General features: G+C 30.6%; 4 protein-coding genes across 5 annotated transcripts in view; 1 reads left to right on the top strand and 3 right to left on the bottom strand.

Moving 5' to 3' along the window:
- ninaC (STKc_myosinIII_N_like and MYSc_Myo21 domain-containing protein ninaC) overlaps nucleotides 1-8,857 on the bottom strand; it is a 10,467-nt gene extending 1,610 nt beyond the window's left edge. Inside the window, 12 exon segments of the mRNA XM_065499705.1 lie at nucleotides 322-509; nucleotides 1,534-1,581; nucleotides 1,655-1,755; nucleotides 4,731-4,880; nucleotides 4,948-5,581; nucleotides 5,650-5,791; nucleotides 5,859-6,009; nucleotides 6,071-6,619; nucleotides 6,679-7,346; nucleotides 7,810-8,090; nucleotides 8,159-8,462; nucleotides 8,540-8,857. Of these exon segments, the coding sequence (XP_065355777.1) occupies nucleotides 322-509; nucleotides 1,534-1,581; nucleotides 1,655-1,755; nucleotides 4,731-4,880; nucleotides 4,948-5,581; nucleotides 5,650-5,791; nucleotides 5,859-6,009; nucleotides 6,071-6,619; nucleotides 6,679-7,346; nucleotides 7,810-8,090; nucleotides 8,159-8,462; nucleotides 8,540-8,824 (3,501 nt within the window). The 5' untranslated portion in view covers nucleotides 8,825-8,857.
- A 9,572-nt stretch (nucleotides 8,858-18,429) lies between these two features.
- Nucleotides 18,430-88,336, bottom strand: Wnt10 (Wnt oncogene analog 10). Its single transcript, XM_065499276.1, has 6 exons — nucleotides 87,912-88,336; nucleotides 59,830-59,977; nucleotides 59,656-59,734; nucleotides 30,362-30,744; nucleotides 26,185-26,569; nucleotides 18,430-18,705 (listed from the first exon to the last, which is right to left on the bottom strand). The coding sequence occupies exons 1-6, from the start codon at nucleotides 88,334-88,336 to the stop codon at nucleotides 18,518-18,520; spliced, it is 1,608 nt and encodes a 535-aa protein (XP_065355348.1). The 3' UTR covers nucleotides 18,430-18,517.
- Nucleotides 62,635-64,694, top strand: LOC135951867 (uncharacterized). The gene is made up of 2 exons (XM_065501603.1): nucleotides 62,635-62,816; nucleotides 62,882-64,694. Exons 1-2 carry the CDS (start codon nucleotides 62,769-62,771, stop codon nucleotides 64,226-64,228), a joined length of 1,395 nt encoding a protein of 464 aa, XP_065357675.1. The 5' UTR covers nucleotides 62,635-62,768; the 3' UTR covers nucleotides 64,229-64,694.
- LOC135951868 (uncharacterized) lies at nucleotides 64,202-65,085 on the bottom strand. Of its 2 annotated transcripts, none has more exons than XM_065501605.1 (2): nucleotides 64,960-65,085; nucleotides 64,202-64,889 (listed from the first exon to the last, which is right to left on the bottom strand). In XM_065501605.1, the coding sequence occupies exons 1-2, from the start codon at nucleotides 65,014-65,016 to the stop codon at nucleotides 64,305-64,307; spliced, it is 642 nt and encodes a 213-aa protein (XP_065357677.1). In that variant the 5' UTR covers nucleotides 65,017-65,085; the 3' UTR covers nucleotides 64,202-64,304. The 2 variants fall into 2 exon arrangements, with proteins under 2 accessions (XP_065357677.1, XP_065357676.1); XM_065501604.1 differs by having other exon boundaries at nucleotides 64,202-64,892.
- Nucleotides 88,337-144,179: the final 55,843 nt, after the last annotated feature.

Consider the following 144,179-nt stretch of genomic DNA (forward strand, 5'->3'; position numbering starts at 1 on the left):
TTAATTCTGAAAAAAATTTGTTTAACTAATTAAAAAAAATAGGAAAAACTAATAAATTAACAAAAAAAAATATTTAAAAAAAAATTCAAAAAAAATTTTAACCTAAAAAATTTATTTCAAAGTATAATAAATAAAAGCTCTGATAAACTAATAATTTCGAAATTTTTTTTTGGATTTTGGGCTAATAATATAATATTTCAGAAAGTTTGCATTGAATTGTCAACTAAGCATGTTAATTTTCGAATCAAGTTACACATGATACACCCTACTATGTATCCATGTTTAGGAATATGTATTTACAAGTATGTATTCGTTACTCACTTGTTGGCATAAATTAACAAAATCTTGAAATTTTACAGCTCTATAGTGCAAAAGAACTTGGAACAATGATTTCTCACGCCATTTACGCACATAATGACGTATAAATTCTGCAGTCTCTTGATTGATTTGGCCATTCTTTTCATTCACCAAAGGAGCATAGCGTTGGCGTTCACGAAAACCACGGTAAGCTGAAGAAACACAAAAAAAAAAAACAAATAAAAATAGAAAGAATTAAAAAGAAAAAAAGAAAAGAATATTAAAATGTTAATAAAATAAACCAACAATTTAAAGCAATTAAATAAAACTAAAGATTATTGGCTGCCAAGGAAGAAGAAGTGAAGGAAGAAAGGTTGCGAATTTGTGTGTTAACACCAAAACATTTATTACATGGGTCAAGGCTATTGCGTGGTTGATATATGTTTTTCTTAGCATCGCGTTAATTTAATTAATTTTTCATTTATTTTCAATATTAGTTTTTTGCAGTTTATTTTGTTGCGTCTATAAGAGGCTTCATTCGATCGATCGATTGATGTTATAAATAAATAAATAATAATGTTGGAATAGTGCTGCAAGAAGACCGTAATAAGCAGCTTTTCTTTGTAATCCCCTGACACTATTACTACAATGTATTTCTTTGTTAATGTCTAACGATTCCATTTAAATGAAAAAAAAAGAAAAAAACATTTATTGTGGAAAACATGCAAATTATACCATAGAAATTTGGCCAGAAACCAAGAAAACGTTATTTTTTTTTTGTGTTACAGAATGTTAACATTCAAAATTTATTGAAATTTCTTTTGTTTAATATCAAGTATTTGTTGTATACATACTATGTATATATAGCTAACTATGTAGTATTCTTTTTAAATATCGTTTATATGTGAAATAAATATGTATGGTATTGTATTGTATAATATACATATAATAAATATATAAATATGTTGATTTTTAAGAATATGTAAGTAAGTAAGGACGTTTATAATACGTCCGCTGGACTGTTATGCAACAAATAATAATAAAACATGTTCTCTTAATCATCTTGATCGTCGAGTATGGCATTTTCTCGTTGAGCTAACATGGCCGCTGCTAAGGCCTCTTCTTTGCGATCGTCTTCGAATGTCTCTTCGGCCTCTGAATTTGTTTCACTTATATCTAAATAATCAACTTCGGGTATATTGAGTAGATGATCATTATCACCTTCATTCTCATTACCTTTTTGTATTTTAGCAGCTGCTACATCTTGATGTCCTACAGTTTTGCCTAAAAAATACAAAAGTTTAGTATGTTATTTTCTCTTTATAGTTTTTAAGTATGTAGAATTTATGATATTTACCTTTAGCTGCACTGCTACCACCCTTCATACGTTTGCGTGCCAACAGAGCTCTGATCATTGATTGAACCTTAATGACTTTCTTTACTTGGATTTCGTATAATCTAAAGATGGATAGAATGTGTTCAAATAAATAGAATATAAAGAAAATGTGTTCTAACGTAGATTCAGTGTTTAAAATGGACGATTTTGATTTTTCTAGTTTATAAAAAAAAGGCTTTCTAATTAACATTATAAAGTATATATCTCTCTAAATAGCGATTTTCAAAGCCCCAAGTTTACGTATAGTATCAATATATTAGATTACAAAGACGAATCGCGATTCTTGTTCTGAATTTCGAGCCCCCGGATTTTTCAAAATATGTATTTTTCCAAAATATTCAAGAAACGAGGCAAAAGAAAATTTTATTTTCTCTAGCCAAATGTGTATGTGGGGCTTTTATTTTTGAGTGCCGCCAGATGCCTCTTTCGTACATTTTTTTGATTTTATTGTCTTTTTTCGGGAAATTGACGAATATCTGATTTTCTCATGATGAAATCCGCAGGCTCGAAATTCATTTTTGAGCAAACATTGCGGAAGAATGTTTCTTGGAATGATCCATAGAATAAGAATCGCTACAATTTTACCCACCCTAATATACAGGCATGTCATGAAAATCGATAGATTTTGAAACGTACGTTTTGGAAAGGTGTGATGATTTTCGATCGATTTCAAGAATAATAGTTTAACCCAAAAGGATATTATTTTCTAGCAAAGTCAAGACCAGGCTGTCACCTGTAAATTAATAGTCAATAAGTTTCGTTTTCGAAATCGATTTCCATCATAAAACTGACAGTTTATGATGGAAATCGATTGGGGATTAACAATAGATTACCTATCTTTTGAACGCGTTTTTTGTTTTTAATAACTTATATGTCATTTTGAAGGATACATTTCTGTCAATTATTCTCACTTAATTATTGAACACGTGTAACAAAGTTTTTTTTTCGAAAATGTCAAATTTTGTGCCAATGAAGCGTCATATGCGGGAAGTTTTGCTTTACTTCTTAAATTGAAAAAAAGTGCCGCTGAAGCATACCGATTGCTCACCGAGGCTTACGGTGAATGAGTTCCATCGGATTTAATGCGCGAGAGATGGTTTGTGCAGTTCAGAAGTGGAGATATTGACACGGAATACAAAGATCGTTCAGGCCAGCCACAGAAAGTTTGTACACCAAGATTTGGAGGCATTACTCCATTAAGATTGTGGTCAAACTCAACAAGAGCTTGTAAAATCATTGGAAGCTACTCAATCAGCAAACGTTTGCAAGCAGCAGGATTCATCCAAAAGCAGGGAAATTGGGTACCATACGAATTGAAGCTGAGAGACCTTGAAAGACGATTTTGTATGTCTGAAATGCTGCTTGAACGCTAATCATTACTTGAAGAATGGATCCATTACAATAACCCGAACGATATACATATATTATCCTAATCGGTTGATATAAGCGAAACCTGATTTTTCAATAAATCCAGTTTTTTAGTTCTCGTGAAAATTTGTACATTCTGCATTCTAAATTTTACTTCTAATAAAGTAAATAGTTGTGCGTAGAACAAAATGACTTATCTTTGAATTCACTCATGAGTTTTATTACTTCGTTTTGATACGCCAAATTAGAAATCAGCGACCTAAAGTTTAAGAACATTTTGTCATACTATTGATATTTGCACATTTTTTACAATAATACTCGTAATTTCGTTGAAACAACTCGTGAATTTTTTCGTTTATTGATTTTCGCCAAGGATTATCTAAACAACATTATGGCGACTTGCTCATGCCTTTACTAAACCAACGAGTGACGTTAGTTTTTGCTTCTTGAAGGTCTACTAAAATCGGTTTTTATGGCAGAAAATTTGGAAGATGTGTGAGAATTGATATGGAAAGGTCATCTGAGACTATAGTGAAATCGAGGTATCCTATAGCTAAGATTTGAATATCAATAGCTACAAAGCAATATTCGTGGCAATTGATCACATGAAATTAAAAAGATGCGATCGTGGTACTGGAAAATGACTTCTCAGAGTGCGAAATCCGTTAAGTCATTTGCGCACTTAGCATATGTCGATTATGTCTGATTATTATATAAAAAAAGAAAAAACAGTAGACTGTAATAATCTTTCACGGCGAACATAAATACGTTCGTGAACTTTACAGCAAATGGTCAACAGATTCATTGAAAAACAGGGAGAAGAAGTGTGCAAAATATACATATGTTTGATGAAATTCGATCAATATAATTCAAACGATGTGCTAAAGATATTATAGGTGATGAAACATTTTAGCCCGAAAATAAACGACAGTAAACTGTATATCTTTCAAGACTATTCAAATCTTTTAAAAGTTGATAAGAACTTTGAGCAAACTATCGTCTGTATCTTCGGAAATTTTGTCAAATCGGTGACAGGTTGAAAAACTTTCCTCAAGAAAGAACTCTCGATAACAATGGAACTGTTACAACAACATCATCATTTCATTAGAAAAGTCAATTCGGAATGGAATACATCTATTGGAGAAATAAGAATAAATTATTGTCAAAAAATGGATCATTCTCCAACATTAGAAATCGAACTTTGATAGGAATTTTAAAATATCATTAATTGATTGGTTTTGAATTTAATCACTTGATATTAAAATAAATTATCAGTTTCACGATTTTATTCACCCTTGAGATAGCGTTTGATACTTTTTAGAATTTTTTCGTTCAAAATGGAAAATGTGCTACGGAACTTGACTTAATAAAGGGTTTGATCTTAACATATTCATATTGAACAGTTCTTTTTAAAAGTTTCTTTAATTTGGGACCAAATTCTGCAATAGATTTCATTTATAATGAAAAAAATACGATTTTATAAATAAAGGCAAATATTGCAAATATTTCCAGAAAAGGAATCCGCCTTAGAAAGCATAATTTTGAAAATAGATTTAAAAAGATCTACATGATCAAATATAGCCCTATATTCTGAACATTTACAATGTGGGGGTTTGAATTGTTTATCATACGAATCATAGATACAAATTGTATACAAATACTTAATTACCTGGCCAAAAATTCATCATTGTAGTAGCGCAAAAACACTTTCGATTTACCAATAGCCCAGCCTTCCATTTTCAAACGAATCAATAGCAAACGGCAATTCTCTGAAGTTATATCGACAGTTTCATCAAAATCGAAAGCCAAAAATTGATATCTATTCAAAAAAATCAACACTATTTTCATTATTCAAATTTCAGAAATTCAAAAGACGAAAGACGAACCTCTTAAGAAATTCCTCAAATGTTAAACGACATGAATAGCCCTGTTGACGACCAATAACGGTATCCAATACGCCCAATGCCTTCATTTGTTGCTGCACCATATCCAAATGGAAATTTCGGGGTTTATATTCCAAGTCGGCACGAATGCAACGTACAAAATGGACGCCCACATTGGTGCTTTGGCTTAAAATTTTGAGCATGGTCAAGCAAGTGTAACGGAAATTGGCAGCCAAAGTACGTAGATTATTAACTTGTGATATGACACCGTTCGTTAGGTGATTGAGAATCTAAAGAAAAAGGTAAATGGATTTGAAAATGTTTAAAAATCAATTGCTGAATTTTAAATTTAAATTTTTACTCACATAAGCTGTTTTTTTATTATCTTCGGCCTTGTGTTGGACCTCGAAATTCATGGTTAAATTACCCGCTTTAGTTAATTGATTCGTAAACATGATCATGATATTCTCATCACACGACGACCTAAAAGCCTCAATCATTTCGGGTGGCACAAAATCGCGATTAATATCGGTAAAGGCACGTGTATCGTAAATAATGCGTCCCGTGTAATGAGCCACCGAAATTTCAGTGGCTGTGTGTTTCTTAATAAATTGACTGTGTTTCTCAACAACGCGATCTAAATAATATACAAAATATAATGAAAATTAAAGTTTTATTAAAACTGATAAAATTTCACTAATGTACCCATTATTAAGTCTTGATCTTGACTAATGCGTGAGGCATCATCAATGATATAGAACAGGCCATCGGGTTTTGTTAGCAGATTATCCAAGGCCACTTTGTTGTCATAGAAATTCAGATTGACCGTTTGTATATCTTCCGCTTCCTTTAAAAGACAATTACATAGTTTTAATAAAAATACAAATGTTTTGTAATAAACATTAGTTACTTACCATTTCCAACATTTCATTGACAAATATACGCTGATTATAATGATACTGCAGTTGTTCATTCAAAGTATTGATCATCAATTGCTCCAAACCATTGCGATTGAAACATTCAAAACCAAACATGTCATGTATGACAATGGTATTCTGGTCACCACTGTTTTAAAGCGAAAAACATTAACAAATATTCTAAATATTTTTAGCTTAAGATCACTTACAAGACAGCTCTGGGAAATGCCATATTCATGTTGATCTTATTGATGATCCAGTCCACCAATCTAGAGTAAATTGTGGAGGCCACTGCATCACGGGCATCTCTTGCCTCTTCTGTGGTATACTGACGTCTTTCCGCTATGCCTCCCTTGACCATTATGAAGTTGGTCAGGGACCACATGAATTTCTTTTCATCTACTCTCAACAATTCAGCAATACGTGTCACAACTTCGGTATTATCTACTTCGGCATAACGGCCCGACTGGCGGAATCGTATGTTGCCGATATTCAAAATGGCAGCCATCGCTTTACGTATCGTTTCCAATTGTTTATAATTAAAATCGAGTTCCTTGAGTATTGTCTCAAATTGCCGGTAATGTTCAACATTACCCTGGGGATCATCGCGATGATATTTGAGTTTGGTAGGTGGTACATCGGGTGGTATGCGCAAATAGCGATAACCACGTTCTGGCTTTAAACTGTACTCCTTCAATAAGCCCTCGGCATTCATGTAGTCGTAAAAGAAATAGAATATATGGAAATTATGTTGGTTTCTGGAATCAAAAACACACAGATATTTAAAACTAATAAAGTATTTATTCAATTTACTTACCCATCCATGGTAGAAACTCTTAGCTTTTCCAGCATGTACATATTGAATACCGCTCCCGACATCTTGCCAGTTTTGCCAAACGTTAAAAAGTACTGCAGCACACAGCGTGTTGAATCATTGTTAATGGGTGTTCCCGCATTGATCAGCATCATAATGGCCTTAATGGAATTCTCCACACGATCTGTGGCTCCTCTATTGCCGGCACCCAAATAGCACAAGTGCTTAATCATCAGTTTAACATTGGTCGATTTACCCGAATAACTTTCTCCCGAAAATACCACATGTTGCGGCTCCTTATGATGCAACATATCCTGATAGGCCACATCGGCCACGGCGAAAATATGCGGCAAATTTTCTGAGCGCGATTTGCAATTGTATTTCTGATGAAATTCCATGGGAAAATCATTTTCCAGATCATTCGAGTTAATGGCTAGCAAAATGTCACCAATAAATGAATAAGATTGTCCCATTTCCAGACGAATGCGTAGATTTTCTAAAATATTATCCTCCACGGGATTTTCTATGGCGGCCAAATCTTCCTGATGCATGCGTTCCGGTTTGCCTTCGAAACGTTTAATGTAGCCGGTATCGACAAATATTTCCGGTTCCTTATACAAGTCGCCAGCGTCACGGGAGAGGGCAATAAGTTCCCGTATATCAGTTTGCATCTGTGTATTGATATGTAATGGAAAGTGTTCTATTAGTAATTGAGAACGATTCTCAATTTATATAAATTTCTATATTCTTTTCTCTATTTTTAGTTAAAATCCCTAAAAGATTCTCCAGATAATATATTGAGACGGAAATATCCTCCGATTTAAATGACTTGACCTTAATTTGTCAAGACGTCAAACATTTATTGTACCGGGGTTATATTTTAAAGAATTCGTGTTCTCACGATTGCAAAAATATTGAGGAAATCTTAAGGAATCTTCCCTAAATCTTATGACAAAAAAAAACGGTTGCATTGATTCAGTCGCGGATCTAGGTCAACCATTTGGAGGGGGGGATTAGTTGGAGTTTTTTTTACTTTTTTATATGAAAACATTTCGATTTTGGATCCGCGGTTCTTTTTTTTTTTAAATCTCTCCGTCATTGAAAGGATTCAAAATAATTACAATTACTAATTACCTCTTCATCGTTTTCGAAGAGTTCCGTCAAAAATGGATGTTCCACCATCTCTACCATCATGGGTCTATTCTCCTGATTCTTTTCCAAACATTCGGCAATGAAATCGTTCATTTGCTGTGACCAATTCGAAGGCTTAAATAATGTTGGTGGAGGATTGCGTACAATCTGAAACAATGCACGCGATGGATGCATATCGGCAAATGGAGGTTTGCCATCGGCCAATTCAATGGTGGTGATACCCAAGGCCCAAACATCGACACGAGTAGTAATTTCTGGATCTTCTAAAATTAAAATAAAAAAACATTCATAATTTTCAACTCTATTAAAACCATTACATGACAATACTTACTGCTTTCCATGGCTTGTACAGTTTCGGGTGCCATCCAGCATGGAGAACCAATGCAAGTGCCACGTTTACCAAATGTTGAGTCTACTTGACGAGACAAACCAAAGTCACACAGTTTAACTCGGCCATCGCGGGTCAATAAAATATTATCGCCCCGGATATCGCGATGCAAAACATGATTGCGATTAAGCTCAATGGCTCCGCGACAAGTTTCGCGTATTATATAAGAAATATGCTCCTCACGCATACGACGATCCAGTTTGATTAATTTATTAACCAAATCTACAGCAGTACCACCGCCACAGTACTTTTAAATTGAACAGAAACAACCAAGTTACATATATAAAGTCAAATTTTTGATTTGGAAATCAAAAAAATACCCACCTCTAGTACAAACCAGATTTCATCTGGTCCATTATCCTTTTCCAATTTATAAACGCCATAGAACTCCAGTAAATTAGGACTATTGCAATAATCCCTTAGGGTATGATATTCCTCCTCTATAGACACCTGATGTTCCTCATCGTAGTGTTGGATTTTCAAAGCCACTATACGATCATTGTCCAGCTCTTTGGCCCGAAACACTTTGGCATTAACACCCTGAGCGATTTCTTCATAAATCTCAAATTTATCCGTAGGATCCGGTAGCTGGGTATAAGGCAAATACATTTTGCTAACGCTTCAAATACTCTGACTTAATTTAGCAACTGGCCGCAATGGAATGAAATTAGAAAAAGAAAACGTCTTTTCAGTTACACACTCTCTGGTCAAGTGTTTTTCAGCGAACTCTTGTAATTGTAAAACACCTTGGCGAAAAATGGAGGCCCAATTGTTTTAATTGCACATTCATTTGCTGTGGTTGGTCGGGCGAAGGTGGTACAATCAATGTAAATCTCATTAGACACAATTTATGTTTCGTGTGTTTTGTATTTTTGCAATTTTTGTGTCCATCAGTATGTCTGTCTGTCAATTGTAAGCAGATGAAACCTTATAAAAGCACCATTTGACCCTGGTTTTATTGTTTTTTTCCATTCTATTTTTATTTCGAATTTAGTCAAATAAAATGTTGCCAATTTTACATGAACGTGCAATAAAAACGATATCGACGACAACGGCGTTGGCCTTAAAGTTAATTAGTGTATGTTGGCATCCTAAATCTCTTTTGTCTAGAATTTTTGATGGATAAGGATAGCGCATACTTGGAAACCTTAAAAGGCGGTGCTTAGATAAAATAAAGTTTAATAAAATGTTTTTGCCAGTCATGCTTTCAAGGAAATTTACTACAGTTATAAATTTTTGAATCGAGATTAATACACTGAGAATAAGCGACATTTATGTACCCTTCAAAATGACATATATGTTATTAATAACAAAAACCCCTTTCAAAAGATACGCCATCTATTGTAAATCCCGAATTTTTAAGTCATACGCCCAATAGAAAATACATTTTTTAATGCAATAAATTTTTATATACTACATATTTTTGATTAAAATGCAAAAGTGCAAAAATAAATTTAGATTTGCTGTTGAGAATTCCAAAATTTTCAACAAAAAAAACTTAAAAAAACCCAAAAATTGCATTTAATCTCTATTAAGGGCACCAAGACCGGCACGAAAAATTCCCATTACAATATAATTTTAAATATGTATATTGGGACATACAAAACGGGTTTTAATTTTTTAAAAGCAGATATGTTGGCTTAAATTTGAAATTTACATACAAATAAGTCTAAAAATATTTTCTAAAATGTTACCTTTCGAAAAAATATAAATCCATAATAAAATGTATTTTAATTTTCTATAAACTAAATAATTTTTTAAATACTCATAACTTTCAACTCAGTAAAGATTTTTAAGTAAAAATAATCAATCTAAAAAAAAACCGAGAAAGATTTGGATCAAATATTAGCAAAAAACGAGATTAAGGTAGATAACAAAAAATTTAATTTTAATTTTCAAATGCGAAAATTTATAAGATTTTATAAAATCCTTTTCAATTTTTCATATATCCGAACTTTTGGACTTTGAAGTAAAATTCAAAACATAAACTCAACTAGCCATGGCAAATTTAATTGTAATCGGAATATCCATTTAGAAATTAAAGATTTATTTCCATTTCATTCCGAAATTCCCCCACTGTGCGCTTTTGCAAGTTCTTTCGGTTTCATTTAACAAACATTTTATTGTATTGCTTGACCTAGTATATCTTCTATGGACACAAAGATATTAGACGTTAGACGAAACTGAATTTCAGTATATAAAAAGTAGTTTTTCATCATTTCTGAATCTATTGTTGATTGGGTTGTCGAATTCATATCAGAACTTTATGGAAAATATATATGTATTTAAAAAAAAGTTCGTTTTTTTAACAGTTTTATTTTAAAATGACATAAAATCCAAACTTTGTTTTGATTTTTCCTTCCGCTTTTATTAAATTTCACTAACACTTTACCACAGCAGTACGTGTGTTTGCTGATCTTACTACCAATAAAAACAACAAAAACAATAACTTCTTTCTCCCACTCTCCTTTATCCGCTTTTCTAGTTCTCAAGAAATTTTGCAAGTGTTTAGTTGTTTCGGGAGTAATTGTCTTCATTTTATTAATAATTTTCAACTAAAAACTAAATGAACCTTAAATATGTTTGTATAAGTGTATAATTTAAAGGTTTCTTAATATTTTTCTAAAAAAAATTTAGTTAAAACATGTAAAGTAAATAACAGAAAAATTTGTTACAAATTTGTTTAAAAAACATCAAAACCTTGTTTTGCTTTTATATACCGCCTTTATTAAGCATGGTTCACAACAACAACAATAACCTACTTCTCCTACTCTTCTTCGTTTTCTTTTTAGTTCTCTAGAAATTTTACAAGTGTTTAGTTGTTTCGGTAGTAAATTGTTGTCAATTAAATAATAATTTTTAATGAAATACCAAGGAAAAATTAAATATTTTTCTATAAATGTGTAAATTAAAAGTTTATTAATATTTTTCTATAAAAATGTTGTTAAAAAATTTAATGTAAGTGATAAACGTGTTAGAAATTGATGAAAAAATGTATATATAATTGTCAATGTTTGCTATTTTTTTTGCGGGATTATAAGTGAGTGTTGTTATTGTAAAGTTTATTCAAATGCATGATTGTATGTTTGTATGTTGTAAAGAAAATAAAAATAAATAAAGCAAAGAAAGTGAAAATAAAGTAAATAGAAGCCACAGGTGGACATTTAAAAAATCATTGATCACAGGGCAACAAAATCAAAAAAAATTAGAGGCTTTTTAAACCACTACACAATTTTGATGTATTGTGGTTCCAGTAGTACAAATATGGTCCAAATTTTAAATTCTATTAATTTTTTTTTCTAAAATTACGAATTTTTGTAGATATTTCTCCACATAATTTAAAAATATATAACGTTAACTGGTGCCGCAACGACGCTGAAGGGGAAAAAAGGCAATTTTTTCAGTTTTTGTAAAAATTTTGACATTAAATAATTACTTTTGCAATTTAATTTAAAATAATCGAAATGTGTACGTAATTGTCGTTCTAATAAGATATAAAAGACAAAAATTGGTTAAAAAATATTAAAGTTATTAAAAAATCGCCAGGCCATTAAATATTAAAATAAAAGTACATTTTTACTTAAAATATATCCATATTTACTTGTATATGAGTTTTTGTCTTCGTAGGATACCTTTAACCTATTCGGAGGTATGACCAAACAAATTTAATTTTTTTAAATGCAGTTTCAAAACTCCAATTTCAAATTTTTAAAAATTTTGTTAAACAAATTTCAAAATTTGTTGATCATCACATTGGGATTTATTGAGAACATAATAGGTAATAAAAATATGAAAATACCTCCTATAGTTTTTCCGTACCTGCGATTTCAATTTTGAGATTTTCGAGAAAAACAATTTTTTTGGCCATATTTTGGCGAATGAGCCGAATTTCTTTATTGTTATGATTTTTAAGCAAAAGCTATTCAGAGTATTATATTCCAGGTAATTTTAAATATAGTCTGAAAGTTTTTCTGAAATCGGAAAACGTTAACCCTTAAATCGTGAAGGTCAAAGGTCAATTTTTTCAATATTTGGAATTTCTCATGGAAACATAGCGAAATGTTATTTATTTTTCGGCCGATTTTGATGAAACTTAAGAAAAATAAGTATAACACAAAGTCTAGTATTTACAAAAACAGCAGAAAAATTAATATTAACCCTTAATAGCACTTGGGGTTAAAATGACCCCAAACTTCTAAAACCATAAAAAAATTGTCAATTTCAAAAATTGTTTTTTATAGGAAACAAACTTTAGAATATTGTATTGTGTATTAGAAAATAGTACCACTAAGCCACTTTGAAAAATGTTCACATTTTTGTTCAATTTTGACCACACATTTTTCAAAGGACAAAATATTTTATTTATACCTGATTTTTGCTTTAATAACGTATTTAATATTTTATTGAGGACTTTTGAATAATAAAATTTATTTTAACCCTTTAGTGCACTTTCGATTTATTAGATTTAAAAAATAACTCGAATGATTCAGTTTATTTAATTCTGAAAAACATTAAAGTTAGCACCATTCATATTGACTGTGTTTTTCGTGATTTTAATAGTTGAGGTTAATTTTAATCCCAAGTGCTGTTAAGGGTTAATTATAATTTGTCTGCAGTTTTTGTAAATACTAGACTATGTGTTATATTTTCTTAAGTTTCATCAAAATCGGCCTAAAAATATATAACATTTTGCTATCTTTCCATGAGAAATTCCAAATATTGAAAAATTTGACCTTCACTATTTAAGGGTTAACGTTTTCCGATTTTAGTAAAACTTTCAGAGTATATTTAAAATTACCTGGAATATAATATTCAGAATAGCTTTTGCTTAAAAATCATAACAGTAAAGAAATTCGGCTCATTCGTCAAAATATGGCCAAAAAAATAGTTTTTCTTGAAAATCTTAAAATTTAAATCGCAGGTACGGAAAAACTATAGGAGGTCTGAATGTTTTACTAAAATCAGAAAACGCTAAGCCTTTAATCTTGAGGGTCAAATGTCAAATTTTTCAATATTTGGAATTTTTCATGGAGAGATAGCGAAATATTATATATTTTTGGGCCGATTTTGATGAAACTTAAGATAAATATGAAATAAAGTAGTATTTACAATAACAGCACAAAAATGGAAATTAACATTTAAAATCACGAAAAACACAGTGACATATGTTAATTTTGTTCCTACATTTCTTGTTCTAGTGGCCTGAGACACGTTAATGGCCTGGCGATTTTTTAATAACTTTAACATTTTTTAACCAATTTTTGTCTTTTATATCTCATTAGAACGACAATTACGTACACATTTCGATCCTTTTAAATTAAATTGCAAAAGTAATTACTTAATAGCAAAATTTAAAAAAAAAACTGAAAAAAATGCATTTTTTCCTCTTGTAAATCCACCTCAAAAGTAAATCGAAAGTCTTAGAGCAAGCTAAAAAATTTGTTGGTGGTATTTTAGGCCATTACGAAATTTTTCAGGGGGTACCGTTTCAAAATTTCAAACAATTTAATTCTAAGGGACACGTTTTCAAAATCCAATCAATCGAAAAAAGCAATTTTATGTATATCAAACAAAAAAGTAAAATTTTGTGAAAATGAGCGAATTCACTTAATTGTGAATAAATTCGAAAAGAATCAATCGACTTTTATATGTGGGTTTATGATAAAGTAATAAACCTGAATCATTTTTGCCGTTTTCGATTTTTCATGAGTTTTTAAAACAAAAAAAATTTGCTATTTTCACTTAAAAAATATATTTTTTGCTTCAATTTGTTATTATAACCCCGAAACGCAATATATAAACAGATTAAATGTTATGAAAATTGGAACTTGTTTAAGTTTACTTCAATAATATCGGATTAACCCTTTTTGAGTTATCATAAATTATGTACAGAAACATCTACAAAAATTCGCAATTTTAGAAACAAAAAAAATTTAAAAAAAAAAATCTATCCATAGAATTAGAAAATTTTACCATTTTTGCACTTAGGTAACCATGATGCATCAAATCTATATAGTGTTTAGTGAAGCTTTATTTTGCTGTTAATTAATATGTATGTATAAACTTGAAAAGTAATATGTAAATGAATAAATAAGTGTGTGTGTTTTTTTTTGGCGGATATCAATAGATGCGGTTAAATTTGTAAGTAATAATTTACTTTCTTTTTTCGATTCGAAAGGAAATCTTTTCGAACTACAATGTATTTAGCACACATTTTCGAACATTTCCATTTTCGGATTGAGTTACGCAGTAACCGCCCTGGATAGTAACTAAAAACTATAACGAATTATTAAAATCTGTTTTAAATTAAAAGCTTTTCATATGCAATTTGTAAATAATCATTCGTCCCACCACCACACTGAGGATTCGCATAATTCTAGAAGTTTAGGCCAAATCTTACTAAACGTTAACAAGGATATGACTTCATTACTTTGGCTTCATTACAGTGTTGTGTTCTTAAAATTTTATTTTATTAATCATTTCGTTAGCTTAGTGTACATTATAATATTGAATATTGAGAAGAAAGAAATATGTAAAAAATAATCAAAAATTAATATTAACAAGTAAAATAGCTTATGTATGTACCAGAGCTGTAAATGAATCATTCTTTTTTGATTTTAATTCATTATGAATTAGCTAAATTTTGAATTAATTCATTGAATTGAAAAAATGAATTGAATGAAATTTGAATCAATTCAAACGAATTAGGCAGAAATGAATTTCAATTCATTTCCAATTCAAATGAATTTGTAAAAATGAATTGCAATTCATTTACAATTCATTTGAATTGAATTGATTTTGAATTAATTCAAATGAATTAGAAAAAAGAATAGCAATTCAAATGAATGATTCAAAAATGAGTTGCAATCAATCAAATTCAAGAGCAGATCTCTAGGGGGAATGAAAGATTTCTCCTACCAAAATGAAAATATCCAGTACAAAAATTGAAAAGCCTTGTCCTGTATACGCGCCTGATCAATGAAAACATGGTGTTTGGAGTTTATTTATTCAAGAAGAACTGATTTTTATTTTGAAATACGCTGAACGACAAAACATATTTAATATTCAAGAAGCAATTAATAATTTTTGAAATTTTGTGACCCACGACCACCCAACAGCAAACTTTTTGCTAATATTTATATTATATTTATTTCAAAAAAATAAAACTATCTTCCAAAAATAATCAAAAATAAGGAAAAATAACAATGTATGTAGTTCAAAACACAATTGAGTTTCATAAATAAGGCTAATTAGATTTAATTAGAATGCATCATTCACCTTAAACAACAATAGCTTTTCAAAATTATCATCTGAAAGAAATCCACGTTTAGGGATGTTTAGAATAGAGGCGTACGAAAATAATCTTTCAACACCAGCTGACGATGGTAACGGCGCATTATATTTAAAGGAAGACTTTTTAACCGTCGATTAATTATACTGCATACTTAATGACATTGAAGAATCTGCTAAATATGCTGCGAATTTCGCGTCGGAGTTGGAAATGAATTGCTATTTTTTTTTTTAATTCGTTTGAATTAATTCAAAATCAATTCAATTCAAATGAATTGTAAATGAATTGAATTAATTCAAAATCAATTCAATTCATTTGAATTGGAAACGAATTGCAATTCATATTTACCAAATTCATTTGAATTAATTCAAAATCAATTCAATTCATTTGAATTGGAAACGAATTGCAATTCATTTTTACCAAATTCATTTGAATTGACTCAAATTTCATTCAATTCATTTTTTTGTGTGAATGATTCGCGAATTAATTCAAAAATGAGTGATTCATTTACAGCTCTGGTATGTACCCTTCACCAAATTAAACTTTAAAATAAAAATTCTAAATATTTTCAGTTTTAAATTTAAATTTTTTTTAAAATTAGAATCTTCATAGGATCCTTCGGGTCATTTGAGATTAAAATTTATTTTTTTCTAAAAGTGAGTGGTTGATATTTTTGAAATTTTATGAATTTTATTTAATTGCAACAATTTTTTTAGCAAAAAAAAGTTGGAAAAAAATTTCTATAAAAAGAAAATTTTTAAAAAAAAAAATTGGCAAAAATTCTTCGGGTCAAATTTGATTGTTAACGTCAGTAAATTTGAAGGTTATAAAGTTAAACTTTAAAGAAAACAAAAAAAAAATTTCACTAAATTTAAAAATATTTTTTCCAAAAATTAAAAAAATTGTTTGCCATAACATTTTTTCACTAATAAAGTAAAAAAATGTAAAAAATATGTTTTTTAAATTTAGTTTACCTAAAAATATTTAAAAAATTTTATTTTAAAGTAAAATTTGGTGAAGGTTATATAATTTACAGCCGAATTAGCTCTCTTACTTATTATTTTATGATTTTGTATGTAATTTCCACATTTTTCATTTGCTACCCTATATGTTTATTTTGGATCCTTGAAGATAGAGGAATGCTGTCCGTCTGTCTGTTCAAATCGATTTCTGAAGTACCCAAATTACTTACATACATGATTGGAACATCAATATATGAGGTAGGGTCTGCTTCTTTTGAAGAGTATACTAGACTCCGCACAGTCGAATATAGTTTAGTTTTTTTTAGTGGCATATTAATCCCTCGCATTATAAAAAGAACATTTTAGTGGCAATACAGATATGAGGAAGGGTCTGCTTCAATATATGAGGTAGGGTCTGCTTCTGTTGAAGAGTATACAAGATTCCTAAGATTATTTTAATGATTGCTTTGACATTGAGATCTTATTGGGGATTCTTGAATTTCATGTCAAATTCTAAATGTGATTTATGGAATCTCAGTTCCTTCCCTCTAACTTAGAATTATTTTTTTATTATTGCACCATTTCTGTTAAGAAATGAAAAGGACTTTTGCCACTTTTGCCCACAACAGAAGTATGAATTGCTGCACCATGCACCTAATTAATGTAATTATTTTCTATCTAACAGTATAAATAAAGTTTTGAAAATTTTTGAGAACCTTGATGAGTCCTGATATTTTGATGTTATACCATGTACAGTAATCATAATTTTTTAAACTAGACCACTTTTTTGTTAAATAAAAAATATTTTTTGTTTTTAATTTTACTCAATTCGATATAAATTAAAATTATTTGAAAACGAAAACATTAATTTTAAGTAATAATTTCAAAATAAATTTAAAATTGATTTAAAACTGTTCACTCTTTTGTTTGCCCATTATCCTTTGTATCCTTATTTTGTTTAATTAGTTTATTTCTTATTTTTGGTTTGCTAATTTGTAAATCCACAAACCACAGTTCATTTTGCAGTCTCTAATTATTATCATTATCCTTTTTTCACCTTTTAATATTTATTTTAAATTCCAACTATTTATTCACCACACTACACTTTGTTTGTTGTTTTCACTTGATTATTTCTTTTGTTTGTTTAACCGACCGAACGTGCAGCCTAACAAGCTGCCAAAAGCCAACTGAAAATGTTAACACAACATGAAAGAGGTTTAAGCATTTGTAATACCCCGAAAATGAAGCCTTACATAATAGTTTACATGTTTTTAAACACTTTTTGTCATGGTAAAAATGCACAGAAGAAGAATAGAAACGAATAAGTGCCGCCACCCACAGTCTATGAAAAGTAAAACTGTGGTGCATTGTACGCTAGGCTCCCATTAAAAGGTTAATTGAATTAGAAATGTCTTCTCTAAGCAGAGAAAAATAAAATGGAAGAAATTTAATTTGGATTATATTAAAATTTGCTATAAAATTAAAAATTTTTGAAATATTAAAAAAACCTTTCTTTTTAAAGAGCATATTACTATTAAATTTATTTTATTTTTATTATTATTATTTGATTTCTTTTTCAATACAATATTTACAACTAAAAAAAATCAGATTTATTTGTTTTTCTTACATATTTTTAGGGATTTTTAAGAGTACATATTTGTTTTAAATTTAAAGTTAGGAAAAAAATAAATAAAAATAATTAATAATACGAGTATTTTTTTTTTAAAAAAAAGTAAAATTCATCTAAACTATATTTTACAACAGACACCTACATACGTACAAGGACATTTTTCTCTTTAGATCATTATCATTATATTGCGAATCAACTGGGTTTTTTTGTTACTTATTTGTTTTAGAAGCATAAATTTATGATTTAATTATAAATAATATTTAATATTATTAAGTGTTGTTATTTTGTAAATTGTTTTTTTCTTTTATTATTATTATTATTTGCATTAAATTTATGTAAAAAAGTCTTTGTAGAATTTAAGTTGATTGTGTTTGTTTGTTTGGGGTTTTGTTTTAGTTTGTTTATATTTTCATTTTGTTTTAATTGCACACACTAATCCATTCCTCGACATGACATTCGTCACATTCTACATTGCAGCACCATTGAAATTTACAATGACAACGTTCGGCTCGCCGTTCCTTAACTAAACTGTAACCACGGCCACAGCATAAAGATGTGCAACCATCACTTAAAGTGCTATTACGATTGCATTTGCGACCCACAGTGCCTGTAATGGAAAAGAAAGCTGAGTTTATTACAAAAATACAATGATTTTAATTCAATTTAATGTTACATTTGAATTTTTTGTTTTTAAAATATTTAAAATTCAGTTTAAAGTAACTAATGTAACGGCTTTTGTTTTGTTGTTTTATTTAGTACAGCCATTTACCATAATTTAGCTAAATCTATCCTAGACACAATTAATACAATACAAATTACAGTTTGGCATCTCTATTTCCTTTATTTCAGTTGTATTACAGTTTGGCATTACTTTTCTTTGTTTTGTTTACATTTTACTACTGCAACAGTTTGGCATTTCTATATCCGTTATTATTCGTGTAGCACAGTTTGGCATCACTATTTTTGTTCAGTTTATTTAGATTTTGTTATTAATTTTAGTTATTTTGTTATATGTACAGCTAAAAAATCATATCTAAATTATGGAAATATCAAGTTTTAATTAGCTTTTTTTTTAAATTATAAATTTTTCATGCCATATTTTGACAATTATTTATTTTTCCAGTGTCTACACAAAAAATGACAGCTTAAGAGTGTCTCAAGCCAGATATGGTTATGTTTTCGTAAACAAATTAATTAAACAGGTTTTACTGAAAACAATTTTGTTTTTTAGGAGTTTAGCATGTTAATCTGTCATTGCAATTAATTAAGTGACAAACATAATTAATAATTAAAATGGTTGTTACTTATAAGATGAAAAATGACAGCTAAAGAGTGTCTAAAACCAAATATGGTTATGTTTCGTTAGCAAATTAATTAAACAGATTCCAAACAAATTTTAAATGTGGTTGAGATTTTCACGATTTGTTTTTCTAGATTCCAAACATGTTATTTAAAGAAAATGAAATGATTTTTTTTTGGTATTTTGGTTACTAAAATAAGGATTTTATAAGGACACTAAATTCCAGTTGCAATTTGCAAGTAATCCCTTGTTAATTATAAAAGTTTGGCAAGTCTTGTTAGGAATAGGATTCTACATCATTTGAATACAAGTAAAATTAAGAATGTTTTGCAAAGAAAATGGCTAAAAGAAACACTAAAGACATTTATTTTGCACACAAATTGGTTTGCCGGTTTAATTCTCATTTTGACGATTTAACGCACGGTCGAGTACCTTTTATTACCAAATTTGTATTCAGGGACGAATTTGATTTTAAAGGAATGAAAATAATGTTGCATAAGTGCAAATATTATTATACTTAAGATTAGCAGGCTACAAAGGAAAATTATTATGACAAGCATTACTTGAGATTGTTTTTCTTTTTTAAAAATGTTTATAAAATATTGAGTTTTTTTTTTTGGAATTAAAGACTAGGTTGGGATATGTTATGTACAAAATATTTTTTTTTTCATGAAAATTATATTGTTTTTAAAAGATAAATCAACTCATACAAATTCTGGAGTTGATTTAATTTTTTATATTTAATGAAAACGAAAACAAACAATTTTTTTAAATTTTTGATTTTTGTTTTCTATATAAAACTATTACTTGACGCCGGTATTTAGAATATAAGGCCCTAAATTCTTAGCTTCATTCAAAGGATTTTACTTAAAACGAATTCACTTAATGCTGAATTAGTTCATTACACTTATGTACAGTATCGGCCAAACTAAAGCACCCCCTCAGTGAATTTTTTTCATATTATATTTTCTTTTATAAAAACAAAGTTTTAAATTTCGATTACGTATTATTTTCATTTGTTAATTTATTTATTATTGATAAACAAATACTTTTAAAGTTAATCTTTCCATAAGTGGTAACATAAAATCAAAAAATATTTTAAGGTAGAAAATTAAACGGACTAAACTAAAGCACCCCTTGATGGATATAATATAACACTAATTTTAATTACTATTTTGTTGCAAATGCTTTGCATTGGATGACACAAGCACCTATTTTTTATAACATAAATAATAATTGTTATAAACACCAAATTAGCGAAGACAACAACTTTCCCTGCTTTCATATTCACCACTGTTATACTGTAAATCACAACAACAACTAAACAAACAAGATGTGGCATCACTTTTTTTACTCTCTTTCTCCGTTACATCGTTTTGTTTACTTTTGCAAATATAACAGAAAAAATTTGTACCTAATTGATTTTACAAGAACTGAAAATTTAAAAATTTTTAAATAAAAAGTTTAAAATGTTGTAACCAAAGTATAACAAGTAGTCCAACTCTTTGACAGCAGTACCTAACTCTAAGCATGTGTTAGTGAAAAAGTACCTAAGTCTAAATATGTGTTAGTAACAAAAATGTACATGTGTTGGTGCCTTTTTAATTTTCACCAGACAAACAGAGTTCTATAAAAATGTTTAAATTTTAATTTATTTCAATTTTCTTCTATTTCCAATACCAAAAATTTAAACTCTGTTCTATAAATTAAATTCACCACAAAGAAAATTATGTGTCAAAAATATATAAAAAAATATTTTTTTCATTTGAGCAAAATTAACGGGTTTCGGGAATAAAAGTGTCCTGCAAAGTGTTCAAAAAATTCGTAAAATATTGTGTAGAAGTGTAATACGTGGTTCGGTCTTTATTTAGTCGGTAAATAGTAGTTAAAATTTCAAGTATTTTGATGTGTTCAATTCTCTCACAAGGGTGTTGAATTCACACGGTACCCGTATATGTGGGAGAGTAATTTTAAAAACTTGGTATACTTTGGTTGTAACTAATAGTCATTAATATTAAACAAATGCTTAGAAATGTTTATCTGCTGTGGCAGCTATGTTTTCAGTAAATAATTTGATTATAAAAATAATAAAAAAAATATTTTCTATAATTGATATCTATAATTGATATCTTTTTGTGAATTTTATTAATTAAATTTAGGACAGACCGAAAATACCATTAATATAGCATTACCTAAGTAACAGCAAATACTTTGAAACGTTTCGCATCTTTAGCAACGCTTGGCAAATTTCTATATAAGTATACTTTTCCAAAAGTTAGAAAATAAATTTGGAAGGTTTAAATTATGAGTTTACTTAGTTTGCCTAAAGGCAAAGGGAATCATCATGGAACTGGTTCAGTGACTATTTATTTGGGGTTAGGGACTATTTATAGTTTTAACATAACAATGTTCTAGGAGGAAATTGATATCTTTAAGGGACTCTCTGATAGGTTTCGGAAACACGGAAGACAAAGATCTCCCATGCCAGCCAAAAATGTTTGAAGATCAAAACATGGAGGAATTACTCCATGAAGATAGTTATCAAACTCAACAAGAGCTTGCAAAATCGAAAACGAATCTTTTACGATAACCCGAAGCGTAAGAGATCGTATGTGAAATCAAAGCCAAAAATCCATGGCGCAAGGCAATTTCGTGGGAGCAAAAGGGTCCTATTATTGTGACCAGACCATCACAGGGAACCCGTACCGAACGTAACTGATTCGTTTGAAGCGAGCATTGGCCGAAAAACGCCAAGAATATGCAGCCAGAAATGAAACCGTAATATTCCATCATGACAACTCTGGGCCACATGTTGCAATAACTGTTAAAAAGTATTTAAAATGAAGTGGTTGGGAAGTTTTGTCTCACTCGCTTTATAGTCGCTCACCCTGGGATACTCTTCACTTTGGAACAGAGTATCCAATATTGCTTGATTTGTTCTTGGCCTCAAAAGATGAGCAGTTCCTTTGGATCGGAATCCATATGTTGCCAGAAAGATAGGGTCATAACTAACAATGAGCAATACTTTGAATAAATTTATAAAAGCAAAAACTTTTTTTAAAAAAAAAAACTTTTTTAAGTCATACAATATTCATTATTGCCGTCCGTAAATACCTTTATGACTTTATTAATTTCTAAATTTATTTTAAAATCATCCAAAATATTATTTCTTAGAAACTTTTCTCATCTTAAATCAACCGCCAATTAAGGCTACTAAATCTAATGTTTAATAAATTAAACAATATTTAGCTACTTAATAAAAACAATTTATTAACTACTAACTGACTAATTAACTGCCTTTTTGGTTGGTCGGTCGATCGATTGATTGTTTATTTTGTAGTTGTTGTCTGTTTCTCAGCCAATGCATATTAAATTTAAATAGCGTTTATTTATTATTAAATTAAACGCAAATAAAAAAATACAGCAACAAATTGCATTTAATTTTTAATAACAAATACATGAATGAAATATAAAATAAAATACAATTTATTATTAAATAATTAACACTTTTTTTAAACTGCAATCTGTCAATTTGCAACAGTAACAGCATGAGTTACGAGTTTTTGTTTTTTTTTTTTTGTTAATTTTTTCAATTTTTATTTTCTTAGTAGATATCGAGATGTACTTTGTGTGTACACTGGGAAAATATGATGATTATTTGAATATATTAGAAATTTTTGCTATAAAGCAACAAATTGTGTTAATGTTTTTGAATTGGGAAAAACAGAAATTCAGAGTACTGTAAATTTGTATCAATAAATGAAATCAAATCTACGTTTGGCTGGAATGTACAGTGTTTCCTATATTAATGGACTATTTAGAGGAAGTAAACATGTATGATGGGTCCCAATTGTAATAGTAGATAATGATAGTGCATTATTCCAAATTATTGTTTTAACGGAGAAACCATCCAACAAGTTCCTCAAGAATTATCAAGATGACTTGGAACGTGTTGAATATAGTTCTCTGAGGAGATTAAATACCCTGGGATTATTATGAGACTTACCAATCCGACTTTAATCTTGTTGACAATAGGTCTCTGAGAAGGTTAAATACCCTGGGATTATTCTGGACAAACTTGTAAGCTGTAATAGTCATGTGTCCTGCACTATCAGAATGGCTATAAGGATACTTTACTCTTTTTTCACTGAATAAGGTCTATCGCCGTATTTGCATATTCTTCTGGGGTCATGAGAACTTGTCCTAGCTTTGTCATGTCGCTATTTTTCACATTCAACCTTTGCTTATATTTGTAAAGAATGAGGCATGTAAAAGCCCAATTCAATTACCGAGAATATTTCAACTAATTTTTAATCCCTTTTATGAATTCTGATATCCATCGAAATACTTTGTCTCGGAATGGTTCATACTCAACGAAGTTATATTCATGCGATCAATGATAGAATTCGGAAAACGTGTGAAATACTGTGTCCCACGCAGGTTCTTCATAACTAAACGATTGAATTCCGGATGCTCCTTCATCATCTAAAACCGAAGATAGGTTGCCCGCACACTGTGGTTGAGTTAATCCTTGGTTTATGCAAAATATTTACAAGATTCTTCCTGCAGCGACCGAAATTGACAATTGAATTCGGAAAACCACCGAAACATGTTGGTTCAGAATGTTCCCTTAATGGTGAAACGCCAAACATAGTAATTACGCAGTCAAGTTTGAGTTCATTCAACTGATTTAGGATACAATTCCCCAATTTTTTTCAAGAGCGAACGACGATTAAGACTAAATTAGGAAAATGTTGAATCGGATTGGTCCTTCCTTAAACAAAGTCATCAGCAAGTGAAAAAGGATAAAATTCGGAAAACCAGAAAAATATGGTGGTTTCGGATGGTCCTTCAAAACCAAAATTCAAAGCGAACTGAATCAAACGCAGTTGTTGTGTTAATGCAACCAATTGGAACATTTGTTCTGGATTTGAGGTTCAACTGGACTTGGTGGCACGAAGTGATCGATCAAGTATGAGATAATGTTGGAAGTTCTGTGGGTCCGAAACCCTTCTTTGGCATCCTTAATGGATATGTCAGAGAAAAGACCGGATTCTGGGTTTCTTTGCGATAGGAGATCTAGATGGGCTATTGCCCATTGGGCGATCTTTGGACACTTACAGGATTTTTTTTCTCCTTTACCCGACTTGGGGGCATTTGGCTTTCACAAAGCATCTCCATCTTATATGAATTGTTGCAGTTGTTTTTTTCGCGTATTTCCCATGTAGATTGCACTGTCCTAATTATTGGGGTATTGTGCGTCTCCATGTAAGATGTTGCCATTAGATTCATTGTTAGTTTTTTGTATCAGTTTAAACGGTTGTTGCTCCAGCTAAGTAGATGATTGGTCTGCTGTAGCGGGTCCTCGGATACATGTATGATGTTGCCATAAGGATCCAATCTATTGTTATTATTGCTTTGTGTCAGTTTCGTTAATCGTTTGTTGTTCCAGTTAAGTAGATGATTGGTTTACTATAGCTGGTCTAGAATAATGGGGCTGCCATCTGTCGTTGCCTAGAAACAACTCCCTCTGTGTATTTGGTGTAGTGGTGGGGAACCTTACTGATTTTTTATTCCTACCTTTTTTCTCCCAGGGGGTGGCTGGCTTCCTGACCTTTTCCATGATGCTATCCTCTTTTCCAGGTGGAGGAGTGGTCAGGGGGCTTCTTTGATGGATTGTTTAGAGGGAGGTTAATTTTAAGAATTCAAAAACCATGATTTAAATTTTTTGTCCTCTGCCAGGAATTAAACCTGGTGTGCTTGGTTTTGTAGGCAAGCACTTTAACAACTACACCATGCCGCCACTTACAGGATTACTTACTGGATATTGTGGTCTTCATATCATTAGAAACCTCATAGCTTATACTCTGTGACTGGCACGTACTGGGATTCTCATAGCACGATATTTCTTTGGGGACCTTAGCTCAAAGGAATGCTTTTAATATCTCACCACAGAGGAATTTGAGCTTCATGCTTGAGCCCAACCTGCAAGGCTGACCAAAAGGTCCTTTGGCTGGTGGTAACGGCCTAAAGTGTCACAGAGAGCAACTGAAATTATTAGATTTGTGACCCCATTTTAATCCACAAAAATTGCCCCACAATTTCTTTGAGTGTTTATTATATTTTTTGCCAACTGTATGTATATTTACTTTTGCTGAATATTTTTTTTATCTTTATTTATAACGAACGCCATTTATGAGGTGTGTATGACTGTATGTGAGCATTTACAGAGTGGTGGGTCGTGTAAAACAAAAAAATAAAAAATGAAAAATAAATATTACAAAAAATTAATGTTAAATCGGTGTTGAAAGTTTTAATTTGTTGTTGCTGTGTGTTTTTGCATTTATTTATGTATATTTTTACCCGCTTCCAAGAGGTGTTTATTAATTTTGTATTTTTTTTTGTGCTGCGCGCCTCACATTCATTTTGTTTTTATACACATTTTATTACAGCGAATACGAAATGAAGAGAACGTCAGAAGACCGAAGGAGTGGAGGGATAATAAAAAAAAATAAGCAAAAACTGTTTTGCATATTTCATTAATAAGCCTGTCAATTGAAGTGTTTATTAGCATGATATTGCACGTTTAAATTAAATGTATTTCTCGTTGGCAATTTGTTATCAGCAAGAGCAAGTAATAATAACAGCATTTTCAATTAATCATTTATTAATTAAGTGGTGTTTGCAGCCAATTAAATGCACAACAACATAGTAATACTTAATACTTAATAATATAATTATATTTATTTATTTATTTATGTATTTTTTGTGTAACGGTAAACTTACCCAAAATATCCGCTGAAGGATCTTTCTCACAAAAGTTTGGTGATCTTTGATAGTAGAACAGTGATGTCTCTAATTTCCGGGCAGATCTTTGAGCATTCTTTTCCGTATTCACTTTTGTATTCGAGGGCCTTTCGTGTCGTTCATTGGTCCGTTCGGTATTGGTAATACCGTTGTTGGATTTTTTATTACGTGATCTTTTTAGCACCACTATGGGTTCTCCATTGCCTAAATTTGACTGATCGACCAGTAGAGCTCGCCGAAATTGATGTTTTAATACTTTGCCGACTACATGAAAGTCTGGAGCAGATTTCCAGCAAGTTTTTAACTGACAGCTGCCGGACATGCCGTGACATTTACAGCGAAATTCCATGTTGTTTGAAACGGCCTGAAAAAATTTATTTTTTTTTAAAGAAATTTCTTAACAAAAAGGTTTTTAAAGTTTCAAGACGACTAAAATCTTTTTGACAATAGTTCAATGAAGGTTAAAAACCCTGGGATTATTCTGGACAAGCTCGTAATCAGGAATAGACATGTATCCTGCACTATCACACAGAGAAAACAGATTCGTGATTGCAACCGAATTTGTTGCCAATCGAATGATTCGGTTGCACACATAGAATTTGTCTGTTCTAACAACAGAAAGTTAGTTGATAAATAAGAATTTCAGTTGAGGCAACCAAACTTTAGTTACCCCTTACAAAATATTGTAGTCACAACTGTAAAATTCGGTCACTAAGATACAATCATTCGATTGGCAACAAATTCGGTTGCTATCACGAATCTGTTTTCTCTGTGCAGAATGGCTACAAGGATACTTTATGACTGCTGGAATAGGTCACTGCTATGTTTTTGTTTATTGCCTTATTTGCATATCCATCTGGGGTCATGCGAACTTGCCCTATCTTTGCCATGACGCAATTTTTCATATTCAACCTTTGCATATATTTGTAAAGGATAAGGCCCAATTCAATTACCGGGAATATTTGTCTTAAAAATAAAAAATAGGGACAAGAAGCTACGAGTACTATTGCCTATCGGCCGATCTTTTGATATGCACCATACCGAATTAACCGTTTCATGTTTCTCTATAGACTTGGTGATTACATGGATGGTTTTCTGGAAAAACAGACAACCAATTGATTTAAATGTTTAGGAACGAAGAGCTATTGTTAGATACTGAGTCTTTTTTATTGTGGTTATTTTACCAATTTTTGACGATCGTTACGATGTTATTCAAGGAGGAAAAGACAATTGAATTTGGAAAACCACCGAAAAAACCGATATAAGTTAATAAATCCATATGATTTTGAAAAAAAACTTCACGTTCTGATGTGCATGATGACTACGAGTAAACACAAATATGGATACCCGGAAAGACGAAACGAGATAATCGGAGCAATTACGTGAAATTTATCCTGGAGCGTACAATGGTCACGATTGAATTCGAAAAGCCAGTGATATAGATTTTTCAAGTTAATTCAATAGATTTTGGTGGATCTTCAGACAATTTCAGCTGGAAGATATGGATTGAATATAGGTAACCAGCTAAACACAATTTTCCCAGGATGAGTCTTCATCACTTTCGGAAAACTAACAAAACAAAGTGCTCAGGATGGTCCTTATAAACTGATAAGTTGTTGATTTAAAAGACTTTTACATAATTCATCCTGGAGCAAACGATAATTACAATTGAATTTGGAAAACCACACGGAGAAATCGGATCCGTTGTGGCAAACAAATTTGTTGCCAAGCGAATGATTTGTCACCTCAAATGTTGGAGTTCGGTCAATAGGGTTGAATCAGTTCGTTTTCACATCGATCTGTATCTCTGTTCAGTGATTTTCAGGATGATTTTTCATCGTGGAAAACGAAAGAGAGTTATTACGCACAATATTTTTGAGTTAAGCCAACTAATTTTGAAAATCCTTTACGAAATTCAGCCTGAAGCATAAGACGACCATGGTGGAATTCTGAAAACCAGTGAAATACTTTGACTTGAAATGATTGGATAGAATTAAGAAAAAGTGCGAAATACTGTGTCCCATGCAGGTTATTCATAACTAAACGATTGAATGCCGAAATCATCTTTAAGTGAACAATGATATAATTCGGAAACTATGTGAAACGATGAATTCCGAAAACAAACGAAACACACTGATTTTGGATGGTCCTTCATCACCTAAAGCCGAAGATATGGTGCCCGCACACTGAAGTTGAGTTTATCCATAGTTTTTGCAAAATTTTTAAACAATTCTTTCTTCAACGAACGAAAATTAGTTACTATTGAATTTGGGAAACCATCGAAACATGTTGTTGCTCAGGATGTTCCCTTCATGGCGAAACGCCAAAGGGAGTAATTACTCTGACTACTTTTGAGTTAATTCAACTGATTTAGGATACAACTGTCTGGGGCGAATGACGACTATGATTAAATTCGGCCATCTGCAAGTGAAAAACGATAGAATTCGAAAAACCAGGAAAACATGGCGGTTCAGGATGGTCCTTCAAAACCAAAATTCAAAGCGAACTGATTCAAACAGTTTTGTTGTGTTAATGTAACCAATTCGAAATGGAAAATTCATTCTATATAAACGAATATCATGATTTAATTAAGGCATCGACGACCAATCACGACGACCATGATTGAATTCGGAAAACAGCGAAATACATTGACCCGTACAAAGTTATCCTCAAAGTAATAAACAATAGATTTCGGAAAACCAACTAAACTCAATGTTCCCAGATGTTCCTTACTGTTCCTGTCTTAATACAAACAATTCGAAGACGAACTGATTCGAAGGACCTACAACGATTGAATTTGAGAACCTAGTGAAACGTCATATCCAAGAATGGTAGTTAATTTGAACCTAGTTGATCAGCATAAAGATTTTCAAGTCTCTCTAGAAAAAATATGTCAAAACACTATCAAAAAATTTACCATCATGGAATATTACATGCCACCTTCGAGAAGGGTATATAAGTTTGTCATTCCGTTTGTAATTTCCAGGATTTTTCACAAATCCTTATAGATAGCGGAGTCGATTAAGCCATGTCCGTCCTTCTGTCTGTCTGTTGAAATCAATTTTCTGAAGACCCCAGATATCTTCGTGATCCAAATCTCCAATAATTCTGTCAGACATGCTTTCAAGAAGTTTCCTATATAAAATCAGCAAAATCGATCCACAAATGGCTGAGATATGAGGAAAAAAACCAGGACAACCTCGATTTTTGACCTATATCTCGATTACTAAGCCATTAATATAGACAATATGGATATCTAATGATAGATAGACTATAGTAAGTTGGACCTACAATAGGTCAAAATCGGAAAAAATATTTTTTAACCGAATTTTTTTTTTCACCAAAAAAAAAACAAAAATATTTTTTTTTAAATTTAAAAAAAAAAAATTTAAAATAACAATTCGAACATTTCCACAAAAATTAAAAAAAAATTAATTTTGTTTACCTAAAAATATTTAAAATTTGTATTTTGAAGTATAAGTGAAGGGTATATAAGATTCCGCACAGCCGAATATAGCTCTCTTACTTGTTTTTTTTCTAATGTTTTTTTTAATTTAATTTTTTTAGTGAATAAACTGTTAGACAAACAAATTTATTTGTTAAACAAAATTATGGTTAAAAAATATTTTTCCCGATTTTGATCCAAAATATAGGTCTTTGCAAATGTCTTTGAAATATCTATCATTATATATCCATACTTAGTAATCCAGATATAGATAGTAAATAAGGTTGTCCTGGTCTTTTCCTTATATCTCAGCTATTTGTGGGTCGATTTTCTCGATATTAAATAGTAACCGAACCGGGTCTATAGCTGATATATTGATGTATGTATCACGTATATGAGCTATTTGGGGGCTACGGAAAGTTGATTTCAACATACAAACGGACAGACAGACATGGCCATATCGACTCCGATATCGATAATGATCCAGAATATATGTATATATTTTGTGGGGTCGCAAATGAAATATGTAGAAATTACAAACGGAATGACAAACTCACGATGAAGGGTACAAAAATATAATTCCTTTTGTAAATATTGGAATTTACCAAAATACTTCTTTATTTCAGTATTCAGAATTACTTTTCCTTTTCAAATCAATATTTTGTCATGCTAAAATTCAAATATATTTCTTTTCTTCCGAAATTTACTTACTATTCTCCCAGCATGATTATTGTGCAGGTTTATTTTTGATTGTATATCGCCTGCCTTTTCTCTGCAATCCAAGAAAAGCTTTGAAAATTCCACACCAAAATCCATATTGTGCGAACAGCCACCCCATTTCCAACGGCTGGCAATTTTCGATCGTTCATATTTCTTTTCATCTTCGGCCGTTAAGATTTGATTCGTCTCCAGATACTGTAGAAATTGTTTCTTCTCCTTGTCTAGACTTTGGCGTAGATTTTTGTTCAAGGTTTTGCGATTCACCGAAGGATCACAACCACATGACATTAAACGTCCTTGGCTGCAGGCACGAGCCACACTGTGTGCCACCCCGGCAGCGGATATGGCAAATGCAAAAGCACTTTCTCGGTATCCTGAAAGCAGAAAAGAGAAAGTTATTACTTCAACGATTTAATGTAATTAGCATAATTCTATAGTATTTTTGTTCCAATTTGAGTTGTTAATTTTATTGAAACTATTCCAATTAATTTACTTAAATCCAGAAATCAGTCTTGTTTTTTCCTGTACTTAAAAAAATATTTGAGCTGCTTAAAAATCTTTTAAGGTATGGCTACTTGTCGCTCATACCTGTGGCTGCCTCTGTAGTGTGAAAATGAAATCAAAACATAAGAAAAAAGGAAAATGACCTTCTTGAAAATGTTAAGAATGCCCTTCTACTCTTTATTTGCACTGCATATTAAACAAAGCCAAGTAGTGGAGTAACACATGCAGTAAACTTACGCTTTTATACTAATCTCCTGATGCCAACCTTAACGTTTCCCATGGGATTTGTTTCACAGCATTTTTGCGGCACTATTTTTGTTTTTAGTGCTGCGCACAGTGCAGCAAACTTTTGAAGATCGTCCAACAACAAAAGGCAAAAAACATGGACACACAAACATAATTCCACAACATGACAAAAAAGAAAAAAAAAAAAACAGTGTCAAAAGACACATTTCAGTAAGTGTGACATGCCGTTCTGGAGGTTTAACGTGTGGCCGCTTGAATAGTCAGTCGATCTTTTTCTTTTACATTTTTGTTAAACTTTAATGTTGGTTTTGAACTGCCTAAAGAGTTCTTGGTTACATTGTAAACTGTTCACATAAAATAGTACGTAAATGATTGGCATTTTACTTTTGCTTTGTTACGCATTGTCAATAATGTACAGAAAACTCCAAAAAAGAAGTCACCACAAGGACATCTAAAATGCAATAATTTCCCATCTTTATTCGCCAGTCCATTTAAAGTGTGTTTTTACACCAAAATACTCACCCGTCTCCAAACACACAAAAAAATGTGATGAATCTCTCTAAAGTGGTAGGTAGGTAGGTAGAGTAGAGAAGTAGTAGAGTAGTTTTAGATATTGTGTGTGTAAAATAGTTTTACGTATTGTGGAAATATTTACTAACTAAGATTATCTGAAGAATTTGTCTACATTTTTCTCGTACACGACTAATTAAAAAAATGTTCAGTTAACTGTCTTTGGAAAAACGACTGACTTGACTGCTAGCAAATCTCCCATCCCAAGATGCAAAACTTCATTCAATCCTTAAGTGTTTTAAACCTAGAACAAATACTTGTAATTATTTCCATATCTTTCTGGCTGTTTGTTTGTTTGTGTATGTTGTGTGTGTGTGTGTGAGAGAGAGGAAAACAAAAAAAATAAAAAAATAAAAACCAAAGTTGTATTTCCATTTAAATCGTTCATCTGTCATTTAAATCGCTTGGAAAGATATTTTCAAAAAGACAACTTCTATCTTTAAGATACTCGTATCAAGCAAACATCTTGAAATCGTCGTTGTCGTCATCTCGTATTCGTTAGCATGAGAGCGGTTAAATAGCGTTTAGCATATCTTTAGCTTTAGTTTTATTTGTTTCTGTTTATTTGTTTTAAGTATTTTTCCTGCTTAGTAGAACTTTAACTTGTATTTACTACTTGTTTAAAGATTTTTCTTAAATGTAGACGGAGGGGGTTGTGTGGAGGGCCTTCAGTGATCATGTTTCAATTGTAGGATAAAGTTTGGAAAAAATGCTTTTATAACGTCTTCCAATAGGCCTGTTTTTCGATCTTACTAGATCTTGTACCTATTATTTGATATATGAATATACCGGTGTATATAGTAAATACTAGGGTATTCAATTAATCGGGTTTCTGGTTTAATCGGTTAATCGAGCAAATAATTAATCGAGGTTTAGATTTATTCGGTTAATAATCGGTTAATTTAAAATTGTTCGATTAACCGAATAATTTTTATTTTCATTTTAAATTGAAAATACAACAACGAATCTTGTGTACAAAAACATAAAAAAACAGCAAATAAGGTATTTGAGAATATTTTTGTAAACATTCCTATTTGCTGCAACAATGTCATAACTCTGCGCTGTTCTATAATCTTTCATATAGTTTTATCAGTTTTCAAAAAAGTCAATTATTTTTTGTGTGAGAGAGAGTGTTTTTTTGTTGTAAACATCAAAATTAAATTTCATGTTTTCTCGTATATTTGATAAGTAAAAATTTGGGTTAAATACAGATTAGAAAGATATTAACATCTACTATTTATATTTCTGAAATCGCATAATTTTTTTGAAAATTTATTTAAGAAATTGTAAAATGTCATAAAATATTCAAAGACGTTTTTCTCGAAACGACTTTTTTTGAATTATGACGTTGTTGCAGTAAATGAACGATATGTGTATTTTTTAGCGTTTTAGTGATATCTTCTGAAATAATCTTTTAAAAAATGTATATAATTTAAATGTTTTCCTTATAAACGATATTTTTCTTTAGATTTAATAAAACTTTTCTTGGAAAAAATCTCTCTCGCTGATTGTATATGTTGGAGAAATCAAAAGCATGATAAAGAATATTCAATATCTCAGTTCTTTTTTTCAGTTTATTCTAAGCATATAAAATCCTTAGTTATACCATTGGAGTCCTTTTTGGATTGTTTTAGATTTTTAATACTTTTAATAGTTTCGTTTAGTTCTGATAAAAGACTCATTTAAAAAAAAGTTTCGTCTATACATGTAAATACAAAGTTTCAAATCCATGTAAATTAAATATTTCAGTTGTTATACTCACTAAACATGTTTAATGGATTTATATCTAATTTTAATTTGAAACTTGTTATTGAATTGAAACGGAAAAATAAATACAAAAAATATGTTAAAGTGCAAAAAAAGGAATTTCGGTTAACCGGTTAACCGACACAAATTAATCGGTTTATTTGTTATTTAAAATTCGGAAATTTTAAATTCTTCAAACAGTTAACCGTCCAAAATTAATCGGTTAACCGATTAACGGTTAATCGATTGAATACCCTAGTAAATACTTAACATTCGACAGCAGTTTCTTAAAGTTTGAATGATTTTTTAATTATTGCTTTTTACAGAGTCATGAAAATTTTATATCTTACGACGTGTTTTCAACTTTCTTTCTTTAACTGCACACCCGATCAACTCGATATTGTCACTTTGTTTGGTTAATTTTCCGAATTTAATCGCGATCTATCATTCGATACAGAAAAATGAATATCGACAAAAATCTATTGTTGTGCTGGAAAACATCGGTGATCTGAAAAGACTGATATTCCAAGATCGTCATGTGAGTTTTTGTGAAACTGCAACATGCTTGGACATGTCTTGCATGAATCAAGCTTGGAAAAGTTAAGACGATCTTACTTTTTTGGTACTATGCATGATACAACAATATAAGGTACACTCAGTAGAAAAAAAATATGAAAAAAATTAAAATTAAATTTTGACGTTATAGGGCTAAATATTGAAAACACTCCCTAGTGATTCTGCCTTCTACAATTATTGAATCATGGTACTATGTTTTTTAATTTAAAATAACGTAATTTTTTATTCTCAAATTATATTTAATCCCATTTATTTTATGGTTGACAATAAATAAAGAATCATGAATCTAGGGTCATTCGAGTCGAGCTAAATATAGGGTAATATTGATGTTGATGAAAAATAGGTTTTTTTTTTGGAAAACTGGAGTTTCTGATGAAAAATTGTTGTTTTTGTTGAAAACTGTTTTGAAAAAAATGTTTTTTATAAATAAAAATCCTGATTTTAGTGAAATCTATTTTTATTAGTGAAAAATATTGGGTGTATAACTTCAAAACTGGAGTATCTTCTGAACTCGGTTTTTTTCTTTAATAACTTATGCCGTTGAAGCACACCGAAGCTTATGGCGAATATGTTTCGAAGGTTTCAACGTGCGAGAGATGGTGAGAATTGGTGATTTTGACACGGAAGACAAAGATCGCCCAGGGCATCTAAAAAAGTTTGAAGACCAAGACTTGGAGGCATTGCTTCATGAAGATTGTTGTCATACTGATCAAATCATTACTTGCGATATAAAATTGATCACTATAACCCGAAGCGTAAAAGGTCTTACATGAAGCCCGGCCAACCAGCCGAATCGAAACCAAATTAGAATGAAGTGGTTGAGAAGTTTTGCCTCACCCGCGTTATAGTCCAGACCTTGCACCGTCTGACTACTATTTGCTTCTATCGATGCAGAACGCTCTCTCCGATATTGGCTCGATTCGTTCGTGGCCTCAAAAGATGAGCAGTTCTTTTGGCTGGAAATCCATATGTTGCCAGAAAGATGGGAAAAGATCATAGCTAACAAAATAAAAGCTAAGCATTTGAAAGAATCCCCAATTTTTTAGTCATACACCCAAGTGTGAAATCCATTTTTTTTATTAATGAGATCCGTTGCTAAAACTGTGCATTTAAGAGACTTCGGATCATTTTATGATGCTTTTTTATAAAAATCCAATTTGAACATAAAGATTTTTAGTTAAAAATCTACCGACTTATCTGATTTTTTTTAGATATATTCCAGACAGATTTCCAGCAGATCTGTTTTAAGTAATCTTGAAACAGATCTGCTGTTTCGGGATCATATTATATGATACATTTCTGTCAGTTACTGTAAGACTTCGGATAATTGATTTCAACATTCGACAATTTTTCAATCGACTCCTCTATCTATAAGGATCTAGAATATATTACTTCATACGAGTATAATCACCAGGGAAACCGAAAATATGCTCTAAAAAAAGCGTTTTAAGCGCTTTAAATATGCAGTTAAAACTTTAAAATATGCTCTTAAAATTTAAAAAATATGCTCTTAAAAAAACAAACTTTTACATAATTTTTAACCAAAAAAAATTTACTTAAATTTTCAAATAAAAATCGTTGTCTATTGGATCTGAAAACATTTTTATACATAGAAAATGTTCTTTAGACATCAACTAATGTTACAGGAGCAAATTTAAAAGACAATATTTCTTTAACACTTAGAACGGTTAAGTTTGAATTAGAACTAAAATTTGATATTTAGATGGCGCTATTATTAAAATAGTGCTTATTTTTTATTAAAACAAGTAAGAGAGCTATATTCGGCTGTGCCGAATCTTATATACCCTTCACCAAATTATACTTCAAAATAAAAAATTTAAATATTTTTAGGTGAACAAATTTTTTTTTCAGTTTTTTAAATTTTTGAAAAAAAAATTTTCGAATTGTTTTTTTAATTTTTTTTAAATTTAAAAAAAAAAATTTTGTTTTTTACATTTTTTTTTGGTGAAAAGCCATCTATTTTTCAATTTTGAATTTTAAACAAAGGAGGTAAAAACCTGTAACACAACAGAGAAAAATAAGTAAGACCAAACTTGTTTTTGATAAAGTCAAAATATGCTATTAAACAGTAAAATATGCTCTAAAAACGCAAATATATGACATAAATATGCTTTTAAAACAAATATATGCAAAAATATGAATTTAAGGGTAAAATATGCAAAAATATGCACTAATAAATCGATGCCAAAATTCTTAAATAGTTATGAAACGTGTAAATATCTTATCCATGTGCTCATTCGACTCACCAGAAAAAACATGCATTTGCATATTTTGGTTTCCCTGATAATCACACATGATTATTGCAGGAATTACAAGCGGAATAACAAATAATATTTTGTTATTCCGGGTATAACAAAAGTGAAAAGGAACTTCATCGGTCGTCTCAAACAATTGAGTTTTGAACACTCAATACTTCGAATGGTTGGGAAAACGATTGATTATTTTACAACAGTTGTAAGTTGTCATAAACGAATAAACGTAGATGTTCTTGCTGAGCTGCTCAATGGCCATCCGCAAAAAATTAGATCATTCTCTACCACGACATTGTGAGTTTTCTTATGTCGTCTCCTAATTGTTTCAGTAAGCACTCAAAACAATTAATTAATAAGTCATCCGCTTAAATGCTCTGGAGGTTTCAAGTTTATAAAGCAAAGCAATGACTATGATTTATTTTGTCGAATCCAATTATATAATAACCCCTCCTGATTGGAAGCAATTGCCTTTCATTTGATCAAATGTATGTCGACTTCCCAAAAAGCGGTTAATATACATTAAATCCATGTGAAAAGTGATTCGAAACATGGCACTTCTACCAGTACATATTACTGGAGCCTAGTTTACCAACAACCCTTGTTACGCTCCCTGTGTTTTAGGTATGTTAGAACCAAATATATAAATATGTATGTAGGGATACGAAAAATTCTTTTACATTTATCACCACTACCACCACTGACTACTACTGCAATCCTAAAAATATATAGCATTGCGTTTTTAATCTTTCCTGATTTACTCATTGAAAACATTTCTGCATACTTGTGTATCGTTTTAAAATCATCTCATCGTTTATTTTGCGCATCCGTCAACTTGTGATAGCATTTTTTTCTTCTTTTGGTTTGGACGTTTTTTTTTGTTTTCAAATTGAAAACGAATGAAGAGATTTGGTAACAATATAATTTATACAGCACATGCAAATAAATTACATTTGAACCAACCAACTAAAAAAAAAAACAAAAAAAAACTCTTTTTCCTCTACTTAGTTTTTGGTGCATGTTGTCATTGCAATCGTAATCATGAACATCAATATCCTCGTCATGTCCGCCATTTTTGAATGTTTTGAATGCATTGTTTTGCGGTTTACAAGATTCTCTGCTCAACAATTTAATGTTGATGATGATTATTGCTGGTCAAACAAACAAACCAAATAAAAAGAAGAAAATCAGTAAAAATTTCAAAAAAGTAGTTAAAGTCCAAGAAGAAGAGATATTGTTGTAGTTCTTGTGTTGTATGGAATGCCATTGTAAAGCAGTTTGACATGTTGCTGACACATTTTGTCTCCAGAGTGTTTTTTAAATGTCGTATTATTCGGTGGATTATGGTTGAAAAATCATGCTCTTTAAATTTTATTTGCCAGAAGAAAAACAAAAAAAAAAAAAACGATTTAATTGGATTTTTTGTAGGGGGTTTGCGTTTCAATATGGTGAGAAGGTTATAAGTTTAATAAAAATCACATCAAAATTTATAATATTAGGCCGTAATGTTACGAAAATATACATATTTATGTAATTTGTCTTTAATTCAAGGAATTCATTAAAACGGAAATATATTTGCACAATCTTGAGTGTGAAGATAAATTGGAATTTAACTAGCACAGACAAAAACCACAAATTTTAGCACTGCCTATTTTACTGTTAACAGAACAAAGAAATATTGGAATCCCAGACTTATTTCAGATATCCCACCACTATGGCTGCATTCAGTGACCCCTTTTCGAACACTTTTTATAATTGACACAAATCCTCTTCAAATTTATTGGGTGTATGATTTAAAAATGCGGGAATTTTCAAAATGTTTAACTTTTATTTTGAAACATTTGTCCAATATAAATTTATTCAAGGAATTGGCCATTGTTAGTTATGACCTTTTACCATCTCTCTGGCAATATATGGAATCCGCGACAAAAGAACTGCTCATCTTTTGAGGCCAAGAACGAATCAAGCCAATATCGAATACTCTATTCCAAAGTGAAGCGTATCACAGAGGGAGCGTTCTGCTTCAATTGAAATATATAGTAGTCGTACGGGGCAAGATCTGGACTTTAGGGCGGGAGAGGTAAAACTTCACAACCGCTTCATTCTAAATACTTTTTGACAGGTATTGCAACATGTGTCTTAGCGTTGTCATGATGGAATATTACGGTTTCATGTCTGGCCACATATTCTTGTGGTTTTTCGGCCAATGCTCGCTTCAAATCAGTTGCGTTCGGTTAGGTTCCATGTGATGGTCAGGCCAGATTTCAGCAGCTCATAATATATAGGATTCTTTTGCTCCCACCTAATACAGAGCATTGTCTTATTGCCATGGATATTTGGCTTTTGTGACGATTAGGCTGGTTGGCCGAGCTTCACTTACGAACTCTTACGCTTCGGGTTATCGTAATGGCTCTATTTTTCATCATTTCTTTTATAGCGTTCAAGCATAATTTCAGACACACAAAATCGTCTTTCAAGGTCTCTCGGCTTCAATTCGTATGGTATCCAATTTCCCTGCTTTTGGATGAATCATGCTGCTTGCAAACGTTTTGAAATTCCTGTTTGATTTTGCAAGCTCTTGTTGAGTTTTACATCAATCTTCATGGAGTAATGCCTCCAATTCTTGGTATTCAAACTGTTTTGGCTGGCCTGGGCGATCTTTGTCTTCCGTGTCAAAATCAAAATCATAAGATCTGCTCAAAAAATATTCCTTCATTATTTCAAATCAATGATTTTTTTTGGAATAAAGGGTCTTTTGTTAATCACTTCCCATCTTTAAATTTAAATAAAACAAAATGTGTGTTTATTCCTTTGAAAGACTTATCGATGTCATTATGTATGGAATATAACAATGTGCAAACGTTCTCCGCGACTTTGATGGGTGGCGCGCATTCGAAATGTCCAATTTTCCATGACTCTGGCTCATAAATCAGGCTAAGTTTTATCGATGACGTGGTTTATGTTGGCTTTGAGGACCGCTGTGGTTTGAGTCTTTCTCGCATAGTCCTGCGACTTAAGAAAACTCCACAAGAAAAAGTCTAACGGGGACAATTCGCTCGATTTCGGTGGACAGTTACACCTTCACGTAAAATGACGTGAAGGTGTAGCTCGAATAGAATGTCCAATGTGGAATGAGCTGTATGGCACATCATCCCCATACAAAATCCCCACCAGACCGTGACTATTTCGGGATGCATTGGAAGCTCTTTACAAACAAATGCCTTAGAAGAATCCAACGAGTCTTTTGGCATCAAACGAACCACTCCCCCATAACTACTGAAATACAAAGGCGAAATGGAACTGGATTGGTCACACCATACGAAAACCGGTCACGGATATTGCCAGAAAAGCTATCGATTTGAATTCTCAAGACAGCCACAAAATTGTATTTCATTGTCTCTTCCCTTCAATTCGTATGGTACCCAATTTTGCTGCTTTGGATGAATGCTGCTCGCAAACGTTGTGAAATTGATTTGACAACAATTTTCATAGAGTAATGCCTGCAATTCGTGGTCTTCGTAGGCGATTTTTGTATCTCGCACGTTAAAACCGATCGAACACATTCACCATAAGCTTTGGTGATCAATCGGTGTATCAGCTCATATGGCGAAGACAAATTGAAATCGAAGCGTCAAATATGCAAACTAGCGGGAATGAAATAAAAATTAAAGATTTTGTTGAGACCCTATGCTCCTTATAGGAACGACTGAAACATATATTGGACGCTCTTGGATCTCAGTTCGGAGGTCCCTATTGGAAGACCCTTTATTTTTTTCATTCAAATTCTGAAATTATTTTAAATTTCTATACAATTCAAGCATAACTATTAAGTGGTTTTTGTGTGTTGTGTAAGTTAAATTTAAATTTATTTTCACACGCATTAAGTAAAACTACATACTTTGATAAAATATGAAATTTTATTTATTTTAAACTTTTTAGCAAATATGCCGTCATAATTGCTATTGCGAAATAACCTTAACGGTTCCCATTATTTTATATGCAAATCCATAACTTAACGATAAATATTCCATTGATATGACATTCAATCAACATAATTTCGAATAAAATTCAAAATCTATTGTCTGTATGAAAAGATTTAAACATAGATGACTTAAAAGGCATAGCATTCCTTGTAAGTATGTTAAATGGGCAAGGCATTTAAATTTAAATGTTTTCCAAAAAAAAATACAAAAAGCCAAAAATATAACAAATAATAAATGTATTACTCCCCACATGGTCAACAATCAAAAGTAATTTGACAAAATTCGCACATATTTAATGTGAATACAATTTGACAGTAGCTCAAATGTCAAGTTAAAATGCAAATGTTGTGTGTTGTAGCAGTGACATTTATTTAAATTCAACAAATTCAAATCAAACATACGCTCACAGTCACACACTCTCTAAAAACAATCAGTCAAACCAAAGTCAAAAACAAACCAATGCAAAGCAACCAATCACATCACAACTGTTGTCAATCACTTTAAAATAAAAATAAAAAAAAAAATACAAAAACAAACTTATGTATATAAAATGGCGCAAGGTAACAGCAACATAATTCAAATGAATTAAGATATTTCTACCACCACCAACAACAACAACAACAACCAGTATCAGTGTAGCTAGTACCAGCGCCAGCCGTCGCACCATTAACATCACCATCAACCTGGTTGTTTGTTTGTTTTGTATGTGCTGTGATGATGCCTCTAAATTGAGCAACCGATTGATTGTTTAACAACATGTCAATTGTCATGATGGCAATCAATAAACGAATAAACGTAGATGTTCTTGTTAAGCTGCTCGCTGTCAATGTTACTGTGTTATTTGCATAACATCATCAACACATCATTGTCAAATCAGCATACATCAATTGTCAATCTCCCCACATCCCCATCCACAACCTCATCGCTCGCATGCCCACTACACAGTCAAATCAGAACTACTACATACTCAAACATACGAGTACAGACGACTTATATCATCACTTACTGGACAATCCTTTCTTTATTGGCATTTACATGGACAGACACTCCGAGAGCGAGAGAGAGAGAGGGAGAGATATTCAGAATGATGTTGTTAAATCACAAGATCATTACAAATTTGTTTTTTTCGATTATACACTGAAAGAAATGTTTTCCTGAAGAGCCGATTTAACTAAAACAACAAAGTCTCTTCCTCTCTCCATATGGGAGATGCAAATTGAAAAGAATATCCCGATAAGGTTTGTGCGGTTCAGAAGTGGTAATTTTGACATGGAAGACAAAGATCGACCAGGCCAGCCAAAAAAGTTTGAAGACCAAGAATTGCAGGCATTAATCCATGAAAATTGTTGTTAAACTCAACAAGAGCTTTCAAAATCATTGGGAGTTAATCAAGCAGCAATTTGAAAACGTTTGTGAGCAGCAGGATTCACCCAAAAGCAGAGAAATTAGGTACCATACGAATTAGCCGAAATGATGCTCGAACGCTATAAAAGAAAATAATTTGTTCACCCAATATTTACTTGGAATGAAAAATGGATCCATTACGATAACCCGTAGCGTAAAAGATCGTGTGTGAAGTCCGGCTAACCGGACGAATCGACACCAAAGTGGAGGTAATCACACATGTATGCGGATGACTGCACTATATTGAGCTTTTCGGTATGGTAAATGGTTATCTCAATGAAATCAACAATTTCTTCACTGCACATAACCTGCAGTTATCATCAACGAAGTCATCGGTAACCTTCTTCACCACCTGGACGAAGGAGGTGAAACTGAACTTAGGCATCATGGTCGACGGCATACAAATTCCTACAGTGAATCACCTGAAAATCTTGGGTGTCACTTTTGATACCCTTTTTATCTCTGCAGCATACGCCACTGTAATCACGCATAAACTGGGAAATAGGAACAAGGTCCTCAAAGCACTATTCGGCAGCACTTGGGGTATGGACAAAGAAACTTTGCTAGTTACCTACAAGACGATTGGTCGGTCAGTTGAGTGATACTCAGTGGAGAAATATTTAAAGCTGTCAAAACGCAGTATCCAGGACCGTCACAGGCTGCCTTCAAATTACCTCCGAACACCACCTTCACGAGGAAACCAAGGTTATACCGGTCAAGGAACACAATGTCATGATGACGCAACAGTTCCTTCTCAGATGTCACTGGAGGAGTCATCCAAACTTCAATATTACACAGTTGGAGTCTCCTCCGAGGGGTGTCAGACAGGACCTACGGAAATACGAGGAGATACATAAAATGGATCGATCGCCGCTCGTATATGACAGCTTTGAACGACATTCACAGAGACGCCATCAATTCCGCGGTAGCAGCATATCGTATGAATGTCGTACCTGAAGGTTGCCAACCATCGATGATAGCAGACGCCGAGAAGATTCTGCCGCGTAAAACAAGAGTCGTTCTGGCACAACTTAGATCAGGATGGAGCAACAGACTTAATGCATTTTGGTACCACATAGACCGTGCCGTCCGCAACTTATGCCTAGCATGTGGTCAGGGTCCTCATGACACTCTCCACACATTTAACTGTTCAGCCAACCCGACTTCACTACGTCCTATGGATTTATGGACTCATCCTGTTCAAGTAGCACAATTTTTTGGACTTAAACAACATGCAGAACCCCCAAGAACGTTCAGATTGATTATTGTAAAATTGTTTATGCTGCTACAACAACAACAACACCAAAGCCTAATATCCATGACTCTAAGGTAATGCTCTTTATTTGGTGGCAGCAAAAGGGTCCTATCTATTATGAGCTGCTGAAATTGGACCAGATCATCACAGGGAATCTGTACCCAATGCAACTGATTCGTTTGAACCGAGCATTGGTCGAAAAAGCACAGAATATGCGGCCAGACATGAAACCGTAATATTCCATCAGGACAACGCTCGGCCACATGTGACAATAAATCATCTGCTATTCAGTCAGATATTGTACTGGAAGTTTTCAAATTAAAAATTTTGTATCCTAGTTGCAGCTAGTTAGTATTCAGAACCGTGTAATAAATAAGGGGCGCACTGCATCTTACATCCCTTTGGAAAGAGATCGTATAATTCTTGATTTATAAGTTGATATTTTGCATATTATTTTACTAGTTGTATTTTACTGTTCTAGAGATTAACATGAATATAATTTTCCAAATATTGCTGTTCACGAGCATAAACTGCCTTAAAACCATAAAGTTCCCATCGCTCGTATAAGGAACAACCTTAACCATTTGGTAGTGTTGTTTGACAAGGATTGAATTTAAAATGAAAAGTCATAATCGTGATCTCTTTATCACGATTTCATCAACATTCTGGGGTTAAACATTATAAAATACAAGTTTCAATATGTCATACTTTGCATTTGCGATTGTGACACGGATCGGTACATAGTTTCGGGCACGATATTACCAACAAATATTTTAGGTTGTGTACCATCTCGAAGATCTTAAACAACTTCGCTTGGCGTCTATTCATGACAATAGTGTGAACTCAAGTCATTTTTCTGAACGATGATTAATTTCTTTTGGTGCTTCGATTTTCCAAGTTGATGAGAAAGAACTCCATTAAGAAGACATATTTATTAACATGGAATAAAATGCTCCTTTAGCTGCACCAACTTTCACCAGTCAGTAGAAGATCACCATAAATTTAAATGGTGGAAAGAAGTACTCCATATGACAAATCTAAATTCGAAACTGATCGTGCAAGCACCAATATTGTAGAAGTCCAAGTCGCCCAAATGATACAGTTATTAGTTTGTTTCGAATGATCCAAAAACGAATGTATATGAGAATATTCACTGGAACTGCTCATACAAACACCAATATCGTAGACGTCTAAGTCATTATGAAATTATGTGAGAGTTGTCGTGGCAGTTTATGCGAAGGATGGACCTACATAGATATACAACGTATTCCAATATATGAAAACAATGAAAACAACATTCAAATTATTATTTTAAGTGTATTTTGAAAGCTCTCATCAGATCATTTCAAAAGATTTCTGAAAGTGTTCGAAAGGTTTGACAAAATTGTCGATTGATTGCTTCTTAACATACTTCAACATATTGGCCAAAATCCATCATCAAATAATACACTCGTAGTATGTATTTAATGTTGACAAGCAAAACAACAAAAGTCTTGACAATTGAACCGATACAACTGTGTGTGAGACTTGAGCTTAAGCTTGTCAAGCTTAATAATCAATCTTATTTCAATATAAAATTCGGTTGTGGCATTGTCGTCGTCATCCTCATCATCATTGTCAGTCAATACCAACTCTAAATCACTACAATGTGACATTTGCAAATCACTTTCGTTTATCATTGATCATTTTTGTTGTTGTTGTTGCTCTTTTTTGGAACAATACCACGACCAAGTGTCATTTGCATTCCAATAAAGTAGTAGCTGGTCAAGCAGCCAGTCAGTCATTCTGTTGAATCCAAGAGAAACAAAAAAATAAGAAACAAGAAATAAACATTTCATTGAGTCTTTGTTTGGGGGCCCATAAATTACTGGTACTGACCCTTAAGTCTTTGCTTCGAATCTCTACTTTGCGTTTTGTTGGGAAGCGTAATTGCATTGTAAGTTACATAAGTTTGGTTGATACGTTATTGTTTGCGACATTCTTTATCCAATCGTCATCATCATCATCATCATGGTCGTCTTGGTTTTGATTGTCATGGTTTATTTAAGGTTGATTTTGTATTTGGAGATAGAGATCCTTGTTGATTCATGATCACAAATGCCATCTCTAAAATACACTTTACTAAACTATTGATTGACAATAATACATTGTTTATAACTCGCGTCCTCGTCGTACCAGCTTTTGATTCTTGTTGGTTTCATTTGGTTGGATGGTTGTTTGGTTGGTTGGTATACAAAAGAAAGCAGCCTTCTTGCCGAGGGATGTTTGTGCAACATCAACACAGATATGCAAAATAGTTGACCTGTCATTAAGTTAGCAGTCGTCAACTAGATTTAAAGTTATGTCTGTCTGTCCCTTCGTCCGTCCGTCTGTCTGTCTCTCTCATTGTTTCTGTCAATACTTTAACTCGTTACTTCAACGTCGTCTACGTCCACATTTTGTTTTGTTTTTGTATTTATTTATTTGCGTTTAGTTGCTGCTGCTAGTTGTGGTAGTTGTTGCATGGTCCCCAGTTGACATCAGATTTCCATATTGGTCTTGAAGTTATTGGGAAGTTAGTTGCTCAGAATGCAAACGACTCAAGATTTATGGTTAGTATTGTTGTATTCTTTGGATACATTTGGGAAAATATGGAAATTACTTTATTTTCGTTTTTGGTAAAACCAATATACATACAAATAGTTAGGATACGACAAACGACTGACTACAATACAAATGTAGTTGATCGTAGTGCTGGTAGTAGTAGTAGTTGATTTTTTCATCTAAAATTACGTTAAACTTGTAAGGATACTAAAACGAAAAGGCATACTTCTGCTTCTTTTTGTTAAATTGGTTTCTTCACATTTTTTGTTTTTTTACTTATTGTTGTATATTTTCTTAAACATTTTATCAGATCAAATGTATTTTAAAATATTGTTTAGACATGGTGAGAGAGTAAGAGTTAAATCCTCCTTAATACTGAGTCAATTCATCTTTAGCAACCAACAAAATTCAAACGTATCTCATTTAAACCTAACGGTATTTGTTGATTAATGGTTTCAAAGCATTTAACAGTATACAGATTCTTTTCAAACAATACCTTTTTTTAATGTAGAGATTTTTGCTTTTTTTCTTCACAAGACCGGAAAAAAAAATATTGACAACTTATTTCCATTGTCAATCAATTAATTGAGAATTAATGTTAGGCTTCATTAAATGTTGAGTGAAATGATGAAATGATAATTCTTTACGTTTAAGTCCATTAACAAAATTCTGAAAAAGAGTTATTTTTGACAGATGACAACTCCGCTCAAAACTTTTCTTTTCACTGTTATTGAGGATGTTTTTAATGTAAGGAAATGATACGCAAAAATATGCTAAATGGTTTTTTAATAATTATATTTCAGAGGAATTAGGTTTAAAGAAGCGTATGCGTTAATGAATCTTTAATTTAAACAAAATTTTGAAGATTTTGCGATTTGAGCTTTTTAATGTTATCTTTGGGAATGTAAGTTTTTAAGTTGTAGGAATCAAGGTTTTAAGGAAAATGTAATAGTTCCTCATGTTCTTCATTATTTACGGGTTTCATTGTCTTAAAAATATTAGTAAGGATCATTTAGTTATTGTCCTTTTTTGAATTTATTAAATCCTTGGCAACCTTTATTAGTTTCCAGTAAAATTTTTTTATACAAATTATTGTTATTTTTGATATTTGTCAATGGCACGATTCTAAAGAGTATTATGGTTACATTAAACATTGTTTTTGAATGGTAAAAGTACTATTGAAGTCCAATAATGGATTGATAAATAAAACAAGTAAGAAAGTATGGTCGGTCAAGCCCGACCATATAATACCCTACACCAAGTAAATGAGTAAAAATATTTTTCTTTTAAAATTTTAATAATTTTTATTTTTGAGTGATTTTCGGAAGTGGGCCTTATATGGGAGCTATGACCAATTATGGACCGATCACCATAAAATTAGGTCGTGTGATTTATGTCTATATTAAAGTTAACTATGTTGAATTTTGTGTGTATACCAACATTTTTAAGCGATTTATGCACGTTAAAGTGATTTTCGGAAGCGGGTCTATATGGGAGCTATGACTACTTATGGACCGATCGTAACAAAATTTGGTGACATGAATTTTGTATATACAAAACTTATTTGGAGCGAAATTTGTGTAGATACATTGATAAATTAAACATTTATGACCGATAAAGTCCATTTCGAGGGGACATTTGTATGGGGGCTAGGTGAAATAATGGACCGATTTCAGCCAGTTTCAATAGGCTTGGTCCTTGTGCCGAAAAAGTAATATGTACCAAATTTGATCGAAATATCTTCAAAATTACGACCTGTACTCTGCGCACAAGGTTTACATGGACAGCCAGCCAGCCAGCCAGCCAACCAGACGGACGGACGGACGGACGGACGGACATCGTTTAATCGACTCAGAAAGTGATTCTAAGTCGATCGGTATACTTTAAGGTGGGTGTTAGACTAATATTTTTGGGCGTTACAAACATCTGCACAAACGCATAATACCCTCCCCACTATGGTGGTGTAGGGTATAATGAGAAGTTGAAGAATCTGAAGCTTTGTATTTAAAGACTGTAATTGGACTCTATTGGATACCTAGGCCCCAAGCTGCTCACATCACATCGCAGAAACTCGGACAAAGGGGATTTGCCGGGGTACTGTGGTGTAAGCGTACGATTAATATGGGTTTATGCGACTATGGACAGACGAGATGAATCACAGAGACTACTTGTGTACAGTGCTGCCAACTTTTTTTTGGAGAAATCGTCAATTTACAACAAAAAAAATCGTCAAGTTAAAAAGAAAAAATCGTCAAGACAAAAATACGTTAAAAATACCAAAAACATTTTTTTATTAACTTTATAAATATTTTTATTTTATTTACATGTAAATAAAGTTATTATTTTAAAAAAAATAATTAATTTAATTTTGGTATTATGTGACTTTACTCTGGTAGATTTCTGTGTGACATTTTTTTAAAAAGTAATTTTTAATTGCTATATTAAAACACTGAGAATTATTTAACTTAAGATAATCTTTTGAAAACAATATTCCTTGTAATGTTGAAGAATCCAAAGCATTTCTGATTTTTGTTTTATTTAAATTTACAGTATTAGTGCCATTAAACTCGAAACAAATTGTGTTAAAATTGGGAAGGCCTTTGCATTATTGACTCTCTTTAAATTAGAAACATTTTTCCAATGTTTCGAGTTCGGTGAATTTCATATTACGTAATTCTCGAACTTTATTATCAAGTTCTTGATATTCTTTTCCATTTAATAAATTTGGAATAAGTTTGGCCAATTGTAAAATTGAATCATTTTTTTTGTTCAATGGAGTTAATCCTTCTAAAAGTTTATCGCCAAAATCAAAACGTTTTAAAATTTGTGAAACCAATTCAATATAAAATTGGACGCGTCTGCCTTTCAATTTGTACATTGCAAATGGGGACTTACAAAATTTGAATTTTAGGAAAAAAGGTTACCATATGTTTTGCTTTTAAAAAATCATCATTTTTGTTCGCGGGAAAAATGAAAAATCGTCAATCGTCATTTTAATAAATTTGACTTAAAAAATCGTCAAAATGACGATAAATCGTCAAAGTTGGCAGCGCTGCTTGTGTAGGATGATATGGGAAATATTGTCTGAATTGTTGGATATTAAATCTTCCATTTCATGACTTCTGTAGAAGGTGTCATAACGAGAGAGAAAATCATCTTACGCAGGACTCTTTACGGTTGAAGGGGTACTGATTCCGTACTCCTAACTTTGACCCCTCCTGTCTAGATATCATAACGGTAACGTCTCACCCTTCACCAAATTATACTTTAAAATAAAAAATTTAAATATTTTTATGAAAACAAAATTTAAAAAAAAATTATTTTTTTTTTTAAATTATCATTTAAAATTTTATTAGAGAAGAAATTTAATGGAAAATTTTTTTTTTAATTTTTGAAAAAAATTATTAGTAAAAAAAATTTCATGTCAAAAAGTATTTTTTGGTGAAATAAATTCGGGTTAAAAAATATTTTCCCGATACATTGTGGGGTCGCATATGAAAAATGTGCTGAATGAGCTGAATTCAATAGACAGCAATGAATCAAAGAACACAACATTCAGCAATAAAATCTTACTGTAAAACAGTGATGTTCAAAAATAAAAATGAAGATATTTGGTGAGAGAGCTACCCAGCAAACATAATGTCAAACACTTAAAATAATAACAAAATGAAGAAAGTTTAAATTTAGAATTTTTGTCAAATAAAACCAATTTATTAAATGAATATAATTTAAATTTTAAGGAAATGAAAGAATATACATTATACGGCCGAAATACTCTCAAATTTTTTATTTATTTTTAACTTTGTTTTTTTGTGTTCAATTGTAATTGAAATGCGTGTGTTTGCTATGCTTCATCCAAAAACCAACCAACAACAATGCTTATTGAATTTCTGAAAAAATGAGACATTTATTACGCTCTTTAAAAGAGCGTAACAAATGTGTTTAAATTTTTTAAACAATTGTTGTATGGGATGAACATCACTGCTGTAAAACAATTGAACGGCTTCTTGAAGATAAAATACACAATTGAGTGAAAGAAGAAATGACAAATTCATCCGTTTTAAATGAGAACCTGATTTCACATGAATTATGAAATCCTATCGGAAACTAAACTGTTTTACATTATTAGTTTAAGGATTTTTCAAACCATTATATGGATGATCTGTTTATCTGGATGAACAGATCATCCAAAGTTTTGTATTTTCGAAAAGAGATGGAAACAACGAAAAATCTCTGACAAGGGCGGTTATTGAACTGTGATTGAAATTATTTGGCCAACTTACTTTTCGGTCGTTGATTTGGAAGTGATCCTGATCTTGTTTAATTTCACAGGTTGGTTACATACTGATCACTGGATATGAATGTTTGATATGATTTAGCTTACGGTATCACAGCTGTAACTAACATTGTAAATTAGGGGGCTTTGCTGCAAGCGGCATCTGAATCTACCTAATTGATTCTCTGGTTAATGTTAATCGTTTAGTCATCGCATACTCTTAAATAATGTTTGGCATATTTTGGTGTCGCAGAGGTCATAAAAAACCCGCTAGACATGTCGTGAGAATTTTACATTGTCAGCCATGCCATGTTCTTCAAAAACATTTAAAATTCTACAATAAACACAATAGAAAGTTATGGATCGTAAGTTATTCTCAATATTAACTCAAACGTCCAAAAATCTCGATAAAACCATGGATCTCACAGATCGCACATAACATGAACCAGCTTGACATATCGATGGTAATTGATACTGTCAGCCATATCACACTCTTCCAAGGCATTCTACATTCCATAATGCTCATATTCACGAAGATTACTCGAGTGATCGCTAATCGTTCGTATCAATTGATTTGTTTCAAATCAATCTTACTAAGTATACATATTCATCAAATCCTGCTATGTATATGAACCCAATAAGCACTCAAAAATTTAATTTCAAGTGTTGGAAATTAAATTTGAATTCAATTTGAATTCCAGTCCATTTTTCAATTATTTTTTAAGTCAAACATTATTTTTGAAATATTTCAATATTTTGTTAATTTATTCTTTTTTGTCAAACAAACAAAATTCATCAAATTAAAAAAAAATATTAAGAAACAATTGAAAATAGATTAAACAATTTTTCTATCAAATCAAACATCAGTAAGTAAAATGCGAAAAAGCAATATGGAGTGTATAACAAATTCCTTCCTTATCACACAGAATCCATCGCCAATTTCCAAAAATGAAAGACTCGTCAGTAGATGAAACTCTTAATTATTTTGTTTTAGATTCCCAGAGGAAATCGAAAATAATAAAACTTCAGAATTTTTAATTGATTTGTATTTTAATAATATATAAAACATGTTTTTTTTGCAAAATAAATAGAAATCAAAAAAATTTGAGATTAATTAATTAGAAAAATAAATAAATCAAAGCTTGAATCCGATCGACTTGAATTAAACAATAATTAAAGGATTGAATTAAACTGTATTTGAAAGCTTGAATTCAAGTATTATTCCTACTTGAATTGCATTTTAATTCAAGACTTGAACTCAACTGTATAAACACTGGAATCTTCGACTTGAATTCAAGTTTCCTTTTCACTGGAGAATGCTATTGAATTAAAGCGTAATACAAGTGTATTTCAACCCTTGAAATGTGATTGTATGACTGGAATTAAACTTGCTTTACACTTGAATTCCAGCGAAAATGCTTATTGGGAATAGATTAAATCGGAACATTTTCAAATTGAATTACTAGTAAATAATTAGCACGCCATAGTGGGATCCTGTTTAATTTTGCATATCTTAATTACCAGTGCCTCCAGTGGAAGTGAACTCAGCTCTTTCTACCACATGGACGAATGATCCTAATAGTTGATATAGTGAAAATGTCAACAGCGATCATTTACAAATTACGAGTGTCATATATTTGATCTCATTTTTCCACCATACCACATGCTCTTAAATCTCTAAAATTTAAAGCTAATAGAAGTAGAGGTATGTATAAAAAAACTTGCCTACAATAGTCAAATAAATTGCTAATATGTGGTCACCCAGTGGGAAAATGTTCATCACATATCAAACAGTTCAACTCCCATACGAGGGCAGCATACAGAGAGCTATAACGATGATCATACGTTGACTGATCGTAACTAACAATGTTTTTCAATGATCAGATAATGATGCCAAACAATATCTGTATGACGAAGCAATCGATCGAACTGTGTCATTTTAATATACCTAAGTAGAGGAAAACATACCACAATTTTCTCAATATAATTATATTTTCCACAAAACTCATTTCCTATTGACCCTCTCCCTGCCTCTGTCTCTGCTTCACCTTCAATTCCGGATTCTACTTAAATCAAATGAGCAAAACAAACAAAAAAAAATGTGTCAAAATGTCTATTAATTTTTTCTATCTAATCACATCAATAAAATACTGTTCTGTATGTTCAACTTGGCCAAGAGACCACACATTCAGGTCTTTGCCAGCCTTAATAAAATGCACAAATGTATATTAAATGTAAGAGAATTTAAAATGTCAAAATAAAAAGTCAACTTCATTCATTATTTTGCATGTGTAACGAGCTACTGAAGTTGGCTAAAATATATAACGATACCTTTTTTATAAAAAGAAGCCAGGGTTAGGGAAATAAGTATTTCAAATCAAGTATTCATTAAATTGACGCTATACATACTATCTATCTTTAATACGAAATTTCCAGCTGCCTTTAAAACATTAAAAATATTCAACAAATAGGCTTATTAAAGAACCCTGACTTGAATTCTGCAATACATACATTACCAGAGAATTTACGAATGTTGACTTGCATCAAGTGATCATGTCAATCGATAAACGATCGATTGTAGCACAATATTTCGTCTTTAATGCAAGAGAAACAACAACTAACTAAGATTTGCAAAGCAGCCAACAAGAAGGAACATATTTTAAACAAATAAACAAACAAACACACAGGAGGAAACCAACCAGCTTTGGTAATGATTACCATGAATTCAGCAACATTATAAATTGTTTTAGTAGTTGCTGCTGATGATTATTGTTGTCGCCGTGGTTCTTGTTATTGCTGTTCTTTATTATTGTCGTCTTTGAAATGTTGTCAATACAACATAGCAAAATTGTTGCTGGCTGAGCTACTTGTTGATTTTCCAAATATTCTCAATCCATTTAAAATAAGCAGCTTTGCTTTTTTGCTCTTACTAGTTGGTACTTTGGGAACCCTTAAACGAAAATTACCCGATGCTGGGAAAACATTTTGGTGGCTCACTCGTACATATGTAGTTTTAATTTATTTAGGTGTGAAATATCAAGGGACTTGAGCGGCAAATGTAAAAAATACATTGGCCACTGTAGTATTAAACGAGACAACGAGCTGTTTTTCAGTTAATTTCTATTGTGTTGCGGTTTGTAGTAGTCCATCGTTGGTCGTAGTCACATTTCCCAATTAGAAAGAAATTACGAATAACACGATAACAGTATCACCGGTAACACTTTAATTTTCTCACTGTTTTTTTTTTTTTGGTCTGTTTTCTTTTCTTTCTTCGAGTTGGGCAGAGATTGTGTGATGAGTTTTTTTTTTTTTTTTTTTTGGAAATAGAAGAATTGGTTGATGATGAGGCACGCTTCAGAGCTTTATTTTAGTAATTTGAAACCTCTATTAAGATACAGATTACAAAGAGATTTTGCCTGCTGAAGATTTACTTTTCTGATGTTTGAAATGTGTAAAACAACATAATGGTTAATAAACAAAACTATAAACAGTTTTAATTTATTATTAAATCGCTTCAAATAACCAAACAGTGTGATGCAAAAGTTGTACTTATTATAAAAGTTTTACTTTTTTGTTAAAAAAGAGCTTCTTATTGAAATACGTAGTTACATAATTTGTGAGAAAAAGCTTTGTTTAAAAGAAACCGATTTTTGGTGAACCAAGATTTTTGTTATTTTGTTATTTTTATCAAAAAAGCTTTTATAACTTTTTATTGAAAATACAGCTTCTTAGCAAAAATAGTAATTTTTGGTGAAAATAATAGTTTTTAGCTTCTTATTGAAATATGTAGTTAATTTTTGTGAAAAAGCTTTATTTAAAAAAAGCTATTTTTGGTAAACAAAGTTTTTTTTTTTGGGATTTGGATATTTTTGGTACTTTTTGGTGAAAAAGTACTATTTAGCGAAAATAGTACATTTGGGAGAAAATAGTATTATTTGGTGAAAATAGTACTTTTTGGTGAAAATAGTAATTTTTAGTGAAAATTGTACTTTTTGGTGAAATAGTACTTTTTGGAGTAAATAGTACTTTTGGAGAAAATAGTACTTTTTGGTGAAAATAGCTTTATTTAAAAAAAGCTTTAAAAAAGCGAAAATAGTACATTTGGGTGAAAATAGTACTTTTTGGTGAAAATAGTTCTTTTTGGTAAAAATAGTAATTTTTAGTGAAAATTGTACTTTTTGGTGAAAATAGTCCTTTTTGGTGAAAATAGTACTTTTGGGAGAAAATAGTACTTTTTGGTAAAAATATTACTTTTTGGAGTAAATAGTACTTTTTAGGGAAAATAGTACTTTTTGGTGAAAATATTACTTTTTGGTGAAAAATGTAGTTTTAGGTGAAAATAGTAGTTTTTGGTGAAAATAGTACTTTTTGGTGAAAATAGTACTTTTTGGAGAAAATAGTATTTTTTGGTGAAAATAGTAGTTTTTCACGATGAAAGTACATTTTTGGTTAAAAAAGAGCTTCTTATTAAATCATTCTTGTAAAAAAGCTTTGTTTAAAAAAGTAATTTTTGGTGAACAAAGTATTTTGTTATAAAAGCTATTTTTATTAAAACAAAGCTGTTTAAAAAAGCTTTCATTGGTGAATTTGGTGAAAAAAGGTTTTTAAAAAAGCTATTTTTGGTGAACAAAATATTTTGTTACAAATGCTATTTTTAACAAAGATATTTAAAAAAGCTTTCATTGGTGACTAAAAATTATGAATTTGGTGAAAAAAGCTTTTTTGGTTCAAGCTTATTTGCTTTAATTAGATTAACCCATTATCTTATTCAAAACTTGTTTGTTAAAAAAGTAATTTGTTAGAATTTGTTGATCAAAAAAGTTTTTATTGGTTGAAATTGATTTGGCTGATTTTCAACAGAAATACAAAAATTGCGGAATTTTTTAAAATTTGTAGCTTTTATTTTGAGACATTTGTACAACAGAAATGTATTAAAATTATTGGCTATTATTAGCTATGACCTTTTCCCATCTTTCTGACAACATATAGATTCCGAGCCAAAAGAACTGATCATCTTTTGAGGCCAAGAAGGAATTAAGACAATATCGGATACTCTGTTCCAAAGTGAAACGTTTCCCAGAGAGAGCGTTCTAAATCAATCGAAACAAATAGTATTCGGACGGGGCAAAGTCTGGACTACAAAGCGAGTGGGACAAAACAGGTATTGCAACATGTGGCCGAGCGTTGTCATCATCGAATATTACTGGGTGTTTTTCGGTCAATGCTCGCTTCAAACGTAACAGTTGCATTCGGTATAGGTCAGATTTCAGATGCTCCCACTAAATACAGAGAATTACCTTAGCGCCATGGATATTTGACATGGTGTCGAATCGGCTGGCCGATCTCTTACGCTTCGGGTTATTTGGGGGATTCAAACGGCCTCCTAGTAGGTCGTATTGTCATAATGTCATATAATATTTTTTTAGTTTAAACAAATTCTTGTTGTGCTGAAAACAAAAAAGTGTTATTTTATGACAAACCAATTAACGTAGTTCAAAAAGTCTTATTAGTTTATAACTTTTTGTTTGAAACTCAACAAACATCTGTTTAAACTAACAAACATATTTTATGACATTATGACAATACGACCTAATAGGAGACCGTTTGAATCCCCCAATTGTAATGAATCAATTTTTAATCGCAAGTAATGATTCGGTGCAGAAAAGATTTTTTTTATAGCTTTCAAGCATCATTTCGGACATGTAAAATCATCTTTCAAGGTCTCTTGGATTCAATATGTATGGTACCCAATTTCTCTGCTTTTGGATAAATCATGCTGCGTTTTGAAATTGCTGCTTGAGTAGCTCCCAATGATGTTGCAAGCTATTGTTGAGTTTTACAATAATCTTCATATAGTAATGCATCCAATTCTCAAACTTTTTTAGCTGGCCTGGGCGATCTTTTTCTACCATGTCAAAATCACCACTTCTAAACCGAACAAACCATCTCTTGCACATTGAATGCGATGAAGGCATTGAAGACATTCACCATAAACTTTGGTGAGCCATCGGAAGGTTTCTGAAAACTCGTAAATTGATCAATATTCAAAGACAAACAGAGAAATATTATATAAATTAGTTAAAGATCAATCAGATTAATTCTAAACTTAATCTTAATGAATGATAATTTAACATCCACACTGTCTTTTCCTGCAACTGTGTGCTTGTGAATCTTCTCTAGAAACCAAAAACATATAGATACAAACATCTAATGGTGTACATACATATGTATGTATGTATGTAAAACAAATAAAAATATTAATACTCTCAGCTGGCAAGCGGTAAAATTAAGATGATCAAAGATTTTGCGAATTAAATAACTAAACAGCTTAAAACACAAACCGCTTTAGAAAAAGAGAAACACACACAAACTAACGTTAAATAAGTAGAGGGGGAAAATAGTAGTGATGCGTCAAAAGTAACATGATATGTGGTCAACTCAACTCAAGTCAACGGGTCCATCTTATGCTTGTACTCATATACAACATACCTACATATATAAAAGTATTTGTATAAGACTCGAGCATAGATGTAGCTGAACAACAAGAGTTTGTCATGGATATTCATCCATCCATCTATGCAACGAAGTTCCAACCGAAAGCAGTAGCCCACCAGTATTAGAATAGATATTAGAGGCTCTGTTAATAATAAAATTCAAATAAAAATAAACATTATGGAGCAAAAAAAAAGCAGTAAACAGCAAACGATCACACACGTTAAGGTTCACTGCTTCCTTTTATTTATTTTTTTCTACAGCTACTTCTCGTACGTCTCCAACTCCCTTCCTTGTGTCTTCACAATGTCAGCTTCTTCTGTTTGGAACACATGCGTTTATAAGTATGCACATACGTACGACTACGAATGAGTATTCATTCATCTTAGTTGTGGTTATTTTTGTTAAGATTGTGTAATACAATCTACTTGTACGAGTTAAAGTACAACACGGATACTTTTTATACACATACGCTTAAGTTGAATGCTACAGCTTAAATAAAATGTTAGTAAAGTGAATTTGAATTATACTAGTCTACCATCAAAGTCTCCTCCAAGAGAGTTCGTTTTGAACCCTCTCGATTATACTTAGTGCTATGCGATAATGACTTTTCTTAGATCCATCTTAAAGATCATGTCACGATCTTAAGATCGTTCTCGAGTTATAAGACATTCAACGCGAACTGACAGTCAAATGATCATGGCATATCAAAGGAAGGCGAGTGGAACTAATCACTAAGCATACCACAGTTTCATTAAAAGTTTATTGACGATCTTGTAGCCTTATAGCTATGTTTTCCTGCATAATAACTGATGTTGGATGATCTAAGTGAAATCCGCTTCGCAGCGATCGAAAACAAATTGTCCACATTTTTCTCTGAGTGTATTCTAAAACGTGTATATTGTTATTTAGCTTTTTGACTTTTGCATGTCTAATAATACGACTTAATAACTTAATGTTATTTTTTTGCAGTTTATGTTTTTTGTCGATTTATTTTTTTCTCATCCATACAAACATACATAAATGGATGGATGGTTAGGTAGTGGTCACATTATTATGTGTCTAATATTATTCTTTGGTTTGTGTGTGTGTGTGACTATTTGTGTGTGGGTCCTCTAAGTCTAACAGCAAATTTAATTAGACACTTTTGTATGCACGAGTTCATGTTACGATAACGTCGAAGACGACAACGACGGTGTTTGAAGTATGTATGTATTTGTATGCGAGTCAGTTTGTACTCACATTCATACATACAAACGTGGAGTTAATTCGCAACGTATAAGTACTAAATATATTTTATTTATACAGTCAGCCTTAAAATTAGATGAACAGTCATTTCGAACGAACAAGTTTAATTCTAGTTCAGTTCTAGTTCAGTTCTAGTTCAGTTCTAGTTCAGTTCTAGTTCAGTTCTAGTTCAGTTCTAGTTCAGTTCTAGTTCAGTTCTAGTTCAGTTCTAGTTCAGTTCTAGTTCAGTTCTAGTTCAGTTCTAGTTCAGTTCTAGTTCAGTTCTAGTTCAGTTCTAGTTCAGTTCTAGTTCAGTTCTAGTTCAGTTCTAGTTCAGTTCTAGTTCAGTTCTAGTTCAGTTCTAGTTCAGTTCTAGTTCAGTTCTAGTTCAGTTCTAGTTCAGTTCTAGTTCAGTTCTAGTTCAGTTCTAGTTCAGTTCTAGTTCAGTTCTAGTTCAGTTCTAGTTCAGTTCTAGTTCAGTTCTAGTTCAGTTCTAGTTCAGTTCTAGTTCAGTTCTAGTTCAGTTCTAGTTCAGTTCTAGTTCAGTTCTAGTTCAGTTCTAGTTCAGTTCTAGTTCAGTTCTAGTTCAGTTCTAGTTCAGTTCTAGTTCAGTTCTAGTTCAGTTCTAGTTCAGTTCTAGTTCAGTTCTAGTTCAGTTCTAGTTCAGTTCTAGTTCAGTTCTAGTTCAGTTCTAGTTCAGTTCTAGTTCAGTTCTAGTTCAGTTCTAGTTCAGTTCTAGTTCAGTTCTAGTTCAGTTCTAGTTCAGTTCTAGTTCAGTTCTAGTTCAGTTCTAGTTCAGTTCTAGTTCAGTTCTAGTTCAGTTCTAGTTCAGTTCTAGTTCAGTTCTAGTTCAGTTCTAGTTCAGTTCTAGTTCAGTTCTAGTTCAGTTCTAGTTCAGTTCTAGTTCAGTTCTAGTTCAGTTCTAGTTCAGTTCTAGTTCAGTTCTAGTTCAGTTCTAGTTCAGTTCTAGTTCAGTTCTAGTTCAGTTCTAGTTCAGTTCTAGTTCAGTTCTAGTTCAGTTCTAGTTCAGTTCTAGTTCAGTTCTAGTTCAGTTCTAGTTCAGTTCTAGTTCAGTTCTAGTTCAGTTCTAGTTCAGTTCTAGTTCAGTTCTAGTTCAGTTCTAGTTCAGTTCTAGTTCAGTTCTAGTTCAGTTCTAGTTCAGTTCTAGTTCAGTTCTAGTTCAGTTCTAGTTCAGTTCTAGTTCAGTTCTAGTTCAGTTCTAGTTCAGTTCTAGTTCAGTTCTAGTTCAGTTCTAGTTCAGTTCTAGTTCAGTTCTAGTTCAGTTCTAGTTCAGTTCTAGTTCAGTTCTAGTTCAGTTCTAGTTCAGTTCTAGTTCAGTTCTAGTTCAGTTCTAGTTCAGTTCTAGTTCAGTTCTAGTTCAGTTCTAGTTCAGTTCTAGTTCAGTTCTAGTTCAGTTCTAGTTCAGTTCTAGTTCAGTTCTAGTTCAGTTCTAGTTCAGTTCTAGTTCAGTTCTAGTTCAGTTCTAGTTCAGTTCTAGTTCAGTTCTAGTTCAGTTCTAGTTCAGTTCTAGTTCAGTTCTAGTTCAGTTCTAGTTCAGTTCTAGTTCAGTTCTAGTTCTAATATCTTGCTTCTTATTTCAATTGCTTATTACTAATTTCATAATTTTAAACTTTCGCATTTGAAAACTTTTGTCGTTAAGTGTAAATTTTTAAAATAATGAAAAAAATGTGTAAATAAAATAAAATTTCCTGATGCTTAATATAACCACAATAATGTTGACAGTGTGTTGTGGTTTTTTACTCACGCTTTTCAGCACACACTTCCATACATGTCTTGACATAAATGTGTGTACATATGGCTCTGTATCTTTCCATGTTGAGGCTTAAAAACTCAAAAAGGAGTCTTGTCTGTCTGTCCGGTCATCAAAATTAAACATAATTTTATACAAACATAGAAAAAAAACAAATTACTAAATAAATTTCATGTAAAAAAAATCGCATCGTACTAAATGTCTCAAATGGCCGTTAAGCTGCTCTAGGTGGCACTTCTCACCGATTTTTTATTTTTATTTTTTTTGGTTGGTTGGTGTCATAATAATGTAATAATATTTGCTGTAACTGCAACATAAAGTGATGTTTTGAGTAGTAGTTATAGCTAATTCTGTGATTGTTTTAAATATTAATAAAACTTACCTTTTTTCAATAGATTGGAGGCATGGGGATTGCGACTTTTTGTATTTAACGATGAACAATTCCATCTATGCCATTGAAACTGTAAAATAAAATTTTTATTTTTATAAATATTATTTTCATACAGAATTCATGATTATGAATAAGGATATTCATAGTTGTTTTCTTATTATTTACCTGTATTTGACACTCCCTTATGGCCAGATCTAATCCTTCTAAGGCAGCCGTGGTTACATCACTGGCTTTATAACACAATTCCAATTGATCTTTGGTTAAACCGGGCACTGAACGACATGTTGCCCGACCATCAGGTAAACAATGAAGCCTGCAAGATTAATATTTAAAAAATGTTGTTCTTAAATTTACTGTAAAAATAAATTATTTTCCATAGTTGGAAAATTTGCAAAATATATGGGAAAGTAATTAACAAGGTAATTGCACAAATTATAGCTAAAATAATCTTAAATGAAGTGAGACCTGCACTGAGACAACAGCAAGTGGGATTTATACCTCACAAATCAACTATAGATCACATAAACAATCTCGGACTGATCGTCGAACAATCGGTAGAATAGCAAACTCCTCCATATCTGCACATTATATACTTTCAGAGAGCCTTCGCGAAACTAAACTATTGCGTCATTTGGGAACACCGGCTACCAAGTTGGACATGGCAAAACACTCAGTACACAATCCCCCTCTCTGATCTCACAAGAAACTAGCTGAATATATCAGAATCAACTGAGGAGGCTTGAAAAGAAGGTGAATACAATATATGTCAGCAAAAAAAGTCTGATATCTAACGTGAAATCAGCTCTCGTTTACGGATGTGGACGTGAAATGCTGCTCCAATATATATTCAAAGGATGCTAGTCTTTACGGAGGCCTTGTTGGTCTCGAGCTATCTGAAACATCAGGCTTTGGGAACAATCTCATCAGCAACCTATTCTTATAGAAATAAATTGCTGGAGATTTTAGAAGACCATGGAATGACATCTCAAGAAATTATATAGAGTGGAGCCCGCAAGACAGCTTGAGAAAATCACGAATGGCTCACACTTAGAGACGAGGATAGACGCAGAAGTAGCAGAGATTAAAAATTGATTTTGTATTATCTTAAAAATTCTTAATTTTTTTTAAAATTGTAGCTTTCATTTTGAAACATTTGAAACATTCCGGAAATTTTTATCGGGATTTTTCGGACCAACATTGTACAACCAAATAGAGTTATTTTATACTTCTTTTAAAACGCTGGTAAAATTCTAAGACTATATATTCCAAAAAAAATGTAATTGTTTTTGGTGTAATTTAGTATTAAAAAATTCCGGGAATTCTTAATTTTCTCCCGGGAAATGAAAAAATCCGGGAAATTAGAAACCCTAATTCCAAGCCAAAATAACTGTTCATCTTTTGAGGCCAAGAAAGAATGAAGACAATTTCGGATTCTCTGTTCTGAAGTGAAGTGTATCCAGAGAGAGTGTTCTGCATCGATCGAAACGAAATGTAATCGGACGCGCCAGGTTCTGAACTAAACTTAAAACTTCCTAAACACTTCTTCCTAAATAGTTTTTAACAGGTGGCCGAGCGATGTCATGATGGAATTATGTATATTTCATATCTGGCCATTTGTTCTGGGCGTTTTTCGGCATATGCTCGCTTCAAATAAATCAGTTGCTTTCGGTTGTGTGATGGTCTGGTCGGATATCAGTAGCTCATAATAGATAAGACGGTTTTGCTCTCACCAAATACAGAGGATTACTTCCGATGCCCCAAAATAACGTAAAAAGCTTAACCACTTTTTTTAGCACAAATTTGTTTGACGTGTTTACTCTTACAAGTGTTTTGTAAGATCAAACAGCATCAAATAAATTAAAACTAAATTTTTTGTTTTGAATATTATCAAATAAATATATTTTATTTAGTGGTTACGTCTTTTTCGTCAAATATTTGTCATGTGTGACCCTACCTTTACATACACGATTCATAAATCAATATTTCCGGAATTCTTCCGGCTCGGTTGTTATTTAAAATCGAGAAAATCTGTCCAAAAATGGCTAAGAAAAAACCAGGACAACCTCGATTTTTGACCTATATCTGGATTACTAAGTTATTAATATAGACAATATGGATATCTAATGATAGATATTTCAAAGACCTTTGCAACGACGTATATAACCATAGTAAGTTGGACCTACAATGGGTCAAATTCGGGAAAAATATTTTTAACCGGACTTTTTTCATCAAAAGTTTTTTTTTCGCTAAATATTTTTTAAAAAAAATTAAAAAACAAAAAAAATTTTAATTTAAAAAAAAATCGAAAAAAAAACATTTTTCCAAAAAATTAAAAAAACAATTTTTGAAAAAAAAAATTTTGTTTACCTAAAAATATTTAAAATTTGTATTTTAAAGTATAATTTGGTGAAGGGTATATAAGATTCGGCACAGCTGAATATAGCTCTCTTACTGGTTTATATTTAAACTTTTCGGTTTTGGGGGAGGGATTTTCTCTTTTGCACCCCCCGGATACGCGCCTGCTTCAGATACAATATAATTAGTATAATTAATAGTCAGCAACCCTCTTATTAAAGGAAATTATTATCAATGAAGCAACATTTCATTTGTCATGAATAAAATGAAATGAAATGCCTTTTATTTTAATCAATTTTAATACGTTTGCAATTTTTTGTTTTTCATTAAACTTAAAAAGAAAGCTAAATCATCATACGATTAACAATTAAATTACAAATTACATTATTATTAACCAAATATTATACAATATATAGAAGTTTTCTTAATTAATGTGGAATTTACATGGCATACGTTTAAAATTGATTAAAATGGTTTTCGAATTACGTAGTCGTACGTAACTATGTGAATAAAGTATCAATCAATCCTTCTACATATGTTCTATTATCAAGCCAAGTAAATAAATAAATAAACAAACAAAAAAACTATTTAGAAAAAATAAAAAAAAAACATAAAAAGAAACTACAATGAACTGATAAGAAATGACCGGGAGAAGCCATGAAAATATACAAAATTTGTTGAGACTTATTTCGTTTCAAACTTTTGAATTCAACGTTTGTGTGTAAACAAAATATTAAATTATTTTCACAATGAAAACATTTCCGCAAATTCTCATAGTTTTGTTATTAATAATAAAAGTAAGTTTAAGAAATTATTTGAAATTAATAAGACTAAAGTGAAATTTCAAAATTTCTTTTAACAGAATTTCGCTCAAGAACTGGAAATTCAAGAAATTACTAAAGATTATGCTACCACAAATGAAGAACTGGAGGCCATACAATATATTACCACGGAACATTCTATAACAAATGTAATATTGGAAATAACGCCAGAAAATCTTACTGATACCTCAATAAAATCTAAAGAAATTGAGGAAAATTCTACTACCACGATAAAAATTAACAATGATAAATTATTTGCTGAGCAGACTGGAAATGAAGAAATTCAAACGATTTTAAATGACTTAACAAATCATCAAGATGAAATCAAAGATATATCCAAGAAGTCTTCAGAATCTGTGGTCGATGTAATAGCTACTACTACAAGTATTCCAGAAGAATCTAAAGATATAGCCGAAAAGTCCACAGAAAATCGGATTGATGAAACTACTACTACAGTAAATAATCTGAATGAAAACAAAGATATTTCCGAAAAATCAACAGAATCTCTAAACGATGTTACTACTGATTTTACAAATAAACAAGAAGAATCTAAAGATAAGTCCGAAAAGTCTACAGAAAATCGAATTGATGAAACGACTACTACTGTAAGTAATCTAGAGGAAAACAAAGACATTTCCGAAAAGTCAACAGAATCTCTGGTTGATGTAACTGCTACTCCTCAAAATAAGCCAGAACAAACTAAAGACATATCAGAAACCTCCACAGAATATCTGATTTCCGAAAAGTCTACAGAATTATTGGTAGCTGAAACGACCAGCCCTACCACTGTTGACTATGAACCGAACACAACGCCCTTAAACACTCTGGAGGATTATGCTGTTAAACAAATGAATTTCATACTGGATCACTTGCTAATGGAGACCCAAGAATTTGTAGCAACAGTTTTGCAAGCCTCTGTTAATACGGTATTCCAAAGAGACTATTTAAAACGTTATGCAGAGGGTTTAAATCGCCTATTAAATCCTGACACTGACAGCGAGTACAGTGATGAAATTATTGAGGATACAAAAGTTATGACTCAAGATGAACTTTATGAGGAAATTGTTACTAAATTAAATTTCCTTAAAAGCAAACCCAGCAAATATCTGCAAAGACATTTACCCCGGGACTGGATCCATGAGTATCGTAATAAAAGAGCTGAATTGGCCATATGGTTGGACAAGGCCTCCGAACAAATGCATAGGGAGTTTAATCGTTTTGTTTCGGAGGAAGAGGATCATATTAAGTATCAATATTTTAGTGAGGCTTTTGATGATATTTCTCGAGCCACCGAGATCCATCATAAATTGGCTTTGTTGGCAGATTTGGTGAAGATTGTGAAAAATAAGAAACAAATAACATTTATGGATTTATACATGCAAACTTAGTTAGTTTTTTTTATCTATTTAATTATATATTTCATAAATATTGAATAAATATATTGTGTTTGTGTGTTTAAACATTTCATATTTCATTGGCTTTTAATTCCTTAAAACGTGCAAATAATTTCTCTCTGTGTACAATGTCATGTTCATCATTGAGTTCCTGCAACAATTCAAAAAGTTCTCCATGACGTTGTATGCCCTGCTCTGAGAAGCGTTGACGTAATAATCTGGCTGCCTTGGAAAATTTATTATTGCATTTGCGCTCCTCTATAGAGAGACGGGCCAACAACTCAAACATGCCCAACAAACCACGACGCAAAATAATATCCTCTCTTTCCTGTTTGGCCAAACCGGATTTAATGGTGGCAATCAGCTGCTGCAATTCCATTAATAAATTCTCCTTGTCTTGTATGCTGCCACCCTCATCCCTCAGCCTCTGGGAGTTGACTCGATATTGATGCAACAATTCGGCTGTATTGCCTCGTTCCCCAAGGGGTATGGAATCCAATAGTCTATCCGTAAACTCTTGAGTCATCTTCAGCATATTGTCCAGTTTAATGTTCATTATAATATCCACATAATTGTAGAATTGTGCAATCAATTTACTTTCATCTTCGCTGTTATTAATGTAAGCTGATTGTTGAGCAGCTTCAGCTGAGATGACCTGCTTGTGCCAACAATAATAAAACGCAATTAGTTTTTAAATTGTTTCTATGTTTGTTTGTCCAACTTACTTCTAGACCGATCGCTATTAAAATTATAAATGTTGTTGTTGAAAATTTGAAATTCATGTTCCACCGATAATTGTTAGAATTATACTGTCGCCTTAAGCGTTCACTTGCATTAGTTCCATTAGATTTTTTGTTTTAATCTCTGTTTTTAATTTCTATTTACAGTTTTAATCTCTCTCTCTTGGCAATGAAATCTCATTTGTTTCTTACTCTTTTCAATTCATTTTATTATCATTGTGTACTTGCTCACTGACTAATTAATTGATTGTTCTAAAAATACAAAGAAGAATTGAAGAAGAACAAGTAAGAGTATTATATTCGGCTGTGTCGAATCTTATGTAGCTACTTATCAATATAATACTGACACATTTTTATCAAGTTTTACCAATTTTCAATTCCAAATGTATCATAGAGCCATATTCTGGAAGATATTTGTCTGGGTGCTAGGAGAAATCGTGGACCGATTCTTATAATTTGTTTTTTTATAATATGAATAAAATATGGAGAATTTCCTAGTATTATCTGCAATATACTTAAGGAAAATTGCAAAAAAGTTTTGAAAAACAGTCTCCAGTCTCACATGTTGGTTCATAACTCTGGTTCTACTTGGCCGATTTTGACCATTTTCAATACAAAACATTTCAGAACAACAATAATATTTGAGGAAACTTTTATCTCTCTAAGTATTTCCCTGTCAGACGGACATTCGGACGGCCATAGATAGATCGGCTTAGAATTTTATTAGGACCCAGACTATATATACATACTTTATATATTTCGATGTGTTACAAACAGAATGACAAAATCAATGTGCCCCATATTCATGGGCATGGGGCATTCGGCTGTGCCGAATCTTATATACCTACTCACCAATATAATACTGATTCATTTCTATTAAGTTTTACCTATTTTCGATTCCAAACTTTCTCATATTTGTGGTTCATAACTCTGGTTCTACTTTCAATATCAAACATTTCAGAACAACAAAGAATATTTGAGGAAGCTTTCATCCCTTTAAGTCCTTCCCTGTAGGCCAAATTGTGCCTTCATCAGACAGACGGACATACGGGCATACGGACGGACATAGCTAAGTCGTCTTAGAATATTATTACGATCTAGAATATATACATTTGTGCGTCTGCGATGAATATTTCGATGTTTTACAAATGGATTGACAAAATCAATATGACCCTATCTTCATGGTGATGGGTATGAAAAGAGTATTTATTGTGTAAAAGTGTAGAGAAAGATCCACATCTCTTTGCTTTTAAACTGAAAAACAAATTTACACGGTGTATTAGATTTGTCATTCGATTGGTAACTTAGGAAATTAATTGAGATGGTGGCAAAAAGGCCGAGGCGCTGAAATCATTGTTTGACTAATATGTTGTAAAGTCGGATCTCAACATATATAAGTCTCCTGGGCCAGATGGAATACCAGCGCTGGTCTTGAAACAGTGCTCTTCGATGTTAGCTCGTCCATTAGCTAACCTTTTCAGCATTTCCTGTATGTTGAAAGGGAGAGGCTAATAACCCTAAAATATGTTCTGCAATAGCAATTTGTTCTGCACTTTCCAAAGTTATGGAAAGATGACTCTCTACGGGAGACTCGCTTGTTTCATTCACCGTCATTCCTTCACCGTTTAGGCGAAAGTAAAATGGTGGCTCTAAATATTTCCAAGAGTCGCATGGTGCAGTTTTATCGAAAGATATTGCTTTTGGTGTTGGTATTAACTTCTCTCGATTTATATCGAGCTTTCTCAGAGATCCCACTGTATAAGTTGTTATAGATGGGATCTTATCAAACGAGTTCAAGATAAATTCAGGGGTACAGCAAGGCTCCGTTCTTTCTCCTACTCTATTCCTTATATTTCTATACGACCTTCTACATCAAACTTCCAACCTATCTACTATTTGGCAGATGACAGCAACATTTGCCATTCATATTCATTAAATTAGAAACCAAGCCTGTCGGAGATTGGGTCAATAAGGTAAAACATGAATGATTCCCTTAATCGAGCCCTTCTGACAATCTCTGAATGGGGTCTTGCGAATAGGTTCGCTTTAAACGCTCGCAAGACTCAGTGTTGCATGTTGACACAAAAACGAACGACAGACCATGTCGCTTCATATGTATTTTTTGGGTGGTGTAAATATTGTGGAATCAGATGCTCTTGGTGTTCTGGGCATGAGAATACAATGTGATGTCCGCTGGTTTAAACACATTTTTCAAGTGTCGGAAGAAACATTCAAGTGTCTCATATTTCTAAAACGGTGTAGGAATTACTTCACTCCATCTGATCTCCTCACTATTTATACCACCTAACTATATCCTACCGAAAATGGAATACAACTCCCATGAATGGGTCGGTGCTTCAAAGTCTATTTTGGAGCTTCTCGGCCGCGTACAGGAGAGGGCGAAGGTGATTGATGACAGTAAGGTATCCAACTCTATTGATTCGCTGGAGCTCCGTAGAAATGTGGGCTGCGTTTCACTGTTCTATCGGTACTAGAATGGAATGTGCTCTGATACCCTCAAATTTTTACATAATATATGTTTTTCCTCAAGAACACATCCCTTTGTGGTCGATTGGCCAGTGGACCGCACAACACATACTATGTACATATGTGGAAAAAACTTCCCGCTGAAGTGTTTCCTGACATTTTCAATGTAGGAAAGATTCAATCGAATGTCCACAAACACTACTTACTCTTTCCTCCCACCCATAACCTATTTTCCTAGTTCTAACACAATGCTTTGAATGAATAGGGGCTATCCTCTGAATGCTGGTACAAGAAGAAAACAAAAAATACATCCCCGGGGCCATAAAGGCCCTTCCGAACAATTTTCTTCTGCACATTGCCAACATTGGGCAGTCGCCTAGATTTGAGATGTGAATTTTGACAGAGTAGTGAATCCTTTTGGTTTTCCGGTAAGCTATATTTCCACCATCCAAGAATTTTTGGGTAGTCTTTTCTTCTTGCTACCTTGGGGATTCCTGACGGGATCTTTTCTTATGGTATCACCAATCGATTTACATTTTACGTCGGTATAAGTCGGCATTATAATAATATTTGTGGTTTATTAAAGCTTGAAGTTTTGAGTTCAATATTCCGTTAGTCAGCCAAGTTTCACAGCCATGCAGTAGAATTGCAGGACTAGTGTTATGGTAGATATCCAAGCTGATGAATTCTATTTTTTCTTTTCCAATTCTAGTCGATAGCTGCTTTCCCAGTATCTTCACGTCCTATCATGTTGCCTAGGTAACAGAACATATCTAAGTTGTTAATCATCGACTGAATATCGGAATTTTTTGTGAACAATAGACAAATATCATCGGCATAATTCAAATCTTCCAGCTGACTTGTATTGTATTCCACGAATTTTGGAGTCGATCGTGTTATTGAATATCTAGAGAGCAGATAACCTTGTCTTACACCAGACTTAGGGCAAAAGGGTCGATGAACCGAGCCTTCTGTTTTCGAATTTTGGACCTGATCCATCTATTTATGTTGTTTAAGAGAATTTGGGTGAGTATTTTCCATAGTATTGAAAGAATCAGGGAATCTCTCCTGTATTTCTTAATTACCATTTCAATTACAGCTATTTCTGAAGAGTAGGCATTTATTTGACGGGTAACTTCAGGTGAGTTGTTGAATCTAAATGAGTTGGGGAAGTTGTTCAGTGTTTCCATGAAATGTGTTCGCCATCTTAGCTACTCATGGACGATCGTGGGGGCTGGCTGTCCATCTCTTGATTTGATGAGGATATTGATAGATTTCTTCTTTTCAATGAGTTTACTCGATAAGTCATAAACGGGCTTCATATGATTCAAATATCAGCTGCGACGTTTGCAGTAGTAGCAAGTTCTCCTCATCTCTTTGGTTTTGAGTTCATATTGTTTTTCTAGCTGGATACATTCATTTTTACACACCAACAAAAAAAAAACTAAAATATTAAACAGTTTAGTCTGAATTTCTTGGACTTAACTGGAAGAGAAAAATTTCAAAACTATTTCTAAATTACGCCATAATTATGTACCAACGATTTTTAGTGTATTTTTTGGCCACTATTGATCGTATACATTTGTCTTGCTTAATTTATAATGAGTATCAGTATCAGTTTCAGTTTTTTTTTACATGACTTATTCTCATCGTTTAATTAGATTTAATTGGTAAAATGGAATGAAACAAACGTAGTTTAAGATCACATACGATTGTAGGCGGTGACAGGGGGCTGCTGCATTCAGCTATCTGTTTGTATAACCCCGTATAAATTTAATGATTTATAGAGAATTCGTTTGTAATATAGATCACTAGAGCAAAACAAACTAAAATGAGATAATAAATACAATATATGCATTAATTAACCCATGTTTAGCCACATGTAAATATGAATAAATATTTGAACAAAATCATTTTGCGGTTTCAACAAAATAGTCGCCATGAAATCAAGAATCGCTGGACCACCCATAACTGGTTAATAAGTTCTAATGATCTAACGATAGTCATCATATGATGCCACCTGCATTAGTATTGTTTGTTTTTTATTTTACCGCAACTAAATTGAATGATCAAATTCTACTAGTTTTTGGAATTTTTGTTTAAACTAAATAACCAATTTTTTTTTTTTTTTTTTTTGGTAAAAAGAATTAAGTAGAATCTTTATTAGTTAAAATATAAAATAGTTTCACGCTTCATAAACAAATAAAATTACAGACTATGGCGCACAGTTAGATTGAAAAAACTTAAGTTTATAGACACACTTCTCCTGCTTAAAGGGCATACTTAGTTCCTACGAAGTATAGGTGACACTTCAAAAGGTATATTCTCATTTTAAAGACTTTTTAGGTTCGTTATTGCTGCTTAATTTTATTAAATTTTTAAAGTCAAAAAACTTATTTTTTCTACAGATACATGAAATAAAATTTGTTACGGTCTCGTACAAACTGAAAATGATGAACTTCAACTGATACGCGATTCTCGTACAACATTTTTGAACGTGTGTGAAAATGACACGTACGCATTTTAGCGTAGGATTTTTTTTTTCATTTAATGTATCTACATTAAAACACTAAGAAATCCGAAAATAAACTAATGTAAATCTCGAATAAATACGAGAAAAAAAAACTGTTATAAACCTTTACTTATAACAATATACTCGTACATTTATAGCAGTAAGAGTTTGCGGTACAATTTCAAGCTTAAATTGAATTTATATTCTTAAATTTGATCATTAAAACTAATAAACCCAGTTCTAGTTCAGTTCTAGTTCAGTTCTAGTTCAGTTCTAGTTCAGTTCTAGTTCAGTTCTAGTTCAGTTCTAGTTCAGTTCTAGTTCAGTTCTAGTTCAGTTCTAGTTCAGTTCTAGTTCAGTTCTAGTTCAGTTCTAGTTCAGTTCTAGTTCAGTTCTAGTTCAGTTCTAGTTGAAATCTAAGCCAGTTTTAAATAAGAGCTATTTCCTAGAAATTTTAAGATTCGGAATATCCAAAGATCAAGTGTTCACTGTTAAATTTTTCACTACTGTAAACCCTACACAAATGTAACCAACTTTCCCCTCTTTTGAGCTGTTTTTAAGTCATGTAGAGTGCAAAGACGCCACTTAACTAAACATTTGTAGGGGTTTCATTTGTTTTTTGTTTTTTTTTTGGTTGATGTTTAAAAACAAATTTATCTATAGTTTTTGATCACCTTTTGACCTTGAACATGCCAACATGTTAGTCAAACAATGATTTGCCACAGCAATATTTTCTTAATCTTTCTCTAAACGGCATGAGGTGTGGCTTGTGGGTTTTTATGATTTCTTTTTGGTTTTTGAAATCCTAAAGTTCTCTTTTATACAAAAAGAAGCCACTTTGGACATACAAAAAACCTAAAAAAATTTGTTTGGTTGCTGCTGTTGCTGCTGATGGCGATGACTCTTTTTATGATGGTGATAAACAAATTATGAAACAATTTCATTTCAACAAATCTGCGTATTTGATGTCTTCAAAAACATGGTGGATGTGGAATTATGAAGTATAATATCTTTAATGTCTGTTATGTGTTGGAACCTGTCTGTCTTGTGACATGTCAATCATTTCATTTCGCATTCATTTATGCCGGATGGTGAATCACTTGCTCACTTACTCGCTTCACCTCTAGACGAATATTGTTTAAAACGTTTTATTGTGTTAGATTTAAACAAATCTAATACATAATCGTAATCATAAAAAATATGTCTGTGTGTTTGAAATATTTATGATTATTATTGCAGATTTAGTTTTAATTAAATTCTCGAGAAAAAAAAAGAACAGATGGAACAAAAAACAAACATTATTAAAATTAAAATTCCATGAATTTGAAGCAAAATCTGATGTTGGAAATCAGCAAAAATGCAGTAGCATTTCATTTGGAAACCATTAAAATATGACGTATGTTTGATTAAATCTGTAAAATGTTTTAAGCGAAAAACAAACAATAAGTGGCAATTTGTTCTCAGCCAACCCAAGGTTAATTATTTTAGCAACCTTTTTTTTTTTTGTAAAAAAGATTTTATTTTCGGTTTTTGTTCTATGATTGTGTCTGAGTATAAGTTAGTATCTTCTATGACTGAATGTCTGCTTAATTTGATTTGCAAACTTCAGAGTCTTTCATCAATGTATGTACTATGTATGTATACGTTTTTTACATTGTTCTAAACCTCAACAAAAAAATGTTGCTTCTCTCCACATTCCTAATAAATTGAAATTGTTGTAGTTTTTGATTTAATTTTAATTTTAGACTTGCGGTTTTTACTGTGTATTTTTGTTGTTGTTGCTGTTGTTTGGTTTAACTCTTGAAATGAAAATTGTTAAAACGATTTTTTTTGTTTTAAATTTTTGTTGTTGTCAGAAGAGTCTTAACCTAAAAGCAGACAATAGATTTATTTCCATATATTCATGGAGTCTTAAATCCTTTATTATTTAATTGACAAAAAAATCAAAATGCTGGAAATTTGTTTAAGTTGTGGGGGTTCCCTGGGTTTGAAAATTAAATATACATAAATCTTTAGGATAAATACTGTAAGGGTGTTTTAAATAATTACAAGTAAAATAAAATGCATTTATACAGAAATATGTCACCTAAACTCGAACTCGAACTCGAACAAGAACTGAACTAGAACTGAACTAGAACTGAACTAGAACTGAACTAGAACTGAACTAGAACTGAACTAGAACTGAACTAGAACTGAACTAGAACTGAACTAGAACTGAACTAGAACTGAACTAGAACTGAACTAGAACTGAACTAGAACTGAACTAGAACTGAACTAGAACTGAACTAGAACTGAACTAGAACTGAACTAGAACTGAACTAGAACTGAACTAGAACTGAACTAGAACTGAACTAGAACTGAACTAGAACTGAACTAGAACTGAACTAGAACTGAACTAGAACTGAACTAGAACTGAACTAGAACTGAACTAGAACTGAACTAGAACTGAACTAGAACTGAACTAGAACTGAACTAGAACTAGAACTGAACTAGAACTGAACTAGAACTGAACTAGAACTGAACTAGAACTGAACTAGAACTGAACTAGAACTGAACTAGAACTGAACTAGAACTAGAACTGAACTAGAACTGAACTAGAACTGAACTAGAACTGAACTAGAACTGAACTAGAACTGAACTAGAACTGAACTAGAACTGAACTAGAACTGAACTAGAACTGAACTAGAACTGAACTAGAACTGAACTAGAACTGAACTAGAACTGAACTAGAACTGAACTAGAACTGAACTAGAACTGAACTAGAACTGAACTAGAACTGAACTAGAACTGAACTAGAACTGAACTAGAACTGAACTAGAACTGAACTAGAACTGAACTAGAACTGAACTAGAACTGAACTAGAACTGAACTAGAACTGAACTAGAACTGAACTAGAACTGAACTAGAACTGAACTAGAACTGAACTAGAACTGAACTAGAACTGAACTAGAACTGAACTAGAACTGAACTAGAACTGAACTAGAACTGAACTAGAACTGAACTAGAACTGAACTAGAACTGAACTAGAACTGAACTAGAACTGAACTAGAACTGAACTAGAACTGAACTAGAACTGAACTAGAACTGAACTAGAACTGAACTAGAACTGAACTAGAACTGAACTAGAACTGAACTAGAACTGAACTAGAACTGAACTAGAACTGAACTAGAACTGAACTAGAACTGAACTAGAACTGAACTAGAACTGAACTAGAACTGAACTAGAACTGAACTAGAACTGAACTAGAACTGAACTAGAACTGAACTAGAACTGAACTAGAACTGAACTAGAACTGAACTAGAACTGAACTAGAACTGAACTAGAACTGAACTAGAACTGAACTAGAACTGAACTAGAACTGAACTAGAACTGAACTAGAACTGAACTAGAACTGAACTAGAACTGAACTAGAACTGAACTAGAACTGAACTAGAACTGAACTAGAACTGAACTAGAACTGAACTAGAACTGAACTAGAACTGAACTAGAACTGAACTAGAACTGAACTAGAACTGAACTAGAACTGAACTAGAACTGAACTAGAACTGAACTAGAACTGAACTAGAACTGAACTAGAACTGAACTAGAACTGAACTAGAACTGAACTAGAACTGAACTAGAACTGAACTAGAACTGAACTAGAACTGAACTTGAACTGAACTAGAACTGAACTAGAACTGAACTAGAACTGAACTAGAACTGAACTAGAACTGAACTAGAACTGAACTAGAACTGAACTAGAACTGAACTAGAACTGAACTAGAACTGAACTAGAACTGAACTAGAACTGAACTAGAACTGAACTAGAACTGAACTAGAACTGAACTAGAACTGAACTAGAACTGAACTAGAACTGAACTAGAACTGAACTAGAACTGAACTAGAACTGAACTAGAACTGAACTAGAACTGAACTAGAACTGAACTAGAACTGAACTAGAACTGAACTAGAACTGAACTAGAACTGAACTAGAACTGAACTAGAACTGAACTAGAACTGAACTAGAACTGAACTAGAACTGAACTAGAACTGAACTAGAACCGAACTACAACTGAACTAGAATCGTTGTTCTTTAATGATATAAACTTGTTAGAAAACAGTTAAGTAAATACATTTATTACCCTGTAAATAATTCAAATCTCCTGTCAATGGCACTTGTGTTTTAATATCAGGATTCTATCATAAAATTCCAAGCTTAATTTTTAACCTTTGTTTCGAAAACTATTTAAATTATTTTTTTGAAAATAAACGCATTGAGGCAATAAATAAGAGAAATGCTGTTTATTATCAGTTTCATTTTTCAATTTAGTTCTTTAGCATTTTGGTCAAGATATGGCGATGCAAAAATATGATAATGCAACAAACAAAATGCATTTTAATTGGGTTCAAAAATTTTAATGCAAAACATTCTGACTTTTTTCCATCTCAATGTAAAACAAAAAAGAACCGATAAAGAATTTCAAATAAAGATTCGCATAAGATAAATACTTTGTGTTAACAGCTTTATAAACTAACAACGACTAGTTGGTTAGTAGTTGTAGGTACACAGAGAAAAAACTAACAATGAGGAGAGAACAGAAAGGTAAAACTAAAAATGAGATTTAGAGAGAATTATTTCAGTAGTTTAGTAATTTCTTGCAGTGTTTATTAAAACAACATTAAAGTCAATAAAATTGATAAGAATTGAATTGCTAAAGATTTCAACAAAAAATTATAGCAACAATCAGCCAGAACAGAATCGAACAACAACTAAGTATGAATTGATCGTAAAGTGATCAGGCCAGGAAACTCTTAAAGCATGTGTAAAAGGTGAATCATTTTACTGCTCTGCTCTAGAGGAGCTTAAGATTGTAAAACACGCAATGACGATGATGATGATGGTGATCCTGTTGCTCATGGTGGTGGTGGTGATGATGATGTTGATGATGCTAAGCCACGATGGAATAAATATTTAAAAATCAACTTTTTTTTTAAGCGATCGATAATTGATCGCTTATAAATTTATCGTTGGTATGCATTTAAAATTGAAAAATAAATGAATATAATGACCATGATATTCCTTTCAGCAACACACTATCCAACTCTATCTAGCTATTCTGTATGTATGTCTGTTTTTGTCCGTCTGTCTTAACGATACAAAGCTGAATATTGTGTTAAATGTGGCGCTTATCAGCGTTAAAATGTGTTTTAGATAAAAAGTGTTTCATTTCTGTTTTTCTTGCTTCTTTTAATTTTGCAGTTTATGAGCAAATGAAAGTGTATCACCATCACAGCTTAACAACAACACAGGCTAAAGAGTTTTTTATTATAATTACTATTGTTGCTGTTTGGTTGTTACCTTTTCGATAATCTTCCGATGATGGTTGAGATCTTTTTCGATTTTGTAACGTTAACGTTCCATTAAATATTTTTAATTTTTTTTGAAACATTGACGCTGCACTTTTGTTTTTCTTTTCATTCAAATCTCAAATATAAAACCTACAAAACAAAAAAAAAATTGAAAATAAAAGACATGCGAAATAATATTAAAAGCTTTTTAAATGTTTCCCACGGTTTTAAAACAAAGGATTTCTTTGGATGGCTCTTATAGAACACAAACTACAAAGTTGTTGCCTTAAATTGATGGAAAGCTGACATTCTTTTGTAGCGCCTTCATCAAATGGACCGCAAATTATTAATAAATCAAGGATTTACATTTGTTAAACACCAACTCACACGAATTTCTTTCTTACTCATTTGCTGCCAGCCAATTTGTGCAAACAGTCATAAAATCATCGATTTGAAGGCCAAACTACAAATTCAATAAATCTACAATTTATTGAAACTAAATCGACAAAAGAGATGTTTAAGGGACACACTATTATTCCCATACAAAGTATTTTATGTAGTAAAGTTTTTAAAAAAGGGAATATTGGCGCTTAAATAAATATTTTTAAAATACTTTGGAAATATTTCTTAAATATTTAGGTTTTTGCTTTACTTTCTTAAGAAATTCAAATTTAGAGAGAATTCTTAACGCGTGAGAATGAAATGAAATAATTTATTAGAAAATTCATTCAGATTCTGATTTAAGTTTGATTGTATTCAATGATTGATAGTAAGTATTCTTGAAAAGAACCAAGCAGAGGACGAAAAATGTTCATCATGGTTTTCGAATTTTTAAAATTGTTCACCCTCTAAACAATCCATCCAAGAAACACCCTGACTTCCCCTCCCCTAGAAAAGAGGACTAAGCATTAACAAGGTTCCCCACCAATATACCAAATACAAAGAGAGCGCTGCACAGTGGTATGAAAAAAAGATGGAAATAAATCTGTAACTTCTAAACCCTTAGTCCAATTTGAATGAAATTTCACATGCGCAAAAAGGAAGTGTTGTCGAGTTTAAGTTTTGGACATCATGACCCCACCACGAGCGGAACCAGGGGTCCCTAAAGTAGGACACCTCAATTTTAAAAATTATCATATTTCTTCGTTTGTGTTCCGATTCTTCTCATCGAGCACTACATAAAACCTCGTAGTAGCTATCAATTATCTTTTATAGCTTAGGAGATATTCGCATTTGAAAATTAAATTCAACATTTCACCACCCTACTCCAGTTTTTTGATGACCGCGGTTCCAAATATTTCCCGATTTTCTCCACTTTTTTAAAGACTATTTTTCGCTATTTTTTTGGGAAAAAAGTACTTTTATTCTTTTTACGTTGAATTTGTACTTTTTGAAAAGCTAACTTTACATCAAATATTTTAAATGAAAAAAGATTTATAATTTTTGATACCGAGGGGACCAGGTCCATTAAAAAAACGCCTATTTTTATGTAAAATTCAACTTTAGGGCAAAAAATCTCAAATCGCATAGTTGATATCAAAATATAGTAACCCATTTTAGATGGCCCAATATGTTCTTAATTATTTTGTAAAGTGTTCCGATAACTCCGCCCCTGGTATTGATATTATAGCCAAAAAACGAAAATATCCCATTTTTGGAATTTTTCAATACTTTTTTTTGGGAATTTCGGGATTCCTGATTGCAAATTTCAAAATTTGTTTTTATTTTGCCATTTTCAATAAAAAAATCTATATAATTGTATAACTTCATTAAAAATATTCATAAATAAAAATTTTATTTCAATTTGAAAAATTTGTATTTTTTTTTTTTTAGATTTTTTTTTCGGTAGTTGAAGAAATAGCTATCTAAACTATTTGGGACACATTTTGCTAAGAACAATAGGTAATAAGTTATGCCCGCAGAGAAAAAATATAGTTGGGCATGGTTACTGTAACCATTTCAATATTGTTACAAGTTTTTTAACTATATTATAGTCACAGTAACCATTTACATGATTGTGGTAACCATAATATGGTTAACTTACGATTCACATGATTGTCTCAACCATATATATGGTTACAGTAAACATATATACATATATGTTTGTGACAACCATTCATATGATGAAGGACTTATCATATTATGATAAAATTATTCATCATAAATATGGTTGCCACAAACATATATATGTTTACTGTAACCATATATATGGTTGAGACAATCATGTGAATCGTAACTTAACCATATTATGGTTACCACAATCATGTAAATGGTTACTGTGACTATAATATAGTTAAAAAACTTGTAACACTATATAAATGGTTACAGTAACAACACATGTTTGGCCAAAATGTCAAATTTTGACCCCCTATAACGGAGAGAGTTCTTGACCGATCTTGTTGAAAAATTGTATCTGAATTACTATCCAATAGGGGTGCAAATTCATCCCGATCGGAAGACATTGGTTTTAAAAATTGGTTCACTTGACATGAAATCCCCCATATTTGTACATACATTACTCATATTGTGTGTAATTTTATCTTGAAATCCCGCATTTTTAAGTCATACACCCAATAAAATTAATCTACAATTTAAGGAGTTCATAATACCCAGATAACGAACATATACCTAACACGTTTGTCCTGGAATCTCAATCAGAAGCTTGTTAGCTTTCAACAAAGTATCTTCTAAAGTTCTATTCCTTAATAGTTTGAACTCTATTACAGTTATTTAAATGCGTTTGCTACTGTGTTCAAGTGTACTCTTGTTAATGAGTCACAGTACTAATTGTGTTCTTGTTAAGATGCTTCAAATTTATCTCTTGTCTTTAGAAAAGTGTTTGAAAATTTTAGGTTGCCTATAAGGAAGTAATTTTTAAGTTTTTCTTTCATTTAGGCCTACCTCTATTGTCAGATTTACATATATAGCAACTACTAAAACTCAAAATAACTCGCCTCCTTCGAATGAATTGCATTCTTTTAATAGGCGGAGTAAAAAACTCACTTCAACTACTCGTACTTACAATGTTACAATCTTGCGTAAAAGTAACAACATTCCATGGTGTCACTTAAATTGTGCGTCATCTTTCAGCAAAGTCCTTTTGTGCGAACATGTTTTGCTATTCTTCAGAACTGAGCTGAACCAGTTGTTTCCATTCAAGTCCCCTTTTTCGAGTATACACCACTTAAGGGCCCAATAATAACTTCAAAGCTTTGTTAACTTGGCGCTACACATTTTCCATTTCATGCACTCAAGTTGCTTGTTTTTCGAGAGGAGAAGCGTAATGGCTCGCGGCCATTCAAAATTCTTGCAAAATGTGTGTGTGTGGTGGAGTTAAGAAAATAGTTAAGTGAGTGCGAAACTTTCTCTTCAGAAAAAGTATTTTCCCCTTCTTCTATTTATTTCGTTTTCTGTTTTTGTTTTTAATTACAAAAGAAATACTTTTGTTTGTTTTACAAGTGAAAATATGTATGAGAAATAAGTATTGCATACTTCAAGTTACAATTAAATGTGTAAAAATACCATTGCATACTTTTAAGGCTGTTAGTTGGTTGGTTGGTGGTTGTATAGAATAGATAAATTTCTATTTTAATAAGCTGGTTTTTTTTTTGTTGCTCCACCAAGAGGACTCGAGAAATATTTAGTATTTTTTGAATAAAATAAAATACATATAAGAATGGAATGACCTCAAAGTGTACAGCTAAATCGTGGCATGTGGGTAGGTACCACACACTTGATGATGACGATGATGTGTGTGTGGCTGTGTGGTTGGAAAACATGCACAATTTGACACTCAATTAGGATGCACATTATTAGAACCTGTAAGCATCATTTGCATTTCATACACCAGCACTTAGGGGCACACACTTTGACGCACAGACGCAAGATGCCTCGTGATTGTAACCACCATTGTTGAATGGCAACAGAAACAGAAGACAAAATCTGACAAATGCAAAACAAAAACGCCTTTTTTTCTCCGACTAGGGATGTTGTTGGTTGTGTGTGGGGGGCAACAAAAAAAAAAATATAAATAAATCATGCTTAAGCTTGTCATCTCATCTCATGGCAGCAGCGTGTAGAGCTAATTTATATACTCCTCTTAAACAAAACATTCAGCCATTCCATACCATCCAATACTTGTAATCCTCATCTTCATCTATTCGAGCATCATTCAAACAGTGCGTGCGTTTGTATTGGAATTCGTAAGTGTGTATTTGTGTGTGTATTTGGGGATGTGTGTATCTGTGTGTGTGTAAAGCTCATTATGCATTTGCAATTATGACTTGTAATGGCGTCAACTACGTTGTTGATGATGCTGCAACAAGATCTAGTGCATTGCAGTTAAGTTTTTAATGCAGTTCTTTACTGTTTTTTTCCTTTTTTCGTTTGTTCATTCGTTGCTGACGTCTTAAGATGTCAACAAGCCAGAAAATTATGTTGACAACAATAATGATAACAACAACTGCAACATCATCCTCTGTCACCACCAGGAGGAAGGAGTATGTATTTCGTATCTGTTGTTGATTGTTTTTTAAAATTGCATATAACAGTTACAAATATCGACATTATCTCTGGCATTTGCATCTGCACCATCGTCATCATCATCATCGCCAATTACTTGATGCAAATTGTGCATGTGCAGCATATACTGCAGTAGCTAGATGCATAGATACGTATAAGGCATGTATACATCTACCTTAAGTGCCACTAAGGATGGATGGCATCAGGGTCTTAAGTTGTTTGGAGTAGTTGTAGTTAATAAGATGTGTTTGTGCTTTACTTGTACTATAGTGTAGATACCACCTATCTGTGCTGGATATTAATATACATAGTTTAGTAAAACGCATCTCATTAGTTGCATTCAGGCCTAAAAGTATACTATGCATTTTCTCAACATTGAAAATATGTTTGTCTGAAAAGGCTCTCCTCAATCTGGAATGTATCCATCCATACTTGTACGAGTACATTTACTTATTCATGAATATTTATAAGCATAAATATTTATGCAGAATGTCCTTAAGTTTTTTTTTGAAGTAGATTTTGAGGAGGATCACCACATCATAATTACTTGCATACTTCATTGTTAACTCATAAAAATAAATTTATGTCATTTTGTTTTTATTAACTTAAGTTAATAAAATAAATTTGAAGTGGTCTTTATACATATAAACTGATTATTCAAATTTAGTTAAATTTAAACAATAGTTGGTTAAAGTTATAACTACTTTGACAATTAAGTAAAAAATTTAGATATAAATTTCTAAATTTCCATAAAAATTTTCAAAGGATATTCAAAGTTGCTAAGTCGTTTATGCTGCTATTAACTCTTCTTAAGATCTATGAAGTACTAATAAAATCAAATTGCGAATTTCAAACTAAGAAAATGTTTTTCGAACCTTACTTAAATATGATTTCAATGATATTTGAATTTCTTTATAGAGCCTCAAACAGTTTTTACAATTTTTTTTTAATTTTGACTATAAAATCAGATTATTATATTTTCAACAAAATATATGTATCTAATTTCCATTTTCTTAAAGTTGTTCAGTTCATCAAATATGAAGTAATAACAAGGACACATTTTTTACTCAAATCTTCTGAGTTCAACTATTATTATATTAACGGCCATTTTCACAATGTACGATTATTTAATTTTAACCGGAAAATTAACTAACTGTCGGTTTGTTTAACGGGGACCATTTAACCAACGGTTACCGATTTACGTTTCACCGTCATTTGATTACTTAACCAAATCATTCAGTAGAAAGTATGGCAATAATACATGCATTTGTTTACGAAAAATAGTGTAATGAAAGATTGATATATAAAAAATTGTCTAAAAGACGGCATAAAAAATAATAATTTGTGTTTTCTTAGTGGTATAATAAAAAAAACGTATAAAACTCAAAAATATTAAGGTACCTAACTGTAAAATTTACAGAACAAACTGAACAACAATTACTGAAAACCAACAAGGAAAAGTGCACATTTGTTGTTTGGTTTGTAAGTGCAATATCCGGGTGGTATATGGATCACCCCGTGTAAAATTTCCTTATCTTCGCTTTACACTTTTAAAAATTATAAATATTACATAAATATAAATGTTTTTCCATGTTCTTTTATTATATTTCTTACAATTAAGATGCTAACCGGCGAAATTTGTTCGGTTATATTTAACAGCAACTTTGTTGTTAAATAGTGTCAATTAAGAATTAATCGTACATTGTGAAATTCAAATTAGCCTTACTTGCGGTTAAAGTTCACGTTAACTTTTAATCGTACATTGTGAAAATGGCCGTAAGTGTCACAATAATCTCCGAAATGCCTAAAAGAAAATTAATAATATACTTATATCCTTTATAACTTTTTGCATACACTCTTGGCTAGTTAAAATACCATTGGCTAGTTTTTAATAATTGAATGCAATATAATGCTATGTTCACACTTGGGCTTTTAAACGTGTTTAAGCAAAATCTTGATTAAGTTGAGATGATTAAGTTGACACTAAAATGATTAAGTTGACAAATAAAAAACAACAAACAAATTTATATTTCTTTAAGGCATTAAATATGGAAATTTATGAAAGATATCAGCAGATTATTTTAAACTTTTTAATTATGAAACATGTGTTTTTTCTCATCCATGTAATTTATTACCTATTGTTCTTAGCAAAATGTGTCAAAAACTTTTTTGACTTTTTTTCAAAATGGGCCCGTTTTTTTAATTTTTTTTTACTCAAAAGAAAGCTCAGGGGCCTATTTCACTAAACTACAATTCTACAAGTTTACAAGTTACAATCACAAGTCTAATTCTTACAAGTGCTGATGAATTGTGTTTCATTAAAATTTTCACAACACTTGTAGCTTTTTGCACTTGTAAACTACAATTTCTACAATTACAAGTTCTTGTACATATATATTGTGATATTAATTTTACAACTCTTATTTATTATTACTCAAAATGCTAAAATATCCTATAAAAACGCAATATAACATATTTCAATAATATTTCTTATATAAAAAATATTTTTAAACCCGAATTTTTTTTCATCAAAAAAAAAAATTAAAAAAACAAAATTTTTTTTAAAATTTAAAAAATTTAAATTTAAAATTTTTTTTAAAATTTAAAAAATTTAAATTTTAAATTTTTTAAAATAAAAATTCGAAAAATATTTTTTCCAAAAAATGAAAAAAAACAACTTTGGAAAAAAAAATTTTTGTTTACCTAAAAAAATTTAAAATTTGTATTTTGAAGTATAATTTGGTGAAGAGTATATAAGATTCGGCATAGCCGAATATAGCTCTCTTACTTGTTTATACCCAATCTATCGGAAAATGTACGGGGACTGATACAAATAAATACTTTTGCAATTTTGGGTACTAATTTAGAATTGTCTATACATGTTTAGATTACCAAAGTGGCTATTCCCAAAGGCAAAAAAAAAAGTATAGTCTGTGAAGCCCGACCATATGATACCCTACATCAATCGCCTTAAAATTAGGTGGCATACCTTCTCTGTATTGAAACCTATTTAATAGTAAACAAAATAAATAAATCGTTACTTTAATATAGAAAGCCCCTAATTCGTGTTTTTTATAAGCCCAGATTTTTGATTATTTCGATAAATGGTCCAATCATATATCATATTTAGCAAAACAATTCGGCTTAAAAAAAATACAAGTTAGGGCCTTTCTATATTAAGGTAACCAAATGCTAATTAATATTAAAAATTTTGGATTTTGTGTTATTTTAACTAATTTTTATTAAAAAATAGTTAAAAATCAAATTTTATTTCAATTTATCATTCACTTGTAACTTGTAAAAATGTTTCTGAGGGTCTCCGTCGACCCTAAACTTTTTTTCTACAATTCTACAAGTTTAGTTTAGTGAAACAAAACCACTTGTAGAAGTATGACTTGTGACTTGTAAAATTCACTTGTAGCTACAAACTTGTAATTGTATTTTGATGAAACGCAATTATTCACAAGTTTACAATTTTACAGTCAAAAACAACTGTAATTGTGAACTTGTAGCTTAGTGAAATAGGCCCCAGTCTATTCCTTTATGAGCTTTTTGGTCTCGTAGTGGGATTCCAGTGAGATATATATCAAAATAAATGTTTTAACTCAAAAATTGTATGTCTTGAGTTCGAAAGATTGAAGAAATAGCTATCTAAACTATTTGGGACACATTTTGCTAAGAACAATAGGTAATAAGTTACATGGATGAGAAAAAACACATTTTTGGCCAAAATGTCAAATTTTGACCCCCTATAACTCAGAGAGTTCTTGACCGATCTTGTTGAAAAATTGTATCTGAATTACTATCCAATAGGTCTAACCTTGGTGCAAATTCATCCCGATCGGAAGACATCGATTTTTAAAATTGGTTCACTTGACATGAAATCCCCCATATTTGTACATATATTATTCATATTGTGTGTAATTTTATCTTGAATATGTAACCCATCTGTAATTGATAGCATACAGTCATACACCCAATAAAATTAACCTACAATTTAAGGAGTTCATAATTCACAGTTCATAATATTGTGAAAAAAACTTCTGTCAACATTTTTTTATCGGTACTACACTGAAAGGTGGCCGATGCTACATCATAGTCGGTTTGAGGTATGGTGATTCTATGTATTTAATGAAGTGATTAAGTTTTAATCATGTCAATTTGAAGTGATTAACAAATCATTTAAATGTATGGATAATCATCTCGATTTTGAAGTGATTAGAGCTTAATTACGTTTGAGATGATTAACTCTGCAAATGTGAACATAGTATAACCTTTTACGAAAACATGTTAAATTTATATTACGCTAGCGTACTCAGTAGGGTGATCGATTCTTCGACATTTTTCAGAAACCGGATTTCGGTTTCTTCGAAAAATTGCAATTTAATATAAACCGGTTTCGGTTTTTTAATAATAACCGGTTAACCGGTTTTTATAGAAAAATATTGAAACGAAACAAAAAAAAATTATTTATTAAAATAATAGTTATTAAAACATAAAACAGTTAATGGAAAAACATAACACAACAAAAATGAGATCATATAATAAAAATAAGCCTTTCGATTATTTCTTTTAACCTTCACAAGGTCTTCGGATCAAATTTGAGCCATGTTCAGCATTAAAATTGATTTTTTTCTAAAAGTGAGTGGTTGATATTTTATGAATTTTATTTAATTGCAAATGTCAACCACGTTAGGTTTTTAGAAACACAAATTGGTCAAAAAAAAAATATCTCGATTTTTTTATTTTGTTTTTATGAAGCTATACATTGAAAATGATCTTTCTCAGTGTACTTGTAGGACATATAGTTAACAAAGCATTGAGTATGTTTTTAAGCTTTCCAGATCGCTTTTGACATTTATATAAATACAAAAATTCTTCCAAAAATTAATGTATTTGGATTTTAAATATTTTTTAAAATTTTTAATACACTACAACTCATAAATACACATGTGAGCTTTTCAAAAAAACCGAAACCGACTTAACCAAAAAAGCGGTTATAACCGCTTTTAAATTTTTGAAAATAAATTCAAGTAAAATAAAATCTTTTAAAATATACCAGTTCAATATTTTGGTACTCACTGATGATACAGAAAATGCACAAATTGAGAGTAGATTCAAATGCAATTCTTAATAACAAATAGAGAGGAGTTATGAGTTCAACCCCGCTCTCTGAAACAATCGGCAATTTGCAATGACATTCCTATGTTAAAATTTTAAAAAATATTTCCCATAAAATTGATTTTTCCACAAATTTAAATTTTGCTAACTCATAAATAAGTAGGCACCTAAAAGGCGTATAACCCTTTCCAAACACTAATTTCATGGTTTATCAATTACACAGGGCAACAAAATCGAAAAAAAAAATTAGAGGCATTTTAAACCATTACAAAATGTTTATGTATTGAGGTTCCCGTACTACAAATATGGTCCAAATTTTAAATTCTATGCAGAGATTTTTTTTTTTAAATGTTTAAGTAAAACTGTTATTTTTTTAGACGTTTCTCCACATAATTAGTGATTACTTAAAAACGGTTAGTCCGATGATGTGCAAGTTTCGGAGTAGCCGCCACAATCCCCCGATCTTAAACCCATAGAAAATCTAAAGGATTTCGAAACAATAATGAAAACAAGATGGGGGAAAAATATTTCTCGATACTAAGTATTTATATCAAGTTGATTCCATTCATTCAAGATTAAATGCGATAATACCTAATAATGGATTTGCAACGAAATATTAGTTTAAAGTATAATTTAATAATAAATACTATTTTATTTTTAATAAATGATTTAGAAGGAGTTGAATTTAATTTTTCATAAATTGTGGACTTACATAAGTTAACTATAATTGCAGAAAATAACAACCAAAATAACATATTAATAGGATGCAGTTTTAAGACTAGAGGATTATACTCGAAGATTATAGGATTTTTTTGCTCGCAACTATAGCTAGTTTCAAAAAAAAAAAAACAAGTAAGAGAGCTATATTCGGCTCAGCCGAATGTTATATACCCTTCACCAAATTATACTTCAAAATAAAAGTTTTAAATATTTTTTAAATAAATAAAATTTATTTTTCTTTTGCAGTTTTTTTAATTTTTTGGAAAAAAAAATTTTCGAATTGTTTTTTTTTAAATTTTTTTTTTGTTTGTTCAATTTCTTTTAATATTTAGCGAAAAAAAACTTTTGGCGAAAAAAAAAATCGTGTTAAAAATACCCATTGTAGATCCAACTTACTATTGTTTTATATACGTCATTGCATAGGTCTTTGAAATATCTATCATAAGATATTCTTATTGTCTATATTATTGACTTAGTAATCCAGATATAGGTCAAAAATCGAGGTTGTCCTGGTTTTTTCCTCATATCTCAGCCATTTGTGGACCGATTTTACTGATTTTAAATAGCAAACTTCTCGAAAGCATTTCTGACAGAATTATTGAAGATTTGGATCCCGAAGATATCTGGGGTCTTCAGAAAATTGATTTCAACATACAGACGGACAGACGGACAGACAGACGGACATGGCTTAATCGACTCCGCTATCTATAAGGATCCAGAATATATATTAAGGTGGAGCGATAATGTATGAATTTTTTTTTTGTTTTTGTTTTAATGGAATAGCGATATAATGAGTAAGTTAAACGTACGAAATATTACTGACCTATTTTGATGTTTTGAATTGCCTACTTTTCATATGGTCATTAAACAACCTTATACTTTATAAACTTTAGTTTTTATTGAATATAAATATTTTTATGTATTGTTAGGCCAATTCAATAATTAAAACAAACAAATTTTTACTTGAGAAACTAAATTCACATTTCATACGTTTTACAGCCCACATATGCCGAATTGGGTATTTTTATAACCAATCCACAAAATCGTACTTGTAGGAAAGTGGGCCTAATCACTTGGTTATTTTTTTTACTGATAGAGGACATCCAAGGCTACTAGACATAAGGAGGGCATTGGGGACTTCCACTCCCCCCGTTTTCTAGACACATTTATTTCTGTATTATTATAATGATGTGGGGGCACCTCTATATATACGATCCACCAAATGAAATTTTTTGTGTATATTTAGGAGTTAATAAGGCAACTTTTAACAGGTATTCCTAAGCGATTACGAAAAAAATCAAAATCGCTCCACCCTAATATATATACTTTATAGGGTCGGAAATGAAAAATGTAGAAATTACAAACGGAATGACAAACTTATATATACCCTTCTCACGATAAAGTATTAAGAATTAAAAAGAATTAATGTAGTAGGTGACTTTTACCTTAATTCTTTCGGATATTTTTTTTGTAATACAGTATATTTAATGGGTTCAAGTCACAAACCAATTATGAAAATATGTCAATAAAGAAAATCATTTACTAGCTCATCAATTAATAATAAGTGCTTTCATATTCTAACAGATTTACAAAAGTGGGCATAAAGGAATACACCTGAGGCTTTTCATCAAATTTATTGTAAAAAAAAAATGAATAGCAGCTTTATAAGATTATGCAAATATGGTTAAGTGATAATTATTTATATTTTTTTTAATATTTTTTGTTGCGATGCAAATTAGTTGTCTTATTAAATGGGCGTATTAACAATTACATGTTGTTACCCACTAAACGACAATTCTATTAAAGCTTCAGATATTTATTTAAGGGGTCACAGGCAACACGATTAATTGTGTCTTTTTTTGGTGTTGATGGAATAATTAAATGATTGATTAATTTGTCTTGTCTTGTGTTGAGTTGTGCGCTGTTTACAGTGAATGGCTTAATTCTTTTTTTATTGTTTATGGCCTGGTTAACAATCAATTTAAAAAACACCTTTTTTTATTTAAATATAAAAAAAAACAAAAAAAAAATGTTAAAAAAATAAGTCGTGATGATGACAATGAGGTGGATGGATGGATGTTGTTAATGATGGTTGATGGTTTTGCTACGAGAGTAGTTTTAGTCAGGTTGGTTTGGTGATGGTTGGCTTTGAAGGTGATAAATTTGTTACGATTTTTTGTTGGTCGGATGGTTGGTTGGTTTGTTTATAAATGATGTAGTAGGACATGTGTATGAGAAGGTACTTACCATGTTGTACAACAGGCCAAGATAATCACAATAATTAAATGCAAATGCAGGTGTAGGCAACGAGGCGTTACAGTTAAATTTCCCGTTGATGTTGCTGGCGTTTTTGTATGCAGATGAATAGTTGTTGTTGTTGCTGTGGTAGTGTTTCGATGTCTTTTGCTGCTGTTTGTTGGCGATGTTGCCACCGATGAAAAATTGCTCGTTGCTGCTGTTGTTGGTAGTTTTTGTGTGTGTTGCGGCAATGTTGATGATTTGTTGATTTGTGATTGCTCTTGGCATTGTTTTTGTTGTTGTTGTTGCAGCTGTAGTTGCTGTTGCTGTAGTTGTCGTTGTGTGGGAAATTTGTATGATTGTTGTTGTCGTTGTTTGTTTTGTATTTGTTGTAGTTGTAGTTGTAACTGTGTTAATCCGGGCAATACAAACATTGCTAATTCTTTTGTAAATTTGTTGTAATTGCTTTAATTGCTGCTCCTGGTCCTGCCTTTGTTGCTGTTGCTCTCTTTTTTGTAATTGCTGTTGTTTTTTGTGGCTTGGCTGTTGCTGCTGTTGGATTTTAGCTTGTTTTCGTTGTTGCTGGGAATTTGTTAGTTTTTTGTTGTTTTTGCTACTGCTGCTGCTATTGTTGTTGTGGTTGTTGTTGTTTCTTTGTTGTATTTTAATAACACAAACACTGTGACATGGCTCAATAAAAATTCTTGTAATTTTAAAAATGGCCGTAAACATTTTTGCGGTAACAACGGCACAAAATACAATTTAAACATTGAATATTTCAACATTTAGCCACTTTTAACTCTTTTTTTTTCGTTACTCTTGTGATTTGTTGGTTTTTTTTTAAATTTTATGCACTGAGATTTATTTTTCACATATTTTTTTTTTGTTTTTAAAAGAAATATTTTGTGTTGCTGTTGTGGCCACTGATGATGCACAATTATAAATAATTATTTGTTTTTATTTTATTTAAGTGTATTTTTTTTAGGTTTTCGTTCAAAATTTAGTTGAAATCATTAACAAATTACAAAATTGTTTTGTTTTTATTATTATTTGTTAGTTGTATGTTGTGTGTAGTTGTTCTTGTGATCCATTCATTGTTTTTGCTAAATGAACAACTGGCTGAGAGTGACGGTGACTGACTGTTTGTTGGTTGTTTTGTCTTCTTGGTGGCGGTTGGCTGGTTGTTCTTAACTTGGCTTGTCTTGTCTGGAGTGTCTGTGTTTTACTTCTGTTTCGTTTGTTGGTCTTTTTTTCTTTTATTTTTTTTTTGGGGTATAAAAGTGTTGAAGTTTTGCTTTTGTTGTTGTTGTTATTATTGGGCGGTATTTTTGAGGTTTTTATGTTGTTGTTGTTGTTGTTGCTGACTTATGTATTGCTTTGTTTTATTGTATTTCATATGTAGAATTTCATTATGTATTACATATTTTTTGTTTATTTTGTATTTCTTTGTTAAATCACTTCACTAAAGGTTTTTTCCATTCCATAAGTTTTTAGTTTTTTTTGTTTTCTAGATCACTTTTCTAGTTAAGTTTCATTTTTCATTTGTCGGATTAGTTTCCTTTTTTTGTTTTTTTTTTGTTTGTTAAATTAATAATGTATTTTAGTTGTATTAGCAATGGTTCTTTATTTTGATTTATTTCATATTACTCATACGCCTGCTATGAAAAATTCAAATGCATATTTGCCTTAGTTTAGGTTAAAAAAAAGTCTTTGTAAATTAAACATTTTAAACTTGAGCTGGTATTTAAAATCTATTTTGGTTTGGTAAAAATCTGAACTTGAAAAAGATTTATTGAATTATAAAATCTTTAAGAGATTTCAAAAATCTAAAAAAATAAATATCCTAATGACTAGTAATTGAACATAAATGAAATAATAATTAATGTATTGTTGCGAAAATACATTATCAATTTAAATTAACGGTTTGCAACATTCATCATGTTTATAAACATTTGCATCAGTAGAAAAGCCTACTTATCAACAATGTTGATAACACGCTGTTATTAACATTGTTTATAAGTATCACACCAATAACTGTGAATCAACTATAAAATCTCTATGTGGGCATTGTGGAAATAGAATATTCTGTTTTTGTTCTTAATAAATTATTTTTTGAAATGTACATATATATATCTGTCATTTATTCTCACTTAGTAAACAACGAATTTTGTTTGCTGTGGAAATGTCGAATTTTGTACCAACGAATGGTCATATCGGAAGTTTTAATTTCCTTCTTTAATTTCAAAAAAGTGCCGTTGAAGCACACCGATTGCTCACCGGTTCAGAATTGGTGATTTTGACACGGAAGCATAAGAGATCGTTCGTGAAACCCGACTACCAGCCGAATCAACACCAAAGCCATATATCAGAAAAAATTAAAAACGACCAGAATATGTGGCCAAACATGAAACCATCATGACAATGGTCGTCCGATATTGACTTGATTCGTTATTGGCCTCAAAAGATGAGCAGTTCTTTTGCCTCAGAATCCATATCTTGCCAGAAAGATGGCAAAAGATCACAGGTAACAATGCTTTGAATACACCCAATAATATTTTTTATTATTAGGTGACATTTGAGACATATTTTAAAAAAGTGAAATGTGAAATATGTATCTGTATTATATAAAATTAAAATATTGTAATATATTTTCAATATTGAAGAAAAATATGCTTCTTAAGGTGTTTATAGACGGCAATACTGAGTATTAATATTTGTCAAAAACTAAAGTATCATAATACAATTTCATCGTCTAAACAAAATTTGTATTAGATTTAAAAAAATATAAATGATTTTTTTGATTTACTGTCGGCATTCAAAATTTGTTTAAAACAATTCAAAAACTTTTTATTTTCATATGTATCGGGTATGTATTTCAGTTAAGGCAAACAAAAATGTCAAAAAAATATAAAATAAAAATAAAGTTTGCAGAAAAATATCAATCAACAAAGAAATAAAATATTTGTAATACTATCGTTTAAACAAGAAATGTTTTTTCGAAACGATTTCTTGACATACCGAATGATTTCAATAATTTTTTTAAATTTGAAAAGTGTTAATACTCAGTATTGCCGTCTATAAATACCTTTAAGGAAAAATGTATTAGAAAATATACTATGTAGTTTGCAAAAGTATTCTTTATCTTATGACATCCTTAGAATCTCATTTCCGATCATGGGCATGTTTTCCCCACAGTATAAACACTTTTTTATTAAAACAAAATACAAAAATTAAGTAAGCGTATTTCGAGATCACCTTCTTCAAAGGACCCTTAGCATACTAATTATCTTATTTCGGATAATTTTTTTTTATTGTTATTGATATGTGAAATGAGAACATAATTAACAGCTTATCAAAGAAATTTAATCTATAGATAAATACACATATGTAGATCGAAAACTCTCCAGTAAAAGACCTAACTCAGTTGTCAAAATAATGTATTGGTGAAAAAAAACTATATGAAAACAAAAACAACAACATTCGTACATGTGATTATTTTGATAAATTTTTATACGCTTCACTATGATTGTCATTCCGTAAAGTATATATATTCTTGATCCGTTTAGATAGTGTAGTCGGTATAGCCATGTCCGTCTGTAGTCTTTGTATTGAAATCATCTCTCCGTTGCACCCAAATAATTTACATACATGATTCATACATCAATATATCTGGTTGGGTTGCTATTTAAAATTGAAAAATTGGCCAATAAATGGCTGAGATATAAGGAAAAAACCAGGACAACCTCGATTTTGAACTATTTTTGATCTATAAGTCATTAATATAGACAATATGGATATCTAATGATAGATTTTTCAAAGACCGAAGTCGGACCTACAATGGGTAAAAATCAGAGAAATTTTTTGATTAATTTGCCATAAATTTTTGTCACTAATAAAATTAAAATAAATAATAAAAATAAAATAAAAAAAAATTTAAATTAAAAAAAAAATATTTTTAAAAATTCAAAAAAAAGTTTTAATATTTTTTTTTTTTAATTTTGTTTACCTAAAAATATTTAAAATTTTTATTTTAAAGCCTAATATATATATATATACATTAGAATTTTTTGAAATATATTTGGACATTTTAAAATCATTTGGAAAATTATGAAATTCAAATGAAAGTTTCTAAAATAAAACTAGAATCATAGAGAACATAGGAAACTAGAAAAAAACTCAAACAAAAATGTTACTCAAAATAATCACACATACGAGTGTTGTTTTTGTTTTCACATTGTTTTTTCTACTAATACATTTTCACCACTTAGGTTTTTGACAACTGAGTTAGGTCTTTGGCATGAGAGTTTCCGCTCTATGTATATTATCTATGACTAGAATCTTCTATGTTTAAACTAATTTTGTTAAAAAATTTTAAAACGAATTTTAACAGGTGCTTTTTTCACACCAGAGGAACCAACTACGTGATAACCTCTAGGGATATACCAAAAAATAGAACATATTTAAACATTTTCTTTAATAAAAAATCTATCAACATTTATTTATTGTGTTGAACTCAGAGTTCTTAAGATTTAATTTTTAATTAAATTTTCAAAATCAAATTGAATAATTTAAAACTTTCATTAAAGAATTCATCACGAATTAATTCATAAGCTTAATTCCATAGGTATTGAATTATTTTATATAAGAATTCATTCTATTTAGAATTAATTTTTCTTCAACTCAAAATGTAAGTATTACAAATTTTCTTTTGAAAATATTTTTCAATTGGCAATGGGCACATTGTATTTTTACTGCATTACAAATTTCAGTACTGAGTAATTTATTTTCATTATCATTAATAGTTTACTGATTAATAAAATTCTTTTCAGTAATTAGTAAAATGTTTTCAGTAATCTGTTAACATTTTAGATTTTCTTAGCACAAGTATTTGATAATTTACATCGCTGAATTTTTGCCTTTTGGAATGATTCACAATAACAAAGAATGAAATCAATTATTTTCATTATTAAGTGCTAAATGCACAGAAAAAAGTTTCTACATAAATAGTATGATTTGATTTCAATTCATAACATTTATAAATAATTTCATAAATAAAATTATTTTTTCATAATTTTTGTTCTTAAATAAAATAATTCATTTTATGTTATTAAAAAATGGTTGAAATGTTAATTGGAAGTTTTTTTTTATTTTTTTATAATTTTCAGCTACAAAATGAGAAAATCAGAATTAAATCAATGCATAACGCAATTTATTACAAAATATCAACAAATTTATGTAAAACAAGTAAGAGAGCTATATTCGGTTGTGCCGAATTTTATATACCCTTCACCAAAATATACTTTAAAATAAAAATTTTAAATATATTTAGGTAAACAAAATTTAATTTTTTTCCGGTTGTTATTTCGGAATTGTTTTTTAAATTTTTTTTTTTAATTTAATAATTTTTTTTTAATTTAAAAATTTTTTTTTTTTTAATATTCAGTGAAAAAAAATTTTGGTGAAAAAAAAAAATTCGGCTTAAAAAATATTTTTTCTGATTTTGACCCATTGTAGGTCCAACTTACTATGGTCTTATATACGACGTTGCACAGGTATTTGAAATATCTATCATTAGATATCCATATTGTCTATATTAATGATTTAGTAATCCAGATATGGGTCAAAAATAGGTCAAAAATCGAGGTTGTCCTGGTTTTTTCCTTATATCTCAGCCATTTGTAGACCGATATTCTCGATTTTAAATAGCAACCGAGCCGGAAGAATTTCGGAGATATTGATGTATGTGTATGTAAGTTATTTGGGGGCTTCAGAAAGTTGATTTCAACACACAGACGGACATGGCTATATCGACTCCGCTATCTATAACGATTCAGAATATATATACTTTGTGGGGTCGCAAATGAAAAATATAGAAATTACAAACGGAATGACAAACTTATACATATAAACCCTTGCCACTCATGGTGAAGGGTATAAAAAGATAAAATTTCAGTATTTATTGGACACCTTTTTATTCTGAATGAAAATATTTTGGGAAAAAAGTCATATTCGACTTCATTTTCGATATTTATTAAAAATTATGATCTTATTTTTTCTGTGATGAGTTCATTGAATTTTCAGTAAATCAAATAAAATGTAATTATTAGTTAAAAGTTACTGATTATTAAAAAATGTGTCTATCCATCTATGTTAAAAACGAAACAAACTAAAATTTTGCGAAAAAAATATTTTAATTAAATTTGACTTAACCAAAATTGAAGCCTTATAATGTTGAATGGAAACTATTATGAATTAATTCAACAATTAAAAAAGAATTAATATTCAGCCTGTTCTTTTATCTGCTATTACTATTTTTCAACAAAAAAAAAATGTTTAGTTTTTGTATTGAAATTTTCTAAATCTAGTAAAAACTAGCAAGTAAACTGGTATCTACCAATACTGGAACTTTGAGACCAAAAATTTTATACTAAATTTTCCAAACGTTTTATACTGTAATAAACTTAATGAATTCAGTTATTTTCTATTAATGTTAACACTTTTACTTGTTTAATCTTACATTTTTTGATGAATTTTAAAACAAAAAAGTAGCTTTTTGAAAGTTTTATTACACACAATGAAGCTTATTTAGTTATATTTGTATTGAGATATTTTTATTTAATTATTTAAGTGTTATTTATAAATTAGAATATTATTCATATTTTTATCGTTTTTGAAATTAGTTGCATTTTAATCTATATGAAATCATTCACGATTTTAATCTTCTGTCAGTTAAGTTTTTGAGACAGAAAAGTTTTGTTTGTTTATTTTTCAATTTTTTTTTTAAATATTAAATTCACTTTATCTTTTATAATCTAAAGTTATTTCGTTATAATTTTCAATTCTTTAAATTTTCTGAATTTAAATAACTCTCTTTAGTAGAATTGCTTCACATATTTAAAGTTAAAATTTTCCAAGTTTTTTCTTTTATTTGTAATTATCTCAAATTCAACTCTCAACACTTTAGGTTTTAATATAAATTGTTTCCAATATGATTTTGAAAATAGTCCGTTAGAAACATCCTTGCACGGAGATGGATTAAAACATTCTGAAACAAAACGTTACAGAATCTTCTACATGCAAATTCTCATGTTGTGTTTTTTGTTTGCTTTTTTTTTCATTTGTTTTAACTAACAAATTACCAGCAACAATAGCAACAACAACAATAAATGACAATATATAGTGATACAACGATGAAAACAACGACAGGAGAATGAATACGCTCTCTCACACATCGGCAAAGTTAGAACAAAAACAAAAGGAATTAGAAGAAGCAGAGCAAGAAGAAGCTGCTGCATATCCTGTAAATTAATATGGTTGTGCGCGTGGCAAACGTCCTTGTTGGGGTGCGTATAAACAACGAATGATACAAAAGTTTACACACGACTAAAACGACATAAAAAAAAACACAGAAACAAGGATATTAAAACCATTACACAAGTAACCACAATAACAACAACAACGACGACAACAACAATAGCAATAACAACACCATTAGACAATAAGACAGCAGGATGCCCGAACAACAACAACATCAACAATAAATAATAAAACAAATAACGAGGAGCAGGATTAGAAACAGCAATAACAACAACTACGAAAACATTTTAAGAACAAAAATGAAATAAAAAAATCTCATCATGCATCGCATAATGTCAGTCATCACTGCCGACTGACGACTGACTCACTCACAGCATTCATGCATGATGATGAATGCACTTGCTTGCATGCACAACATAAAAATAATTCAAATTCAAATTTCGCATTCCAAATGAAATATTTGTTCGTTATTCGGGCCTGCTGATGAATGCATCCAAGGAATGTGCAATTGTGTATGGTTGTTGTTATTGTTGTTGTTTTTTCTATTCTATTGTTGTTGCATTTAAAACGAATATTTATGTTTTTGGTTTAAAGCAATAAAAATGGATATAAATAAATGTTTGGTTGGATGGATGGAAAGATGAATGTATGCAGCCATGCATGCATATGTATTTCAATTTCAATTGCACCTTAATTAACTGCATTTTTCGTAACGTTTTTTTTTTTTGTTGATCAAAGATTAAAGAAAGTTCAAATTGTTTGAAATTAACACGTTTCATTGGTATAAAAATAAAGGCAAAGAAAAAGTGCCATTCTCACTTTCTCATGATGCAAAATGCGAAAAAAATATTAAAATAAAAACAAGAGGATACGATTTTTTTCTATCTACTTGAGACGTTTTATTTTCACTCTCTCTCTCTACCTCCAGTTTCAGTTGGCTAATAAATCGCTTCATTTAAAACAATTACTCTTTGATTCCTGCTGTTTTTTTACAGCCTCCTACTCCTGTTGCAGAGTTTTTAAAGGATGAAATGTTTTAGAAAAATTTCATTAGTCCTTTTTGGAATACTCATTTGATCGATAGAAAACGAATTTGGACCATGAATGTTAGTTTTAGAAACAATTTGTATAAATTTATTTTTAGTAAAAAAAGCTTTTTTGGGGAAAAGAAAAAAAAACATTTTAGAAAAGTGATAAGTTTTATAAAAAAATTTATAAAGCTTTTTTGTGAAAAAACTAAAAAAGCTTTGTCTGGAAAATTATATTAAAACAATAAAAAAAGAAGATAAAAACTTTTTTTTTAAAAAAGATTTTAAAATAATTAAATCACTTTCTTTGTGAAAAACTTGTTTATGTGAAAAGTTTAAAAGAACTATAAAGCTTTTTTCTGAAAATGTAAAACAACTTTATTGTTGAAAAAGTAAAAAAAATTTATGACATATAAAAACATAAAATAAACATTTTTGTAAAAAAGTTGTTTATGGAAAAGTTTTGTTTTGTAAAAAGTTTTTTTAAGTTTAAAAAAATTTAGGAAAAGTTTATAAAAAAGAAAAAATATTTTAAAAAACACTTCTTATTTTTTTTTTTGAAAAAGAAGTAGCAACAAAGAGTTTTCTCTTTCCGTATACTCTGTTCTGAAGAGAGAGCGTTCCGCATCGATCGAAACAAATAATAGTCGGACGGAGCACGATCTGGACAATAAAGCGTGTGAGGCAAAACTTCCCCACCACTTCATTCTAAATACTTTCAAACAGCTATTATTTACAGTTTCAGTAGTAATGTAGCAAAATTCATCAGCCACCATGTAGTTTTTATCAAGTATTGCAACATGTGGCCTAACGTTGTCATGATGAAATATTACTTTTGGTCAGATTTCACCAGCTCCCATCAAATACAGAGAATTTCCTTAGCGTCATGGATATTTGGCTTTGTTGTCGATTCGGTTGGTTGCCCGAGTTTCACATACGATCTCTTATGCTTCGGATTATCTAATGGATCAATTTTTTTATCGCAAGTATTGATTAGGTGCAAACATGATTTACTTTTATAGCGTTCAAACATCATTTTGGACATGCACAATCGTCTTTCAATGTCTCTCGGCTTCAATTTGTATGGTACCCAATTTCTCAGCTTATGGATGAATCCTGCTGCTCGCAAGCATTTTGAAATTGCTGCTTGAGTGGCTTCCAATGATTTTGCAAGTTCTTGTTGAGTTTGACAACAATCTTCTAGGAGTAATGCCTCCAATCCTTGGTCTTCAAACTTTTTTGGCTGGCCTGTCAAATCACAACATCAGAACCGCACAAACCATCTCACTCACGTTGAAACCGATGGAACACATTCACCATAAGCTTTTATGAGCAATCGGTGTGCTTCAGCAGTACTTCTTTTAAAATTAAAAAAGAAAAAAACTTTGTATTTACATGTTCAATAACTAAGTATGAATAAATGACAGAAATGTATCCTTCAAAAGATTCGCCATAAAAAAAACAAATTTTTTTTTTGGGAAAAAAGTAAATATTTAGCTTTAGTGTAAAAATAAAAACAATTTTTGAAAAAATCACTTTTTTAAAAGAAATTGTTTAGGAAAAGTTTAAAAAGCTTTTAGTGACGTTTTAAAAATTTAAGAAATGTTTAAATTATGCTAAAATGTTTTGGGAAAAAAAGTTGAAAAAGCTCTTTTTAGATTTGTTTCTAAAAGAGCAAAAAAGTTTTTTTTTGTAAAAGAAGTAAAAAGCTTTTTTTTATAAAAGATCTTTTTTGAAAAATTGAAGATTTGTTTGTGGGAAATGTTTGTTTTTAGCTTAAAAAGTTTTTTTTTAATATAAAAAAGCTTTTTGTGATCAAATGAAAAAGCACTTTCTGGGAAAAAGTCGTAATGCACAAAAATGGTTAGCGTAATAAGTTTTGTAAAGTGGAGTTTTGTGAAGAAAGAACAAACATTTTTTTAAATGTAAAACAACTTGAAAAGCTTTTAGGAAAATATATAAAAAAGATAAAAAAAAAATAAAAAGCTTTTTTGTAAAAAATACAGGTAAGCCTTCATTTACGCGGTACTTTATTTACACGAATTCGATATAACGCGAACTCTAATTAGCAACCATTTTTCAAATACGCGACTTTTTTACACGATTTTTATATAACGCGGCAACAAACAACAAGAAACGTAAAAAACAGATGCGAATAACAGATTTCTTTTTTGAAAACTAAATGCAGTTTTTTATTATTTTGAAATTGCTTTGTTAATTTTTATGAATTTTTTGTTATGTTTTGATCTCTATTATGCATTGAAATATTTTGTTTTTTTAATTGAAATTTTTTTCTTAATTTTCGATAAGAATTTTGTTTTTTATTTCAGTTTATTTACTTTACTTTTGTTTTAAGTTTTTAAAAGTACAAATAAAATAAATTTACTTAAAAAGTATATATCGTCACCTTAAATGCAAACGGACGTAACTACATTTTTATTGTTTTTACAGGAGAAGCAAAACACGTTATAAAATCAATAATAATAGAGTATTCTTGGCAATTTTTTGCGTTTGAATTTCTTTAGTAAAATTGTAATTTTTGATCGCAAATTTGCGTGAACATGTAGTTTGATAAAAAGAACCATAATCAATCAAAACCTCAATTTTGAATTTTTGTGTAGTTACGTCCGTTTGCAATAAAGGTGTTTTCGATTTAACGCGATTTTTAGGTCCCAATTTCATATTTGTTATGTGACTGATGTATTATTGTTTCACGCGAAATAAAAGGTTATTGGCCCCACAAAAGCATTTCGTTCTAAATTAGAACTTCGCTTTACGCGAATTTGATTTACACGCAATTTTTTTGGGCCCAACAAACCGCGTAAATGGAGGCCTAACTGTAATTATAAAAAAAAATTATTTTGTTGTAAAAAAAGCTTTTTTTATTTGCAAAAACTTTTTTCGCGAAGAAATGTTTTGTTGAAAAATTTTAAACAACTTAAAAAATTTTTGTGAAAAATTTTATTTTAAAATTTTTTTTTTTAAAAACTATACATAATATTGTTTCACACCTCAAATGCTAAAATGTAGTCCATTGTCTCCATGTTTCAACTTAACATCTTAGCAAACAATATTCTGACAGCTAAAATTTTGGTCATCTCCATCAACTTATCGATTCAACTCCTTTCCAACACTGTTCATATTAAATCTATATTGTCTTGTCTTTATATTTATTAAATCATCAAACGATTAAGGGTTTCCTTGCCATGTGTTCAACAATTCGACAAGGACATCCCTGCAGTCTGAGTAGCTCTTCAGGACTGAATAAATAAAATAACACACCAAAAAAAAAGAAAAAAACAATCGAAAATAAAAAAACAACATCAAAGGATTTTTATAAAACCATTAACATGAAAATACCTAAAATAAAACAACAGCAGCAGCAAAGTGTAGAAAACGAGATCACAAACCGTCGTCGTCGTCTGTCTAACTGGTTCACGCATAAATATTTTTGTATGCGGAAGCACAAGAATGATGCTAATTTGAAGATGAATTTGTAATTTTGAATTTAAATTTGAATATTGTGGGCTACAAGGCAGACAAAGAGACAGTTGGAGAGACACAGAGACTGACTCTAAGCAGAATGGAACCAGAAAACATTTAATTGATTGTTGTTCTAGGTTTTCGTTTTTTCCATTAAACTACAAACATATAATGCAGGCAACTCATGTCATGTGTTAAGCCGTGTTGAGTTGAGTCAAGTCTGTTGTAACACATGATTTGATGACGTTGCCATCAGCACTTACTAACTCTCTTCCTGCCTTTTTTCGCCCCCGCTACTTTGTTAGACTCTGTCATAGTGGAGTGTGCGGCATTAAATTGCAATGTAATGAAATTTATTAAAAAGAATCTGGGTCGGCTTTTGCTTTTTGAATTTTTTTTGGATTTTAACTTTGAACTTTGAATATTAAAGCCCTTTTCTTTATTATTTTACTTTTTTTTTGGTTTGTTGCTTAAATATGTGAAGACAAATAAGGACACTTGTTGCCTTGTTGATATGTTTGTATTTGTAGTCATTCTTGGATATGTCTTGTCTTGAATTCCTTGAACTACTAAGTTACTAGACATTTTTACATAATAAATTAAAAGAATGTTGGCTAAATTTAGTAATTGTTGGTTAAAGAGAGTTATTTGTAAGGAATTTTGTGATAATCCTTTAAGGTATTTACATATTGGGAAAACAGAAATTATTTTTCAAATTTTTATTGAACAAATACTGAAATTAAAAGGAAACAATGTTTGTTTTGGCATTTAACGAATCTGTTTACTCATAACAACAGATCCCATAATTTGTCAATTTAATGTGGCATCCAAATTTATCCAAATTAAAACTATTATAATGAAATTCTTACCCAAACGACGATCGTCCTTGGGTACGAAATGTATGTATCAAATTTGATCGACATTTTTTCAAACTTGCGACCTGTACTTTGCGCCTGCAATGTCGAACGGAATACATTAAGCTGGGTGTTACTAATATATTTAGGCGTTCCAAACAAATTATAGCCATAAAATTATCTAATTAATAAAACCAATTGGTTATATATTTAACCGCCTCTTTAAAACACACCCTTTACATCTCAAATTAGATTAATTACAATTTATTTAATACATTCACTTATTTTTTTTTTTAGCTAAAAAACTTAAAAAAGTAAAACTTTGTTTCCCATTGTTCAAACTAAACGTATATGCAAAGCTATATCTGTCATTTGCATCTTTCACGTGCAGTCGGTACTCGTCGTACAGTAAACATCCTTAAATTATTGTTTCAAAATGACATTTAGCATTGTCATTGATGACAGAAAACATGTCACAACAAAACCAGCCACCAACCAAAAAAAAATAATATAAGCACTCTATAAACAGCAATAAAGGTTTTTAAAAATGGTTTCAAAAAAAATTATCTATATATATAAAAGAGTAACGTTACTGACTGACTGAATGACTGACTGATTCATCATCCCACAGCCCAAACGACTGAAGCTAGAATCATGAAATTTTAACTGTGGGTTCATCCCTCCCCAAAACGATCCACTAAGAAGGGATTTTTGGAAATTCGAACGTTTAGGGGGTAAAAAATGGTAAAAACGGGTAAATCCGGTAATCTTATATCTTCAAAAATAATTAAGATACAAAAAAAGTTGAAATTGTATGTTACTCCATTTAAAAAATAAGCTGACAGGTGTTTCGTACTTTTTCGAAATTCGAACCCTTTAGGGGAGAAAACGGATAAAAACTGTATTTTGGTACTTTTTTGGCACCCTATGTATCTTTTAAACCAATAAACATAGAATCAAATTTTAAATCGTATTCTTTACTTATCAAAAAATAAATTTGGTACTTTTTGGAAATTCGAACCCTTAAGGGATAAAAATGGTGTTTATTTTTGGTACTTTTTCATAAAATATGTTTTTCTACAATTTGACATAGACAGACATTCGAATATTTTACTATGAGCTCCCACCACGATACAGAAAATTATGTTAATAATATTTTACCACCGCAATGGGGATAAAAAAAGGTACCAAAAAGGGGATAAAATCGGGAAAATACATTTTATTGCAAATTATTAAGTCGATTTTGATAATTTTTTTAACATTGGTTCATGGATTCATACAAAAATTAACTAACAGGTTGTTATTTGGAACTCGAGTGCCATTTTGTATTTTAGGCCAAATCCGGGTAAACAGTTTGGTACTTATTTTAAAACATATTTATTATTGGGCACATTAACACAGATTTTAATATTTTGAGAAATGCAAAATGGAATATTTTTAAATTTCAAACTTGAGGGGTGTTCAAGGAGGAAAAGGGAAATTGGTACTTTTCTCCTAATGGTACCTTTTTAATATTTTAAATTATTCACTTATTGACATTAAAGTTAGCTGATATGTATCTGAGTGAAGTTAGTGTTAGAAATAAGGGATTATATTTAGGTACCAAAATGTGTGAACTGAACTATAGGTACTTTTTATTCTTCTAATGGTACTTTCTGAATTTTCTATTACATGAAATTAAGCATATATGGTCCTAAGTGAGTGAGAATTCTAGGGGAGACTTTTTGGTACTTTTTCATTATTCGAATCGTACTTTTAGTAATTTCTTTACCAATGAATTTAGAAACATGAAATAAAGATTATATGGACCCGAGTGAGCGGGAGACTTAATAGTACTATTTCTTTATTCTAATTGGGTTGGCGAAGCGCACCGGGTCAGCTAGTGTTTAATAAATTTATGTAGAATTTAAGGTTTGTAAATGGCTACAACCTTTTTTGAAATCCCTACAATCTGCTATCTAAACTAAGGCCCTAATTTTGAAAATCACATCACAAAGTGATATTTATATGGAAAGCAAAAACAAAATTTCAAAAATTTTTGTTTTTGTTTTATATACAAATTCTTAACAGAACAAACGCACCAAAATTCAAGCGTTGATTTGCCTTTCATAATTTGAAAATTTTGTATATAAAACACAAACAAATTTTTAAAATTTTTGAAATTTTGTTTTTGCTTTCCTTATAAATATCACTTTGGTGACGTGATTTATAAAATTAGGGCCTAAATTATATACAAATATCCTAGATATTCTGCTAAAAAATTTTATTTAAGGCCCTAATTTTGTAAATCACGTCACCAAAGTGATATTTATATGGAAAGCAAAAACAAAATTTCAAAAATTTTAAATATTTGTTTTTGTTTTATATACAAAATTTTCAAATTATGAAAGGCAAATCAACGCTTGAATTTTGGTGCGTTTGTTCTGTTAAGAATTTGTATATAAAACAAAAACAAATTTTTCAAATTTTGTTTTTGCTTTCCATATAAATATCACTTTGTGAAGTGATTTACAAAATTAGGGCCTAAATTTCCTTTTCCTAAATTTCGTTACATAGATTATGAAGATCTAAACACACTCTCCTTTTTTTATTCTTCATGGTGGATGATTTTTTAAAACGTGAGCTTACACACTCTTGCCTAAATTAAGCATAAATTATAAGGATTACAGCGACATCGAGATGACAACAGAAAAAAATGGAACAAAAAAAAAAAAGAAGTATGATGATGACGATGATGTATTTTTGTTTCGTTTCTTTTGTTCATGAAAGTGAAATCGAGAAAAAGGGAAAATGAGTATAATAAATAAATAAAGAACCGTTGCATTAAAATTCGATCATTTAGCACTGATAATGTACAAAAGTACATCATGTACATATTAAATGTACGATACAGTAGATGGCCACAATATTAGGGACAGTTTATGTCAGGCGTTTATTTCACCATGAGTGACAAGAATATGTCATTACGTTTGTAATTTCTACAGTTTTTATTTGCAATCCCACAGTCGTTATAGAAACAGGTGTCAATGTAGTCCGTCTGTATGTTGAAATCAACTTTCCGTAGCCCCCAAATAACTTACATATTTGATTCATACATCAATATATCGGGAATTCTCCCGGCTCGGTTGCTATTTAAAATCGAGACAATTGGCTGAGATATAAGGAAAAAACCAGGACAACCTCGATTTTTGAACTATATCTTGATTACTACGTCATTAATATAGACAATATGGATATCTAATGATAGATATTTCAAAGACCTTTGCCACGACGTATATAAGACCATAGTAAGTTGGACCTACAATGGGTAAAAATCGAAAAAAAATATTTTTTTTTCACAAACTCTTTTTTTTCACAAAATATTAAAAAAATTTCAAAACTACAAGAATTTTCTTTTTAAATTTAAAAAAAAAAAATTAAAAAACAAATTTAAATTTTGTTTACCTAGCTCCGAATATAGCTCCCTTACTTGTTTTTTAATGTGATGGAAATAAATTGAAGTGCTAAATCTTTTTTCCCTTCCGTGAATCTCAACTTTATATTATGGTTACCACAATCATATAAATAATTTATGTGACTATAATATTGTTTAAATTACAGTAAGCATGTACTTTATTTATTTATTCTCTGGATGTAGCAAGATTCTCAGGACCAAGTTCGCAAATTATTTGGGGACTTCGGAAAGTGCTCATCTCTGCGGAGATGTTATAAACTTTACATAAATAGTTCCTAATATTATGACCTTATACTGTTTTGCTTATAAACGAAGGTGTGCTGATGAGGTATTATTGAAATAGTGGTGAATGGGTGAGTGTAATTTACAAAATATTATTCTCACATATTTGATGCATTCAATGATAGAGATGTTAATACAAATACAGTTTCATTGAAACATTCATTCGTTCATTCATACAGTCACTCAGTCATTTATTCCCAGCACAACCTCATCAGCATCATCTCCTCCACTTCAAAATGTTTTTTTTTTTTGCTTTGTTTTGTTTTATTAGCAGCATCAAGTCAGATGTGACAAATTATCACATTTTAAGCCTTCGGGAGGGAGGGTTTGAATTGTTGTCTAATTATACATTTCAACAAACATACATACAGTGTGTATGACTTCCACATAATGCATCTATTCCATTTACTGGGTTATACATAGAAAAACTTTTAAAAGGTTTAATGGACACACGGTTGATGTTAAAGATTATGTGGCATGTTTAGTTTTCGTTAATTTGTTCCTGTGTGTATGTTTTTTCTAGGGATTTAAATTTGTTTCTCTTGTTTAACATTTGGGTGGTGATTAGAAAGGGTTGTTAACGATTTTGATTAAATACTTTTTAAACAGATGACATGTAATTGATATGTCACAATATCATGTAATAATGAATGTTATAATGACAATGATGGCATGATATTTAAAACTTTGAATTATTTAAAGATTTTCGAGCACAAATGAATTTGTGATTTAGGTAAACCTTGCCGCATTATAGCATGTTATAGTTTGGAAATTCGAAAATGCTAAGGAACATTTTTTTAGTTTTTTTAAAATTTACGCAAGATTTGAATTTAAAGAAACTTCTTTGGGAATGTCTTTGTAAAAAAAATGTAGACGCCAGCACCCGCCGAAATATTTTTTTTAATTTTTACGGGATGTTATTTTTAGAAATATTTTTTTTTTTATTATATTATATCTAGACTCTACTGTAACTTGAAATATAGTAAATACAGATCTTTTTAAAAATTTAGTTTCAGAAACACATGAGAACGTATTTTTAATTTTTTTTTTATTAACGATTTTTTTATATGTAGACCCTACTGTAACTTGAAAAAAAGTTATATTGATCTTTTAAACTATTTTTTTTGGAATCGGAGACACCAATTCTATATAAATGAGCAACAAATAATGTTGTCCACCTAGATTTTGATTTGGAACCATAGTGCAGGAGCGGATCCAGGTCAACCATTTCGGGGGTGAAAAAATTAAAATTTGTTCTACATTTTTCTTTTTATTCCTTTTTTATATGAAAACTTTTCGGTTTTGGGGGGGGGGGAAATTTCCTATTTCAACCCCTCGCACGGCGCGGTGGCCAGTTGACATCATAATTTCTTGAGAGAATTTGTTCTCGAAATCGTTGCTGCACCAAATCGATTCTTGCATGCGCGATATGGCTGCTGGTGCCGTCTTGCTGAAACCACATGTCGTCCAGTTGAGAATAATTCTGTTATCATGTTCCTGCATTTGTTTCTCATAAATTGTCTGAACCCCAAATTCGACAATTTTTACGAAGCCATTCAGATGGAAGATGACTTTATTTTCGAAAAATTGGCATTGACTTCACTTTGCTCCATTATCCATTAAACGAATTGCCGGCGCTTTGTGTTTGTGCTCCTGATTGTGCTGAATTTTGTACGCATGAAGGTGGATATCTTTGAGAACGATGATGAATTAATGTTTTCTGGTTTTCGGCGACAATGTTTTCAAGAGACCTAGCGGTTCGTTGACGCATAGGAGTCGTACTTTTCACAACCGACCCAATTTCTTCGAATGGTTGTCACATTAGGTGCTCTTTCCCGCCTGAAAATTCTTCGAAGTTTAAGAGCGGGTTTCCCAATAATGCGTTGTACTTTCGTAAAGCGCTTCATTTTTATTATCGGAATAAACATATGTATGTGACAGCTGCTTTATTATTTTATCCCCTCTCCGATTTTTGACACTTAAAGGTTGACAGTACTAATGACAACCTGCTGACATTGGACCAATTGAAAAAGAAAGTAAGAACTTGTCATATAATAAGTTTATGTAGTGCCCAAATTTTCGTTTATAGCAACAAGTCTGTTAAGTTTGCTGCACTTTTAATAAGTTGTTACCAACTTACAAAATGGCAACTTAAAAAATTCAACAATGTTGCAACTGCATAAGTATAATGGGGGGAATTAATGTTGGCAAGTAGGGATGTATCAATGATGTGTAATTGTACTCATCATATATGTATGAATTGATATCTTTACAAATACAAACATGTTTGTTTGTATGTGTTATTGTAGATGTTGTTGTTGTTGTTGTTTTATATACTTGCAAATATTTGTACTTCTTGTAATCAACAGACACGCCCTTTCGTTTTATTTTTTGTTGTTGAAACAGCAACCATTCGAAAGGAACACAAACCAACCGAAAAAAATCAACGTCTTTTTTTTGCTTCCTTAAGTTGGTGGTACTTAAAATTACAACAAAAACAACAACAAAAGCAATAATAACAATACTACATAACAATAACAACTGTTGCTACTCTATGAGTGCCATGTGGTGATGATGATGACGATGTTGATGATGGCATTACTAATGCTGTTGCAGTGGCAGGCAGTGTTGTTGTTGATGTTGCTGGTACTAATATGAAAATGACGACGATGATGATGAAGATGATGATGGTGATGCTGAGGAGCAACACAACAACCCATTTGTTGAGATGTTGAACCAACAGTCAAGCAGTCAGTCATTCATTTATTCACTCATACTCTGTTGAATGGTTGGAAATTGTTGTAATTTAAGAATAAAATCACAACAAATGTACAATTTATTATTGTATGTTGCACATTGATGTTAATGTTGAATTTGTTTTGTCTTTTTCTGTTTTGTTGGTTGGTTGATTTTTTGACATGGTCGTTGTAGAAATTTCATGTTCATCATCATCATCGTTGTCGTTGTCTTCATCCGCATCTTCATCAACATCCTGCACTGCACTTTTAAAGATGGCTGCTGTTGCTCCATTGCTTAAGTTTGCTACACAACATGCACTTGAACTTTCATTTTATCGTCAGCATGAGCATGAACAGCAGCAGCAACTACCACTACAACAACAAAAACAACAACAGCAACAATAAAAACCTCATCAGCAATAGCAAAAACATCTCATGTTTGTTGCAAATACCTTCGAATGTTGTTGGTTTGATGATGATGGAGATTTTTTCGTCATTTTTTTATATTTATTTATCTGTTGTTTTCATTCTTTATTATTTGTGGTTTTCTAAAGCACATGCAACTATTTTTAATTGTATTTTTTAAGTCGTATTTTATTGTTGTTGTGATTTGATGCTGATGTTGGTGCTGCTGCTTCTATATCAACATTATTGAAATTCTTAAATTCCTTAGCTTGTTTATGCCAGTGTAGTATGTATTGTATATGGATGGATGGCTGGTTAGTTGTTGAGATGAATGTTGTTAGTAGTCCGTCTGTGTATTACCCTTTCCAGCAACAACAACAATAACAACAACTACAGCTACAACTGCTATCTATCACTGACTGCCACATACTTCATATCCATACTTCCACATCCATCCATACATAGATAGTAGATGGATGGATGGATGGATCGTCGTACTACATTCTACTTTCAAACATACATACATCCATACAACTACCGTTTGCTGTTGCTTGCTACTCGTACTTGTACTTGTGTAGTACGTAGTACGTACCACAGCTCCTCTACTCTCGTGGCATTTAAAACATTTTCAGTCTCTCCTTTCAGCCACTTGAGCTGATTATTTGAATTATTTTTCCTTTCCACATAGTTTTGGGGTGGGTTTTTTGGATGAAATCTTTGTGGCAAGCAGCATACTTTAGCTTTAGCTTGAGAGTTTTGTTGTTATACATTTCGTATTTCGTACACATGGTATGTAGACATTGTAGGCAAAAATCTTTCCATTTTTTTTTCTTCATCTCTAATACTAGATACTGCTGCTACTACTACTATTTTGCTTGAAATTGCTTCTTTTTTTTTGAAAAAAGTGCATGAATTTCAATTAAATTTCATTTTAAATAAAATTTAACTTTATATTTTTAGTGTTTAGTAAGTAAAATGGTTGGCTTTGGTTTATTTAAGTGAAAACTAAAATATGCTGGTGAAACATTTTTGCCAGATTTTGTGTAAATTACTTTGAAAGAAATTTAATTTGACAAATATTTGCAGCATTAGAGGAATTTAAGAAATTTATTTGTTAATTTTTATAGATAACTATAATTTAAATAAAAATTTGTGTGTTTAATTGTGTAAAAATGTCTAAGGATAGATTATAAGGATGACACTGGTTGCAATAAGAGCGAGTTTCCACTGGGGCTAATTCCTTCTTCTCCTATTCCTCTCTAATTCTAATACTCTAATCTACTGAGTATTAATTTTATGATTTGATGTATTCCAATATTATGCATGAGCTTAGGAAAGAAATAATATATAAATAGTAACAGATATTCTCGAACTCTTTCCTGCACCATCAATTTCATTAATTCTTAATCTTATAAGAGTATTATCACCAGAATTTAATGATAATTCTCCGTGGTTTTACATTTATTTCTAAAATCTTCTTACTATTCTTTTTTTTTGGTTTCATTCCATAAGTATTTTGTTTGTTTGCAACTGTCCGACTTTTAAAAGATTCCCGGCTAATAAGCTTATGGGTTTTCCTGATCAAAACTTTGGAAATCAAGAGTTGCTTTCCCAATTAAAGCACCAACACGAGGGATTATCAGAGTAGTCAACTTTATCCTCAGCATAGCTAAAGGAATGGTCGATGGTTGTAAGGAATATAGACAGATTAGCGGAATTTCAGCAGGTTTCTTAGACATAGAAAAGGACTTTAGCAATGTGATTATGCATTGTGATATAACAGAATCTAAAGGATCTAGGTGTTAAGGAATACATCAATAATTGGATAGTAATCAATCACAAGAACTTTATGCTTTCCAAATCTCGAGGAATCTCTAAATTACTATGAGGAGATTGAGGTTCTATTTATCTCGGGATTATTAAAAGATAAGGATACAGAAAGTGGTCTAGGAGTAAATCGAAACAAAACACAATTTTGAATCAGTGCAAAAAATTAAAATTAATTGGAACGGCACTAAGAAATCGAGAAACGGATTTCTTTCAGGATTTCCAGAAGAATAATGTCGCGGATTACCTTCTTGGAAAATTGATTATATAAACGCGCTTTTCTTACGTGGAATATATTTCCGGAAGACAAACTTCCTGTCACTTTCGAAATAAGAAAATGTGCACAAACACTACATCCTCTATTTCCTTCTCATAACCCCCTTGTTTGGACATCTTGGCGAAGCTACTCATGCCTCAAGGCACGGACCTCATTCCTGGTAAGAATTTATTTTTTTTAAATTCGCAGCTGACTACAGTCTTTATCTAATACCGCGGGGATCCAGTGAGCCCATGGACATTGTTCTGTCTGGATCATTGGTGAATGATATGTGTGGTGTCAGAACACACACTTTGACTTTTATAGGCCGGAGGTTTCGAAGTCATAGATCATATTTCGGACTGGTCTACCAGGCTGGAAGTTGCTGCTTTAATAATTGTCCTGGGCTTGCTAATTGACTAGCTAGATATGGATGGCAGGGTTTAGATAGCCGGAGCTCTCTTGAGCAAGTCACGCAATGACGGTGATAGGCGCATTGATTCTATCCGATATTAAACCACCATGAGGTTGGGCCATCATGGCAGGTACCCACGTAAATCTTAGACACATTCCCTTCCCTTAATAATCTAACTCAGTGAACTGCACAGACCGATTTCTCGATTTCGAAAACACGCCTAAAGAAAGTGAGACTGGTTTGGATCCAATAGACTGTTGGAAGGGAGTGCAGTATTCACAGATGAACCTAAACTGGTAGCTTTATAGGGCGGACCGATTCTCGGATATCAGTAGACTTTCCGATAAATCTAGAATCCGGGCCTATATCTTGGTAATCTATATGCAGGAATTTTATTCCTCAATCAATTAATTTTTAGGAAGGGCATTGATTACGTTATTCTTCCGGAAATTAAGTGCATTATTATTAGATATAACCAAGATAGAGAGAGGCACAGAAGCTGGTATCTTCATGGTGGATACTGATAATCGGTTGTCATATAGACTTTCCGACAAATCTAGTGTCCAGGATGAGATCTTGGAGGTCTTGAAAGCCTCAAAATTGACAATGGTGAACGTCACTAGAGTAGCAGATGTGACTATTTATATCGTCAGAAAGGAGTCGCTGAATGCTTGAAGTGCCATATCGCCAACTTCAAGGACACATGTCTATACAATGTTATGATGTATAGGTTACTGAAGCACAATAACGTCCAGCGAAATGAGGTCACAGCGGAACTTGTAAGAGAAAGATATCAACTTTCCCAATTCCTTATCCTTCTATTGTAGATAAAACTTCTGATCTAGGGAAGCAAAATGGACTGCTAAGTGAAATTTTACATTTCAAGAACGAAGATCCTATTAGGGTTGTAGAGCTATAACCTAAGGATATTTTCGGATGTGATAAAGAATCTATGATCAATAACAGCTAGCATAAGTAAATAAGATAATTAAACTCCGGATGTTTGTAAAATATGCGAGGTGATTAAGATTGAAACTATGGATAATAATATCTGCAATTGCCTTAGGGTACAATACTATAGGTTTAGGTGGTCGTGTAGAAGATTCAACGATGTCAAAGAAGACATTACTTGACTTTCGATTGTGCGATATCTTCTGTTTCTTTAGGGTGATCAGATGCAATAACGACGGAAGAGTGTAAAGGAGCTCTCGTTTCCTAGGTTGTGGTGTAGACTATCTTTCTGAAGAACTCGAAATAAGGTTCCGTTCGATCTTCCAAATGATGCATAGAAATGAGTCACGTGACTCATTAATAGTTAGTGAGGTGAGTTGTTTAGGATACGTCATTAGTATCATTGAGATTACAATAGTAATGAGCAATATTTCAGATGTATAATCAGTTGCAGTATCGCTTGGGACTATTAAATGTGGAATTTTAAAACACAAATTAGGGACTGAGATGATTAAAAGTAGAAACTTTTTTTTTTTTTTTATTATTATTTATTTTCAACAACCTAGCCTATTGGCCATAATCGGTTATAAATTTCTACTTAAAAAAATAGTTTACATTAAAAAATTTAAATATAAAATAAATTAAATAATTATGATATAAATTAAATAAATATTATAAATAAAATTGAACAAAGTCAAAACTTAAACTCAAACATATTACATTATAAAACATCATTATTAGATAATGATTCTTTAATTGATGTCAGTAAATTAGCAACTTGATAAGAAAAACTAGTTTCCACTAGGAAAAAAGAAATTTGATAAGTATATGTGTAACAGAAATAATCAACCATATAAAAGAGAAAACATGGTACTCAGTACAACCTAGAAACTATAAGGGCCAAATATATGTATATATAAATATTAGTCACTGAATGTCTGTTAGTTGATACCACCACTTTCTCAGAAACAAGAAAAATTGAATGTCATATCTAATAAATGAACAACTTCGGATGCACATAATAAATGTGAATTTTTTCTAAATATTGACCATGACTTTGATTAAGACCCTCGTATAATCCATTGTTTCATAAAACCAAAATCAGCACACATTCAATTCAGTAATTTACTTTGTTGTTACTGCCATCGTTACTTTCATAATTGTCCTTAAACTCCCTACTACATGCCTGGATTCCTAATTATGCTTGATTAAAGTGCTCGACTCAACTTTACACAAAATCCATACGAGTACATGTAAAAAAGACACTGTTTCATTTTAATTTTTTTGAAGCAATTTTCTCTTTAATAATCGTTAAAGAAGAATTTTCCATTAATTTGATTTTCACTTCTCTTGGTCAGTTTTAACTTCATACAAACTTTAGCAACATTTTTTTTGGTGGTTAAAAAAAAAACCTCAACTTTGCTGGTTTCTCCTTAAAGTAACAATTAAAAATGAAAAATGTTCCCACGAGTTGGACAAACAAAAAAAAAATAAAATAATCATGAAGAAGAAGAAGGAATAAAGAAGAAGACCACTTCCACTACCAATACCACACCGACTTGAATATCTCTCCTGTGTGCCAGCCATGCAGCCAGCCTAAAAACAACAAAAAACGGCCATATTTTGTTGTGAACTTTTTCAAGCTCTTAAGGAAAAATCAACAACAACAAGAAATATACATTTAACCTTTTTGTTGTTACTTACTTGTATGTACAAGATGGGAACACACACATCTTCACATGCAGTCAAGGTACATATCAGGGATGTGGAAAAAGTGGAAACATTACATTAGTTGTACCAAATGCATTGAAATTTAGTACTTTTTTACTCTTGTGAACAGTAATTTTTTTTGGATATTTCTCAGTTTAACTGGAACTTTCTTATAATCATTAACAAATTTGCAAGAACCATGGAAAAGAAGTTAAGGATAAGTGCGAATTCTTGAAGCTGTTTTTTAACATTTATCCTGGTGATATATTTTAAAGACTTCGTTGACTTCGTAATTATTTTTTCATGTGCAATAATAGATGTCATTAAATCAAAGGCCATGATTTCCATTCAAAGTCACTAGTGTTTCAAAAGTCTTTTCCTGCTGCCACCCTTTGGCAAACGTGACATTCCGAATTAAATACTCTCGAATGGAACTGATTTCCCAGTATCAATCTGATACATATTGCGATCAAACAATATCAGATTGTGTGCAGCATCAAGATGTCTGCTAAGAAAATTTATTCTGGAGATAACGATAAATACTACTGAACATGAAAAACGAATAACAATTTTTTTCTAAAAAATGTATTTCGGAATTCAATTTAATCTTCGAAAGTTAGAGTTTTGGATAAAAAATTTAAACCTAGATTTCCAATAGAAATTTTTGATTTCGTAGAAAAATTTTACATTTCGTTTTTCCAAAATTTTCTGTTTAATAAAAACAATTTAAAATTCGATAGACAGGCTGACTTCATAAACGCATTTTGCAAAGCAACACTGCAATGCATTGTGTTCATAAACGCAATAGATTTTGTTTTGGCAATGTCGCAAGTTCATTATTGTATGGCAATGCTTGTCCAGCCGCAGCATCTGTCAAATTTGTGAACTGTTTTTATTTATGATTCTTTACAAAACATTTATGCGTTCATTAATGTCACAAAGTATTGCTTTGCCTAGTAATTGCTTTGCATTACTGCATTTATGAATTCGGCCACAACTTTAAGTTCATATACAAATTTTCAAGTCCGAATTCATATTTAAAATTTCAAATAGAAATTTCGAAAAAAAAATTTGAAATTATAATTGAAATCTTAAATTAGAACTAAAATGTACAATTTAAAATCGAAATAAAATTTCGATTAGAAAATTGGAGTTTCAAAATTAATTATTATTAACTTTGCAATTTTCTGTTTCGAATTAAATATTTTAATTAAGAAGAAATATTTTAGAATATAAAAGTTAAATTTCGAATGTAAATTTAAATTTTTGAATTAAAATGTTTAATTTAATTGAATATAATAATTATTTTTGATTTCAGATATTCGAATTCATCAATTTTGAGTGCAAAATTTCAAATTCGAATACAGATTGTCAATTTCGAATACAATATTTTAATTGCGAATGAATATTTTTAATTTAGAACTAAAATGTTCAATTACGAAAATAAATTTTGAAATGTTAGATAGAATTAAATTTTTAACAAAAATTTTTAGTTTGCCAAATAAATTTTGATCTACGAAATTTTAAGTTTTGAATTGAAATGTTCAACTTAATTGAATATGTATAACAATTATTTTTAATTTCAGACTGAAATTTTAATTTCTAAAAAACGATACATTTTGAGTATAATTTTTTCAATTTCATAATAAAAATAAATTTTATCAATTTCGAAAACAAATTCTCAATTTAAAATAAATATTTAAAATTTTTAACGAAAATGTTCAAATGTTTTAACAAAAATTTCTAAATTCGAAAATTATTTTTAAATGTTCGATTTAAAATTTCAGATACAAATTAAGAATTATGTTGTCAATTTCGAATACAATATTTTAATTTCGTATGAATATTTTCAATTTAGAACTAAAATGTTTAATATCGAATAAACAGTTTTAGATTCGAATATAAATTTTGAAATTCTAATTATTTAAATGTTGGATATATTAATAATTTTCAATTAGAAACCAACAATTTTATATATAATTAAAAAAAAAATAATTTAATTTCAAATGAAAATTTCAAAATTTTCAATATATTTTTTTAATTTCGAATTCAACTATTTTCGAATGAGATTTTGAACTATGAATATATGTATGCTTGTTTTGATTTTCATCAATTCGAATATAAATTTCGTCAACTTCGAATAAATATTTTAAATTTCAAATATAAATTTCTGAATATTTTCAAATTAGAATTGAAAGATAGAATTGAAATAATATTTCGAAACTTTGTAATATTCAGTTGCGAATAATTATTTTCGATTAGAGAAATTTTCAATATCAAATAAGATTTTTTAATTTCGAATAGAAATTTTCGATTTCAAACCGAAATTTTAATAAATCATTAATTACAAATAGATATAAGGGGCATTTCATGTCAAGTGAACCAACTTTTAAAATCGATGTCTTCCGATCGGGATGAAAATTTTACATTTTAGCCAAGCATGTGTTTTTTCTTATCCATGTATCTTATTACCTATTGCCTTTCTTCAATATTTCGAAAAAAAAATATTTAAAAAAAAATAAAAAAATTTTAATATTTTTCTTCCGAAATCAAATTTTTTTGACTTTTTTTTACACGGGCCCTTTTTTTTCTTAAAATTAAGCTTAGATATTTTCCTTAAAGACCTATTTGGTCGCTTAGTGGGATGCGAGTGGGAGGGATATCTATCAAAATAAATATTTTCTAACTGAAATCATAAAATTTTTGACTTTTTTTGGAAAATTAAAAACTTTTTCAAAATGGACCCTTTTCAAATTTTTTTTTTAGCTCAAAAGAAAGCTTGGGGGTATTCCTTTAAGACCTATTTGGTCGCTTAAGCTATGTTTCCCCAAATACCGTAGTCGGCACCGAAAACGTAATTCCATACATTTGCACCGAAAAAAAGTTCGTTTCAGAAATCGGCAACGAAAATTGGGAACGAAACGGCACCGATCAGTAACGAAAAACTTGTCATTTGGGGCCGGAACGAAAACAACTTCAAGTAGGTTGTTTTCGGTGCCGTAGGAACGAAATTATTTTAATTATTTTTTTATTTAAAATTTAAAGAAAATCAAAATGAATAAAAAAATAAATTTTCTTTATTGGAAGAGGAAAAAATAATAGATTTTGTCAAAAATAATGAAATTTTATTTAATGTGTGACATCCAAAATTAAAAAATAATTTCGTTTCTGTTTTATGCCGCAACGCAACCAACTGAAACGAAAACAATTCAGAAATGAGACGGTGACGAACACCAACGTTTTTCTGTTTCAGCTTTCGTTATCGGCGCCAATTACTGTGTATGCGGAAACCCAGCTTTAGTGATGCGAGTGGGATATCTATCAAAACAAGTATTTTGTAACTCGAGACATAAAATTTTTAAATTTTATAGTTCGAAATTTTCATTAATAAACATTTTTGTTTTCGAAAAAAAAAAATTCAAATAAGATTCTCATTAAATTATAACTAATTGAAAAAAAACGATTTCAAGTTCCTAAAGACCAATAAAATATTAAAATTTCGAATACAAATTTTCAATTTAAAACTGAAATCTTGAATTTCGTAAATAAATGTTTAAATTTGAAATTTTTATTTTACAAATGTACCAAAAAAAATGTACAAATGTTTCATCTCCGATACATATATACAAGAATCATGTACATGCAACAAAAAAAAAAACAATATCTGCAGCAACAACAAAAATCTTTAGCAACAACATCTTTCACATACCAAAACAAATTACACTTTGTTTTGTAATGGTGCGTAACCCAGCAGTTCTAGGAGACTGTCCCGAACTAGTGAACTATCTTTTAGGGTAACAGCTAGTTACATAAGTAGCTACGTGACTATTTATTAGGATGATCGATTCTTCGACATTTTCCTTTTTTTAAAAAAGTAGTATTTCTACTCCTTTTTTAAAAAAGTAGTATTTCTACTCCTTTTTTAAAAAAAAGTAGTATGAGTAGAAAAAAGTAGTATTTCTACTCCTTTTTTTAAAAACGTAGTATTTCTACTCCTTTTTTAAAAAAAGTAGTATTTCTACTAATTTTTTTAAAAAAGTGGTATTTCTACTCCTTTTTTAAAAAAAGTAGTATTTTTACTACTTTTTAATAAAAAGTAGTATTTCTACTACTTTTTTTTAAAAAAGTATTATTTCCTTTTTTTAAACAAAAGTAGTATTTCTATTCCTTTTTTTAAAGAAAGTTGTATTTATACTCCTTTTTTTAAAAAAGTAGTATTAAAGTAGTAGTAAAACACAGTTTAAATGCTTTGGAGTATATCGATTTTTTTTTGTTTTTATAAAACTAGACATTGAAAATTATCTTTTACTTGGTGTATTTGTAGGACATATAGAAAACAAAGCATTGAGTAAGTTTTCAGGCTTTCCAGATCACTTGTGACATTTTCTAAATATAAAAAGTCTTCTAATATACATAGTTGAAATATTGTTTTTTTTTTTGATTTTGAATATTTTTTAAAGTTTTTAATACACTAAAACTCATAAAAACACACTTTTAGAAAAACCGACTATTCGAGGAGAAAACATCGGTTTCTTCGATATTCGAAATTTGAGCTTTTCAAAAAAACCGGTTATAACCGGTTATTAAAAACCTGTCCGATCACCCTACTATTTATTGAGTCTTTTGGCCCAAAATATATAAATTGGAGTCAGCCAAGTGACTAAACATTAGCGACAATTACTGTCTATAAGAGATACGTTGACTACAAGCTTAACTGCTGGGAAATCATTCGCAAACAAACATACACACGCACGCACGTACATTCACTTATTTACTCACTTGTTCACTCACTTTGCTACATGCACCAACAGCAGCAGCAGAAACAAAAACACCAACTGTGTGTATAGAGTATTTATCAAAAGTTATGTAGGTTTCTGCTGAAAATTTCAAAACCCAGAAACTCACATTCTAACTATATGAGGAATCAGTTGAAGTCATGTCATGACTGCATTTTTTTTGTTTATTTTTTCCAGATGCACTGATTTCTTTTTCTTGTCAAAAAGAGCAAAAACCAAAAAAAAAAAAACTTCTTCATTTATTTTCTTCATACTGTTTTTGTTGGCCTTTTCAAGATCTGCTGGCAGTGGTAGATTTGTTGCTCTAAAGGAATTTTTCCCATAAAAATTGGTTAAAAATTTCACAAGGCAAACAAATCAAAGCAGAAAAAGGACTGTTTTAGCCACCAGTTAAATATAAATATACGTACGTACTCTTCTGAAACACAGATGTGTTGATTTTTTTGTTTTGCTTAATTTGTTGCTTTCTACAAGTTGGCAGTTGGGCAGAATTACGTACCAACTTACTACTGCTTCATTCTTAAACAAATAGCAGCAAGAAGAAAACCCTTTCTTTAATCAACCAGCAAACATTTTGCCCCAAAAACAAAAAAATAAAAAAATTAAGAAATAAAAAACCAAAAAAATAAAAATCTTTAAGAAAGATGAAAAATATGCCAACTGGAATTTTGATTCGTCGTTTCTGTATAATGAGGAAGTAAAGCGTGAATGAAGTTTAGTTTTTTATTGTATAAATATATGTATATGTATTTTCCTTTCTTTATTCTTTCTCTCAAATTACTAACAACAATTTTGTATGGGTTTTTTATTTCTTATTTTAAGAAATATTTAAAATTATTTAAACATTCATTTGTTTTTAGTTTGAAATTCTCTTGAGAATAAAATTTTGTTTAGAATGTGTTATTTCTGGGAAAAAACAATGTAAAATATTTTTTTTTCATAAAATTTTGTTTAATTTTTTTGGTTTTAAATTTTTCAACTTTAAGTTGTTATAAATAAATACTCTATAATTAGATTCTATGTTAGAAATTTATCATAAATTATCGCATAATTCATTAAGATTTTCAAAAAATGTATGAAACTGGTTACTCAGCAGGCATTTGATAGCGAATTTATTACAGAGATGTCAGTAAGAAGAGCTCTATTGAGAATAAAATGATTTAATCGGAGTAAATTTTATTGATTTTTGCACGATTATTATGAAGTAAAATGATAACAGCAGTTATATTGGGTGTACGACTTAAAATTGGGCGGATTTACTATAGATGGCATATCTGAACGTGGTATATATGTCATTTTGAAGGGTACACATCATTTATTTATTCTCACTTAGTTATTGAAAATACCGATTGCTCACCAAAGCTTATGGTGAATGTGTTTCATCGGTTTGTGCTGGTCAGAAGTGGTTATTTTGACACGGAAGACAAATATCGCCCAGGCCAGCAGGATTCATCCAAAAGCAGAGAAATTGGGTACCATACGAATTGAAGCCGAGAGACTTTGAACGCCATAAAAGTAAATGCTTTATGCACCGAATCATTACTTGCAATGAAAAATGGATCCATTACGATAACCCGAAGCGTAAGAGATCGTATGTGAAGCCCGGCCAAGCTTCCTAATCGACACCAATGCCAAATATCCATTCTCTGTATTATGTTGGAACAAAAGGGTCCTATCTATTATGAGCTGCTGAAATCTGACCAGACCATCACAGGGAACCTCCACCGAACGCAACTGATTCGTTTGCCGAATCAGTACACATATATTTGTTTACTGTAACCATATATATGATTGATACAATCATATGAATCGTAAATTAACCATATTATGGTTACCACATTCATGTAAATGGTTACTGTGACTATAAAATAGTTAAAAAACTTGTAACAATATTGAAATGGTTACAGTAACCATGCCCAACTATATTTTTTCTTTTCGTGTATGTAGCCTGAAAGATGAGAAAAGTTTATAACTAACAATGTGCCAATACCTATTCGCTGGCTTTACTTAGGTAGATACAGAAGATTTATTTCCAAAATAAAAATCTCAAAATCTAGGAAGTCAATTCTATTCACCGAGTAATTGAATTGTAATATAATTATTATGTTATCATTCATTGTAGCAAAGCGTATTCATTATGCCATGAAGCAGTCTATAATCTGTTTATAATATTTTCTTCATTAAAACTTTCATATTGAGCTACTTTTTTGTCTTACTACTCTGATTATTTCTTTGATAGCCAACATATAATTTTGAGTAATATTTTCATATAACTAATAGTTGTATTTATTGATAAATACATATTAAACATAACTTATTTATTTAATCATCTCATCAAATTACAAAATTATGGCTAAACGTTGTTACCTGTTTGTTTAAAATTATATACAACAAATTTATAGTTGTGAAAATATCTTTAACATAAATCAGTAATAAGAAAATGTATAGAAAGCAAGAAAATGGTTATATTTTTGTTAGTTTTTTAATGAGTTTTGGAATATTAGCTTTAAAACAAACACAAAATTCGATCTGTACAAAATTTGTATAATTGATATATAAAAAGATATATATATTATGAATAAAAATTCCCCGGTTTCTTCGAAAAATTGCAATTTAATATAAACCGGTTTTGGTTTTTTAATAATAACCGGTTAACCGGGTTTTATGGGAAAATAATGAAACGCATTAAAATAATAGTTATTAAAACAAAAACAGTTCATGGAAAAACATAACACAACAAAAATGAGATCATATAACAAAAAATAAGCCTTTTTAATTCTAATTATGATTATTTCTTTTAACCTTCGGTTCAAATTTGAACCATACTGACATTAAAATTGATTTTTTTCTAAAAGTGAGTGGTTGATATTTTATGAATTTTATTTAATTGCAAATGTCAACAACTACGTTAGGTTTTTAGAAACATAAATTGGCCAAAAAAAAATATCTCGATTTTTTTCTTTTGTTTTTATAAATCTAGACATTGAAAATGATCTTTCTCAGTGTACTTGTAGGACATATAGTTAACAAAGCATTGAGTACGTTTTTAAGCTTTCCAATCGCTTGTGAAGCTTTTGGAGTATTTGTTTTAAAAAAGTTTTTTGGATTTTAAATATTTTTTAAAGTTTTTAATACACTAAAACTCATACACTCTTTTAAAAAAACCGGCTATTCGAAGAGAAAAACCCGGTATCTTTGATATTCGAAATGTGAGTTTTTCAAAAAACCGAAACCGACTTAACCAAAAAAACCGATTATAACCGGTTATTAAAAACCGGGACAATCACCCTAATGTATATTAAAGCAGGGAAAGAACTACAGAAAGGCAAATATGATTATCAGGATTTTCGTGCAATAAAATATGCTCTATAAAACGAAATATATGCTTAAAAATATGCAGAAATATGTACTAAAAACTTAAATATTCCACAATAAATTTAGAAATATGCATATATATTTGCATTAATGGCAGTTTTTATATTAAAACTTTTCGGTTTTGGGAGGAGAAATTTCCTTTTTTTACTCCCTGATCCGCGCCTGATTAATGTAGAAAAAAGGCGTTTGAAAAAAAATATTTCTTTGCTAGGAAAAAAGGAAAAAGAAAATAATTTTGATATTTCAAGTATGTCGGAACGTTTAGTTCTGCTTTATGAAATTCAATTTTAAAAATAAAAAATTTTGAAATTCAAAAATTATTATTTTTAAAAACAAAATGTTGAAATTTACAACTTACAAAATTACATTTTATTTGAAATTATGTACGAAAAAGTTTTTATTAAAAAATTGTAAAATATACAAATTACATGCGCATAAAGCAAAATATGCTAAAATATGCAATTATAACAAAATATGCAACATCAAATAGCTGCCATTTTTTTTTCAAATCATATGATTGATTTTGGGTTTTAACTTGCCGGAGCATTTATGTCCTTGAGAAATGAACCAACTTTATGGGAACAATTCTGAATTTAAATGATATTGTTTAGCTGGGTTTCGGCACCGATAACGAAACCTGAAACTGAAAAACGTTGGTATTCGTCACCGTCTCGATTCTGAATTGTTTTCGTTTCAGTTGGGTGCTTGCGGCATAAAACAGAAACGAAATTATTTTTTAATTTTGGATGTCGCACATTAAATAGAATTTCATTATTTTTGACAAAATCTATTATTGTTTCCTCTTCCAACAAAGAAAATTTATTTTTTTATTCATTTAGATTTTCTTTAAATTTGAAATAAAAAAATAATTAAAATAATTTCGTTCCTACACAGAAAAAACTATTTTTTAAACCGTTTCAATTCAAATATTTATCACATATTGACTTATTTCATAATTGAATCAAGTATTCATGTGCTCAAAAACTAAATTTTCTGATATTTTCTATTGAATTTTGAGTTTTGAATTTGATAATTTTGACAATTGAATATATAATTTTCGTTATTGGTTGAACTTTAAATACAAAAATTATTGAATAGATAATTTTTGTAATTGAAAACACATTTTTGTTATTTTTTGTGTTTTCAATTACGAAAATTATCTATTCAATAATTTTTGTATTCAAAGTTCAACCAATAACGAAAATTGTATATTCAATTGTCAAAATTATTAAATTCAAAACTCAAAATTCAATAAAAAAATATCAGAAAATTTTGTTTTTGAGCACATGAATACTGGATTCAATTATGAAATAATTGAAACCAGTTCAATATGTGATAAATGTTTGAATTGAAATATAGTTTTTTCTGTGTACAGCACCGAAAACAACCTACTTAAAGTTGTTTTCGTTCCGGCCCCAAATGACAGGTTTTTCAATACTGATCGGTGCCGTTTCATTCCCAATTTTCGTTGCCGATTTCTGAAGCGAACTTTTTTTCGGTGCAAATGTATGGAATTTCGTTTTCGGTGGCGATTACGGTGTATGCGGAAACGTAGCTTTATCGAGTCACATGTTGACATTTTTGTTCCAAAATGAGATAATGATGGCAGACAATATCAGCATGATAGAGGAATTGTTTGCCCATTGTATTCCATCTTGGAAAATATCTTAGTTACAAGGTGTCAACATGTGAGCTTCAATATTCGATTTATTGAAAAAATTGTTTATGTTTTTGGACAATTTATGTGTGTGTTTCGCATCTATGTATAATTCTCTATGGTTATATGTTTGGAAGGATTTGTTAAAAAAAAACATAAATATGTTGTTTAAAAAATAATAATAAAATAATAAATAAATTAATATAAAACCTAAATAATTCATCAATTTTCATTTGAGTTGAAGAGCATAAATCACAACTATTAAAATGCCACTTGAAAACTAACTAAACTGTTGCCAATTCAAATTCAAACCTCGTGTACTTAATCTAAAATACAAAAAATTTACTGTCTTTACTTCATGTTCTTCATAACAATTCCAACAAATTTGCTTTTCAGGATTATTTCACTCCATCCCAGTGTTGCTATGACAAAAAACATCCCAAAAATAGTATTTAATTTGTTAAACTTTTCTAAATTCAGTTTTAATTACTCTAAAACTATTATGTTTTAATTTAATTTAATTAAATTAATTTCAAATGACATTTTTAATGCTGTTTAAACTTCAAGAGTGTTCTCATGCAAATAAGCAGATACTATGTACTTGTTCGTTTAAATGTTCTCCAATAATGAAATGGTTTAATTTTCGCATGTGGTGGGATCACTCATTCACTCACTTCGTTCCAATTTATTATTGTTTAATTTTGGGGTTGGATTTACACACGCTCATACACACACTGATGCACACATCCACATCCACCTGACAATTTGTTGTGATAAATGGGTCTGTTTGGCAGAGCGCATGCCAGCTGCAAAAAACACACGACTTGTGAGCCTCATTCATAGAGAAAGGAGGAGTTACAATTAAAATGGCATAAATCATTTTGTAACAATAGAAAACTTTTAAAAGCTTTTGTGTGTGAAAGCTTACAAAAAGCTGATGGCTTTAGAGCTTTTTTTAAAAAGCTTTGTTATGTTTCTATGGTGAAGCTAAAAAAAGCCAAAGTGCTGGTTTATTTTGAGGTTTATATTTGAATTTGCTCTAATGTTAAGAAAGCTTTGAGGTTTTTTTTTGGGGGATTTTTCAAAGACGCATGCTTAACTTTAGGTGGGATTAATGATGGTGTTTTTGAGAATTAATAAAATAAAGAAATTTTTGCTAATTTAGATAAGAGCTGGATATTAGTTAGTAACTTTATTAAGGTAAAATTTAAATGTTCATTTAAATCCATTTGTACAATCAAATGATACGTTCATGGTTCTATTTGTATTCCTACCATCAATAAAGATGGGGGTATTTGATTTTGTCATTCCGGGTGTCTCAGACCCACATTAGTATTTATATTCTGGGTTCTCTAAGACAATCTATGTCCTTCTGCCTGTTCAAAACACGATAGAGTCCACACAAATGAAGCTAGCTGGCTGAAATGTTTCACAAATATTCACTGTTGAAGAGGTTTATTTGGTATTGAAAATGGGCAATCGGTCAATGATTTCACCTAGTTACAGATACAGTCCAGATCATGGCCCGTCCGACTACTATTTGTATCCGATATTGGCAGAGTATCAGATATTGGCTTGATTCGTTATTGGCCGCAAAATATGAACAGTTCTATTGGCTAGGAATCCATATGTTGCCAGAAAGATGGAACAGCATTACAAATGGTGTAGTTGTAATAAAGAACACACTCTTTTATATCATTTATTTGCATAATTTAACAACACTTTTTACTAAAATTATCTTAAACAAGTAAGAGAGCTATATTCGGCTGTGCCGAATCTTATATACCCTTCACCAAATTATACTTCAAAATAAAAATATTTTTAAGTAAAGAAAATTTATTTTTTTCCAGTTCGCACTCGTTCAACAATACTGTATTAACTCAAAATTTTTAAAAATTCACTTTTTGCAAGAAATCAACTAACAACATCAATATCTATCTACTGTAAAAATTTCAACGTATTCCGATTACTCTTTCATCTCGAAAACCACATTTGAGACCATTTTCGTGTTAATTAGTGACTACCTTGTATCAACAAAAAAGTATTATTTTGAGTTAATACAAAAATTTAAATAGAAATACATCGAATATTTTCATAAAAAAATGTATTATTTTGAATTGAGCCTTTATTCAAGTTAAAAATAATCAAATTGTTTTATTTAAATTTGGTTGTATTTTGAGTTGATACTGTTTTGTTGATAAAATAATACAAAAAAATATCGAGTAGTTTCAGAAAAATGGTATTAACTCAAAAAATAGATTTACTTTGCAATAATTGCAAAAATTTTAAAGAAAAACAATGTAAATATATTTTCAAATGGAATTTGCTTAATATGATGTACTAGGATTTTCAAATTCTCTTAAAATGTAATCACAAACAGTTTTTGCCCTCTACTGAACATTTTAAAATTTTGAGTTAATACAGTATTGTTGAATGAGGAAGCCTATAGAAACTGGCTGAAATCGGTCCATTATTTCACCTAGCCCCCATACAAATGTCCTCTCGAAATTGGACTTTATGGGTCATAAATGTTTAATTTATATATGTATCTCCACAAATTTCGATCCAAATAAGTTTTATATATACAAAATTCATGTCACCAAATTTTGTTACGATCGGTCCATAATTAGTCATAGCTCCCATATAGACCCGCTTCCGAAAATCACTTTAACGTGCTTAAATCGCTTAAAAATGTTGGTATACACACAAAATTCAACATTGTTAACTTTAATATAGACATAAATCATACGGCCTAATTTCATGGTGATCGGTCCATAATTGGTCCAAGCTCCCATATAAGCCCACTTCCGAAAATCACTCAAAAATATAAATTATTGAAATTTTAAAAGAAAAATGTTTTTGCTCTTTTACTTAGTGTAGGGTATTGTATGGTCTTTCTTACTTGTTTTTTTTAAATTTAATTTTTTTTTGTTTTTTAAATTTTTTTTTAAATATTTAGCGAAAAAAAAATTCGGGTTAAAAAATATTTTTTTCGATTTTAACCCATTGTAGGTCCATATTGTCTATATTAATGACTTAGTAATCCAGATATTGGTCAAAAATCGAGGTTGTCCTGGTGGACCGATTTTCTCGATTTTTAAATAGCAACCGAGCCGGAAGAATTCCGAAGATATTGATGTATGAATCGTGTATGTAAGTTATTTGGGGTCTTCGGAAAGTTAATTTCAACAGACAGACGGACAGACTGACATACGGACAGACAGATAGACTGACAGACGGACATGGCTTAATCGACTCCGCTATCTATAAGGATCCAGAATATATATACTTTATAGGGACGGAAAATTATATTGTGGAAATTACAAACGTAATGACAAACTTATATACCCTTCTCACGAAGTTGAAAATGTCTACCGTTTGGCAAACGTTCAGATTTCCCTCTTCAGTTATTTTAAATTATTGCGTGCCTTAACTCCTATTCCCTTTAAAAGAAAAAATAACCAAACAAAATCTTAAAAACGTGAAGACTGCATGCTGTGTGTTAAAAGTTAAGAATTGCAAAAGTAAAAAATAATAATAATAAGTAATTTTATTAAACGCTTTAACGTTTACATAACTCATTGGTTTTTCCAACAAAATGACGTTGCATTTAATTTAAGGTCATCGTAAATAAATATAATGAAAAATACTTGCTTTATTAAATTAATAAATAAAAATAAAGATTTTTAAGCAGACTAAAAGAAAAAATAGTTACACTCAAAAAATAAAAAGCTAAAAATAAACTTATTTGAAAAATTTTTAAAAAATTATGAGCCCAGAACAGATTAAAGTAATTCAAATTAATTTTATTAACCTTTTATGTTTCTGTGTTTGCTTGACGGTTTTATTTTTAACCCCTCAACACTCGGTTGGTGTAGATTGGAACTCGGTTGGGGGTCTATTATAAAATTTCTTTTATTTTCATTATAAATTTATTATGTTTTCTGGCTTACATTGTTATACTAATGGTTTAATGGATTGATGAATGGTTTGTTTGATCATCATCGATGTCGACATCAAAACCATTGTAATCGACGTCAACACTTTGTAGTCATTCATTCAGTCATTCGGTCGTCTACTATTTATTGCTTAATGTCTTAGCACCAAATTCTTCTTTATTGTCTAAGAAAATTGCTGCAAATAAAATTGAAATCATCAATTTGAAAAGTGAAATAAAAATATCAACAAATTGCAAAATAAAATACTTGTGTTTTGTTTTTTTTATTCGTTCATCATTTTGCGAAATGTTTGAAAGAAAAAAAGGTGTTTAAAAGGTTGCCATGCAAGGACCGACCGCACACTTTGGCTGGAAATTTGCCAAATTCATTTTTAAATGTTTTTGTTTTTTATTTTAACCCTTTAAGGGGTTTAGGGGTCATATTACTCACATTTTGAAAAAACGTAAGGAAATCGGGATGTGTTAAAAAACTTGAATGGAAGGAAAATAGTCTGGAAAAAACTCTTTTTTATTAAAGAGCTTTTTTAAAGCAAAATTTGTTGGTTATTTTTTTATGAAGAAGCCATTTTCAGAAAATTATTTTCCTATGGAAAAGCTAGAAATGCTTTTGTTAAACAAAGTTGTATTCAAAATTATTATATCGTGAAAAAGCTTTTTTAAAAACAGCCTTACAGCCAGTTTTTTTTAAAAAAAGCTTTATTTGTAAACAAACTTCTTTAACAAGAGATTTTTTGTATTGTAAAAGCTTTTCTTATAGAATTTTTATGAAAAAGTTTTTTCTATAAAAATTAAAGTTTTGCGTGATATACAACTTTTGTAAAAAAGCCAAATTAAAACCAAACAACCCCTCTTGCTAAAGAGCTTTTTGTAAGGAACATTTATTTAAAACAAAGCTTTTTGAGATTTTTTATGTAGAAGCTTTTTTATATCATTTTATCATTTAAAAAGCTTTTTATAACAAACATTTTTTAAAAAAGCTTTTTTTATGTTTATGTTTATGATTTTTTATTAAATTTTTTTGTTAAAACCCGTTTCATGAAAATGTTTTAGTAAAAAAGCTTTTTCTTGAAGTTGCTTTTATAAAGCAAAGCATTTCTGTGATTTGTGTCAAGAAGCTTTATTTTCTCAAAAAGCTTTTAGGTGAAAAATGTTTTCAAAATAAGCTTTTAAAAAATAGTTTTTTAAAAAGGCTTTTTTGTTGCAGAGCATTTTTATGGATCATAATTTAAACCTTTTAAAATTCCACTTTTACTGCAGTATTGTGCTTCAAAGGGTTAAATCAAAAGCGCAAAAAGCAATTAATCACCTGACCTCAAGAAAATCCTCATCTGCAAACACAATAATTTATTCCAACAATTTCTGATTTTTTTTTTTAAATAAATCATTCAAAACACCTTCAATTCAAGGAAATTATTATGTTAATTTCTACGTTACAAATATTTTGATCTTTGATCCTTTATTTTGATGATCGGTTTAAATGACATGACTCCCATAACCTTACAAAATCATTAACAAACCACAACAACTCACATCTGCTTTAATATTCAAAATGTTTTGGAAAAAAAACAACAAGCAAAAGCTTTTAAATTATAAGCTCAAATTATTAAGTCGTTGCTGCTCTGGTGGTAAATTTGTGATCATGGTCAATGATGATTTTGAGGCAGCAGAGAGAATTTCAGAATTGTTATTGAAATGATGTTGAACGATTAAAGTGCTTTTAGAGATTAAGTTATTAATTTTTGTGGTTGGGCCCATTCAGACACAGCGGGTGTTAAAAGTTTAACTGAAGGCAACACATAAATAAAATGTTGATCCCTAACGTAACAGAAACAAAGATATTTATTATAAAATTTAACTGCATTTTAACAGTTTTTGTGTTTAAATAACACAAACACGCTTTCTCAAACATACAGGGAAACACGTTAAAGGATTAACTGAAAAAATTACAAAAAAAAAACAAATAAAAATTTTACACCAAAAATTCCAAATGAACAAAATGTGAAACAGATCAAGTGCGAAATCCTCGGTGGTTTTATTTTTTATTTTGTTTTGTTTTCTTTTGACTCGATTATAAATATAAATTTTGTGTTTTATGCCCGTTTGAGATGTGTGTGATTTAAAATATTTGTTTGCCACCTCGGAGGTCTCCATTTATGCCCATCATCATCATCAGCTCTCATCTCTTCGAAACCAAGTTTCGTTTAATACTTTTTCTTTTTTTGGTTTTAAACTTTAAGGAATGAAATGAATAATAAAAATAAATAATGTTTGTGTTTCATATACAATAAATGTGCTGATGTATTATTGGCCTCTGGGTAATAAACAGATATTAATATAATTTTTTATGTTTCTTGTCCATCGTCCGTCCATCGTGTGCAAGTACGTTTATGGGAATGTTGGTGGCTGGCAAGGAGTTGGGGCAGGAATTTGCTTAGCATGCTGTTCTTTTTTTGCTTAACGTTCTTTTTTTTTATACAATATATAAGGTAGGTTTACACTAGCAGAGAATAAAAATATTTTTATCAGATGATAATGAATTTAAATTTTCCTCAAAGGTCATTGAAATCAGCCCAAAATCAGACTATTTTTTATAGAAGTGTGTCTTCTATATAAAGAATGTATAAAGCAGAGTCTTTTCTATTGAAAGAGTGTCTAAACAAAACACTTTTCAATATAAAAAACGTCTAATAAATAGTGTCTAAAGAGGACACTTTTCATACATATTTAAACTTTGACATTGTCAACAAATCCTTTTAACCATAGAGAAACATAGAGCGGAAACTAGAAAAAACTCAAACAAAGAAATTACTCAAAATAATCACACATACCAGTGTTGTTTTTGTTTTCACATTGTTTTTTCTACTAATACATTCTCACCACATAGGGTTCTGACAACTGAGTTAGGTCTTTGACAGGAGAGTTTCCGTTCTATGTCTATTCTCTATGCTTTTAACTACTGCACTGTGGTTCCAAATCAAAATCTAGGTGGACAAAATTATTTGGCGCTCTTTTTATATAGATGTCTCCGATTCCAAAAAAAAAATTTTAAAAGATCAATATAAACTTTTTTCAAGTTACAGTAGGGTCTAGGTATATAAAAATCATTAATAAAAAAAAATATTTGTAAAAATTCCATTCCATAAAAATTTAAAAAAAAGTATTTCGGGGGTGCTGGCTACAATTTTTTACAAAGAAAAAAATCAGTATATTGGAGACCCAAGTTTAAAGGACTATAACAGGAAAATGAAGAGACCCATAAATATAAGATATACACTTAATAAAAGCCTATATCAATGTTTATCTATGTTTTGAAGTATAAATTTCTATATAGTAAAACAATTGAGATATATGTAATTGAGTAAAGCAGTAAAATATTAAAAAAAAATTAACGAAAATATGATTCAAAATTTTTTGAACTTCTTGCGCTTTTGTCGAGAAAACGAAATGTCCAATTGAAAAACCCATTTGTATTGGAGGAGACCAGATTATCAGCTTCCGAAAAAACTTCGTTTTTCCAAATTCTAAAGATACCGATTTTTATAATTTTGTTCACCTAGATTTTGATTTGGAACCACAGTGTACTGGTGTGATTGAAAACCAAAGTAAATGAATATTATAGAGGCCGACATGAGCTTTGAGAAATTTAAATTCATAAACGCACTGTTAAAATAGAGGTTGCGCTTTTGATAGTCAAAGTTGGTCACCTTTCGTCCAGGGCAGTCAAAAAAGTTTGAAATTCAAGAATTGGTGGCTTTACTCCATTAAGATCGTTGAAAAACTCAACAAGAACATGCAAAATTAATAGGTGCTACTCAAGCAGTAATTTCAAAACGTAGGATTCATCCAAAAGCAGGGAAATTATGTACCATACGAATTGAAGCCGAGAGACCTTGAAAGACGATTTTGCATGTCTGATATGCAGCTTGAACGCTATAAAAGAAAATAATTTTTGCACCGAATCATTACTTGCGATGACAAATGGATCCATTACGATAACCCGAAGCATAAGAGATCGCATGTAAAACCCGCCCAATTAGCAGAATCGACACCGAAACCAAATACTCATAGCGCTATGGTGATACTCTGTATTCCACCAAATACAGAATACCAAAAGAGTCCTATCTATTATGAGCTGTTGTACCGAACGCAACTGATTTGTTTGAATCGAGCATTGGCTGAAAAACGCCCAGAATATGTGCCCAGACATGAAACCGTAATATTCCATTATGACATCGATTGACCATATGTTGCAATACCTGTTAAAAACTATTTAGAATGAAGTTTTGCCTCACCCGCCTTGTAGAACATACCTTGCCTCGTCCAACTACTATTATGGTGTTTTCTTTTCTGGCATAAATGGTGCATTTTTTCTGCCTTTTACCCTTCTTTGTGTTCTTTTCTGAAAAAAATGTAGTTTGGTCGTGTTCTTTTCTAACATATTTCACCCTCAATTTTATCAAAGGGTTAGAAATGCACCACTTTTTATGTAAATAAAAAGTATAGTTTTATAATATTTCGAAGCTACATAAAATAAAATTGCATAAATGGTAATGATTTTTGTTCTATTGTGATCGTTAAAAACGCAACACATTATGAGGGAATGGGTAACATTTAATAAATGGTACAAAATATAAACCATTAGTTTCGATCGAAGCAGAACACTCTCTCTGGGATACGCTTCATTTCAGAACAGAGTATCCGAAGTTGGCTTGATTCGTTCTTTGCCTCAAAAGATGAGCAGTTCTTTTGGTTCGTAATACATATGTTGCCAGAAAGAAGAATGTGATCACTTCTCATATGAATGCTTTTACAAGATTGCATCCATTTCGGTTAATTTTATCAATTTGTAAAGAACTGCATCTATTGAAAACGCTACAAAATTTTTTTAAATCTTTAATTACAATTTTTGTGAAATTGTTTTGTTAAAAACCACAAATATGAAACAAATTTAACCTTTGACCTTGTCACAAAAACACCTAAACTAATAGTCCAGTTAAAAAGCAATATATGAGTGAATTATACAAGAGTACCTAAGCTTTCCGCAAAAGAAACTTGTATGAAACCAGTAAGTACATAGAGATATCGACAGGGCATTAAAGTTGACCAAATCGAGTGTGAAAATTATTTTACAGATGTGTAAACATTTGCTTGAGTTTTAACTAATGATATGCTTACATTACTAAGTTAACTTTTTTAGTTCCAAAGTATTTAACTTGTCACGCGACTATTAATCCAAAAGCAAAAATAGTTTGCTCAGAATTAATTGAATCGTTCAAGACAATGCCATGTTTTTTGAAAAATTTCTCGTTTTTGGAATTTTAAAATTCAGGATTCCTAAAGTTTTGAAACGTAATACGATTTTATGCAGAATATAGATAAATTCTTTCTAACCATTAAATTTTTGTTACAAATTTGTGGTTATCGCTAGACGTTCTAATTCCAATCTCTCTTTAATTTACTTACTAACATTTATTTGATATTTTTGTATCAACAATAAAAAATAACAATGATATTTTTTTATAAGATCTTTACGTTTCACTTGTCCACCGTAGAAAGAGAGAGCAAGGAGATACGTTTTTGTTTTATCTTATTTGAGGTAGTTTCTCTTAATGAGATTTACTTGTAGCTGAGTCTGTCCGTGACGGTGAAAAGATTCGTATCATTTACTTTCAATTAATTGCATCACAACTTATTAGTCATCAATCTAAAGGCAACATGATTTGAACATAATGTTTTTGTTGTACCCCCAGAAAAATTAAAGAAAATAAAAACACAAGTAAAATGAAAATAAAATATACGAATACAATTTGTTGAATTTCAATGAATGAGGAAAGAATATTTAAGAGCAGAGTGTGGCTGCTGAAGAAGCCGTGCGTTGACCCAATACCTTAATCAACCTTGATTTTGAATATTGATAAGATTTTTGGTTGTTTTGGTTTTTTTAGTTAAATTAATTTGGCATAGCGCCACAACAATGCAAGGGGTCTTCCTGGCCTGATTTCAAAAATATATGTATAAAAAAAAAACAAGTCAAAGGCAGACAGACGGAAAGACATAATATGTATGTTTGTGTAAAGTGTGTGGACCAGATAATTTAAATAGTCCCAGACTAAGTAATAGTGGGTAGAGTAAGGTGCCACTCACTGACAGCAGTAGTGCATTAAAAACAAAACTAAAATATAAAAATTGCGATAAATATAAAATACGAGATAACAGTGCTGGGCTAAGAAGGTGATATCTCGTCCCAAAGAAATAAACAAACAGAAAAAAAAGTGCTACAGAAAACCATTAAGAAAGTGCATTAAATTGTGTATTTCATGGGTGATAAATTTAATAGTTTATTCCAACTTTAAGAAACATGGTTAATTTTATTTGGCGCTAAAAATGGCGCCTCCAAATATTTTTAATGATTTGTCCCTAGAGATCAGCCAGCATTCATCCCCAAATCTCTTGCAAGATAAATGTTTCAGATTTTAAACATGATTTTACATTTTGTTTTAATCGTATTTCATTTTGAGTTGTTTTTTTTTTATTTTCACCTTTTATTCAAGCAAGAAGCTTCAGGAAAAGCCAAACTAAATTTATTTAGTGGCAATGATAGAGAGAAAAAGTAACAGTGTTATATTAGGCTGTGCCGAATCTTATATACCCACCACCAACATAATACTGACACCGATTTTTGTACATTTTATATAAGAGGAGGGGTCAGTAAGTCCTTGACATTTTGGATTACCCGGCTCTTAACTGAAAGGGAATCACTACTCTTGTCAGTAGCAGTTTGAAATTGAGGAAGCCATAGGCATCTCATATGGCACAGTGGTTTCAATTTTGATTGATCACTTGGGTATGAGAAAGTTTTCTGAGATGGCTGCCGCGTTTGCTCACAATCGGGTGCACAATAGGGTACAGTTTCCATGGCAAAAATTCCAAGAACTAGGCTACGAAATACTCTTAATTTCGGCCCCGAGTGACTATTTCTTGTTTCCAATCTTGAAAAAAGGCTCAGCGAAAAGACATTTGACTCCAAGGATGAAATAATCCCAAAAAAAACTATTTTGATGACGTCGACAAATCTTATTGTTGGACAAAGTGAATAGAGCTCAGTGGAAACAAAAAAGTTTTTTTTCTTTCGAAAATGTAAAATTTTGGGCCAACAAAGCGACATACGCGGGAAGAACCAAGAATTGGAGTCATTACTCCATTGAGATTGTTCTAAAACTCAACAAGAGCTTGCAAAATGATTGGGAGCAACTCAAGCAGCAAATTAAAAACGTTTGCGAGCAGCAGAATTCATCCAAAAGCATGGAAATTGGGTACCATACGATTTTGCATGTCCGAAAAGATGTTTGATTGCTACAAAAGAAAATTATTATTATCAGACTGACGGAATACTACTCTTTAAAAATAGTAGTAGAAATACTACTTTTTTAAAATAGTAGTAGATATACTAACTTTTAAAAATCTAATAGGACTAATAGTAGTAGAAATACTACTTTTAAAAAAAGTAGATGAAATACTACTTTTATAAAATAGTAGTAGAAATACTACCTTTTAAAAGAGTAGTAAAAATACTGCCTTTTTGAAATAGTAGTAAAAATTTCACCTTTTTAAAATAGTAGTAGAATTACTACTTTTTAAAATAGTAGTAGAAATACTTTTTTTTTAAATAGTAGTAGAAATACTATATTTTCAAATAGTTGTAGAAATACTACTTTTTAAAATAGTAGTAAAAATACTACTTTTTAAAACAGTAGCAGATATACTACTTTTTAAAATAGTAGTAGAAATACTATTTTTTTAAAATAGTAGTAGAAATACTACTTTTTTTAAAATAGTAGTAGAAATATTACTTTTTAAAAATATAGTGGAAATTATTTGAAATACTACTTTTTTAAATAGTAGTAGAAATACTACTTTTTTAAAATAGTAGCACAAATACCACCTTTTCAAATAGTAGTAAAAATACTACTTTTTAAAATAGTAGTAAAAATACTACTTTTTATAATAGTAGTAGAAATACTACCTTTTTTAAAATAGTAGTAGAAGTACTACATTTTTAAAAACGTAGTAGAAGTACTTCTTTTTTTTAGAATATTAGTAGAAATACTACTTTTTTAAAATAGTAGTAGAAATACTACTTTTTAAAATAGTAGTAGAAATAGTACCTTTTTTAAAATAGTGGTAGAAATACTACCTTTTTTAAAATAGTAGTAGAAATACTACTTTTTTAAAATAGTAGTAGAAATACTACTTTTTAAAATGGTAGTAGAAATACTACCTTTTTTAAAATAGTAGTAGAAATACTACTATTTTTAAAATAGTAGTAGAAATACTACTTCTTTTTTAAAAAAAGTAGTAGAAATACTACCTTTTTTAAAATAGTAGTAGAATTACTACTTTTTAAAAATGCTAAATCGTCTTAGAATTTTATAAAGACCCAGAATAAGTATACTTTCGTGTGTCTGCACTGAATAGTATATCGAGGTGTTACAAACGGAATGACAAAATCAATATACCCCCATATTTTTTTGTGATGGTGGATATAAAAAGAGTTAATGGCTTCATTTTAACTGGGCAACGCCCGATTTAATTTACTCTTAAGTTTTGGAACAAAAAAATAAGTTTCGCACTATCAAGTCATATCAGCCAAAGGATAAATGAGCATTTTAAAGCATAAATATGGTTATAATAATGATCAAAATGATAATGATGATAAAAATCTTTTATTGAACGAACATCATACACACAAACAAAACCAAATACATATGTATGAAGTGTATACTTCATTTTTACCAATTCCTGGCTTTAATAATGTTTAAATGGCTGCAGCATAAAAAAATATATCGAAGCTACAGCAGATGAAAGAAGGTAGGAACAAAACAACTCCACAGCAACAAAAAAAACTAAAACCCATTTTAGCCAAATTGCATGTTTTAACCATATGTCCGTCCGTCTGTCTTTAATATTTTTTTTTTGAAAACCATTTGGCTGGCTTTGGTGTTTATGGTTGGTGCCCCGTCCAAGGATGTTTAAACACGTTGCTATTTGGCTGGAGTTCTCTGCTCTCGCATTTAGAAAAACTAAAAGAAACATGAAATTCCTGAGTAATTTGTATGGAAAGGCGTGAAGAACACCAACGAAGGCAACACCTTAATTAATGTTATAAAATTGCTAAAGAAAAGAATGCAGCAGCAGCCTCAGCAGTAACTCAGCCACAGCCACATCTAAACTCAAGAACAAACAGTTTTTTTTGGTTAAAACAACTAACCAAGATCGTTAAAAGGAAAGAAAACTAATCGTAGATACCAAAATTGATGAACAAATTGTGGTTTTTTGTTTGTTAAATAAGGCGTCTTTTTATTATTTTATGTGTTTTTTTATTTGATATTCATCAGCTTAACTCAATTTCTTAAGGGATGTTTGTTTTTTTTTGTTTTGTATTTTCTAATTTCTTGTCTAATTTGTTTAAAAGTAATTAATTTATTTTAAAATATTCTGTTTCAGTCATGTTTTCCGGTTTGTTTCTTAATTAACTAGTTTTAAATTGTGTTTATTTACACACAAGGGAGAAAATTCATGCAAAATCTCTGAGTAGAGGAATTTGTCGTGTTTGATTTCAATCACTTTTTTGTTGAAATTAAAAAGTATTTTTAACAATGGTATTTACTTTTTTACAAAGTATTTTTTAAAAATGTCTTTTTTAAAAAAGTACCTTTTTAAAATATTTAAAATAATATTTTTTACAAAGGTACTTTTTCAAAAAAAGGATTTTTTTAAAAAAAGTACATTTTTATAAAATACTTTTTTAAAAAAGTACCCTTTTTAAAAAATACTTTTTTAAAAAAGTACCTTTTTATAAAATACTTTTCTGAAAAACTACCTTTTTAAAAAATACTTATCTGAAAAAGTGCTTCTTTAAAAAATATAAAATACTTTTCTAAAAAAGTACCTTTTTGTAAAATACTTTTCTAAAAAACTACATTTTTAAAAAATACTTATCTGAAAAGTGCTTCTTTAAAAAATACTTGTTTTAATAAAAGTAGCTTTTTATAAAATACTTTTTTAATAAAAGTAGCTTTTTATAAAATACTTTTTAAAAAAGTACCTTTTTATACAATAATTTTTTAAAAAAGTACATTTTTAAATACATAATACTTTACACATACTTTTTTAAGAAAGTACTTTCTTAAACTGTACATTTTTAAAAAATTCTTATCTAAAAAAGTTCCTTTTTAAAAACACTTTTTTTAAAAAATTAAAAATTACATTTTTAAAAAAGTACTTTTTTGAAAAATATTTTTTTATAAATGACCGTTTTAAAAGGAACTTTTTTAAAATGTATCTTTTAAAAAAATATTTTATAAAAAGTACATTTTTTTCAAAAATAACAACAAATTGATTTTTGTTAAAAACAAATATAAACACATTTTCTTCTAAGCAACCTTCATTCACCAATGATTACTACATATTTTTATTATTTATTCTCAGAAAATGCAAATGTTAACACATAAAAAGCTAAGAATTCAATTTGTTTTTAATCGATCATAAATACTTCGTTAAAATTGCTAATCAGGTGTTAAAATCTAAAATTGTTTTTTTTTTATTTTATATTTCTTCTTGTCATTTTGGTTTCTTCTTTCAAATAGCCCACTACAAATACAATAAACGACATTTTAATGTTCGAAAATAAAAGTCATGAAATAAATTTAAAACAAGAAATTGTTTAACATTAGAAATAACTAACTGATAACTGACTGTAAATTATTCGCAAAACAAATTGAACAACACACAAAAAAAAATGAAATAAAACTGAAGGTAATTACGACAAAAAATCAAATAAATTTTTAAAACAATCAAATTAATTGATTCACACAAGAGAAACAAACAAATTCAAAATCCATTAAAAATTTTAATGTCTTTAACAAATCATTAAATTTTAAATTTAAAACAAAAAGTCCCCAACAACACATTGATTCATTCATTCAAAATGCTTTCATTCAAGTTTTGTTAGAAACTATGACAACGTTTAGTTTACTAACATTTTATTTTCTTTTTGTAAAATTTATCGTAATTAATACAAATTTATTTTTGTTGTTGCTTCATTATTAGTAATTCATTTTTATTCATTCATTCCCATCATTAATACAAAATTAATAAATTAAAATAAACAATTTTTAGTTTATTTTTTATTATTAATGTTTCAAAGTTTGATTCATTCATTCTCATTTCATTGAATATTTATTTAAATCTTTAACTAGTTTCGTTATAACATAAAATGAAACAAAATTGACTGAAACAGAAAACAAATTTTTTTATTTTTAACTTATTTTATAGATCTAGATAAGGTTTTGTGGGTAATACACTCAATAGAAAATGTTGGTAAAATACATTCCAGAAACTTAATTATTAAACTTAATTAGAATTGAAAGTCTCTTCCATAAGTCCTTAAAGTTTTAAGAAAACAATAAGAAACGGGTCAATAAGTCCTTGACCTTTTGAATTAAACACAGATTTTTTTAGTAAAAAATAATTTTATTTTTGAACATAGTCTCCTACACTTTGTCCAAGATTTGTGCAATTTTTTGTATCCCTTCAAAAAGATAAGATTGGTCGAGGTATTTTTTGTGAGATGATGTCATCGTTGGAGACAAATATCTTTCCGGCGAGCCATTTCATCAGGTTTGAAAACAAGAAATAGTCACTCGGGGCTTAATCCGTATGAGGGAGCAATACGTAGCCTAATTCATGGACTGTCATTGTCTTGGTATATGCGGTAATATTTTTTCAAGTCCTCATTAAACCGATACAATAAGTTGGCATAATATTCGCCACAGTCAATGTGGATTTTATAGCGTGTATTCTGACAAACCCACCATGGCCTTCTTTGGCGCTGATTCACCTCTAGAAATCCATTGTTTTAACTGCTTTTTGGTTTCTGGGGTTGTGGTGTATCCACGTTTCGTCCACAGTTATGAAACAGCGCAAAGACTTGTCCATATTGTGGTTGAACAACGCTAAACACTCCTACGAAAATGTCACACGATTGTGTTTGTGGTTGATTGTGAGCAAATGCGGCAGCTATCTTGCATAAAGCTTTCTCATATCCAAGTGATCTTTTAACATTTAAACAACTGTGAGATGCCTATGTCTTCCACAGTCTCAATATTTTAAATTTTTACAGGTGTTTCAGACCGTTCGTCATCTTCCGTGCTTGTACGGCCATAATGAAATTTAGTAAACCACTTATTTACCATTGAAATTGATGGTACAGAGTTCCCATTGAATTTATCAGGCTTAGCCTTTATTTGAGTGATAGCAAATAAATCGGCATATTCCTTTTGATTTTGATACTATCAGATGTCCTTAATAAAACCTCAAAGAGAAATAATGGTCCAGTGCCAGGATTCAGGTCTATTGTATGTTATGTTCAGTCAAAGTACGCTCCCTCTGCATAGAAGCTACATTCTTACGCGTTCATTTTTCTTATCAAATATATGTAGAGATATAAAGAAAAACATAAAATGATATGTCTCTTCTGAGGATAACCATCGAAAAAGAAGAGTCTAAATAACATTCTTAATTCAAGACTATTAGCCACTGTTCTGTCTTGACTCAATATGCCAGAGTTCCCCAAACGAAGTCACGCATGAACGAGATTAAAAAACCGCATGATTTATGAAGTCGCAGTAGATGAATAACTAAAGTATCAAGCATATTGTAGACTTCGACACAGGAGAATGCTAAGTCCAAGTGCAATCGATCTCAGATGCAGGAAATCAACAAAATGTTTAAAGGTTCTTGAGAAAACGATTGTTGCTGCATCAACTATATCATTTAACTAGGTAGTTAAGGATAATATTATAGTGTCTTTGGAGAACAAAAATAGTCGTTACTTGAAGTTAAAATTGAGTAAGATCAATATAGATTAGGAACTCAATAGGGATAATCCGGCACCGCATTTTGAGCTAGGTAGGTTCCATCAAGACTAAAGAGTAATCGAATGCTTGGATGCATTTTTCAAGGATTTTATTTCCAAATTTATTGATAAGATAAGCAGTTTTAAAACTAAAATAGGAACATTAGAGTTTAATAATCCAAGATAGAGTATTAAACATACCAGCCAACTGATGCTAGAATATCTCAGGATGTAGAACCGCAGAATTCATAAGATGAATAGACCTCTACCCGAATAGAAGAATGACTGAATAATTTCTGCTGCTTTCGATACAGGCTCAGTTGTGATTTGAGATGCTCAGGCACGACAAGTTAAAGGTTTTCCAGGCACTAGATTTAGAATGCAATGATACAAATAAAGTTGATAAAACCAACAACATATAACGTGAATGCAGATCATTGAACCTCCGTCAAACCTCACTAATGATACTGAGAATGCTGTAATCATAATGTGCTTCAAACAATCTAATGATGCCTTTTAGACATTAGAAGTAAACCAGGTACCAGGGTGGCACACTTGGCGTGGAAGGTGGAAGGATTCCCACATTCCACTGACGAAGGATAAATCTACGTTATCGGGCAACAAATACAGATTCCTTCTCTGACTATAATTAGAACTATAGAATGTTGATGTAATCTGGAGGCACATGTCAACCAGTGAAAATCCTGTTAGTCTGCTCCCTTGGACTTAGATGATGTAAGCCTCTTGATCATTTGAATAATTCATTATTGTAGAACTAATTTGTTTTCTCAGCATTGAAGAACATTGTCCAATTGCAAAAGGATAAAATAAAAATTCTATAGGTTTATTGCAAAACTAATTCAGATTCATTTTGGCCATCTAATAAAGTAATCAATTGCGCGGAAGGTATTAAAGAACGAAATGTCTCCACCCTGAAATACCGCAACTCTTAATATTCAACATATTCTGGTTATCCAATTGACTTTGAAAAAGTGTGGAATACATTCCGATTTTCTTTCCCTGAATTGTTTCTTCAACTTCACGACGATTTCAAAAGGTTTTCTCATAACTCTGATCTTGTTTCTGGATACTAAAAGAATTTTTGAGAATCCTCAATGAACATATCTAAAAGTTTAGCCCATCACGGCCTTGAGTTGAAATATATACCAGCTATTTCACTTCATATGGAAGGCCAGTGGGAAATTGGTGTTAAAATTGTTCAGCTTTTCTTTAAGAATGTTGTAGGATGGCAAAAAAATTTTGAATTTTTAAAACTTCTCTACTTTTTTGGATAGCATTTGTTATCTCCTATGCCCGAAGTCAGTGATAATTTGAACAATCCACCTGTAAGGGCATCTAAGGACCTAACAAATGGGAGAAACTAAAGGATCATCGATTTGCGCAAAGATGGAAAGCAGATTACTTACTTGTGTAAAAGACTTTATTTCCCTAGTTATTGGCGATTAGGCATTGACACTGTTTATTATTTAGATCAGATAAAAATGAAAGAAAGTAGCCGATATCCGATCTTAATGAAATTTGGTTGTTCGATCTGTCATAAAACTCTGCCTGTTGCCAATCTTGGTTCTCCTTTTAGCATGATAACATAAATAATTGAGAAAACAATATTTGTGGGGACCTTTAACCTTCAATATCTGAAATACCGGACATATGATCCCAGAACTCCGTACCTTTATCATATTTTGATATAATTAGATCATTCTCTTTAGAATAAACATTTCTAATGTATTTAACTTTTTTAAATATTAAGAATTTTAAGGAAACATACCAAATCGACAATAAATTGGTTATTTTGCTGCATCATAAACAAAATTCGATTACTTTTTCTATTCCTCTGCTTGCAAATGAAACAAAATTAGTCGGGAAGTCAATCTGGAAGATCACAAGCTAAAAACTAACAAAAATCCTTATTTTATTTGTTCAAATCTTAATTGTGTACCTGTTTTTGAAATAAAAAATCATTTATACATTAAATCTTTGGCTGAGCCACATACATATTTTTGTTGGCTCTTTTGCATTTCTGGCTGGAGATCTGTATATGAGTGTAATCTTTTAATGATTTAAGCCAATTCAACACAGCACCGTTACCACCACCAGCAACAGAAATAATAAAACACCAATCATTATCAAAAATATTTAAAAAAATGGATAGATGGATGGATACATATTTAAACAGAGAAAAGCCAAAAAAAAAAGGAAAAAGGTGAGGAGAAGGCGTTACCACTTTTGTCGCAGATATGCATCTTAGATCTCACCTTAAAGGAAACTCAGCAAAAAATATAAATTATGTATATAAATGATGTTTTATCTGTAAACGTTGCATATATCGGAAGGCTGCTGCTGCTGTGTTAGAGAATTTATGAATTGTGTTAATATTTGTTCTGTTTTTGAGCCTCTTTTTTTGGTTCCTTTTTCTCTTTCTCTGTATTTTGGATAGAATTGTCTGTGTTTTTATGTATTTGAATTTGCTGCTAAGCAAAATACTGCTAATGTTGCAACAATTTTAAAAAGGAATACAAATAAAAGAGGAAGAGAAATAAAATCCCTAATTACAGCATTAAGGTGTCAAAATGATGACTTGTAGAGATATACGAGTAGATACATATTCATAAATTTTATATGTTCTTGGGGATTTTTTTGTTAGTTTTCATATTGATGAATACATATGTATGTATGTATGTACATATCGCTCATTTGCTGCAACAACGTCATAACTCAAAATCTGGGTGTTTTGAACTGAGTAATATAAAATATGCGCCGTTCTTTAGTCTTTCATAGTTTTATCAGTTTTAAAAAAAGCCAATTATTGTTTGTGTGAGAGTGTTTTTTCGTTGTAAACGTCAAAATTAAAACTCATGTTTTCTTGTATATTTGACAAGTAAAAATTTAGGTTAAATACAGATTAGAAAGATAGTAATATCTACTATTTAAATCAGGTTTTATTTCTGAAATCGCATGATTTGTTGAAAATTTATTTAAGAAATAGTAAAAAGTCATTAAACATTCGAAGACGTTTTTCTCGAAACGCCTTTTTTTGAATTATGACGTTGTTGCAGCAAATGAGCGATATTTATTTGTTGTTTAGATTACAAATTTCATAAATTGATACTAAAATGAAAGACATTTGAAAGATGTAAGAAGTTTAATAAATTTATTAAGAAAATATAAGGAAAACGGTTTTAAACCATTTGGAAATTTTATAGATTTATTTCAATGGCAAAATGTCCGAACAATTAAGCAAGTAGTCAGTGTAGCTGACTCCATTACATACATATATAGGGTCATTTAACACGTTTGTGCTCTTTATAGTGCAGAGAAAAGTCAATTGATTAATTTATACATTCCATGTAAACTAGCATCAAGTCAATTGTCACTTAAGTGTCTCTAAGTAATCTACACTGTAGTCACTTTAAAAGTTTATTTTATACTGCTCTTCAGAAAGTAGTTATTTTACACACCAGAAGTAATCTATTGGATTGTTGTCGGAGGAAGGTTTGTTTAAAAGCAATCTCTTATTGGACTGTCTATGAGATGTTTTTTTAACTGACTATTTGAGGACAGTTAGCACCCGTACATATTCAAATAACTAGTTATTTAGCAGATCTACTAATCAGTCCTGTAGTCAGATATGTCATTTTGAAGAGTACATATCTGTCATTTATTCCCACTTTGTTATTGAACATAACAATGCAAACAACACTTTTTCTTTTTGCTTCACAAATGTCGAATTTTGTACCACTAAAGCGTCATATGCGAGAAGTTTTGCTTTAAAGCTTACGATGAATGTGTTCCATCGATTTGAATGTGCGAGAGCTGATTTGTGCGGTTCAGAAGTGGTGATTTTGATACAGAAAGCAAAGATCACTCAAGCCAGTAAAAAAGTTTGTAGACCAAGAATTGGAGGCATTACTCCATGAAGATTGTTGTGAAACTCAACAAGAACTTGCTAAATTTCAAATCTTTTGTAAGCAGCAGGATTCATTAATAAGCAGGAAATTGGTAACCATACGAATTTAAGCCGATGAACATTGAATGACGATTTTGCATGTCCGAAATGATGTTTGAACGCTACAAATGAAACTCATTTTTGCACCGAATCATTACTTGTGATGAAAAATGAATCCATTACAAAAATTCGGGGTAAAAAAAAATATTTTTCCCTATTTGGACCCGACTTACTTTTGCCTTATATAAGTCGCGAAGTTGCAAAGGTCTTTGAAAAATATATTATTCGATATCAATTGTCTATATATTGACTTAGTAATCCAGAGATGGATAACAAATAGATAAACAATCTAGGTTATCCTGGTTTTTTCCTTATATCTCAGCCATTTGTGGGCTGATTTTAAATAACAATCGAGCCGGGAGAATTCCCGATATATTGATGTATGAATCAAGTATGTAAGTTATTTGGGGGCTACGGAAAGTTGATTTCAACCATAGCTGTAACTTGTGAATAAAATACAAAATATAAATATTTTTTATATTATTTTAGTTTTTGTTTGCAATTACTAATATTTATTTTCCAAATTATTTATTAGTTAAATAAAGTATTTGTCTAATTTATTAATAATATTTACAGTTAAAATTTATGCATATTTATATATTTTAAAGCCAAATAAATTATAAATAAAATCATTTTATATTAGTTTAATTAAATAATGTTGATATTTTTTTAGAAAATATTAAAATTTTATATATTCAAATAAAATAAAGTTGAATAAAATTTAAATTTATTTCATTTAGATACAAACAAAATCAACTAATTTATTTAGAATATTTATTCAAACAAAATACAAAAAACTAAAATTATTCAAACAAAAAATTATTGAAT

Source organism: Calliphora vicina, chromosome 2 (assembly GCF_958450345.1).
Source record: "Calliphora vicina chromosome 2, idCalVici1.1, whole genome shotgun sequence".
Classification (NCBI taxonomy): domain Eukaryota; kingdom Metazoa; phylum Arthropoda; class Insecta; order Diptera; family Calliphoridae; genus Calliphora; species Calliphora vicina.

Excerpts from the sequence above, each read along its gene's own strand:
- LOC135951867 (XM_065501603.1), top strand. The coding sequence starts at position 62,769 with ATGAAAACATTTCCGCAAATTCTCATAGTTTTGTTATTAATAATAAAA. Across the intron at positions 62,817-62,881 it reads TTTTGTTATTAATAATAAAA|AATTTCGCTCAAGAACTGGA; the intron begins GTAAGTTTAAGA and ends TTCTTTTAACAG.
- LOC135951868 (XM_065501604.1), bottom strand. The coding sequence starts at position 65,016 with ATGAATTTCAAATTTTCAACAACAACATTTATAATTTTAATAGCGATC. Across the intron at positions 64,893-64,959 it reads TAATAGCGATCGGTCTAGAA|CAGGTCATCTCAGCTGAAGC; the intron begins GTAAGTTGGACA and ends TGTTGGCACAAG.
- Wnt10 (XM_065499276.1), bottom strand. The coding sequence starts at position 88,336 with ATGTTTGTATTGCCCGGATTAACACAGTTACAACTACAACTACAACAA. Across the intron at positions 59,978-87,911 it reads TTGGCCTGTTGTACAACATG|GCTTCATTGTTTACCTGATG; the intron begins GTAAGTACCTTC and ends TTAATCTTGCAG. Across the intron at positions 30,745-59,655 it reads CTCCAATCTATTGAAAAAAG|GATACCGAGAAAGTGCTTTT; the intron begins GTAAGTTTTATT and ends TTCTGCTTTCAG.